Genomic DNA, 115,018 nt, shown 5'->3' on the forward strand with positions numbered 1-115,018 from the left:
CCTTGCTCAAGGTAGGACAACCAAGATGGCGTAGCAGTAAGTCCTTTCGTGTCGTGTCTCTGTATATATCTCTTTCGTTTTTTTTTACATATTTTTCTTCGCATATCTCCTTAAAAACTTTTTGCTAAACCTAAGCTTCCAATTACTCTCCTGCAACCCGCCTCACCCAATGTAGCCTAAAGTATTTCCTAAAGTATTTATATTTATATTTACTTGGAACCGGAACCCCTCAACTGAAGCTCAACTGAAGCTAGCCAGCAAACCACTAGCCAGGCTAGCGGTCTTCAGCTAACCGGTCATCAGCTAACCTTCAGCCCGGAAAGCTCTCGCCAGTTCGAACAACGCGACTCTAACCAGAGCATAACGGACCTATTTTTATTTTTTTTTCATCCACCGATTTCTTCCCCGGATTCCCACCGCAAATGGAAAAATTTTCAGCTGGATCTTCACAACTAGCTATCTAGCTATCTACGAACTGTTAGCTTGCTAGCACAGGCCTGCTAACCGTCTGCATCGCCGCGTCCCAAACACCCATATTTACTTTCTATCTCTTTTTGATTTTAATTTGTTTATACCTTCCGGAAACCTGCCTCACCCAATGTGATACGGAATCGCTATTATTTTTAATTTTCTAGAACACACTCAAGAACCTCCAGAAGCTAACTAGCTACAAGCTATTTAGTCATTGTTCGTTTTTTTTAAACCTGGATAACACTCGCCAGTCCAGCTTCCCTGCCCCATCCACCGCTGCCCCCTGGACACTGATCTCTTGGCCACATAGCTGATGCACGCTGGACTGTCCATTAATCACGGTACTCCATTCTGCTTGTTTGTTTTATCTGTTGGCCCCGTTGCCTAGTCAACGCCATTTTACCTGCTGTTGTCGTGCCAGCTGATTAGCTGTTGTTGTCAAACCTACTGTTTTAGCTAGCTTTCCCAATTCAACACTTGTGATTACTGTATGCCTCGCTGTATGTCTCTCTCAAATGTCGATATGCCTTGTATACTGTTGTTCAGGTTAGTTATCATTGTTTTAGTTCACAATGGACCCCCTAGTTCCACTCCTCATACCCCTGATAACTCCTTTGTCCCACCTCCCACACATGCGGTGACCTCACCCATTACAACCAGCATGTCCAGAGATACAACCTCTCTCATCATCACCCAGTGCCTGGGCTTACCTCCGCTGCACCCGCACCCCACCATATCCCTGTCTGCGCATTATGCCCTGAATATATTCTACCATGCCCAGAAACCTGCTCCTCTTATTCTCTGTCCCCAACGCTCTAGGCGACCAGTTTTGATAGCCTTTAGCCGCACCCTCATACTACTCCTTCTCTGTTCCGCGGGTGATGTGGAGGTAAACCCAGGCCCTGCATGTCCCCTGGCACCCTCACTTGTTGACTTCTGTGATCGAAAAAGCCTTGGTTTCATGCATGTCAACATCAGAAGCCTCCTCCCTAAGTTTGTTTTACTCACTGCTTTAGCACACTCTGCTAATCCTGATGTCCTTGCTGTGTCTGAATCCTGGCTCAGGAAGGCCACCAAAAATTCAGAGATTTCCATACCCAACTATAACATCTTCCGTCAAGATAGAACTGCCAAAGGGGGAGGAGTTGCAGTCTACTGCAGAGATAGCCTGCAAAGTAACGTCATACTTTCCAGGTCCATACCCAAACAGTTCGAACTACTAATTTTGAAAATTACTCTCTCCAGAAATAAGTCTCTCACTGTTGCCGCCTGCTACCGACCCCCCTCAGCTCCCAGCTGTGCCCTGGACACCATTTGTGAATTGATCGCCCCCCATCTAGCTTCAGAGTTTGTTCTGTAAGGTGACCTAAACTGGGATATGCTTAACACCCCGGCAGTCCTACAATCTTAGCTAGATGCCCTCAATCTCACACAAATCATCAAGGAACCCACCAGATACAACCCTAACTCTGTAAACAAGGGCACCCTCATAGACGTCATCCTGACCAACTGGCCCTCCAAATACACCTCCGCTGTCTTCAACCAGGATCTCAGCGATCACTGCCTCATTGCCTGTATTCGCTACGGAGCCGCAGTCAAACGACCACCCCTCATCACTGTCAAACGCTCCCTAAAACACTTCTGTGAGCAGGCCTTCCTAATCGACCTGGCCCGGGTATCCTGGAAGGACATTGACCTCATCCCGTCAGTTGAGGATGCCTGGTCATTCTTTAAAAGCAACTTCCTCTCCATTTTAGATAAGCATGCTCCGTTCAAAAAATGCAGAACCAAGAACAGATACAGCCCTTGGTTCACTCCAGACCTGACTGCCCTCGACCAGCACAAAAACATCCTGTGGCGGACTGCAATAGCATCGAAGAGTCCCCGTGATATGCAACTGTTCAGGGAAGTCAGGAACCAATACACGCAGTCAGTCAGGAAAGCTAAGGCCAGCTTCTTCAGGCAGAAGTTTGCATCCTGTAGCTCCAACTCCAAAAAGTTCTGGGACACTGTGAAGTCCATGGAGAACAAGAGCACCTCCTCCCAGCTGCCCACTGCACTGAGGCTAGGTAACACGGTCACCACCGATAAATCCATGATTATCGAAAACTTCAATAAGCATTTCTCAACGGCTGGCCATGCCTTCCGCCTGGCTTCTCCAACCTCGGCCAACAGGTCCGCCCCCCCCGTAGCTCCTCGCCCAAGCCTCTCCAGGTTCTCCTTTACCCAAATCCAGATAGCAGATGTTCTGAAAGAGCTCCAAAACCTGGACCCGTACAAATCAGCTGGGCTTGACAATCTGGACCTGGACCCTCTATTTCTGAAACTATCCGCCGCCATTGTCGCAACCCCTATTACCAGCCTGTTCAACCTCTCTTTCATATCGTCTGAGATCCCCAAGGATTGGAAAGCTGCCGCAGTCATCCCCCTCTTCAAAGGGGGAGACACCCTGGTTTCCGAGCCGGTCACGGGTGCACCTCAGCCACACTCAAGGTACTAAACGATATCATAACCACCATCGATAAAAGACAGTACTGTGCAGCCGTCTTCATCGACCTTGCCAAGGCCTTCGACTCTGTCAATCAACATATTCTTATCGGCAGACTCAGTAGCCTCGGTTTTTCGGATGACTGCCTTGCCTGGTTCACCAATTACTTTGCAGACAGAGTTCAGTGTGTCAAATCGGAGGGCATGCTGTCCGGTCCTCTGGCAGTCTCTATGGGGGTGCCACAGGGTTCAATTCTCGGGCCGACTCTTTTCTCTGTATATATCAATGATGTTGCTCTTGCTGCGGGTGATTCCCTGATCCACCTCTACGCAGACGACACCATTCTATATACTTTCGGCCCGTCATTGGACACTGTGCTATCTAACCTCCAAACGAGCTTCAATGCCATACAACACTCCTTCCGTGGCCTCCAACTGCTCTTAAACGCTAGTAAAACCAAATGCATGCTTTTCAACCGATCGCTGCCTGCACCCGCATGGCCGACTAGCATCACCACCCTGGATGGTTCCGACCTTGAATATGTGGACATCTATAAGTACCTAGGTGTCTGGCTAGACTGCAAACTCTCCTTCCAGACTCATATCAAACATCTCCAATCGAAAATCAAATCAAGAGTCGGCTTTCTATTCCGCAACAAAGCCTCCTTCACTCACGCCGCCAAGCTTACCCTAGTAAAACTGACTATCCTACCGATCCTCGACTTCGGCGACGTCATCTACAAAATGGCTTCCAACACTCTACTCAGCAAACTGGATGCATTCTATCACAGTGCCATCCGCTTTGTCACTAAAGCACCTTATACCACCCACCACTGCGACTTGTATGCTCTAGTTGGCTGGCCCTCGCTACATATTCGTCGCCAGACCCACTGGCTCCAGGTCATCTACAAGTCCATGCTAGGTAAAGCACCGCCTTATCTCAGTTTACTGGTCACGATGGCAACACCCATCCGTAGCACGCGCTCCAGCAGGTGTATCTCACTGATCATCCCTAAAGCCAACACCTCATTCGGCCGCCTTTCGTTCCAGTACTCTGCTGCCTGTGACTGGAACGAATCGCAAAAATCGCTGAAGTTGGAGACTTTTATCTCCCTCACCAACTTCAAACATCAGCTATCTGAGCAGCTAACCGATCGCTGCAGCTGTACATAGTCTATTGGTAAATAGCCCACCCATTTTCACCTACCTCATCCCCATACTGTTTTTATTTATTTACTTTTCTGCTCTTTTGCACACCAATATCTCTACCTGTACATGACCATCTGATCATTTATCACTCCAGTGTTAATCTGCAAAATTGTAATTATTCGCCTACCTCATGCCTTTTGCACACATTGTATATAGACTCCCCCCTTTTTTTCTTTCTACTGTGTTATTGACGTGTTAATTGTTTACTCCATGTGTAACTCTGTGTTGTCTGTTCACACTGCTATGCTTTATCTTGGCCAGGTCGCAGTTGCAAATGAGAACTTGTTCTCAACTAGCCTACCTGGTTAAATAAAGGTGAAATTTAAAAAAAAAATTAAAAAGGGTACATAAACAGATTTTTCACCAGAAATATTTTGGCTACTGGCCCAACACACTAGGCTACCTGCCACCCCAAATGTCATCACAATTCACTGAGTTTATATGAATGATCATTCAGACTGTCTTACTCTGTTGCTAGAGTATAGAGGGTAATTCTTAATCCAGGGAAAATGACACTCGAAAAAGAACAATAAATTCAACCTATACTCTACTCATCTTTATAACAATGCATCACAGTCTTCTTTCATGCACAATGAATGCTGAATTTCAGGGACATCAGGGGGACAAAGTTGTTTTATGTGTGAGAGCTCTATGCAAAGCTCAATAGATAAGGCTGTAATACAGTACAATCATAATGGGGATGACCACTGGGTGCATAACACTGAGGCTCTCCTAGAGAAAATACCAGTGATGAAATATTGCCCTCCATTGGTACAAAAATGAAATGACATTACAGGCTTTAACACATAATGGTTAATGCATTGGGCAGAGTTCTTAGAGAAGAGACTCTTACATAAACAGAGTCTGGAGGATCACTCTTGTATTGGCTGAAATGTAGCGAACAGGCAGCACACTGACAGCAGACACAGTGTCAGACCAGACCAGGCCTGATGTATGACTAAGGCAGATGTTAGATAAGTGTTGCTTTGAAAAACAGCTTCTATCTCCAGGCCATCAGACTGTTAAACAGTCACCACTAGCTGGCCTCCGCCCAGTACCCTGCCCTGAACCTTAGTCAATGTTGCTAGCTGGCTACCACTCAATACTCTACCCTGCACCTTAGAGGCAATCATTTGAGAAACCAAGGCTGTCGAGTCTGCCGATGAGGATGTGGTGATTGACAGAGTCGAAAGCCTTGGCCAGATCAATGAATACGGCTGCACAGTAATGTTTCTTATCGATGGCGGTTAAGATATTGTTTAGGACCTTGAGCGTGGCTGAGGTGCACCCATGACCAGCTCTGAAACCAGATTGCATAGCAGAGAAGGTATGGTGAGATTCGAAATGGTCGGTAATCTGTTTGTTTACTTTGCTTTCGAAGACCTTAGAAAGGCATGGTAGGATAGATATAGGTCTGTAGCAGTTTGGGTCAAGAGTGTCCCCCCCTTTGAAGAGGGGGATGACTGCAGCTGCTTTCCGATCTTTGGGAATCTCAGACGACACGAAAGAGAGGTTGAACAGGCTAGTAATAGGGGTGGCAACAATTTCGGCAGATAATTTTAGAAAGAAAGGGTCCAGATTGTCTAGCCCGGCTGATTTGTAGGGGTCCAGATTTTGCAGCTCTTTCAGAACATCAGCTGAACGGATTTGGGAGAAGGAGAAATGGGGAAGGCTTGGGAGAGTTGCTGTGGGGGGTGCAGTGCTGTTGACCGGGGTAGGAGTAGCCAGGTGGAAAGCATGGCCAGCCGTAGAAAAATGCTTATTGAAATTCTCAATTATGGTGGATTTATCAGTGGTGACAGTGTTTCCTATCTTCAGTGCATTGGGCAGCTGGGAAGAGGTGTTCTTATTCTCCATGGACTTTACAGTGTCCCAGAACTTTTTTGAGTTAGTGTTGCAGGAAGCAAATTTCTGCTTGAAAAAGCTAGCCTTGGCTCTTCTAACTGCCTGTGTATAATGGTTTCTAGCTTCCCTGAACAGCTGCATATCACGGGGGCTGTTCGATGCTAATGCAGAACGCCATAGGATGTTTTTGTGTTGGTTAAGGGCAGTCAGGTCTGGGGAGAACCAAGGGCTATATCTGTTCCTGGTTCTACATTTCTTGAATGTGGCATGCTTATTTAAGATGGTTAGGAACGCATTAAAAAAAAATATCCAGGCATCCTCTACTGACGGGATGAGATCAATATCCTTCCAGGATACCCCGGCCAGGTCGATTAGAAAGGCCTGCTCGCTGAAGTGTTTCAGGGAGCGTTTGACAGTGATGAGTGGAGGTCGTTTGACCGCTGACCCATTACAAATGCAGGCAATGAGGCAGTGATCGCTGAGATCTTGGTTGAAGACAGCAGAGGTGTATTTAGAGGGCAAGTTGGTTAGGATGATATCTATGAGGGTGCCTGTGTTTAAGGCTTTGGGGAGGTACCTGGTAGGTTCATTGATAATTTGTGTGAGATTGAGGGCATCAAGCTTAGATTGTAGGATGGCTGGGGTGTTAAGCACCTTCCAGTTTAGGTCGCCTAGCAGTGCGAGCTCTGAAGATAGATGTGGGGGCAATCAGTTCACATATGGTGTCCAGAGCACAGCTGGGGGCAGAGGGTGGTCTATAGCAGGCGGCAACGGTGAGAGACTTGTTTTTAGAGAGGTGGATTTTTAAAAGTAGAAGTTCAAATTGTTTGGGTACAGACCTGGATAGTAGGACAGAACTCTGCAGGCTATCTTTGCAGTAGATTGCAACACCGCCCCCTTTGGCAGTTCTATCTTGTCTGAAAATGTTGTAGTTTGGGATTAAAATGTCAGAATTTTTGGTGGTCTTCCTAAGCCAGGATTCAGACACAGCTAGAACATCCGGGTTGGCAGAGTGTGCTAAAGCAGTGAATAGAACAAACTTAGGGAGGAGGCTTCTAATGTTAACATGCATGAAACCAAGGCTATTACGGTTACAGAAGTCATCAAAAGAGAGCACCTGGGGAATAGGAGTGGAGCTAGGCACTGCAGGGCCTGGATTCACCTCTACATCGCCAGAGGAACAGAGGAGGAGTAGGATAAGGGTACGGCTAAAAGCAATAAGAATTGGTTGTCTAGAACGTCTGGAACAGAGAGTAAAAGGAGGTTTCTGGGTGAGATAAAATAACTTCAAGGTATAATGTACAGACAAAGGTATGGTAGGATGTGAATACAGTGGAGGTAAACCTAGGTATTGAGTGATGAAGAGAGAGATATTGTCTCTAGAAACATAATTGAAACCAGGAGATGTCATCGCATGTGTGGGTGGTGGAACTAATAGGTTGGATAAGGTATAGTGAGCAGGACTAGAGGCTCTACAGTGAAATAAGCCAATAAACACTAACCAGAACAGCAATGGACAAGGCATATTGACATTAAGGAGAGGCATGCTTAGTCGAGTGATCAAAAGGGTCCAGTGAGTAGAGAGGTTGGTTGGGGTCACGGCGATTTAGACAGCTAGCCGGGCCATCGGTAGCAAGCTAGCATAGGATGGAGGTCTGTTATTAGCCACCTCGTGCATTTCCGTCGGTAGGATTAGTGGGGTTCCGTGTGATAGAGGGGATGAATCCAAATCACACAACAACAAAAAAACAATAGTTATAGAGGCCCAAGATAGGTCTTCAGATAGCAGCTGATAAGACAGCTAACGGTTAGCGGACCGCAGATGGGCGTTCAGGTAACGTCACGACGGAGGAGCCAGCCGGATAACTCCTTCGGGTAGATAACGTCGGCAGTCCAGTTGTGAAGGCCCGGTGGGGCTCCGGGTTGGCAGTAAAACGGGTCCGAATAGGTGATTGTAGCCCAGGAGTGATTGATGGAACTCTTCAGCTGGTTAGCTCCGGAATAATTGATGTTTGCTCCGGAATCGACGAAAGCCGATAGTCATACGGATAGCAGCTAGCTAGCTGCGAGATCTAGGTATGAATGTCCAGAGTTAGCGGTTGAAATCCAGGGACATGGAGAGAAAAATAGGTCCGGTATGTTCCGTTCCGAGCCACGCCGTACAAAACTGGCGATAGATTTTTGAGCTAAAGGATAGCGAGCTGATGACCACAAACCGTGGTTAGCTGAATACTAACGATTAGCCAGTAAAGAAGCTAACTAGCTTCTGAATAGCTTCTGATTAGCTTCTGGCTATCTTCTGGTTAGCTTCTGGTTAGCTTCTATGGAGGATTACAGATTTGAGGTAAATAATACTGATGGAAGGAGGTTTTCACTCAAAATCTCACGATACATGTCCCCATTCATTCTTTCCTTTACACGGATCAGTCGTCCTGGTCCCTTTGCAGAAAAACAGCCCCAAAGCATGATGTTTCCACCCCCATGCTTCACAGTAGGTATGGTGTTCTTTGGATGCAACTCAGCATTCTTTGTCCTCCAAACACGACGAGTTGAGTTTGTACCAAAAAGTTATATTTTGGTTTCATCTGACCATATGACATTCTCCCAATCTTCTTCTGGATCATCCAAATGCTCTCTAGCAAACTTCAGACGGGCCTGGACATGTACTGGCTTAAGCAGGGGGACACGTCTGGCACTGCAGGATTTGAGTCCCTGGCGGCGTAGTGTGTTACTGATGGTAGGCTTTGTTACTTTGGTCCCAGCTCTCTGCAGGTCATTCACTAGGTCCCCCCGTGTGGTTCTGGGATTTTTGCTCACCGTTCTTGTGATAATTTTGACCCCACGGGGTGAGATCTTGCATGGAGCCCCAGATCGAGGGAGATTATCCGTGGTCTTGTATGTCTTCCATTTCCTAATAATTGCTCCCACAGTTGATTTCTTCAAACCAAGCTGCTTACCTATTGCAGATTCAGTCTTCCCAGCCTGGTTCAGGTCTACAATTTTGTTTCTGGTGTCCTTTGACAGCTCTTTGGTCTTGGCCATAGTGGAGTTTGGAGTGTGAATGTTTGAGGTTGTGGACAGGTGTCTTTTATACTGATAACAAGTTCAAACAGGTGCCATTAATACAGGTAACGAGTGGAGGACAGAGGAGCCTCTTAAAGAAGAAGTTACAGGTCTGTGAGAGCCAGAAATCTTGCTTGTTTGTAGGTGACCAAATACTTATTTTCCACCATAATTTGCAAATAAATTCATAAAAACTCCTACAATGTGATTTTCTGGATTTTTTCCCCTCCCTTTTTTCCCATATTTTGTATCTATATTCCAGACTTTGACATTGCTCTTTCTGATATTTCTTAATTTTTTATGCACTGTTGAAGCTAGACACCCAAGCATTTCGCTGCACCTGCGATAACATCTGCATATCTGTGTACACGACCAATAAACTTTGTTTTGATTTGCAATGCCAGGTTTGTGGGTTCGATTCCCATGAGGGACCAGTATGAAAATGTATGCACTCATTACTCTGGATAAGAGCATCTGCTAAATGACTCAAATGTAAATGTACTCCTTTCACACCAAACCTTCTTACTGACAGACAGTAAGAGACAGTTTCTATAGCATATTTAATGCACCACAACCTACATATTACCTGTCTGTCTGTCTGTCTGTCTGTCTGTCTGTCTGTCTGTCTGTCTGTCTGTCTGCCTGCCTGCCTGCCTTCGTGCATATGTTTAAGACAACAAGGAGGTAGGCTACTTACTGTGCTAACCAGTGAGATGAGTCTGTGATGAGATATCAAGTCTTCTCCACAGAGGGCGCCACACATCAACCTTCGCCGTAAAAACATCCATTCTGGAGAGGAATATAATGTATGTATTCACACGCAGATTTATGTTTACAGCTTTCAGTAGAACACTGGACCCTCACCCTGTGCCTGGACCCTATGTCTTCTCAAAACAACTCAATGTTCAAATAATAATCTTAAAATCTTGTTGTGCATATTATACCAGCTGCTTGTTTGCCCTACAACATAAATATAGTAATATCCACATTACTGTGATTATGATGATGATGATGATGAAGATGATGATGGTGGTGTGAGCAAAACAAGAAAACGTTTTTGCAGTGTTTAGTGTTTTTTGTATTTTATTAGGATCCCCAATTAGCCACTGCCAAGGCAAGGGCTACTATTCCTGGGGTCCAAACAGGAAACAAAACACAACAAATAAAATACATAATATACATAACACTACATAATACAATGCAAAATACAATACAAAATATATAAAAATGTCTGTGTCTCTTCACAGTCCCCGTGCCGTAAGTGGTACTTTATCAGACTGTGAAGAGTCTTCTGGCTGCATGTCTTGTGTGATACCGATGAGTGTCCGAACATTCGGTACCTTCAACCCATCAAAACCGAGGACATAAACCAATAGTGATTCAGTCAAATCTCTCCTCAACTTTGAGCCAGAAGAGATTGACATGCATACCAGTGACATAATACGTGCTGCTCTGTTCTGGACCAACTGAAATGTTCCTATGTCCTTCTTTGTTGCATATGACCATGTAACTGGCGAGGTGTCACAAAACTAGGGCCTGTGGAACCTGTCTGGTTGATTTAGATGTCAAGAAAGCAGAGCAATACCTTATCATGGACAGATTTCTTCCCATTTAGCATCCATTGATTCTACAGTATATGTTTTGACCATTGCAGCTTGTTATCTAGTGTTACACCCAGAAGGTTAGTCTCTTCAACTTGCTGAATCAACACATTATTCAGTAATAGATCTAGATGAGGTTTAGGCTTGAGTGATTTGTCCCAAAAAGGATGCCTTTGTTTTAAAAAAAATATTTAGTACCAGTCTATTAGTTCCCCATTCTAAAACTTACTGGAGCTCTATGTTAAGGGCTCCTGAGTGGCGCGCAGTGGTCTAAGGAACTGCAACTCAGTGCAAGAGGTGTCACTACAGTCCCTGGTTCAAATCCAGGCTGTTTCACATTCGGCTGTAATTGGGAGTCCCATAGGGTGGCGCACAACTGGCCCAGCGTTGTCTGGGGTAGGCCGTCATTGTAAATAAGAATTTGTTCGTACCTGACTTGACAGTGAGAATGCTGTTCATCGACTACAGCTCGGCATTTAACACCATAGTGCCCTCCAAGCTCGTCATCAAGCTCGAGACCCTGGGTCTCAACCCCGCCCTGTGCAACTGGGTACTGGACTTCCTGACAGGCCGCCCCCAGGTGGTGAGGGTAAGCAACAACATCTCCACCCCGCTGATCCTCAACACTGGGGCCCCACAAGGGTGCGTTCTGAGCCCTCTCCTGTACTCCCTGTTCACCCACGACTGCGTGGCCACGCACGCCTCCAACTCAATCATCAAGTTTGCGGACGACACAACAGTGGTAGGCTTGATTACCAACAACGACGAGACGGCCTACAGGGAGGAGGTGAGAGCCCTCGGAGTGTGGTGTCAGGAAAATAACCTCACACTCAACGTCAACAAAACTAAGGAGATGATTGTGGACTTCAGGAAACAGCAGAGGGAACACCCCCCTATCCACATCGATGGAACAGTAGTGGAGAGGGTAGTAAGTTTTACGTTCCTCAGCGTACACATCACAGACCAACTGAATTGGTCCACCCACACAGACAGCATCGTGAAGAAGGCGCAGCAGCGCGCCTCTTCAACCTCAGGAGGCTGAAGAAATTCGGCTTGTCACCAAAAGCACTCACAAACTTCTACAGATGCACAATCGAGAGCATCCTGTCGGGCTGTATCACCGCCTGGTACGGCTACTGCTCCGCCCACAACCGTAAGGCTCTCCAGAGGGTAGTGAGGTCTGCACAACGCATCACCGGGGGCAAACTACCTGCCCTCCAGGACACCTACACCACCCGATGTCACAGGAAGGCCATAAAGATCATCAAGGACAACAACCACCCGAGCCACTGCCTGTTCACCCCGCTATCATCCAGAAGGCGAGGTCAGTACAGGTGCATCAAAGCTGGGACCGAGAGACTGAAATACAGCTTCTATCTCAAGGCCATCAGACTGTTAAACAGCCACCACTAACATTGAGTGGCTGCTGCCAACACACTGACTCAACTCCAGCCACTTTAATAATGGGAATTGATGGGAAATGATGTAAAATATATCACTAGCCACTTTAAACAATGCTACCTAATATGTTTACATACCCTACATTATTCATCTCATATGTATACGTATATACTGTACTCTATCATCTACTGCATCCTTATGTAATACATGTATCACTAGCCACTTTAACTATGCCACTTTGTTTACATACTCATCTCATATGTATATACTGCACTCAATACCATCTACTGTATCTTGCCTATGCCGCTCTGTACCATCACTCATTCATACAGTGCCTTGCGAAAGTATTCGGCCCCCTTGAACTTTGCGACCTTTTGCCACATTTCAGGCTTCAAACATAAAGATATAAAACGGTATTTTTTTGTGAAGAATCAACAACAAGTGGGACACAATCATGAAGTGGAACGACATTTATTGGATATTTCAAACTTTTTTAACAAATCAAAAACTGAAAAATTGGGCGTGCAAAATTATTCAGCCCCCTTAAGTTAATACTTTGTAGCGCCACCTTTTGCTGCGATTACAGCTGTAAGTCGCTTGGGGTATGTCTCTATCAGTTTTGCACATCGAGAGACTGAATTTTTTTCCCATTCCTCCTTGCAAAACAGCTCAAGCTCAGTGAGGTTGGATGGAGAGCATTTGTGAACAGCAGTTTTCAGTTCTTGTATGAGCTGAAAGTTTAGAAGGACGGCCAGGTCTTGGTAGATTTGCAGTGGTCTGATACTCCTTCCATTTCAATATTATCGCTTGCACAGTGCTCCTTGGGATGTTTAAAGCTTGGGAAATCTTTTTGTATCCAAATCCGGCTTTAAACTTCTTCACAACAGTATCTCGGACCTGCCTGGTGTGTTCCTTGTTCTTCATGATGCTCTCTGCGCTTTTAACGGACCTCTGAGACTATCACAGTGCAGGTGCATTTATACGGAGACTTGATTACACACAGGTGGATTGTATTTATCATCATTAGTCATTTAGGTCAACATTGGATCATTCAGAGATCCTCACTGAACTTCTGGAGAGAGTTTGCTGCACTGAAAGTAAAGGGGCTGAATAATTTTGCACGCCCAATTTTTCAGTTTTTGATTTGTTAAAAAAGTTTGAAATATCCAATAAATGTCGTTCCACTTCATGATTGTGACCCACTTGTTGTTGATTCTTCACAAAAAAATACCGTTTTATATCTTTATGTTTGAAGCCTGAAATGTGGCAAAAGTTCGCAAAGTTTAAGGGGGCCGAATACTTTCGCAAGGCACTGTATATCTTATGTACATATTCTTTATCCCCTTACACTTGTGTCTATAAGGTAGTAGTTTTGGAATTGTTAGCTATATTACTTGTTGGTTATTACTGCATTGTCTGAACTAGAAGCACAAGCATTTCGCTACACTCGCATTAACATCTGCTAACCATGTGTATGTGACAAATAAAATTTGATTTTGATTTGAATTGAAGTTTTAAAAAATGTATATTTATTTTTAAAGGGTGGCAGTTATTTATTTTACTGTCATAGCTGATGTGTATGTGTGACAGGTTAAAGGACATATTCATAGCCTGTTATACATTGAAAAGTATTAGTAAGTTCATAGTATGTGAGGATCTTAAAACATCTAAGTTTAAAATATGCATTCAGTATTAGTTGATAGAGATTGATAACATTCATATAATTGTGTTAAAGTTCAAATCTGTCAAAGGGTACGAATTGTGAGAGTAATGTGTAAACGTTATATTGATTACTTTATTTTGTGGTGCCTAAAAGTGTTAATCTGTGATCTACGAAATGCTTTTAATCTATGAGCCGGAGATCGATTGCTCTGGTCTCCACCCATATTCCTGGGGAAATTCGCGGTCTTTTTCTCATTGAACTAAATGTTGACTTGAGAATACAACACCGTATCACTCTCGTGATTATTTCTCCCCTGTTTTCAGGGGCGTAACATTTTTGGAGGCTCCGCTGAGATTGCTGCTCAGATGTCCAGTTTCCACACCCTGGTCGCTGAATTCCGAGCCAGCTAAATCTCCACATAACAACTCAGGCAGGCTGCAGTGAGGAAAGTGTTGCTGTTCGAGGGAAGTTGGAAGTTAGTGGTTAAGTACGTGTCAACTGAGGCCATTGATCGACCATCAGAGACAGTAAGGACCATCTAATTCAGAGTCAACTCCTGCACAGTAAAAGTTCCTCCTGTTCTGTCAACATGACAAGCGCCTTGGAAGAACTACAGGAAGAGGTAGTAGGAGAATTACACACCCTGACTAAAGACAAATTACTAGAGATATGTGATTTCCTTGAAATATCAGGCGAACAGAGAAGAGATGTTAAAGACAAATCCCGCATAGCATTAATGACTCGCATTATGATGTTCCTTGAAAGAGAGGAAGTCACAGAGTTAGAAGATGGCGGCATGTCGGAATTGTTGCTACTTAGAGACGAAATGACAGAGATGATCAGTGGCAGAGATAACAAAACAGGGCAAGGTGACCATGATATTGAACCAGCCGGAACACATCACAGAATAGAGGAAATGAGAACTGTAACCCCACAACAAGGGGTGGGAACTGAGCAGATTACTGCAGCCAAAGTCAGTGATTCTCTGCGTCAGCCCCAACACCATGCCAATCTTCAGGGAGCGTGCCGCTCTCACCCAATGCACAGCCCAGCTCATACTGGCGCAAAGAGTTTAAAATTTCTGGTCAGATAGGTGAACCGGGCCAAAAAGAAAAACTGATTTTTTCCAGCCTTGCCCATCAGATTGAAAATGGACTTAACAGAGGATATCCTGAGGTGGAAATAGTAGACGCAGTAGTCAGGGCTATTTCTCCAGGCTCACAGCTACGCAGCTACTTGGAAGGTAAACCCCAGCTTACTCTTCCCACACTTAGATGTATCCTGCGTTCCCACTTCCAAGAGAAGAGTGCAACAGAGCTTTACAAACAGCTAGCTTCAGAAGCACAGCATAGCAAGGAGACCCCTCAAAGCTTCCTGATGCGCGTTTTAGATTTGAGGCAAAAAGTACTGTTTGCATCCCAGGAGTCAGAATCAGGGCTTAAGTATGACCCTGCTCTAGTCCAGAGCATGTGTTTACACACAGTCCTTACGGATCTCCAGAGTGACAGTATCAGGATAGACATGCAGCCTCTCCTGCTAGAGAGCGAAACATCAGATGAGGTTTTGCTAGAGAAGCTTAACATTGCTTGTGCTAATGAGAGAGAAAGACGAAACAAAAAGCGTTTTAATGCCCCACAGCCTGCTACAACTGTAAGTGTAGTCCAGTTAGAGGATATGCCATCTGCAAAGTGTTCTGTGAAGGAAGCCAAAGCTACGATACCCGCAGAACTGTTAACAGAGTTAGCTGAACTTAAGACAGGTGTAGCTTCTCTAAAAGGTCTCAGTGCAGAGATTGCTCAGATTAAGGAGACATTACAGCAGCCTATGTTTCAGTCACAGCCTTGTGCCTATGCCCCACCCCAGTTAGGAGGCCAGATAGGGACCCCCAGCCACCTGTTTCCCAGCAGCAGTATTACAGCAACTACAGTCGGTCCCAAGCACTTGACCCTGCACAGCATCAATATGCACCTAACCGGTATACCAACCACTCTGCTCAAGCTCCAAGGAGGTGTTTTGTCTGCCAGCAGGCCAGAACAGATGCACGCTGCACACACTGCTTCCGATGTGGGAGTGGAGAACATTTTCAAGCTGGATGTAAAATCCGGGAGCCAGACCATCAAGGGAGGCCCCTTTAAACGAAACGGGTTACCGCTGAGGGACGAGTGTTAACCGTAGCTACCAAAAAGTCCCAGAAATGTGCAAATTGTGCCAGAGAAGAGTCATTTGAGAACCTGAAACAATGTTCATCATGTAAAGAGACACTGTACTGTTCCAAAGTATGTCAAAACCAACATTGGACTAAACATAAGGAAAAATGCACTCACCTGAAAAGTGACTCTACCAGTGAAAGGTTTTCCTGCACAGAGGAAAATGCCCACTCCTTACCATCCCTAGCTCAAGGTTGCCACCCCGTAAGGTCACCTCGCTAGTCGGCAGACAGTGCCTTATTGAGTGTCACCTGAATCGCCACCACCTCCAAGCTTTATGGAACACAGGCTCTCAGGTATCGGTCATTGATGAACGATGGAAAGAGGAATCTCTCCCAAACGCAAGGCTGAGAGATGTTTCAGAAATCCTGGACTCACCTGATGATCTAAGGTTGACTGCAGCAAATGGGACTGAAATGCCGTACCTGGGATGGATTGAAACAACTTTTCGTCTAGCCTCTGAAACTGACCAAACAAAGGAACTGATCATCCCAGTGCTGGTAATGAAAGGCTGTCACCTATCTCATCCCATCATAGGTTTCAATGTTATCGAGCACATCCTGACAATGACCGAAAAGACTAAACTATACAGTACAGTAAAAACAGCTTTCCCAAGCCTCAAAAGAAACAAGGTGAGGGCTTTTATACAGGCTGTTAGCGCAGAACAGACAGATGAATACGCAGTGAAAACCAAGAAAGAGAAGGTTGCTGTACCAAAACACAGTAGCATTCAGATTGAGTGCCGTGTAGCTTCCCAGCCTTTCAAAGATGACATGACAATGCTTTTCCAGCCAGACCTGAACCCGCAGTGGCCAGATGACCTTGAGTTCTTTGACACACTAGTCAAAGTCAGTAAAGGTGGTTTTCCAGTTATCCTGCTTGATGTCTCTAACCCCACTGACCACGACATTGCCCTGCTAGGACGCACAATAATCGGTACAGTACAAACCATTATGACTGTGTTACCTGCCCAAGTCTATGAAAAAACTGTCACCTCAGCCACAGTGAATCACACCAGCGTTCGAACCCCATGTACTGATACTGAACAGTGGGATCCACCAGTAGGTTTAACTCACCTAACCGAAGAACAGAGAGAGGTTGTTAGGAAAATGCTTAGAGAAGAGTGTCAATCCTTCTCCAGATCAGACAATGACATTGGCTGCATTGAACGATTGAAAATGACTATTTCTCTAAAGGACTCTGAACCAGTAAAGCGCACATACATGTCAGTGCCCAGGCCACTGTATCAGGAGATGAAGGGTTACATTTATGACCTCATAGTCCAGGGCTGGGTTAGGAAGTCAAACTCTTCATATTCCTCACCTGTCGTGTGCGTTCGTAAGAAGGACGGGACCCTCCGGTTGTGTATAGATTACAGAGATCTGAACAGAAAGACACATCCCGACCGCCAGCCCATCCCTCGGGTCCAAGACATCATGGACAGTTTAGGTGGTAATTCCTGGTTCTCCCTCTTAGATCAGGGGAAAGCGTATCACCAGGGGTTCATCTCTGAAGAAAGCAGACCACTGACAGCATTTGTGACACCGTGGGGACTCTATGAGTGGATACGTATGCCATTCGGCCTCATGAACGCTCCTGCAGCTTTTCAGCGGTGTATGGAGGAGTGTTTGGAAGGGCTCCGGGATAACATCTGCATTCCTTATCTGACGACACGCTAGTTTTCAGTAAAACATTCAACAGCCATGTGAATGATGTGCGAAAAGTTTTGCAGCGTCTCAGAGAGTATGGCATTAAACTCAAACCAAGTAAGTGTGATCTCTTTAAACCCCAGGTCCGTTATTTGGGCAGAATAGTGTCTGCAGAGGGCAGCCGAGTTGACCCAGCCGATTTTGAAGCAGTAAGAGCATTGAAAGAAATCAGACCAGAGACTGTGGGCCAGCTCAGAAAAATGCTTGGTTTACTCACGTACTACAGGCAGTACATCAAAGACTTTTCTAGGAGTGCCAGCTGCCTGTATGACCTCCTGAAAGCAGATTCAGAGAAATTACCTGACCACCCACGGAAAACAAAAACAAAGAAAGTAAGTCATGTGGTGCCCTCAAACAAGCCAATCCTGTGGACTGACCAGCATCAACAGGCACTTGAACAGCTGATTGAGTGTTTGCTTCACCCACCAGTTTTAGGTTTCCCTGATTTCACTCAGCCATTTGTTGTACACACTGATGCGTCACACCAAGGCTTGGGAGCAGTTCTTTATCAAAAGCAAGAGGGGAAGCTTAGGGTCATTGCTTATGGCTCTCGAACCTTAACAGCAGCTGAGAAGAACTATCACTACCACTCGAGCAAGCTAGAATTTCTAGCTCTAAAATGGGCAATCACTGATAAGTTCCATGACTATTTGTACTATGCTCCCACCTTCACTGTATACAGCGATAACAACCCGCTCTGCTACATTCTGTCTACTGCAAAACTGAACGCAACCACTTCCAGGTGGGTTGCAGACTTGGCTGATTTCCACTTTACAATAAAGTACAGGCCAGGCAGAGAGAACGGTGATGCAGATGCTTTGTCAAGGATGCCACTGGATGTAGAGTCACTGATGAGAGAATGTTCTGAGGAGCTTCCACCAGACACCATCGCCGCCACGATACAAGCAGTTGAGGTACAGAAAGAGGCTGTTGTACCTTGGTCATTTTCAGCTGCATCTATGTCAGTATCAGCTGAAGGTGAGACAACCACTGCAACAACCAGCTCGATCCCAAAAGATGGGATTAGAGAAGCACAAGAATCTGATCCAGTCATCCGTCCTGTGCTCAATTTCAAACTGTCGGGTTCCAAACCGCCAGTTAAAGAGCAAAAGAAATTCAGTCCAAAGACAAAATGCCTATTCAGAGAATGGGACAAATTGACAATAGACAGTGATGGCATTTGGTACAGAATCACTACAGCCCGCAAGCAGTTAATTCTACCAGAGCAGTACAAAGGTAAAGTGATGGAAGAGTTGCACAATAACATGGGACACCAAGGTACTGACCGCACTGTATCACTAGTACGTGACCGCTTCTTCTGGCCATATATGCAATCTGACATCGAGCACTATGTGACTAAAACTTGTAGCTGTGTCAAGCAGAAAAGGCCAGCCCATGCAACAAGAGCTCCTCTGACAAACATTGTGACAACACAGCCATTTGAACTGGTATGTATAGACTTCCTTCATCTCGACAGATGCAAAGGAGGATATGAGTACATCCTCGTGATTGTTGATCATTTTACACGTTTCACTCAAGCCTACGCCACCACATCAAAGTCAGGTAAAACTGCTGCAAATCTCATCTTCAATGATTTTGCCCTGAAGTTTGGGTTCCCGTCCCGCATCCACCATGACCAAGGGGAGAATTTGAAAATCAGTTGTTCCATCAGTTAAAGAAACTCAGTGGCATGGCGGGGTCCAGGACAACACCCTATCACCCGATGGGAAACGGTCAAGCGGAACGCATGAACAGAACATTGTTGCAAATGTTAAAGACACTAACTGAGACACAAAAGTCAAATTGGAAGGAGTCTCTGAACAAACTGGTTTATGCCTATAACTGCACCCGTTGCTAAGTGACTGGCTATTCACCATTTTATCTTCTGTTTGGGAGATCACCCAGGCTTCCAGTTGATATGCTCTTTGGATTGTGCACAGAGGCAGGTTCCAGTAACCAGCGAGAATACGTGGAGAACTGGAAACGAGGGATGGAAGAAGCATACGCCATTGCAAATGAAAATGCTCAGAAAGCCGCTGAAAGAAGTAAGAAGTACTATGACACTAAAGTTAGGAGTTCAGTGCTACAGCCTGGCGAGCGAGTTCTGATTAAAAACCTGACACCAAGAGGAGGACCAGGAAAACTCCGTAACTATTGGGAAGATACAATTCACACAGTGGTGAGACAAATGGGTTCAGACCTGCCGATTTATGAATTGAGACCAGAAAAGGGTAGGGGACGCTCCAGGGTCCTGCACAGAAATCTGCTCATGTCCTGTGACCACTTACCTTTTGAGACACAACCAGAAATGACCAAAGTGGACAAAAGTCAGAAAACGAGGAGACACCAGCCTGCATCACAGACTCTAGATTCTGATGAAGACAGTGGGGATGAATATGACCTTCATCATGATCCGCTACAGGTTCCCACATCTCCTACAGTACCTGAGGAGAGGAATGCTGAACCAGCGAGAGAGTGGGAACACAGACCCCAACAGTGAAACAGACAGTTGCAGTGCCAGTCCCTTATACACTACCAGCACAGCCTCTTGTTGAAAAGCGGCTGGAGGAGACAACAGTTAAAGACCTACCTGCTGAGGAGATTAACTTGCCTGCTGAAAATTTGCCTGATGATCGTCCACCAAGTGCCTTTCCTTCATATACTGATGCTGCTGAACCTGAGGAACCAGCCTACCAGCTGCCACAAGAGAGAGACACCCTCCAAGACGTATCACCTATGATCAGCTTGGTATCCCTTCCTGCTACAGTATACAGCCACAGCCACAGTTGTTCCCTGTCTACTCTGCACCAGGACTGGTTCCATGGCTGCCATCACTACAGCAATGTTACTTTCAGCCACCTTACATGTATGGGCTTCAACAAACATGAGGCTACAGAGTTGACATGTTTGACCATGGACTACTGTCAGATTTCACAGACTGTCAAAAGAGACAATTTACAGACTATGCATATAGATCATTAAAATTGATGGACTGTTGATCAATAGTATGAGAAAATACTGCTTATGTTATATAGCTGGTCAACAGATATGGACTGTGAATATAACTTGTTAGTTATATTTGAACTGTGACCCGTGACTTCTGCTCAAGTACTACCTTACAGAAGAGGATTTTCTAGGTCCAGTGCATACGAACTGTTGAAGAAGACAATGTTGGTAATGTTGGGACAACATTTATTTTGTCGGGGAGAGTGTGACAGGTTAAAGGACATATTCATAGCCTGTTATACATTGAAAAGTATTAGTAAGTTCATAGTATGTGAGGATCTTAAAACATCTAAGGTTAAAATATGCATTCAGTATTAGTTGATAGAGATTGATAACATTCATATAATTGTGTTAAAGTTCAAATCTGTCAAAGGGTACGAATTGTGAGAGTAATGTGTAAACGTTATATTGATTACTTTATTTTGTGGTGCCTAAAAGTGTTAATCTGTGATCTACGAAATGCTTTTAATCTATGAGCCGGAGATCGATTGCTCTGGTCTCCACCCATATTCCTGGGGAAATTCGCGGTCTTTTTCTCATTGAACTAAATGTTGACTTGAGAATACAACACGTATCACTCTCGTGATTATTTCTCCCCTGTTTTCAGGGGCGTAACATATGCAATTGAGTCGTCAGCATACATAGACACACAGGCTTTTTTCAAGGTCAGTGGAAGATCATTAGTAAAAACAGATAACAATAACGTCCAAATCTAGCTGCCCTGCAGTACACCACACTCAACCGAATTTGCATTAGAGAGGCTTCCATTAAATAAAACCCTCTGTGTTCTATTAAATAGTTAACTCTCAATCCATGATAAGGCAGATGATGTACTGTAAATCCATAACACCTACGATTCTTCAGCAATAGGTTGTGATCAAAAGCTGCACTGAAATCTAACAAAACAGCTCCCACAATCTTATTATTATCAATATCTGTCAGCCAATCATCAGTCATCGGTGAGTGCCAAACATGTTGAGTGCCCTTCCATATAAGTACGCTTTTCCAAAAGTTTGCTAAGCACAGGTAACAGGCTGATTGGTCGGTTGTTTGAACCATTAAATGGTGCTTTTCTATTATTGGGCAGTGGAATGACCTTTGCCGAGGGCACACACCATCATCTAGACTTAAACGGAAGATGTAGCAAACAGGAGTCCCAACGTATTCTGCTACCAACTTCAGCAATTTACCATCCAGGTTGTCGGTACCAGGATGCTTGTCCTTATTTATGGATAGCAACAACTTTGTTCACCTCTCCTACAGCAACAACTTTGTTCACCTCTCCTACAGCAACAACTTTGTTCACCTCTCCTACAGCAACAACTTTGTTCACCTCTCCTACACCAACAACTTTGTTCACCTCTCCTACAGCAACAACTTTGTTCACCTCTCCTACACCAACAACATTGTTCACCTCTCTTACACCAACAACTTTGTTCACCTCTCCTACAGCAACAACTTTGTTCACCTCTCCTACACCAACAACTTTGTTCACCTCTCCTACAGCAACAACTTTGTTCACCTCTCCTACAGCAACAACTTTGTTCACCTCTCCTACAGCAACAACTTTGTTCATCTCTGCTACACCAACAACTTTGTTCACCTCTCTTACACCAACAACTTTGTTCACCTCTCCTACAGCAACAACTTTGTTCACCTCTCCTACAGCAACAACTTTGTTCACCTCTCCTACAGCAACAACTTTGTTCACCTCTCCTACACCAACAACTTTGTTCACCTCTCCTACAGCAACAACTTTGTTCACCTCTCCTACACCAACAACATTGTTCACCTCTCTTACACCAACAACTTTGTTCACCTCTCCTACAGCAACAACTTTGTTCACCTCTCCTACAGCAACAACTTTGTTCACCTCTCCTACAGCAACAACTTTGTTCATCTCTGCTACACCAACAACTTTGTTCACCTCTCTTACACCAACAACTTTGTTCACCTCTCCTACAGCAACAACTTTGTTCACCTCTCCTACAGCAACAACTTTGTTCACCTCTGCTACACCAACAACTTTGTTCACCTCTCCTACACCAACAACTTTGTTCACCTCTCCTACAGCAACAACTTTGTTCACCTCTCCTACAGCAACAACTTTGTTCACCTCTGTTACACCAACTTTGCAGAACTCAAAACGACACTGCTTGTCTTTCATTATTTGGCCCGTTATGCATGAATATGAAGACTCAGCATTTGTTGTTTGCGTGTCTTTACTAAGTTTGCTAATCTTGTCCAAAAAAAGTTATTAAAGTGGTTGGCAATGTCAAAGGATTTTGTCATGAACAAGCCATCTGCCTCAATGAAGGATGGAGCTGAGTCAGATTTTTTTGGCTAGAATTTCATTTAAGGTACTCCAGAGATTTTTACTATCATTCTTTATAGAATGTATCTTTGTTCCATAGTATAGTTTCTTCTTCATTTTGTTTAGTTACGTGATTTCTCAATTTACTGTATGTTTTCCAATCTGCTGTGTTGTCAGACTTATTTTCTATTCCCTTTGCCTCATCCCTCTCAGCCATACAGATGTTTAATTCATCATCTATCCATGGGATTTGGCAGTGCTAACAGTCAGTTTCTTCATGGCTGCAGGCCTGTCTGTAACTGGAAGAAGCTCTTTAATAAATGATTCAAGTGTGGCATCAGGTTGTTCCTCAATACAAATAAGAGACCAACAAATATTTTTCACATCTTTGACATAGAAATCATTGCAAAACCATTCATATGATTGCTTATACACAATTTTAGGTCCAGTCTTTAGAACTGAGTTTTTTCTAGATATGGCTATTATGTTATGACAACTACATCCGATGGGTGTGGATACTGCTTTAGAGCAGATTTCTGCCATATTAGTAAAGATGTGGTCAATAGACGTGGAGGATTTCAATCCTGTTCTGTTTGTAAATACCCTGGTAGGTTGACAGATAACCTGAACCAGATTACAGGCATCGGTTACAGCTTGAAGATTATTTTTGAGAGGACCTGTAGCCATATTACTTCTACTTCATCTGACATGTCAATGGCATTTACATTTGAGCCAATGGTACTGAGTGTGCTGCCCACAGTGGGCTTCTTCCTAAGGCAGACAGTTTCAGTGCAAACAGTGTAATTCATTTCTATGGCCATATGATTATTGCTGACAATACCCTCTGAGTTAACAGTTAAATGAAAATAGATCACGTTACTTACATTGTCTGCACTTCTATTTCTCTGGTCTAGCTTGTCAAGCTGGTCTGACCAGCATGGTCTAGCTGGTTATGCTGGCAGACTAGCATAATCTAGCTGGTTATGCTGACAGACCAGCCTTCATTGGGTTATTGCTGGTGACCAGCCTTCCTTGTGTTTTCATTGGTGACCAGCCTTTGTTGTGTTTTCACTGTCAGACCAGCCTTAAGTGTGTTTTCACTGTTGACCAGCCTTCACTGTGTTTTTCATACACTGGTGACCAGCACAAGCTAAAGCAAAACCAGTGTCGTGTCTTTGGCTATGCCGGATTAAGTGATATGACATGCTATTCTATAAAATCCTTTCTCCGTAATTAATATTACCTGATTGAGCTAATCATGTAAATGTAATTAACTAGAGAGTCGGGCACCACAAAATAATATTTATAGAGCTGTTATCTTCCGAATAAACTCTTAAAGACCTAGTAATATTTTACATCAATAGCAGTCAATATTAATCATCACCTTAATTCAGTCTCATCTGAAAGTAAATTCTTGGTTCTTCACAAACCCTGGCTAACAAGTTGAATCAGCAATATAAAATTGGGTTTAATTATTTATTTACTAAATACCTAACTAATCACACAGAATTACATATACAAAGAATGAATCACACCTTGATTACAAATTACAAAGGAAAACATCCCTAGCGGGCGGAACAGATATGACAGCTGGTTACACAAAAGAAAAGGGGCTGGGTTTGAGTGAAAGAGCGGGAAGACTGAGGGACAAAGGGAGAAGCTGTGCTATCGTAAATACAGTATCTTATGCATTCTAAATTACCGCCCATTTGGAAAAGGAAAATACAATAAATATTTACTCTGAGCTGCGCTTCGTTAGGTTGGTGGTAGATGGAAGGCTGTGTTGCCAAACTGAGTCCTTTGTCCTTTGAAGAATGCCTCTGGTGGTCAATTGGATACGTTGTAGTAACGTCGTTGTGTGATAGACGGGATACTCTGTCTGTTCTTTCCTAGCCCGCGTTTGCAGCTACTGTTGCTAACTCAACGGCTAGGAGGTATCACTTCTGAAGTGAATAAGAGTTCAAAGTTCATACCATTCGCAACCAAAGCTCACGCTGAGGTTGGCTTAGTTCTGTAGTTGACATGTTAGGCCTTTTAACGCAGAGGCTGCAGACCTCACATACTTAGAACAGGAGGTTATATTGTCGTCAAGGCTTTATATAGTGGAGCGAGAAGGGTGTGTCTGAAAAGTTTTATAACCCATGTCTCTTCACAGGGGCAGGCCACTGATTGAGCAGAGCCCTAACCTTATGAAAACCAAAATCTCTCATTTGGAAGCTAAAATTACATTTCTCTTCACCAATAATTTTATATTCAAACATTTATATTGAACAACAATTCCATGTGAATCCAATAACTCTGATGTGTAGACTTTCCACTGTAGAGTTTATGTCATCCTATCATCGATGAGAATGTCTCAGATGACAACCGAACTGACATCATATTCATTAAGTACCACCGCATATGTTCAATTAGTCGGATTACCAGAATATAGTTAATTTCCCCCCACCTTCTGATGTTCCCAGAATCTCTATGTTAACCAAGAGGTTTTCAAATTTCACATCAGTAGGGTAGAGAGAGGAAAAAGGGGAGAATAGGTATTTATGACTGTCATAAACCTACCCCCAGGCCAACGTCATGACACCAGCATAAAGTCATATATAACGCTGGCTTGCAAAGTGATTGTTTAATTTCTTTTGGAATCCAGCCAGAGTGGACTCCCACAATCTGCATTCAGAATGATTGCCAGAAAAAAAAGTGACATATATGAGACTACATAAACCATCATCATTGGAACAACCATTTCAGTGATAGGTGCAATCAGTCCAATTAACAATTTGGATTAGTTTAGAAAAATGTATGTTACTTATCTTTGTGTAGCATAAGATAAACTAATGAATTAATCAATCAAAACACAGATATTGAAACAAACAACAAAAACAACAACAACAAAAAATCTAACTGTAATAGAGCATGCTGGGAAATATGATAATGATGGCCGTGGTTTTTCAGACCAGCAAAATTCTGATTATTTGGAATCAACCTCACTTGGGATTTGAACTCACAACCAGGCCATTGCCAGCAACCTGAATTTCCTGCTACACCACTAAATCTGTGGGTGTGGCAAATATTAGAATTTATAGAAATGATTTCACTTGTCTCTTTTGGGTGCCATGTAAAACCCTTTGATTTGTCCCAGTGGGTAGGGGAATTTTTTTTAGTTCCATTTAGAACCCTCTCATGAAGAACCCTCTAGTTCCAGGTAAAACCAATGACGGGTTCTACAGTTAAACTCAGGGTTCAGTAGATTACTTTCTAAATATAATCTGTTACAGTTACTAGTTACATGTCCAAAATTGTAATCAGTAATGTAACTTTTGGATTACCCAAACTCAGTAACGTAATCTGATTACATTCCGTTACTTTTAGATTACTTTACTTAGTTATTGGCTATTCCCCTTAAGAGGCATTAGAAGAAGACAAAAACTTATATACCAATTGAATGACATCAATGTTAAAGTTTACATAGCTGGCAATACAGTGGGGCAAAAAAGTATTTAGTCAGCCACCAATTGTGCAAGTTCTCCCACTTAAAAAGATGAGAGAGTTCTGTAATTTTCATCATAGCTTGGACTGTAGCCTACAAAAGCCTATTCCTGCTCTTTTCCCGCGATCCATCAAACACATTTGGTGTGTCATCACAGTGGTCTCTGACTTGGTCAGACTCGCTCAGGTGGAACAAACTTAAACTTGCACCTTTTTTCAACGTTGATTTGAATGTCATTGAGAAAAGAGCGAAGTGTCAAATATCTAGTTTTCAAAAGTATCTATAATCTGATTACAACATTTTTGCTGGTAATGTAACGGATTACAGTTACCATTTTTTTTTATAATCCATTACTCCCCAACCCTGGTTATATTTATAGGATACTTCAGATGTGCTTATGGTATACACTGTTAAAAATGACCTGTAATTTAAAAGTAAGTTACCGGCTACTGAGTTGCAGAAGAAATACAGTATTATTACAGTAGAATCAATGTGTTATTGTTGTCAAATAACTTGTTGTTGTTTACCTTACTTTCACTGCACTTTGAAATGTAGGTGGTGTGTTGGAGGTGGCTCATTAGCATATTTGGGGGTATGGTCTAAAAGATGTTGTATTTGTGTTAGTGGAAGTGTTTAAGATGTTTTATCATTATGTTGATAAAGGTTGTGCACTGCATTTGTCCACTCCCAGTTCTACAATATTTCTAAAAAAGTTGTGACAATCAAGAGCTGCACTGTTAAGACGTTACTGTGCATTTTCCAGTAAGAAAGATGGCCGTTGGTCACCGGGAAGTCATGTTTATTTTTGAATAAGTTACTGTCAGTTTGCTGGAAGTAGTTATTGTGAAATTCACAGTAACTTACAGTGGCTGATCTCTGTCACGCTCACTGAGCTGATGACGTGGCAGGAAGTTCAGTTTGCTGCCAACCTAGAGGTTGAGGCGGGGTCGCAAGTGTGCTCATTACAAAGAATGCTTAATAGTTGTCGCCTAATGTTATAAGCTTTCTTGTAGTCAGAAAAGTTAATCGAAGTGAGCTACTGGCAGCTAGTTGCAAGTACGTTACTGTTCATTTTACAATAACTTATACACCATAAGGTTGCCAGTTAAGCTGCCAGTGAGTTACTAGCAGTTATTGGCTATTAAGTTACTGTGACTTTTACAATAACTTACTGACAGCTGGTAACACAAAATTCTCAACATTTTCTATTAAGTTACTGTGAGATACAGTAATCGTTTGAGTAAGATGCTCAACATAACAATCAACCACTAAAACTGGCACAACACTTCCACTTACGGTTGGCACAAATACACCATGCCCTCTAATATGATAATGAGCCCCACCGGTACATTGCCCCACCTACATTTCAAACTACAGTAATGATTTGACCTTATATTCAACATATTGGGTATTTTTTTTACATTATATTATATTATCTGCATATGTCCCCTAAAAGGAACCAACCAGTACCATTGAGTTCCTATGTGTACTTCTGAAGGTACCTTATGTGTACCTTTGACATTTTATACCCCAGGGAACAACACTGTACCCTAACAGTACCCTAATTTTAAGAGTGTGTGGATATAGGCTATTGGTAATAAAGATGTACCTGGTGGCACTGCTGAAACTTTAATGTACTTCTGCCCGAATGCTTGCAAGTTCAAATTCCCAAAGCATTCATGCACACTTAACATTAACTGTACCTGCACACTGCAATTTTTACGTTCGTGTTGTCAGATAATCAGACAATTATTCACTTGATTCTGGGCAACTTTTAGCAAAGTGCAGAACTGTATTCTTGCCATTAAATCTGTGGCCAATCTCTATCATGTCCACAGACCTGGTGGCATACAGAGATACAGTATTTCTGTTACATGTATTTAAAAAACGTATTTGAATTACTTCTGAGTATTGTGTATGTTGTATTACACTGGGCTGAACTACACTCCAATGTATTTTGTAACAAGATACTTTCAAAAGCACTAATTTACAGTATATGTTCTAAATGCATGATTGATCAGAGATCCTTTACACTGATGATAGCCTGAGGCCGAAACATTTGTATTTTGTTTCACCTTTTATTTATGCACTTTCTTGCACAATGATATATTCGTTGGGCACCATGATGTTTCAATAAACATCTTTATTTTGCCTTCAAGCCTCAGTTTTGGATCTATTCTTTTTTTCATCCAGTATTTTCAAAACCACGCAGTTTATAAATTGTAATAGCCTACTATATGAAAGCTCCTGGTAATTAGTATGATGACATGTAGACCATATTTAAATATGGACTGACACAGTGGGTGAGGGTGGTAACTAATTAGGCCTGTTTATAAAATATAAAATAGTATCTGAGTAGATTGGTTTCTGGTTTGAGAATGTATATAGGCCTAGTAAAATGGGGTTAAACAGCAAACTGACCATTTATGTGTTATGTTGTGAATTTATTATAACAGAAATGTTTATCATTGGGAATTCCTCTAGGAAATTCCTAACATTAGAGATTAGGACAATCACGTGGGTTTTGCATTGTTTATACATGAACACCCGCTGAGAAATAATGGGGTCAGATCTAGACCACCCGTGTGTTCCCCTATTCATCTGTCAAAACATCTGCTCTAATTTACCCTGTCTGTGAGGACTAGGAGATAACGTTCTTGAAGTAATATTATATCGTTGAAAAGCTTTATGAAACTATGTAGACTCAAAGCGAAGGAAATACTCACCTACGTCACACATCATGCTAAATAACAATGGCGTTATCATCCTCAACCAATCGATGTTTATTTGTAACAGGTTGCTGTTGACGTCAGCAACGTGTGGCGCGCATTCCAGGGAGGAAAGGAGGTGGCGCAATCGGGCCCGCGCTCTGCTTGAGTGTGTATTTTGGATATTTTGCCGAAGCCTGAGGTTCTGCAAAATGCCTCCGGTGTAAAGTGGCCAACAATTATGGGGAGCCGGGACCCCGCCTCAACCGGGTGGACAGACCGACTGCTATTGAGAGTTCGTCAGGGCGGTTAATGTGGGGACAAAGCACACTGTGGACCGACAATCTTTACATCCAAGATAGCCAGCAGCAGACAGCAAGAGGCTCGTCGTCAGCTCAGCTGCAAAGGAGGCGGCACTGTTTGTAGGATTAAAGCGAGAGCTTGGTGTGTACGGTTTAGGGGAGGTGGTCTTCCGAGTGTGAGGGAAATTTGAGTCAGATAGGTTAGCTATTGCTGTGATTTTTAATAACTGTAATATATATGCCTACCAAGGAACACTATCTATGGAGATATTGTCGACACAGAGAGGATCCGGTCAGCCCGACCCAGTGACAGAGTGGGTTCAACCGGAATAAATCAATTGGGTAGGCTAATATCTTCTTTTTTTGTCCGTCGGGCGGCGATGTCATCTTCCTGCCTCGACCTGCACACATCTAAGGCTGCGATTTCAGCACCACCCGAGCTGGACAGCGACTGCATGGAGCACCCCGTGGATCAGGGCAACAAAACCCCACAAGAAAAGGGAGGATTTCAGGGCCACTCGCTGCTACACACCGGCTCTGGAGGCCTCGGGATGGCGTTGGAAGAGGAATTAGCCATGCTTACTGGGGAGCAGGACGACGAGGAGGAGGAAGAGTTGTCCGAATTGGAGACGCCTGTAATTGGACAGAATACAGACTTGTTGTCGCTCCTCCGTCAAAAAGAAAAGGACTTGGTTTTAGCTGCTAAACTAGGCAAGGCTCTGCTAGAGCGTAACCAAGACCTGACTAAGCAATATGAGAAAATTAACAAAGATCTTAACGATAAACTAGAGGTAAGTAGCTTTACACTCACTGCCAAATACTGTATAATCGCGATTCAGTCCTTCCAGATCTGTTTTTCAGTTCACAGTTGTTTGGCCATCCTTTTTGTCTCAGTAAATTCATGTGGAGTTAAGCAGTGTATGTAACCATAATCAACTGATTAGGACTGCCCTCCATTATTGTAGTGCTATTGAGCAGATGTCACATTGTAAACAGTTTTTTCAGACTGTCTACAATTGACAGCTAATCTCCATACAGTGTAATAACAGTATGATGCCTCTCTCATAAAAACACTTGGGCACAAAACAGTGCTCTAACAGCAGACTGAGGTCACTCAATTCTCACAAGTACTTTTATTTATATGCTTTAACTGTCATCACCTGACACTGACAAGTAGCATTGACACAGGTGGAGAGGAGGTGTTCACAACATCTTGGGGTGTCACTAAAGCCCTGCAACCCCATAGATGTCTGTTGCATTTGTTCACGCTGACAGCAGAGCTTTTATTCATCACATCTGAAACCCCCCACTCCACTCAGCACATGGCCTGGAGTGGAACAACGACTAATCCCCTGTTAATGTCCCATGGAGATGGCCTACTGTATCTACTGTAGGCTACATCTGCTCAGGGCCCTGATCTCTAACAACACAGCACTACGCTATTACCCAATGCACAGTATTCATCAAGCAATTTCAAAGCTTTTTAGGGGCAGATAACATTGTTCGTTATCCTTTTACAAACCTTGTTTTACCACCCATGTTTTATTCCTGACACGCCTCTTTGTTCGGGACTGATCACCCAACATGCTCTGGGCTACATCATGTGTGTAACCAACCATGCCACCCATCCCAACCCCCATACCCTGACCCCCTGGTTCTCTCATATTATAAGCCCACACTCATATCCCCACCCCCTGCCTCAGCTTTATAAAGCTATGGATTGAAAAGAGCAGAAGCTTTGTGCTATCCTTTCACAATCCAATGTCTATTACTACTACTACTAGTCTCAGGCCTAACCTGGTCCCTCCAGTCCAGTAGCATCTCTAACCCTGTCCCTTGTCTCCTCTTACCCACAGCATCATGAGCAGGAGAAGCACGAGCTGCGGCGGCGGTTGGAGAATAGGGAGGGGGAGTGGGGGGACCGCGTGGCGGAGCTGGAGATAGATGTCCAGCAGCTGCAAGGAGAGCTGGAGCGCCATCAGGTCCAGCTGAGAGAGGCAGACCGCGACAAGTCCACGGCTATGAGGGAGCTGTCAGAAGAGAACCACCGCCTGCTGGAGCAACTTAACCGGGTGAGTGGAGATAACTATCTGTCTGCGGACCTTTTTGTCTGTCTGTAGACCTGTCATTCGGTCTGCCTGTCTGTCTGTGGACCACTGGGCGTCAACATTGGATGTCTCAGTCTGCCGTGTTCATGTCTAGAGAGGGTACAACTATGTTCTCATATAGAATGCATACATCCACATACATGGACTGCTTCAATCTCTTTCCCCATGTCTCTCTCTCTCTCTCTCTCTCTCTCTCTCTCTCTCTCTCTCTCTCTCTCTCTCTCTCTTTCTCTCTCATACAGATCAATATATGCTAAGTCATCGAAAGTGGAACATTCACCTCTTAAATGCTGAATCATGTAGAATGATTTAGGCGCAATAATACTTATGCAACCCTCCTATCCATATTGATCAGTAACTACAAGCTGTTAAAACAGATTTGATGTTTTAGGTAACAAAATGTTTTGATAACCTACATGATTGATGGGATAAGAACCGAAAAAAAATGAGAAAGAATGATAGGATGACAGGGAGAGTGGAGGAGGTAAATGTTCAATCAGAGCACATCCACTTATGGACATGTGTCAGGAGAAGCATTCATTGATTCAACTCCATGGACAGGCTGGATTGATGGAGGTGAGCAACAGTGCCGTAGGCAATACTGTTGATTAGACACCCCTAAGAAGCTGGATTGACTACAGCCCGAATAAAATCACTCAAGCCTAACTAAAGTGGGAGGCATTGCCCTGACAATCTGACTAGCAGAGTGGTCAATTCCTTTTAGGCATAGATCCCAAAGGGAAACTAATGGAAACACCGGCCAGGAAGGTAGTAGACAGCTCATCTACCAACTTGAGTCGAGGTGCAGCAAAAAATCACATGGATATCTGAAAAACTATTTTTCCTAATGGACATTCATTCCAGGACAGAAACACCCCATGTTTCCATTCATTCCATATACTCTACATCAACAGACTGTTAGAAATTATTTTACTGCTGCTCATTTTACCAATAGCATACCAGGCTGAGGCTGATAGGCATGGAGTCTCTAAAAGAGACTAGCTTTCCAGTGACGCGAGGGCCAGGGATATGCTTTTGTGCGAGTTGAAGGGACATATTGATACCTTTAATCTGGGTATGTTATGGCTGTTACATGGAGAAAGCTGTGTGTTGACTTCAGTCAGAGGGCCAGTCTAATTTTAATAGCCGGAGGAGCTTCAGAAGTGGAGATATGCGGGTGTTGCCTGCTGATGTGCTCTGGTGACACCAGTGACAGTGTTGTGGGTGTGGGTGACAATGCCTTTGGTGCGGTGCTGCCTGTCCTGGGAATAGATGTGAGCTGCAGTCAGGCAGATGCTGCTTCCTTCCACAGCCCAGCAGGGAGAGAGCTAGCTAGTGGTCAATGGCTGTTTTTAGCCCTCCTGACCAGGGCTGCAGCACCGCTGGGTTATACAGACCTGCTTCGCCTCTCATTGCCATCTCTGATCAGATTAAAGTGAAATATATGTCAACCACCATCAGTCTCTGACCAATGAGGGGGCCCTGAACTGGTCTGTTGCTATGGACCCTGCTAGGTACGTAATTAAGTTGCAGTTGATTTAAAAGCAGCCTTGGTTAATATGAAATCGGTGTAGATGGGGGGGGATTTACGATTGCTTATAGAGAGTATTGATCAGGCTTGCGTGATTCACTGCTGACGGATGCCAGGGAGACCTCCTGTGTAATAAAATGAATGAAGTCAGCCATGCTAATCTCTCTGTTACTAAGCAATGGCCTGCTTACACCACAGCTCTGAGTACACATCCTCCTAGGGAACCCACACCAGACTCTGGCAAACCTCCCAGTAGTAGAGCCACCAGAGAAGCACTAAATCATCTGCACTCACTCTGTCTTTCCTCATCATTCCCCCTTGTACTGCACCAGCCTTATTAGGATTACTGTCTGTCTGTCTGTCTGTCTGTCTGTCTGTCTGTCTGTCTGTCTGTCTGTCTGTCTGTCTGTCTGTCTGTCTGTCTGTCTGTCTGTCTGTCTGTCTGTCTGTCTGTCTGTCTGTCTGTCTGTCTGTCTGTCTGTCTAATGACATATTCTTTGTAGCAGCATTAGTAGAGACACGGATGCTGACTGTTTTATCTATGGACAGACCATTTAGTCTGGCAAGGCTCACTACAAAACAAGCAATACATTCATTTCCAAGATTCTTTAAGATCTATTCTATAAGATCTATTCTTTAAGATCTATTCTTTAAGATCTATTCTTTAAGATCTATTCTTTAAGATATATTATTTTAGATCTGTTCTTTATGATCCATTCTTTAAGATCTATTATTTTAGATCTATTCTTTAAGATCTATTCTTTTAGATCTATTCTTTTAGATATATTCTTTAAGATCCATTCTTTAAGATCTATTATTTTAGTTCTATTCTTTTAGATCTATTCTTTAAGATCTATTCTTTAACATCTATTCTTTTTCCTAGCCACCGTGCTTCTACACCTGCATTGCTTGCTGTTTGGGGTTTTAGGCTGGGTTTCTGTACAGCACTTTGAGATATCAGCTGATGTACGAAGGGCTATATAAATAAATTTGATTTGATTGGATTTGATCTATTTTTAAGATATATTCTTTAAGATCTATTCCATAATGTAAGCTCCATTCTAACCGGGCCACTCTGGACACATTCACTGGGGACCAGACTCAGACACATGACATGAGTGCCACATGTGTCCACTGTATTCCAGTCTAAAATAAGGCACCCCCCTGTGAAGGAGTGACAGAAATAAGTGGTAATCTGTTGCAGGCTGCAGTCATGACAGTGGAGTGCCTGGAGAATGGCTAGAATTCTATCGTGTCTGACAGCTCTTCCAATGGCCATTCTCAAAACAAAGCTTTGAAGATTACACTCACAATAACAATGCACTTTCATAATAACAGATTAGAGGGAGGAACCAATAGTCTGCTGGAACCAAGTCTCTGATTGGATGCAGCAGGAATGACCTTGGTGTGGTGGGGCTGGCCACAGGAAGTGATGTAAAACGCAGTGTGTAAGATGCGGCACTGAAGGGATTAGGTCATAATCCTCTGTAATAGCCTTTTTTATGCATTCAATCAGCAGCGAGTCAACAATACTACTCCATACTGCACTCACAGCTAATTAAAAACTGTCACCCTGTCTGTGTGTGAGCCATTGACCCTCATGTTAAGGGACAGTGCAAACCTGCCACTAATACACTAGGACACAGGAGCCATTCTCTATGAGCTAGACTTAATTCTATGAGAGCCACACAAGTCACTGACATATTCAACAGCCACATACTGTAGAGACACAGACACTTACTACTCATACAGACTCAAAGAAGCACAGACGTAAAAACACACCTAAACCCAGTGGTGTCTGCTGGTCTGGTAGGCTTGGCTGGCCTGGGGTGTGAGGTTGGCCAATCCCCTGAGGCCTAATCTGATCAGAGTGAACCAGCGAGGAAGGAACATTTCTCTAATTGCATTACAGCACACATTTAGAAAGGGGTAGACCTGACTACAGCACAAATGCCTACATCTTTTAGGTTATAACCCTGATCAAATCAAAACCCCAAATCTCTGGCTACGCCAAGATGATCAGACACCTACAGCGCCTCCAGTGACCTTATTGGAGCTGCTTGTTTTAAGGCCAGTGTGTAGATGGGAGTAATAATGTTCTGTGTGGTTACTAAGACCCCCTTAAGGCCTTTTGTTAGGTCTATGTATGTGTACACTGAAGCTCTGCATTACACTATGATAAACTCATAGACCTCAACTAACGGTAATGAGCTACCATGGGCATCAGGTCTAGAATGGATCCTAAGGCTGCAAAGGGATAGAGGACACCTGCTGCTGCTCCTGCTCCCTGCCTGCTGCTACTGCTCCCTGCTGCTGCTCCTGCTCCCTGCCTGCTGCTACTGCTCCCTGCTGCTGCTCCTGCTCCCTGCCTGCTGCTACTGCTGCTGCTGCTGCTACTGCAGCTACTGCTCCCTGCCTGCTGCTGCTGCTCCTGCTCCCTGCTGCTCCCTACCTGCTGCTCCTGCTCCCTGCCTGCTGCTCCTGCTCCCTGCCTGCTGCTCCTGCTCCCTGCTGCTCCCTACCTGCTGCTCCTGCTCCTGCCTGCTGCTCCTGCTCCCTGCCTGCTGCTCCCTACCTGCTGCTCCTGCTCCCTGCCTGCTGCTACTGCTCCCTGCCTGCTGCTCCCTACCTGCTGCTCCTGCTCCTGCCTGCTGCTACTGCTCCCTGCCTGCTGCTCCCTACCTGCTGCTCCTGCTCCCTGCCTGCTGCTCCTGCTCCCTGCCTGCTGCTCCTGCTCCCTGCTGCTCCCTACCTGCTGCTCCTGCTCCTGCCTGCTGCTCCTGCTCCCTGCCTGCTGCTCCTGCTCCCTGCCTGCTGCTCCTGCTCCCTGCCTGCTGCTCCTGCTCCCTGCCTGCTGCTGCTCCTGCTCCCTGCCTGCTGCTACTGCTCCCTGCCTGCTGCTCCTGCTCCCTGCCTGCTGCTACTGCTCTCTGCCTGCTGTTGCTGCTCCTGCTCCCTGCCTGTTGCTACTGCTCCCTGCCTGCTGCTACTGCTCTCTGCCTGCTGTTGCTGCTCCTGCTCCCTGCCTGCTGCTACTGCTCTCTGCCTGCTGTTGCTGCTACTGCTCCATGCCTGCTGCTACTGCTCCCTGCCTGCTGCTACTGCTCCTGCTCCCTGCCTGCTGCTCCTGCTCCCTGCCTGCTGCTGCTGCTCCTGCTGCTCCCTGCCTGCAGCCATCAGTGGTGCTGACATTCAGAGCTTCATTGATAACGTTAAACTGTGTGTCTGTAGTGACGCCTCTAGCACTGAGATGCTAGTGCCTTAGACCACTGCGCCACTCGGGAAACTGGAAGACTGACTTATATATATTGTTTTAGTGCATGGCATGACTTGCATCATATAGATCCATAAACTAATACACTGTGTGCTATGACTAAGGAAAATGCCAGAAACATGGCCACCTAGTCACACAGCTCCATCAATCCTGTCTCCCTCTCTCTGGTTGCTATGACAACCTGGGTGTAATATGTGAGCTTTCATGTGTTACCATGGGAATGTGCTCTCTGTGGCACTGTGTGCTGTACAGCCAACCCAATGTCAGGTTGTAACACAGATCCACCTGACATGTACACACATGGACTTGCAAGTTATCTTCAACCATATGTGTATAATAGCTTGTGCTGTACAGTATGTTCTGCATCCTGAGGAGAGGGCAGAGAGAGAAAGAGGGAACAGATAAAGCCATTGGAAATCACTGATTTAATTACTGATATTAAAAATGAAGAGGATACAAGTGGTAAATCCCTTAAGGATCCGCCTACTCCCTCTCAATTCCACACCCATATGTGTAAGCAAGAACATTAGACTGGAAACCACAGAAACTCTGCTATGTTCTTGTATTAAAGACCCTATGGATTAGGACTGTATGTAGGAAAGATATTGTTCCTCTCCTATCAAAGACTACTGTAAATTAAAGGGTTTTGAGAATGTTGTGATTATCCCTTTGAAAGATCATGGCTTGGCACAAGGTCAATGTTCCCTCAAAGCTGTGCGCGTGCGCCACCTCCTCCAGGACTGCGGCGCAGAAGAAATACCATACCGCGCAGAGACGCAAGAGATTGAACTTCACTGAGTTCGCCCCATTAGTTTATAGAACAACGTTTTTTCTGTGATCGAATCAACATTAAATCAGCCCCCTTTCAATGCAACAAACCAAACCAAATCTAACTTTGCAAGACTGAGTTTGTGATTTTGTTGTATGCAGAATCAAAGCGCAACGGAGTAGAATTATGTTGGTGGTATTTCAATCACCAGCGAGTGAATGCACTTTTCAGATCAGAGCGCAGAGCCGCGCGTGTGCACATTTGTTGATATTCTTTGCTAGTTAGCAAGTTATTAGCCCAGTTCTAGATAAGTATAGGGCAGCAGTGGGGAGATACTGCTTCCTACAAGAGCACAAAACGTGTAGTCTTTATTTCAAGCTGTCTTTGAAAAGCATGTCAGATAAAAAGCTTATGTCTTAATTAAATGTGCGGTGTTGAATTTTGAGACAAGCTTGAATATGCAAATAAGCCAATAGGCAGAGGGGTAACTGACATGATCTAATTCTCTGTATGGTAATAATAATTATTTGTATTTTGTAAAGTCGGTTCTTGCATCATAGAACACAATACAATGACATTTACAGTCACCTGTTTGGCCTATGGCCAAGTAAAAAATCATGAATTAATGTCAAACCCTTCATAATGTAAAAACGTTTTTTAAAAGTCTCATGCAATGTAGGCCTGCATTGAACACCAGGCTACTGTAGGCTATATCATAGAAATCAAAAGCTTTTTCCATCTGAAAATGTTATGGGATTTGCTCCATTGGTTTTGTTGGTAGACCTACATTATGCTCCAATAGCCACAATAGCCTATTGGCTACTGTCTAAAACTGTAAGCCTCAGTGTTCACTGTAAACGTGCGCCGGAAGTTGCACAAAACTTCTCACAATGTTCAAGTTTCTGCTCACAAGACCAAACATTTGCTCAGTGCACCAGGAAATTAGAGGGAACATTGCACAAGGTACTGTACCTTTATGTCTTGACTCTGGAGAAAGAATGAGCATTTATGCTTGTCTCTCAGCATATTGAGCCCTCGTTTTTGGCCTGGATTCTGTTGCAGTAGTCCAATTTCCCCCATGCACTGATAATGCTTAATCTGGGATCTGAGGACTTTATGCCCAGGGTAAGAGGAATATCAGTACATCTGGCAACACAGTGAAATATCCTGTTTTTCCTCTGATCTCAATCTGTCAGGCGCAGTGTGACACTTGAGTCAAATGTCACATTCTCACTGTGACTGGGCTCTGCATAGACCTCCACTGAGGAGACAGATACATCAGCCAGTTTAGCAGAGATGAAGAGCTGTATGCATCTTCCTGGCCTGGTTAGGAGAATGTGAAGCACATTCAGAATGGCAGAGGAGAGCAGCTGTGTTTGAATGTCTAAGAATACATCAAACTAATTATGATTCTGCGTTTGGTATAGGCTATATCATTCCTCCCATGCATCACTGGGGACAACAAGGTGCCATTATGAAAAAGGGGTACATAGAAGTAGAATACTTGTAGGAGTGCCACAACAAACTTTTTCTTATTTGTGTAAGCATAGTGCACTGACCAAACAGTGTTATGACACAGCACAGATTTGAGTTTTCAGGTTGTTCTTCCCTTAGTCTCCCACACAGAATACATACAAATTACAACCCCTCTCTAAGTTACTTAAGGACACAAGTGCATTCAAGTGTGAATGAAACACACTCATTTTCCCTCACCTATAAAAGCTTTCCAAAAAGCAGGGTGTAGTGCAGATTTATGAGTATAAGCCTTGTATTATTACACAATATGCCATGCTAGTTCCACGAATCACCAACAGATGTTCAGTGGGGAAACCATAAATCTCAACTTAATCTCTAACTCACTTACAGCAGACTGTAGTAGAAAAGCCAACTCTGTTTTGTACCCAGACAGACAGACAGACAGATGGATGGAGAGCTCTGTCCAATTGCATTATACCTGTAGGTCTAAAACAAGGATAGAGCATTAGAGAGTGGCTGTGGCTTCCTGTTCTTACCTGTCCCATGCAGTCACTACTCATGAAGGCGTCACCAGTCCTCACGGTGGCCAACAATTCAACCGCTGACTGAAAGATCCTATAAACATCGGACTGCCACCTAGAGGCAAACATATCAAACATCTGCCCCGGATATAGAGTATCAGTAGCAAACAGATGTAGAGATAGGATTCCACCTGGTTGTTATTTGTCAGAGCTGGTATACAGCTGCCCTTTGATTGTTTGTTTGACTGGGGGGCGGCAGGTTAGCTGTTAAGAGTGCCAGTAACAGTTGCTGGTTTGAATCTCTGAGGCAACTAGGTGACAAATCTGCCAATGTGCCCATGAACAATGCACTTAATCCTAATTGCTCATGTAAGTCGCTCTGGATAAATGACTCTGCTAAATTACTAAAATGTAAATTATTGTTGACAGGAATCAGCCTGTTGGATGAATGTTTTGTGGAATTTCTAATGAAGACAGAGATCTATTAGATATCAAGTGTCATGATTATGGGGGAATACTGTAGTCAGAGGTGTACAGACAGTATATCACATCTCTATATTCTCAGTAAGCCAGGGCTTTATCTATCTTGACATCGACCTGTTCAGTTAAATTAGCCTCCAGTGAATAAATCAATAATTGCTTTGTTATATGGCAATTATATTTCTCCTCAGTGCAGAGGCTGGAGAGGAGTAAGTGAAGGGTATCAAGGATTCCACCATCTGTTGCCATGGCAGTGATGATGATCATTAGAGTCTGGGCTTCCTGAGTGCAGCCTCACTTATGCTAATGAGGTTCTGTTGTTCTGGCTTTGTGATCTGCACACGACCGGTAGGCAGTGGGTTGCTGATCAGAACAGTCCAATGAGCTCGGCCAGGGAAGGGGGCAGTAGGGACCAAGGTCTAAATGGAACATTCCAGATGTTAAAGGTTGAGTTACTCAAACCTGTGCTTTTACAGGAACAGTTCTGCTCTGCAGCTGGATACCAGTTACAGGAACACTGTGGTGACTCAGATGTAACAGTGTGTCAAATCAAATACCACTCCAAGCATTACCGTGTTGGGTACTGACTCAGAACCTTTCTCAACATGGTACAATGTGAAGTATGTGAGTGGAGTGAGGATGTGTTGTTGTGAGAGTACTGAACTGTTCTGAATTATGACTTTACAACCCTACCGTTATGGACCTTGTATTACATGTGGAAGATGTTGATATTTATCATCTAGTAATGCCTTTCTTAATTGCCCCTGAGGCAAGTTGTATTGGATTCTATGAATAACATGTTATACAATTATTTGTTAATGTATTTGTGCTCACGCTCTGTGTCTGGGGTGTGTTTGTGTGTCTCCAGGCTACAGATGTGGAGAGGCAGCTGTCCGCTCAGGTCCACTCATTACGGGACGACTTCAGAGAGAAGAGCATCTCTACCAACCAGCATATGACACGACTAGAGAGCCTACAGGCTGAGGTGAGACTAGAGAGCCTACAGACTGAGGTGAGACTAGAGAGCCTACAGGTTGAGGTGAGACTAGAGAGCCTACAGGTTGAGGTGAGACTAGAGAGCCTACAGGCTGAGGTCAGACTAGAGAGCCTACAGGCTGAGGTCAGACTAGAGAGCCTACAGGCTGAGGTGAGACTAGAGAGCCTACAGGCTGAGGTCAGACTAGAGAGCCTACAGGCTGAGGTGAGACTAGAGAGCCTACAGGCTGAGGTGAGACTAGAGAGCCTACAGGCTGAGGTGAGACTAGAGAGCCTACAGGCTGAGGTGAGACTAGAGAGCCTACAGGCTGAGGTGAGACTAGAGAGCCTACAGACTGAGGTGAGACTAGAGAGCCTACAGGTTGAGGTGAGACTAGAGAGCCTACAGGCTGAGGTCAGACTAGAGAGCCTACAGGCTGAGGTCAGACTAGAGAGCCTACAGGCTGAGGTGAGACTAGAGAGCCTACAGGCTGAGGTCAGACTAGAGAGCCTACAGGCTGAGGTCAGACTAGAGAGCCTACAGGCTGAGGTGAGACTAGAGAGCCTACAGGCTGAGGTCAGACTAGAGAGCCTACAGGCTGAGGTCAGACTAGAGAGCCTACAGGCTGAGGTGAGACTAGAGAGCCTACAGGCTGAGGTGAGACTAGAGAGCCTACAGACTGAGGTGAGACTAGAGAGCCTACAGGTTGAGGTGAGACTAGAGAGCCTACAGGCTGAGGTCAGACTAGAGAGCCTACAGGCTGAGGTCAGACTAGAGAGCCTACAGGCTGAGGTGAGACTAGAGAGCCTACAGGCTGAGGGCTAGAGAGCCTACAGGCTGAGGTGAGACTAGAGAGCCTACAGGCTGAGGTCAGACTAGAGAGCCTACAGGCTGAGGTCAGACTAGAGAGCCTACAGGCTGAGGTCAGACTAGAGAGCCTACAGGCTGAGGTCAGACTAGAGAGCCTACAGGCTGAGGTCAGACTAGAGAGCCTAATAAAGGTTACAAATAATAAGTTAACAAATATTGCCCAATCAGTTTTCTCTCCTTTTCTATCAATCATTAAATTTCTCCCTGTTCCCCTCCTCTAATACCGTGACTGACTCCTTCCTCTTGACTGGAGCAGCAAGGGCTAGAAGTGAGTGGTTATATTGGTTTGTCTGCACGCTGCATGTCGCATGTGTGTACATGTCCCACTGTACTGCTATGGAGCATGAGATACTGTATGTTTCTATCTGTGAAACATTTATCAGGAGAATACACAGTCATATCAGTAGTGTGTAATGTCAGCCATCTAGCTTAGGCTCATAGAATGATAACATTACAGATATATTATACCTCTCAGCCTCCTCTTTAAAAGTAGGTCTTATTGGAGAGGAGTAACCCTCACTGCAGAGACTGCACTGTAATTGAGGGAAAAAGCTACTGCTCTATATTTAGCTCAGATATACTGCAATGTCTGGGTGTTCCCAGGGCTGCAACGGGTTTTCTTCATTTAAAGTGACAAGGATGGATATGTTACAGTACTGCTAGACAGAGAAAATCACAGCAATGTCAACCAAAATATCTGAAGGGCACGCGAAGAACATGAATCTACAAAGAAGTCCACATACTGCGCTGTAAAGTAGGTTACCAGATGTAGGCCAAAGCATGGGAGGGGGATAATGAGAAAGAACAAGAACTGACGTTTGTTTCATGGATTAAGCTGCTCAGGCTGCCACCGAACATATTACAAACAACTCTCATTGTATCACTAGAAATGTGCAGTGTTTGTGCAAGGTTAGCCTTCAGTCCGAGGCCACTTTATAGACCGATTAAGGAATAAACTGTTATCGGGTCCATTTGGACTATCAGCTTTACCACGGAGACATTCCTGTAAATGAGGGTGGCAGAAACCTCCTACGCCTATGCTAGGCAACAAACATTTTTGGACCAGGGGGAGTACTTTAATCTTCTGGAACATTTTAAATCCTAAGAGTCAGTCAGGCGAGAAACAGATTTATAGAGGCTAACACTGAGTGCAGATAGCTACCAGAACAAAACAAAACAACATCTTCACTGTCCTAGGTTCCCATAGCACAATGTGTAACTTGGCTATTGGGGTTGTGTATCTTGTCAGATTAAGATGCTGTCGGAGCGTAAGAGAGAGCTGGAGCGTCGGGTTAACGCTGTGCTAGAGGAACACGAGCTACTTCAGAACACTGTTGACGACCTGAGGGAAAGAACGCTAGTGCTGGAGAAACATCACCACGAGAAGGACTTACAGGTACGATCTCTTTCGCTCTTTGTACAGTGCCATAATATTCCTGTATTATGTGTGAACGTGTATATGGGTTTATAGACATGTTCTGTAGGTGTGTGTCTGAGTGTGTTATGTTGATCTGTATGGTATCAGTGCTCTGTGTTGACCACTGTGTTGACCACTGTGTTGACCACTGTGTTGACTACTGTGTTGACTAATGTGTTGACCACTGTGTTGACCACTGTGTTGTCTACTGTTTGTTGTCCACTGTATTGCTACGTGTGTCCAGTTACGACAGAGCCAGCTGGAGCTCCAGGAGGTCCGGGTGTCCCACAGACATCTGAGTGCCCGTTTTGAGGAGCTCACAGAGGAGAGAAGTCTACAAGGCCTCAGCCCACACCCTGCCAGCCTACTCTGTGAGATAGAACAGAGCATGGAGCAAGAGGAGCAGGAACAGGAGAGGGAGCAGGTACAGGCATGCACAAGCACAGACACACACACACACACACACACACACACACACACACACACACACTCTGCTTTGTGAGATAGTCCTAGATATGATATCAGTGATTCATACTGTATTATAAACAGTATTTTCTAAGCTGCTCTCCCTCATTGTCTCTAGCTTCGTCTCCAGCTGTGGGAGGCCTACTGCCAGGTGCGCTCGCTTGTCTCCCACCTGCGGGGCAACGACATCACAGACTCAGCCCTGTCCACAGACTCCTCCATGGACGAGTCCTCAGAGGCATACTCAGCCAAGGACGTTCCCATGGGGAGCCTGCATGCCAGTCTACTGGAGCTACGCAGACTCACACAGAACCTGCTAGACGGAAACGAGTCCACGGTACTGACCGTCACACACAGATATACATTGTAGAATAATAGTGAAGACATCAAAACTATGAAATAACACATTTTATATTTGAGATGTTTCAAAGTAGCCACCCTTTGCCTTGATGACAGCTTTGCACACTCTTGGCATTCACTCAACCAACTTCATGAGGTAGTCACCTGAAATGCATTTCAATTAACAGACGTGCCTTGTTAAAAGTTCATTTGTGGAATTTCTTTCCTTTTGAATGCGTTTGAGCCAATCAGTTGTGTCGTGACAAGGTAGGAGGGGTATACAGAAGACGGCCCTATTTGGTAAAAGACCAAGTCCATATTATGGCAAGAACAGGTCAAATAAGCAAAGAGAAATTACCAAAAGTCCATCATTACTTTAAGACATGAAGGTCAGTCAATTCGGAAAAGTTTGTGCAGTCGCAAAAACCATCAAGCAGTATGATGAAACTGGCTCTTATGAGGACCGCCACAGGAAAGGAAGACCCAGAGTTACCTCTGCTGCAGAGGATAAGTTCATTAGAGTTACCAGCCTCAGAAATCGGCAATTAACTGCACCTCAGATTGCACCTCACAGAGTTCAAGTAACAGACACATCTCAACATCAACTGTTCAGAGGAGACTGCGTGAATCAGGCCTTCATGGTCGAATTGCTGCAAAGAAACCACTACCAATAAGAAGAAGAGACTTGCTTGGGCCAAGAATCACGAGTAATGGACATTAGACCGGTGGAAATCTGTCCTTTGGTCTGATGAGTCCAAATGTGAGATTATTGGTTCCAACCGCCAGGTCTTTGTGAGACGCAGAGTAAGTGAACGGATGATCTCTGCATGTGTGGTTCTCACCGTGAAGCATGGAGGGGGTGTGATGGTATGGGGGTGCTTTGCTGGTGATTTATTTAGAATTCAAGGCACACTTAACCAGGATGGCTACCACAGCATTCTCCAGCGATACACCAACCCAATCTGGTTTGCGCTTAGTGGGACTATCATTTTTTTCCCAACAGGACAATGACCCAAAACACACCTCCAGGCTGTGTAAGGGCTATTTGACCAAGAAGGAGAGTGATTGAGTGCTGCATCAGATGACCTGATGACCTGGTTTGGGATGAGTTGGACTGCAGAGTGAAGGAAAAGCAGCCAACAAGTGCTCAGCATATGTGGGAACTCCTTCAAGACTGTTGGAAAAGCATTCCAGCATTCTCCAGTGTTTGTAAACATTGTAAATGTAAACAAACACTGTATAGCCTCATAACATGGTTAAAACAATGAGTAGGTGTGTCCAAACTTTTGACTGGTACTGTACATATGAAAATACTGACCAGATATACCATACAGATATTTAGTTCCTCCATATATCCAATAAAGAGTGTGCGATATTCAGTACACACTCAAAACAACTCCAGATGAATTGAGTTGAGTTTGACCTGAATTCACAATATAATGAGTCTATGTGTGTTGTGGTTGTGTGTGAGCAGGGTTCTCGCCGTAGTGACGAGGAGGCTCTGGAAGACCAGGTTCGAAAGCTTGGGGAAGAGCTGAGAGGAGTGAGAGAGCTGTACCAAGCAGAGCAGGATAGAACACGGAACAGCCAAGAAGAGGTTCTACAACTCCATAATCAGGTACTACTGCACACAGAGCTTGATCACCACTGTTGTTCTCCAACAAGATCACTTCAACACAGCTTTGTTATTCAAGCTAGACACAGATGAAATTTCTTACTCACGAGGTTGACAATGTGTCTGATGACTGTCTCCTATGTCATTCCTCCCCTGTCCTGAAGATGGCGATGCTCTCTGTGGAGATGTGCTCTGTACAGGAGGAGAGTGAGCGTATAAGGGCCATGTCTGAAGCACGAGACCCCAGTGAACAGCTCCAAAGTGCTATACGAGACCGAGATGACGCTATTTCCAAGTAAGACCATAAAACATAGCACATTTTTGGGGCACAACTACATTGTATGTTTATCCTGTATGTAATAGGCTAGCATATAACAACAATGAGTGGTTTTACAGTCATCTCCCGAATAAGCAGGCCAGTCATAAGCTCTCATTCAGCATAATGAGAGCATAGAAACTAGAGAGGTGTTGTCTGTCTCTAAGCTGTGTGTCTGTCTGCCTAACAGGAAGAAAGCGGTGGAGATGGAGCTGGCCAAGTGTAAGATAGATATCATGTCTCTGAACAGCCAGCTCCTGGATGCCATCCAGCAGAAGCTGAACCTATCACAGCAGCTGGAGGCCTGGCAGGTGGGTCAGAGGTCAGGGATCATGAGGGGGCACACTAGACCACTCATAGTATGAGTTATTTCATTTGAATTTTTGGATTATTTAAAACACAATTCAGCCACACATGTGGATACACTGTATTTAAAATAATGGAGGATAACACAATAAAGTTGAACAACTTATTTCCATTGTAGTCCGCTGACTTATTTCCATTGTTGTCCACTGACTTATTTCCATTGTAGTTCGCTGACTTATTTCCATTGTTGTCCACTGACTTATTTCCATTGTAGTCCGCTGACTTATTTCCATTGTAGTCCGCTGACTTATTTCCATTGTAGTCCGCTGACTTATTTCCATTGTAGTCCGCTGACTTATTTCCATTGTAGTCCGCTGACTTATTTCCATTGTAGTCCGCTGACTTATTTCCATTGTAGTCCGCTGACTTATTTCCATTGTAGTCCGCTGACTTATTTCCATTGTAGTCCGCTGACTTATTTCCATTGTTGTCCGCTGACTTATTTCCATTGTTGTCCGCTGACTTATTTCCATTGTAGTCCGCTGACTTATTTCCATTGTTGTCCACTGACTTATTTCCATTGTAGTCCGCTGACTTATTTCCATTGTTGTCCACTGACTTATTTCCATTGTAGTCCGCTGACTTATTTCCATTGTTGTCCGCTGACTTATTTCCATTGTAGTCCGCTGACTTATTTCCATTGTTGTCCGCTGACTTATTTCCATTGTAGTCCGCTGACTTATTTCCATTGTAGTCCGCTGACTTATTTCCATTGTAGTCCGCTGACTTATTTCCATTGTTGTCCACTGACTTATTTCCATTGTAGTCCGCTGACTTATTTCCATTGTTGTCCACTGACTTATTTCCATTGTAGTCCGCTGACTTATTTCCATTGTTGTCCACTGACTTATTTCCATTGTAGTCCGCTGACTTATTTCCATTGTTGTCCGCTGACTTATTTCCATTGTAGTCCGCTGACTTATTTCCATTGTTGTCCGCTGACTTATTTCCATTGTAGTCCGCTGACTTATTTCCATTGTTGTCCACTGACTTATTTCCATTGTAGTCCGCTGACTTATTTCCATTGTTGTCCACTGACTTATTTCCATTGTAGTCCGCTGACTTATTTCCATTGTAGTCCGCTGACTTATTTCCATTGTAGTCCGCTGACTTATTTCCATTGTAGTCCGCTGACTTATTTCCATTGTAGTCCGCTGACTTATTTCCATTGTAGTCCGCTGACTTATTTCCATTGTAGTCCGCTGACTTATTTCCATTGTAGTCCGCTGACTTATTTCCATTGTTGTCCGCTGACTTATTTCCATTGTTGTCCGCTGACTTATTTCCATTGTTGTCCGCTGACTTATTTCCATTGTAGTCCGCTGACTTATTTCCATGGTTGTCCGCTGACTTATTTCCATGGTTGTCCGCTGACTTATTTCCATTGTTGTTACTGAATGGACTGTCAAACTGAATGGACTGTCAAACTGAATAGACTGTCAAACTGATAGATAAAGTAACAGATACCATATGAATGTGTATCTGACAGCTCATATGTGTACGAATGACAAAACGTATGAATGATTACGTTCACACAGCAATTACCATTCTTAATGTGTACTGTATTTTTTCATTAAATACGAGTATACTAGTGGACTGAAATGTACAGTTGTAGGTTTAGGTGAAAATGTGTATATGGTGATCTTTTCCCCACCACATCCTGTCCTCTCCTCTAACTTTCCACTTTCCAAAGCGTGTGTATGTGTTAACATGTACGATACTGTACGTACCCTGAGTTGCCAAATTACACAAGTGTATGAAGTACTAATTCACTCCTCAATGAATTTCAACCTTGGGTTTTCATTGAACATACAGCAAACAATTAAGCAAGTTGGGCTAGTAGCTAGCTAATTAAATTGAGGACTCAGAATATGACTTTCCCTTCCCTCCCTCCCTCACCCGTAACTAGCAGCTCTTTCCTCTCTCTTTCCCTGGCTGCAGTTTGCCTCCTCAGGGCTCTTTACTGTGTGGCTCTTGTGGTTTCTGATCTAGTGGCCTTTCTCAGCTTCCGTACCACCCTTTCTCCCCTGTGGTACCCCCCCCCCTTCTGCATTAGAGGTGAGGTGTGCCATCTTACCCTGGTTCTGTCCTGTGCGACTCTTCCATGCCACGCTGAGCCATTCCATGCCATGGCCTGCTGACTCAACAAAAATGCGCTCACCCATTCTAAGCCATTTGATCACCCAAAAATACCCACTTCCAAAACCACCCACTTCCATGCCAATCTGTCATCCTCCTGCCTCCTGTTTCTCTTCTCTAAAACCCCCTGTGCTCTTTAACATCCCCCCACATTCATTTTACCTATCTATCACTACTGTACTCATCCTCTCTCTCTCTGTCACTCATTCATTCTGTCTTTCTCTCTCTTAGGATGACATGCACAGTATGATTGATCAACAGCTTATGGAAAAGCACCAGGAGGAGTGGAGGGTGACCCCCTACACCCTCGCTGGGCCCTCTGGGGGTCGCGGGGGCCCCTCCGGCCAGTCCTCCAGACGAGCCAGTCGTCTCTCCGATGGAGACAAGAGGCTCTTTTCCTTCTTCAAAAAGAACTGAGTGCCTCTGGACTGGCCCAAGTGAACACGAGAGAAAAGAACAAGAAAAAGAGATGGAGAAAGAGTAAAGGTAAAGCCAAAGACAAAGGGTAGGCTAAAGAGGGGGGCTAAAGTGGTTCAGAGGTCATTTGCACTTTATCTGTCCCATCACGCCCTTCCTTACAGACCCTTGAATGAGTAGCACTGTATGACACCCCCAGAGGCCTTGGCTACAATCCCATAAACACCCATTGGGCTTACATGAACAGGGTTACAGTTCCCCAGTAGTGCCTCCCAGCATCTTTACCCCACTGCCAAAACTCCAGACTGGGACTGTATGCATACAGTAGGGCTGACTCCTGTGTGCTGTCACAGGCCAAGGAGTCTGGGGAGAGGGTGTTCAATATGGGACTCACCAAGGCCTTGGAGTGGAGGGGTTGGCACGGTGGGGCAGGGATCTGGGTAAGGGCGAGAAGGAGAAGGACCAGACTCTGGGTGGGAAGCAACATTGTTACAGCTAACTCAGACATGTTCTCAGGTTTATTCATGTGTTCAGGGATTTACAAAGAGGCCTTTGTAATACAGTCCAATAGATGGATTTCATTCAATTGGTATGCACTTCACAATTATGATCATGCCAATGAATTGGTTAATAGTTAAAGGTAGCTCTAACACAACACACCAAAATCACAGAACTTTTGCATACACAAAAATAAGACAGAAGTGTAAATGTCCAGATCAAGCCACAGTAAATCATATCACTTGTCTTTCTGTATATCGATCATAAGTTTACCTCAGATCATACTCAATACTGACTGAGCAACCACGGCATGACAAAGTGACACTTACATTTACCAAGCACTGAATGTATCGAAACCAGTCAAAGTGAGTATGGGTCTATCTCAGGTCCATGGACATTTCTACACAGGCCTCTTGTCAGTCTCTGGCATCTAAATAAACCTCTAGGCAGCTGTCGTTAGTTGCAGCCTCTATCCAGGTGGACTTCTACAGTTAGAATGTCACGTTTAGCATACATTTGACATTCAGAAAGTGATAAGAAAACTGTATTTTCAAACATTGTCTGTACAATGGCCATGTATCTTCCTCCTAGCTGACCAAATCCTCACAACTGTTTACATTAGTCTAGGTTGAGAAAGGGGAAGTCAAAAAGATCTCTCAATACGTCTGCAGTGCCTAACTTTGGCAAGTCAAAGGCATCCATATTGTGCTATAGTTAACTGTCAAATGACCATTCATTGGAACACAAAGTAACCTACTCAGTCAGCTACCACCAATCGAGTTCCACAGGAAAACCTATTGACATGGCCTACAGAGTGCTTTAGTTATAGTATCACAGTAATATTGACAGTCTACTGCCATTCCCATTGCTTCAAAGCTTATGATAGTGGACACTTTATTTCCTAGCTTTTGGGCTTCCATTCAGGCCAGTCAAACAGAATCCGTGACTCCATATTTGTAGAGTGTATGCAGATAAATGTGATGCATCTGAAGCCTCATGGCGCGAGACTGGCACGGTCCTCTGACCTCTGTGTGTGTATTGGACGTCATATCTCAAGCACCTGAGCAAACCTATGCAGATGTCTTCTCGCCATCTCAATTGGTTAGGTTGTTGATTAGGGTAAACCCAAAGAATGGTTATTTTTAAAGAGTTGAGAGTAGGTTGGGATGAAATCAATAGATTTATAAAGGCATACAATGAAATTGTACTCTTTCTTTTTAGAATGATACTTTGTCCCTGTAGTTTTGTTTTGTGTTTTGAGTGTTTACACACAAATGGGGATCTCTGTGGAAAGGGAGAGGAGGGGTGAAGATTGGAGATTCTAAGTTCTTCATGTGACTGTTCAGTTCTGTCCAAGCAATAAGTCATTCTAACTTTCACGCAAATCACAGAATGTTGTCGAAGGTAGAGTTATGCTCTTGTATCACGAGTTAGGATTCTGTGAGTCAGTCAACCAATGTTTGAATCAAGTGTTTACCAGCAAGCCTACAAAAACAACGGCATTACCAGTTTGCTTTTAACAGGGGTTCTGGGTAGTACTGACATTTTCTACAAAGTAGGATTTGCTTCCATAGCCTTCACTCCAGCCCACAGTTACACTCTTAGATAAAAGGGTTCCAAAAGGGTTCTTCAGATATCCCCATAGGAGAACCCTTTTGGTTCCAGGTAAGACCCTTTTGGGTTCCATGTTGAACCATTTTCAGAGGGTTTGACATGGAACCCAATAGGGTTCTACAAAGGGTTCACCTACGGGGACAGCAAATAACCCTTTACGATTCTTGATATAACCTTTTTTTCCTAAGAGTGTAAAGGAACGAGTTCTGCCAATTTGTCTGTAGTCTAAGCAGCTGTGTTGTTGTATTGATCTGAGGGAATGGTTAAGGGGGTCTAACACCAGTAGCTGGTCAGCTCGGAAAGGCACTAACTGGCGACATTATTATATTGGGCAGGAAGCCAACCACACACAGCTAGACTGCAGCCTCAGAACGGAGTGATGAGAAGTATATTCTGCAGGCCAAGCTAGAGGTTGGTTGAACATGGAACGAGCATTTACCTATATTACGAATGGGATCAAACAACACTTACCATGACCAGAATGTTAGTTCTCATATCCTTGTCTTCTTCTTGAACTCAGCCTCATGGCCTGTTGGCACCAGGTGTTCCTGGACATGGCCTCTGGTCTACAAGTTTGGCCATTCTGTTCATTCAGGGGTTTGGGGTGGTCGGTTCAAGAGCTCTGGCCTGTAATTTACATCCATGCATTTGTTTATTCAGTTTAATGTTGTACACTCTTCATGTATATGTTATGTCCAAAATTACTGTCAATTGTATTGTTTCCATTTTCCATTTGCAAACGCTTTTTAAAGCCTGTCTCCTGTCCTCAATGTTATTACCCGTTAACCATCCTGGATGCTGAAGGAAGAGATGTTCTTGTGTGTGTGTGTGTGTGTGTGTGTGTGTGTGTGTGTGTGTGTGTGTGTGTGTGTGTGTGTGTGTGTGTGTGTGTGTGTGTGTGTGTGTGTGTGTGTGTGTGTGTGTGTGTGTGTGTGTGTGTGTGTGTGTGTGTGTGTGTGTGTGTGTGTGTGTGTGTGTGTGTTTATGCATGTTTAGGAAAAAGCAGACATTCCATGGTGTGTCATCTGCTTGTCCTTATGGGCCCTGTTCTTTGGAATTTGACTTGGTCTCAGTGTGTGTGTGTGTCTTTTTACAATCACCAATGGCAAACATTGTTTTGGGTTGCCTGGAACCTTCGAAATAGGTAATTGACCATGAATTTGGGCAATCTGTGGAAGGTCTTGGAAAACATTATTTTTGCATCAGCACCCCCATTTCCCCCCTGACTCACCACTATAGACATACATAGGGTAACAAACATAGCTTCATGTCAACCTCATTCGTGGACAATCATCAATAATTACATTTGTGCAATTTATCCTTTATAAATGAATGTGTTACTGAACTTAACCAGGTCTCTCTCTCCTGACACATTCAATATGTTCCTGTAATGGTAAGGGACCATCTTCCCTGCCCCAGTCAATTGAATATGGATAATGCACACTGTCATGACACTGAAAGGGAATATCCCAGAACACAAGTGGACTTAGTATCAAAGACATTCAGTTTGAAATGTTAAGTGAGAATGAACAAGAGATAAATAACATAAAAGCTATATGACTTGACACAGGTTACATATGTGTAAGTGTGGATGTACACTACAGTTCAAAGGTTTGGGGTCACTTAGAAATGTCCTTGTTTTTGAAAGAAAAGCACATTTTTGTGTATATTAAAATAACATCAAATTAATCAGAAATACAGTGTAGACATTGTTAATGTTGTAAATGACTATTGTAGCTGGAAACAGCAGATTTTTTAAATGGAAAATCTACATAGGTGTACAGAGGCCCATCATCAGAAACCATCACTCCTGTGTTCCAACGGCATGTTGTGTTAGCTAATCCAAGTTTATCATTTTAAAAGGCTAATTGATCATTAGAAAACCCTTTTGCAATTATGTTAGCACAGCTGAAAACTGTTGTCCTGATCCGCAAAACACCAGTCTCAACGTCAACAGTGAAGAGGCGCCTCTGGGATGCTGGCCTTCTGGGCAGAGTTGCAAAGAAAAAGCCATATCTCAGACTGGCCAATAAAAATAAAAGATTAAGATGGGCAAAAGAACAAAGACACTGGACAGAGGAACTCTGCCTAGAAGGCCAGCATCCCAGAGTCGCCTCTTCACTGTTGACGTTGAGACTGGTGTTTTGCGAATACTATTTAATGAAGCTGCCAGGTGAGGACTTGTGAGACGTCTGTTTCTCAAACTAGACACTCTAATGTACTTGTCCTCTTGCTCAGTTGTGCCACCGGGACCTCCCACTCCTCTTTCTATTCTGGTTTGAGCCAGTTTGCGCTGTTCTGTGAAGGGAGTAGTACACAGCGTTGTACGAGATCTTCAGTTTCTTGGAAATTTCTCGCATGGAATAGCCTTCATTTCTCAGAACAAGAACAGACTGACGAGTTTCAGAAGAAAGCTATTTGTTTCTGGCCATTATGAGCCAGTAATCGAACCCACAAATGCTGACGCTCCAGATACTCAACTAGTCTAAAGAAGGCCAGTTTTATTGCATCTTTAATCAGAACAACAGTTTTCAGCTGTGCTAACATAATTGCAGAAGTGTTTTCTAATGATCACTTAGCCTTTTAAAATGATAAACTTGGATTAGCTAACACAACGTGCCATTGGAACACAGGAGTGATGGTTGCTGATAATGGGCCTGTGTACGCCTATGTAGATATTCCATTAAAATCAGCCGTTTTCAGCTACAATATTCATTTACAACATTAACCATGTCTAACCTGTATTTCTGATCAATTTGATGTTATTCTAATGGACAAAAACAAGGAAATGTCCAAGTGACCCCAAATTTTTTGAACAGTAGTGTATACAGTGGGGCAAAAAAGTATTTAGTCAGCCACCAATTGTGCAAGTTCTCCCACTTAAAAAGATGAGAGAGGCCTGTACTTTTCATCATAGGTACACTTCAACTATGACAGACAAAATGAGAAAAGAAATTCCAGAAAATCACATCGTAGGATTTTTAATGAATTTATTTGCAAATTATGGTGGAAAATAAGTATTTGGTCACCTACAAACAAGCAAGATTTCTGGCTCTCACAGACCTGTAACTTCTTCTTTAAGAGGCTCCTCTGTCCTCTACATTTACATTACATTTAAGTCATTTAGCAGACTCGTTACCTGTATTAATGGCACCTGTTTGAACTTGTTATCAGTATAAAAGACACCTGTCCACAACCTCAAACAGTCACACTCCAAACTCCACTATGGCCAAGACCAAAGAGCTGTCAAAGGACACCAGAAACAAAATTGTAGACCTGCACCAGGCTGGGAAGACTGAATCTGCAATAGGTAGGCAGCTTGGTTTGAAGAAATCAACTGTGGGAGCAATTATTAGGAAATGGAAGACATACAAGACCACTGATAATCTCCCTCGATCTGGGGCTCCACGCAAGATCTCAACCCGTGGGGTCAAAATGATCACAAGAACGGTGAGCAAAAATCCCAGAACCACACGGGGGGACCTAGTGAATGACCTGCAGAGAGCTGGGACCAAAGTAACAAAGCCTACCATCAGTAACACACTACGCCGCCAGGGACTCAAATCCTGCAGTGTCAGACGTGTCCCCCTGCTTAAGCCAGTACATGTCCAGGCCTGTCTGAAGTTTGCTAGAGAGCATTTGGATGATCCAGAAGAAGATTGGGAGAATGTCATATGGTCAGATGAAACCAAAATATAACTTTTGGTACAAACTGAACTCGTCGTGTTTGGAGGACAAAGAATGCTGAGTTGCATCCAAAGAACACCATACCTACTGTGAAGCATGGGGGTGGAAACATCATGCTTTGGGGCTGGTTTTCTGCAAAGGGACCAGGACGACTGATCCGTGTAAAGCACATATGTCAGAGTCAAGGCCCGCGGGCCACATCCGGCCCGCAAGAAGGTTTTTTACGGCCCCTGGGATGATCTTGATTTATTATTAGAACCGGCCCGCAGCAAGCCGGCAGCCCGCAGATCTTTTACACGCACCAATACTACATTTCCCACAATGCAAAGGTGACGCACCGAGCAGTAGGCTGCTTCATTTCAATATTTATTGGCACAGCAGTCGTCAGCATCACAGTAAAATTAACTTTCAGATACCCATCAAAAATGGCAAAACGGAAGGTGGATACTGAGAACCGGGGGTTTCAAACAAGGTGGGAGTCGGAGTATATGTTCACGAAGGTAGCTGGAAAACCTGTGTGTCTTCTGTGTGGAGAAAGTGTGGCGGTACTGAAAGAGTATAATCTGAGACGACATTATGAAACGAAACACGCGGACAAAAACAAGAATATGGACATGGAACAAAGGCTACAAAAGGCAGAGGAATTAAAACGAGGCCTCAAATCTCGACAGGCTCTGTTCAAAAAAGCCAAATCACAAGGCCAGGCTGCTGTCAAGGCCAGTTTTATTTTGGCAGAAGAGATCGCTAAATCAGCCCGGCCATTTACGGAGGGGGATTTCATCAAAAACTGCATGATTAAAGTTTGTGACGAAGTTTGCCCAGAAAAAGGCAACTCTTTTTAAATGTGAGTCTGAGCAGAAACACCATTGCCGAGAGAGTAGACCAGTTGTCCATCAATCTAAAAGAGCAGCTTGTGAAAAAGGGAAAAGATTTTATTGCATATTCCTTGGCTGTGGATGAGAGCACCGACATTTCTGACATTGCCCAGTTGTCAATTTTCATCCGCGGAGTGGACTCCAACCTAAAGCGTGACAGAGGAGTTTTTGGCTTTACGTCCTATGCATGGCACAACTACGGGGCATGATTTGTATGAAGAGGTGTCAAGATGTGTAAATGAGATGGAGCTGCCTTGGGAAAAACTCGTGGGTTTGACAACCGACGGAGCACCTGCGATGTGTGGACACAGGAGCGGACTGGTGGCGAAGATACGGGAAAAGATGCAAGAGGAAAACGCGACAGGTGAGCTGACAGCTTATCATTGTATCATACACCAGGAAGCGTTGTGCGGTAAAGCCTTGAAAATGGAGCATGTAATGAGCATCATCACGCGCACAGTTAACTTTATCAGAGCCAAAGGTTTGAATCACCGCCAGTTCAAGGCATTTCTGACGGAGTTAGAAACGGAGCATGGTGATTTGCCTTATCACACAGAGGTGCGATGGCTAAGCCAGGGAAAGGTGCTTCAAAGATGTTTCGAGCTTCGTGAGGAGATTTGTCTGTTCTTGGACAGCAAAGGGAAAGACACAACACAACTCCGAGACGAAATGTTTCTGTGTGAAATGGCTTTTCTGTGTGACATTACGAGTCATCTGAATGCAATAAACTTGCAGCTGCAGGGTCGGGATCGTGTCATCTCTGATATGTACAGTACAGTGAAGGCATTTAAAACCAAACTGACTCTGTGGGAGACGCAGATGCGGAAAGAAAATTTGAGCCACTTTCCCAGCTGCCAGACCATGAAAGAGAAGCTCTCTACCAGTGCGTTCCCGAGCACACAGTTGGCTGATAAAATAGGTATGCTTGCTGACTTTCGACGCCGATTTGCTGACTTTGAAGCACAAAAAGCAGGTTGGAACTGCTCGGTAACCCATTTGCTGTTGACGTGGAAAGCTCACCACCAAACCTCCAAATGGAGTTGATTGACCTCCAATGCAATGATGCACTGAGGGCAAAATATGCGGCAGTGGGTGCTGCGGAGTTCGCCCGTTTCCTCCCGGCACAATGCCCCAGCTGCGCATCCAGGCTGCTCAAACGTTGTCTATGTTTGGCAGCACATACCTGTGTGAACAACTGTTTTCTTTGATGAACCTGAACAAAACATCACACAGAAGTCGACTTACTGCTGAACACCTCCACTCAATTCTGAGGATTTCTTCAGCTCAGAGCCTTACCCCGAACATTGATGAACTTGTGGAAAAGATGGGACACCACCAAGTATCACCCTCAACCTCAAACAAGTGAACATTACTGTGCAATCACATATTTAGAGTTTTTACTCAGTTCAAGTTTAAAAGTTAAAATTTAATATTTGTTTTCACTGCATGTTACTTCTCCTTAAACAAAGTGTTGTTTTTGATTAATAGATTTTTGCACTTTATTTTTTTGTATTTCAATCCAATTATATTTTAAAAATATTTCAGTTGAGTGGATGATAGAAAATTGCTATTATTGTTTTTTCTTTGAAGTAAATTTAGCCCACTTTTGATAAAATAGAAAATATAGTCTACTGATGGTGCCTTGAATACCGGTTTCTTTCATTTAATGTTCATGTTATGGGGATATTTATATAAAGGAAATTTGTCTTTTGTGTCTGTTGAAAATTAAAGATTACTGACAGAGCCATAAGAAAATATTGCTTTATTTATCTGATCATATTGTAATATATTTGTTAGGTTTTCAGTAGGTTCAATTAGGTTCACTAGACTATATGCGTCATTTAAAAAATTTTCAATGAACATTCGAACAGTCCGGCCCTCGTCTTGTAGCTGATTTTTTTATTTGGCCCTCCGTCCATTTGACTTTGACACCCCTGGTGTAAAGGAAAGAATGAATGGGGCCATGCATCGTGAGATTTTGAGTGAAAACCTCCTTCCATCAGCAAGGGCATTGAAGATGAAACGTGGCTGGGTCTTTCAGCATGACCATGATCCCAAAAACACCGCCCGGGCAACGAAGGAGTGGCTTCGTAAGAAGCATTTCAAGGTCCTGGAGAGGCCTAGCCAGTCTCCAGATCTCAACCCCATAGAAAATCTTTGGAGGGAGTTGAAAGTCCGTGTTGCCCAGCAACAGCCCCAAAATATCACTGCTCTAGAGGAGATCAGCATGGAGGAATGGGCCAAAATACCAGCAATTGTGTGAAAACCTTGTGAAGACCTTGTGAAGAAAACGTTTGACCTCTGTCATTGCCAACAAAGGGTATATAACAAAGTATTGAGATAAACATTTGTTATTGACCAAATACTTATTTTTCACCATAATTTGCAAATAAATTCATTAAAAATCCTACAATGTGATTTTCTGGAATTTCTTTTCTCATTTTGTCTGTCATAGTTGAAGTGTACCTATGATGAAAATTACAGGCCTCTCTCATCTTTTTAAGTGGGAGAACTTGCACAATTGGTGGCTGACTAAATACTTTTTTGCCCCATTGTATGTATTTACACATTATGAATATGCATACTCATTCAAATATTGTACATGACAACCTAATTTTTCCTGTATTGATGACACTTTCATAACGAGGTACATAATATTTATGATGGAAGAAATGTGTAAGAGTATGGTTTTATATTCATAGCAAATGACTATTTTTAGTAATGGGGAAAAAATATCCAAATATTGTAAATGAGAAGTGATTTTTCTAGCAATTTTCCAAGGGAAAGTGTAACCAATGAATGTGATTCTTTATGTGGAGACCACTGTGAAAAAATAAAATGGGGACAGAAATAAAGAAACTGTCTTGGTAGTGTTCTTACTTTGGCTCCACTCCATATATTGAGAAAAAGCCCTTGCCTTCTATGGACAAAACTCCATTTATTAAGCCACTTACAGTCAAAGTAAATGAATGCTCTACACTGTGAGTTCATATAGTTTCATTGTGGTCAACAACAAAGAAGAAAACAACAGCTTTATAGAAGATATTTAAGTAGCACAATTCCTACATAGTTTTATTAACAAAAAGCAAGAAGACAGAAGCCCAACAAGAATCAAGAGCAAGCTTCAAATAATTGACAAGAGAGATCAGTCATTGTGTCAAATATTTATTATTTTAAAACGTTTATTGATTAAATTCATGAAGGGAACTGAATAGTACATCTCTTTCTCCAGTGTACAGCAAACCACAGCTGATAAGTGTGTTTCAACCATAGCACACAAGGCATGTCAATACATGCACAATTGTGTGTGCGAATGTGTGTATGTTCTGTATATTGAATATAAAACACACAACTATATTTATATACACATAATGAATAGAAATCATACAGTCTGGAATTTGATCCCATTTCTCCACTGCTTGGCTTGCATCACCCAGAGCTCAGGTTGTGGCACTGTCATGTTCCCCATCTCAATGGTTGTCTGGTTAAGGTCACATAGAGATTTCCCAAACCCACATCATGGCCAACTCAGCCTACACCAGTTACCCTCAAGCAGAGGGAGAGGTATTCAGGGCCCGATGTGTGTAGGAAAGTGTTACGGTCAAGGTTCTCATTGCTCCATCACTAATGCTCCCCCATAGCAGACGCTCAGGAAGGAAACAGTCTCTCACTGACATCCTGCCACTCACTCACAGTCAAGCAGAACACTGGATAGTAAGACTTCGGTTAAACAGGTAACCAGATAGTCACAAGTCCTAGATAGAAACATGACGAAACCACCAGGCATACACGTGTTAATAGTTCAGAACATTTTGCAAGCTCCTTGATAGCTTATGAATACTAAAATGCATGTCAGATACCTTATACATACCCCTTCAAACAGTGTTAAGTGCTGAACACACACACACACATAAGGCTAACCAGTCAGCTATGGATCAGGATCACTGCACCGACTACAATAAACCTCCCATTTCTTGTCAACACCATCCTCCCGGCACAAACCAAATGCACCCTGCATTGATAGATGTTATAATTAAAATGCACCACAAGTGGCGGAAGCTAAGGGGGTTGAATCCATAGCTGAGAGGTGCTGATATGAGGTGTTTGGTGCATGGGAGTAGAGGCCAGAGGCTGGAGTGTGGTTCCTGGGCTCTCTCCCTGAGGGCTACCTGGGCCCCTACAGACCCTAACCCCAAATTACTACACCCAGTGGGTCTCTATGGCAACAGTCCAATAAGGGGAGACACAGAGTTTCTAACTATTTCATTAACAACATATTGGCAGTATCATTGTTTTAAAAAAGTGGAAGATTTTTTTCTTCTTTTAAAAACAAACTTAGCGCACAATAAGACTGCAGTGAGTGGTGATGGCAGAGCATTGCGTCCCAGCCAGGGCCATGGGAGTGGTTCACTGCTCTGAAAACCTCTCTAGAAACCGGTCGTTGGCTAGAGATTAAGGGGAAAAGGAGAAAAAGCTTGGCAAAAAAAGAGAACCAAAGATAAGATAGAAGTCACCAGTTCTGTCCATTGGATTAGTTGCTAAAGGTTGCCTATCAATCATCATCCTCATGATATTTTCCCATCAAGTCCAAAAACAAACCAGAAGTTCATAATGGGTTGGGATGAGCCATACAGGTGTCTGAAAAGTCAAAATAAAAAATGTACGAAGGTTGTGAACCCCTTCCCCAGTAAAGATGTTTTACTTAGTCCCCCATTCCAACAACAGACCCCACCCCTCACCCCCAAAAAACAAAGAAAATCATCAAAAAAAAAGTGAGTCCTCCACTTCGGGTGCACAGTTTCACTTGACTCAATGTCCCGTGTGAAGTGGAATGAGAAGGACAAAATAGATACCGATGTAAGAATATATGCATATAGAAATCTGAGCATTATGGCCATCACTTGTCTGCTTGCAGATCCTTCAAGAAAGGAGGATCACTGTTAAATAGTGTCATCTGCTGAATTCCAAATAACACTTCTGACTTCTAATAAAATCTGTACATTTATTTTTTTTCTTCATGATTTTTGTCCAAAGGGGACTTTTTTCCCATTGTATATTTATTAAATCTATCTTGTCTTAATTTAGATGCTTGGAGTCCCATCCTGTGTGTGTTCTCTGGAGCAGACGCTGCTGGACTTTGTGAGTGGGTTTGAGTTCGCTAGCAGCACTTTTTCTTTCGTTTACTGTTCTTGGTGAGTTTGACCACGTCATTCTGTTGCTGCTGCTGCTGCTTGGCCTGCACCTCCTTCTTGGCTCTCAGCACTAGCTCTGTGATGCAGTTAAACATCTGTGGGGAAAACACAAAAACAACATGGTGAACGCCATCAACTACAGTTAAACATCTGTGGGGAAATCACAAAAACAACATGGTGAACGCCATCAACTACAGTTAAACATCTATGGGGAAATCACAAAAACAACATGGTGAACGCCATCAACTACAGTTAAACATCTATGGGGAAATCACAAAAACAACATGGTGAACGCCATCAACTACAGTTAAACATCTATGGGGAAATCACAAAACAACATGGTGAACGCCATCAACTACAGTTAAACATCTATGGGGAAATCACAAAACAACATGGTGAACGCCATCAACTACAGTTAAACATCTATGGGGAAATCACAAAAACAACATGGTGAACGCCATCAACTACAGTTAAACATCTATGGGGAAATCACAAAAACAACATGGTGAACGCCATCAACTACAGTTAAACATCTATGGGGAAATCACAAAACAAAATCATCAACTACAGTTAAACAATCTATGGGGAAATGGTGAACGCCATCAACTACAGTTAAACATCTATGGGGAAATCACAAAAACAACATGGTGAACGCCATCAACTACAGTTAAACATCTATGGGGAAATCACAAAAACAACATGGTGAACGCCATCAACTACAGTTAAACATCTATGGGGAAATCACAAAAACAACATGGTGAACGCCATCAACTACAGTTAAACATCTATGGGGAAATCACAAAAACAACATGGTGAACGCCATCAACTACAGTTAAACATCTGTGGGGAAAACACAAAAACAACATGGTGAACGCCATCAACTACAGTTAAACATCTGTGGGGAAATCACAAAAACAACATGGTGAACGCCATCAAACAGTTAAACATCTGGTGGGGAAATCACAAAAACAACATGGTGAACGCCATCAACTACAGTTAAACATCTGGGGAAAACACAAAAACAACATGGTGAACGCCATCAAAAGTTAAACATCTGTGGGGAAAAAAACAACATGGTGAACGCCATCAACTACAGTTAAACATCTGTGGGGAAATCACAAAAACAACATGGTGAACGCCATCAACTACAGTTAAACATCTATGGGGAAATCACAAAAACAACATGGTGAACGCCATCAACTACAGTTAAACATCTATGGGGAAATCACAAAAACAACATGGTGAACGCCATCAACTACAGTTAAACATCTGTGGGGAAAACACAAAAACAACATGGTGAACGCCATCAACTACAGTTAAACATCTATGGGGAAAACACAAAAACAACATGGTGAACGCCATCAACTACAGTTAAACATCTATGGGGAAATCACAAAAACAACACAATATGGTAAACAATCAACTACATTGTTTTGGATGAGAGATTGTTATATATTTCCTCCAATGAAGCAACAACCTCACCTTCAAGCCTGTGTTCCATGAACAATTCTACCCACTCAACTTTCCATTACTAATATTACAGGGTCCCTGGCCAATGACTTACCTCTTCCACATTGATGTTCTCTTTTGCACTCGTCTCAAAGAGGTTGATGCTCATCTGCTCTGCAAACTTCTGTGCGTCAGTTGTCTCCACCACCTTTGAGTTGGGATCGTCATTCTTGTTTCCCACTAAGGCAGAATAGGAATAGAAAGACCTTTTTAGCGTTCTGCTCAACTGGATGAAGGATCCGTTCAAATCTGTTGCATTTTTCCCAGATTCCTCAATTTCATTTCCCCCGGTTTGAGATTATTTTACGTTTTTCACTCTCAAAATTACACTTTTTTTAATAGATAAAACAAAATTGTATGTTCTGTGTTCATGTCGATGCAATAAGTGATAGACAAATATGTGCATCGCACACAGACAGGGGCATTCCTATTCTGTTGCTTCATTATTTTCATGTCTTATGAGAAATTTGTGCAAATTAATAAATGTTCTAATTAGTTAACAGCATTCAATAAAAGTTAAACTATTTTTTATATTGTTGAATTCCATTTTAATGTCTGGATTCCGCGATTCCGTCCACTGCAAGGATTTCATACGGCCTTAAGCAAGGGTCCCTGCTGCAAAAACACTGCACTGAGTAAAGGTATTTGAAACAGGTGGACTGGACTCACCTAATATTCGACACACGTCATCACAGTTCTGGTTGATTTCATGTAGCCATCGTTTCACATTGACAAAGGATTCGGCACTTGTGACATCATATACCACTATGACCCCATGTGTTCCTCTGTAGTATCTGGAGACAGAGACAGAAAGAGAGAGCAGTCAGCATGCTGACCTCAAGTCCAATAGGGGGAGCCTAACTTAGAGAACAGAGTCACACTATTACACAAACACACATTGGCGATTTCAATCAATCCCAACTGATGTTAACAAAGCAAAGAGTATGATTGAAGACAAATGAGCCCAGGACTGCACATGCTCACATTAAGATGCGATGCTTCTTTATGATCCAATAGACTTAGACCTTTTCCAATAAATGGCACAATATAGAACATTTATTTCCTTTTGTCATTCCTATAACAGCCAAAATTAACTGAAAGCGTATAACATATACACTGACTCCACATGCTGCTCAGAGTTCAATAATCCATATTAATTATAGTGTTCTTCCCGCCCTCCTGGACACCTACAGCACCCCTGATGTCACAGGAAGGCCAAAAAGATCACCCACCCGAGCCACTGCTTGTTCACCCCGCTACCATCCAGAAGGCAAGGTCAGTACAGGTGCATCAAAGCAGGGACCGAGAGACTGACAAACAGCTTCTATCTCAAGGCCATCAGACTGCTAAACAGCCATCACCAGCACATCAGAGGCGGCTGCCTATAGGCATAGATTAGGGATCACTGGCCACTTTTAGAAATGGATCACTAGCCACTTGAATAATGTCCTGTATCTAGCATTACTCATCCCATATGTATAAACTGTACTCCACACTATTCTATGGTATCTTAGTCACTTTAAAATTGTGTTTACATATTGCATCACCCATTTCATATATACTGTTGAAGTTGGTTAGAACATCTACTTTGTGCATGACAAGTCATTTCTCCAACAATTGTTTAATAAAGAAGGATTATTTCACTTGGTCACAATTCTAGTGGGTCAGAAGTTTACATGCACTATGTTGACTGTGCCTTTAAACAGCTTGGAAAATTCCAGAAAATGATGTCATGGCTTTAGAAGCTTCTGATAGGATAATTGACATAATTTGAGTCAATTGGAGGTGTACCTGTAAGGCCTACCTTCAAACTCTGTGCCTCTTTGCTTGACATCATGGGAAAATCAAAAGAAATCAGCAAAGACCTCAGAAAAAAAATTGCAGACCTCCACAAGTCTGGTTCATCTTTGGGAGCAATTTCCAAACGCCTGAAGGTACCATGTTCATCTGTACAAACAATAGTACGCAAGTATAAACACCATGGGACCACGCAGCCATCATACCGCTCAGGAAGGAGACGCTTTCTGTCTCCTAGAGATGAACGTACTTTGGTGCGAAAAGTGCAAATCAATCCCAGAACAGCAGCAAAGGACCTGGAGGAAACAGGTACAAAAGTATCTATATCCACAGTAAAACAAGTCCTAGATCAACATAACCTGAAAGGCAGCTCAGCAAGGAAGAAGCTACTGCTCCAAAACCGACAAAAAAAGCCAGACTACAGTTTGCAACTGCACATGGGGACAAAGATCATACTTTTTGTAGAAATGTCCTCTGGTCTGATAAAACAAAAATAGAACTGTTTGGCCATAATGACCTTTATTATGTTTGGAGGAAAAGGGTGAGGCTTGCAAGCCGAAGAACACCATCCCAACCGTGAAGCACGGGGGTGGCAGCATCATGTTGTGGGGGTGCTTTGCTGCAGGAGGGACTGGTGCACTTCACAAAATAGATGGCATCATGAGGAAAGAAAATTATGTGGAATAATTGAAGCAACATCTCAAGACATCAGTCAGGAAGTTAAAGCTTGGTCGCAAATGGGTCTTCCAAATGGACAATGACCCCAAGCATACTTCCAAAGTTGTGGCAAAATGGCTTAAGGACAACAAAGTATTGGAGTGGCCCTCACAAAGCCCTGACCTCAATCCTATAGAAAATTTGTGGGCAGAACTGAAAAAGAGTGTGCGAGCAAAAAGGCCTACAAACCTGACTGTTACACCAGCTCTGTCAGGAGGAATGGGCCAAAATGCACCCAACTTATTGTGGAAAGCTTGTGGAAGGCTACCCAAAACGTTTGACCCAAGTTAAGCCATTTAAAGGCAATGCTACCAAATACTAATTGAGTGTATGTAAACTTCTGACCTACTGGGAATGTGATGAAAGAAATAAAAGCTGAAATAAATCATTCTCTCTTCTATTATTCTGACATTTCACATTCTTAAAATAAAGTGGGGATCCTAACTGACATAAGACAGGGAATTTTTTATTAGAATTAAATGTCAGGAATTGTAAAAAACTGAGTTTAAATGTATTTGGCTAAGGTGTATGTAAACTTCCGACTTCCAACTGTACATGTGTGTGTATATATATATTCTTAATCCATTCCTTACTTAGATGTATGTGTATTTTGGGTATGTGTTGTGAAACTGAGATATTACTGCACTGTCAGAACTAGAAGCACAAGCATTTCGCTCCACCCGCAATAACATCTGCTAAACACGTATGTGACCAATAAAATGTCATTTGATTTTAGTTAATTAAGCAATTAACATCCCATCATGCTTAGAGTCATGTATAAAAATGCCCAGTTGCCCATTATTTTGGCTACCATGGCTAAAAGGTATCTCAGTGACTTTGAAAGAGGGGTCTCAAAGGAGCACAGGGGGTTTAAAGTGTGTGTGTGTGTCGTCTCACTCACCAGATCTCAACCCAATTGAACACTTATGGGAGATGCTGGAGTGGTGCCTGAAACAGCATCTTTCACCACCATAAGCAACAAAACACCAGATTAAGCCATTTCTTGTGGGAGAATGGCGTCACATCCCTCCAATAGAATTCCGGACATTTAAAATCTATGCCAAGACGCAATGAAGATGTTCTGGCGGGTCGTGTTGGCCCAGCGTCCAATTAAGACACTTTATGCTGGTGTTTCTTTTATTTTGGCAGTTACCTGTATATAGGCTATACAGAGCTGGAAGTAGAGGACAGCCACAGTATTCATGAACAAACAAAAAAAATGTCTGAATAAGTTTGAGTAGGACCCAAAATGAGGGTGCATCCCCAATCTGACTGCACCACACACACAATAAGCACAATAGGCCTTTCAAAGGGGCGGGTGGTGTGTGTGTTTGTGTGAGACATTGTAATGGCCTGACACACACAGCCCAGGAGTAAGGGGGCAGTCAGCGAGGGTGTTCTGCACAGATGAATGGAGAACCACAAACACACAGTGGGCGCTGGAGCCAGACTCCAGTCCCTCCCTCCCTCCCTCCCTCCCTCCCTCCCTCCCTCCCTCCCTCACACACACACACACACACACACACACACACACACACACACACACACACACACACACACACACACACACACACACACACACACACACACACACACACACCTGTCCATGAAGACAAACATATGGCAGCTACTGGACTGTGACTGACGGAAGAACATATGGCAAAATACACCCTGGGTGGGCTGACCATTTACCTAACGGAGGTGGGGTTTCCCACTCCAGCACGCAGGGCTCTGTGAGCCATCTCTATACTGAAATTCACATAGACCTAATGAGGCACCATGCCACTCTACTTCTCCACAATTAACAATCAGCGAAAACAACCCAGCAGTAGCAGTCTCCACCTCCCTCTTCACACAGCCAGGTTCCCTCAGCTCAGTAGAAAACACACACTGAATCCATACTGTAGACTTGTAGAGGTTTTCCCATAGGAAAACCAGCAGCTCTGTTTCTGAGGAGAAATTGACACATTTCCCAGGGGCTTGGGAAACATGCACAGGTTCAAATGCCTCTCTTTCTCAACACCTTTGTCAGTTCCTCACTGTCGTTATTGTAAATTGAGTGAATGTCCAAAACAGCAAGGTTTTTACTATCTCCACTCTGTCATAGTCGCAGGTCATCAAAGCCAAACAGTGTCAAAGTATTGTACCGTCCGGCAAAGTCCAAAAGGAGTGAATGTTTTTTTTATATGCTGTCCTATTCATGACAAACTGAGAACAGTGTGAGTCAGACGGTTGTTAGGTCACTCTCACTAGCTCAGACCTTTACCCTACCCTCCTGAGTGACGGCATTCTTGTTCAGGAATGCTAACTGCTCATTACTACACATGTTTCTCATGACAGAGAGGAGAAAGGCTGGGCACACTCTCTCAGCCACTCCAGTTTAGGAAGCACTCACTTGAGAGAAACTACCTGCCATAGTAAAAAATAAACAAAAAACAATATGAATTCAGAGAGGAATGTCTTCCAATTCGGTCATTGTTAGTTATTTGTGCCACAATTTTAAAAAGGCAATGACCCTATTCCATTTGGCAGGCTCTACACAAATAATTATCTGTCAAACATGGAGCCGAAATACACAACGGACAGAAAATGAGAAACTTGGACAATGAAGGCAAGCACAAGAAAATGTAAAAAAAAGGAAGAAAATAAATTGCATTGGCACTAATTTCTGCAATAGAAATAGAAACAAGGTGAAGCAACTCCATGGGGATGACACCCAAGTGAGAGAGCCATTGAGCTCCAACCTTTATCGTCCTATAATTCTGACTAAAAACCGCCTGTTACTAAAATGTGTAATTAAGGTCTGTGGGAAATTCCATCAGATTCTAAAAAGAACATGGAAATGATTCTAGTCTTTGAGAAGTACTTGCTCAAACTATCATAAAAGTTGGCCTCGTAAAAAAATACTGCAGCTCTCCATGTGTTTGTGTGTGCGTGTTAGTCATCCCTGCCTGTACTCACGTGGAGGTGATGGTGCGGAAGCGCTCCTGTCCTGCCGTATCCCAGATCTGCAGCTTCACCTTCTCCCCATTGATCTCAACTGTCCGGATCTTGAAGTCCACTCCAATCGTGGTGATGTAGCTACCTGCAAACAACAACAAAAACAACACGTTATTAGACCCAGTGTCTGATTTTGCAAGGCAAATACTCACTGTACGTAGTGTGGGTTGGACAGTTGTTCAAATACAACAGAACAAACAACTTATAACCTGATAGATTTACTCTTACCTGAAAATGTGTTGTCTGCAAACCGCAGGAGGAGACTGCTCTTCCCCACTCCTGAAATGAAGAGAAAATGACAGGTTGAGAGTCAGATTAAAAAGGCTTACAACTCAGTAGATTTGATATCTTACCACCCTTTAATTATGACATTTAGGCTACACAGAGGTTTTCATGAGTAAGCTAATTTGAAGGAAGATGTAGATTTATCTGACTTCGAGTTATGTTTTGTAAACATATGCTTGCCACCAGAGTCATCATATTTCCATAGCTCTGTTTTTCTCTGACCATGAAAGAGCCAGGAGGAATAACAGAGGACGATAACCGTTCAACCGTTCGCTGCCTGCACCCGCACGCCCGACTAGCATCACCACCCTGGATGGTTATGACCAAGAATATGTGGACATCTAGAAGTACCTAGGTGTCTGGCTAGACAGTAAACTCTCCTTCCAGACTCATATCAAACATCTCCAATCTAAAATCAAATCTAGAGTCGGCTTTCTATTCCGCAACAAAGCCTCCTTCACTCACGCCGCCAAACTTACCCTAGTAAAACTGACTATCCTACCGATCCTCGACTTTGGCGATGTCATCTACAAAATAGCTTCCAATACTCTACTCAGCAAACTGGATGCAGTTTATCACAGTGCCATCCGTTTTGTTACTAAAGCACCTTATACCACCAACCACTGCGACCTGTATGCTCTAGTCGGCTGGTCCTCGCTACATATTCGTCGCCAGACCCACTGGCTCCAGGTCATCTACAAGTCCATGTAAAGTAAAGCTCCGCCTTATCTCAGTTCACTGGTCACCATGGCAACAACCACCCGTAGCACGCGCTCCAGCAGGTGTATCTCATTGACCATCCCTAAAGCCAACACCTCATTTGGCCACCTTTCCTTCCAGTTCTCTGCTGCCTGTGACTGGAACGAATTGCAAAAATCGCTGAAGTTGGAGACTTTTATCTCCCTCACCAACTTTAAACATCTGCTATCTGAGCAGCTAACTGATCGCTGCTGCTGTACATAGTCCATCGGTAAATAGCCCACCCAATTGACCTACCTCATCCCCATACTGTTTTTATTTATTTACTTTGCTGCTCTTTTGCACACCAGTATCTCTACCTGTACATGACCATTTGATAATTTATCACTCCAGTGTTAATCTGCTAAATTGTAATTATTCGCCCACCTCCTCATGCCTTTTGCACACAATGTATATACGGTAGACTCTTTTTCTTTTTTCTACTGTGTTATTGACTTGTTTATTGTTTACTCCATGTGTAACTTTGTGTTGTTGTCTGTTCACACTGCTATGCTTTATCTTGGCCAGGTCGCAGTTGTAAATGAGAACTTGTTCTCAACTAGCCTACCTGGTTAAATAAAGGTGAAATAAAATTCAATTAAAAACCACCTAAAACTAGGCTGGTGTGTTTCTGACCTCTGTGGTATATCGTATAGATACACTATATATACACAAAAGTATGTGGACATCCCTTCAAATGAGTGACTTTTTCAGCCACACCCGTTGCTGACAGGTGTATAAAATCAAGCACACCGCCATGCAAACTCCATATACAAACATTGACAGTCGAATGGCTTTACTGAAGAGCTCAGTTACTTTCAAAGTGGCACCGTCATAGGATGCCACCTCCCCAACAAGTCAGTTCATCAAATTTCGGCCCTGCGAGAGCTGCCCTGGTCAACAGTGAATGCATATAACCGTAAACATCTAGGAGCTACAATGGCTCAGCCGCGAAGTGGTAGGCCACACAAGCTCACAGAACGGGACCGACGAGCACTAAAGCAGGTAGCGAATATTGTTTTATATTGTCTGTCCTCAGTGTGCAACACTCACTACCGAGTTCCAAACTGGCTCTGGAAGCAACGTCAGCACAATAAGTGCTCGTCGGGAGCTTCATGAAATGGATTTCCATGGCTGAGCAGCCGCACACAAGCCTAAGATCACTATGCGCAATACCAAGCATCGGCTGGAGTGGTGTAAAGCTCCCCGCCATTGGACTCTGGAGCAGTGGAAATGCGTTCTCTGGAGTGATGATTCACGCTTCACCATCTGGCAGTATGACGGAAGAATCTGAGTGTCAACTGTAAAGTTTGGTGGAGGAGAAATAATCGTGAGGGGCTGTTTTTCCATGATTCGGGCTAGGCCCCTTAGTTCCAGTGAAGGGAAATCTTAATGCTACAGCATACAATGACATACTAGACAATTCTGTGCTTCCAACTTTGTGGCAACAGTTTGGGGAAGGCCCTTTCCTGTTTCAGCATGACAATGCCCACGTGCACAAAGCGAGGTCCATACAGAAAAAGTTTGTCGAGATCGGTGTGGAAGAACTTGACTGGCCTGGTCAGAGCCCTGACCTCAACTCCACCAAACACCTTTGGGATGAATTGAACGCCGATGGCGAGCCAGACGTAATCACCCAACATCAGTGCTTGACCTCACTAATGCTCAAGGATGAATGGAAGTAATTCCCTGCAGCAATGTTCCAACATCTAGTGGAAAGCCTTCCCAGAAGAGTGAAGGCTGTTAGAGCAGCAAAGGGGGGGACCAACTCAATATTAATGCCCATGATATCTGAATGAGATGTTTGACAAGAAGGTGTCCACATACTTTTGGTCATGTAGTGTATATTAGCACAGTCAGTCAGCCAGGCCTTGACAGCATGCACTCAGACAAATACATGCCATCTAGTCCATGTTAAAAGACAGTGACAGCTGTACTCTGCATGACCTTTAGTAGGTTTAAGATCACAATAATATAGAGGTGATGGTTTGCAACAAATTATTCTGGTACAGTTCATAACATCCCATGTTGCAAATTACTTGGTACACCAATCAGATGACACTTTCAGTGAATTCACTAAGAGGCAAAGACAGGCAGCTAGCCAACTGTCAGATGAGGAGTTGGCCAAAATGTCAGAGCTTAACTGTGAGTCCAGGCAGAGGTACTACCAGCTCAGATCAGTTGCTAGCTAAAGGTAATGTGATCATGCCTAGCTGCGGTTGATTGGTCCTGAGTTAAAAGCCCATCAGAAAACAAATCCCTCTGATCATTCACTGAGTCTTGTTCACTTTCACCAGACAGCATTACTTGCAGCTACAAGAAACAGATAGTGTTCTTTCTGTGGGTAACAATACTTACATCTGTCAGGACACTAACAACCACATCACCATATTATTGCTACCTTTTAATCAGGCTCTGTCGTAAGCCAGTGAAATCCATCTTTGTTTTGAATGATGGACTGGACAGTCCAGTAGTCAGTCTTGTTAACAGTGAATGATATCAATGACTGGGTGAGTCAAGGGTAAACCTGTAGAATCTCTGGTACCTGGCAGGTCCATTACCCATCTCTGGTCTAACTGGTAAAACAGTTGTCAGTGATACCTGGAGGACAATTATCGGTCTGTGAAGGAGTACCTAGCTGTCATATAGGAACATGTGGTCAAGATATAGTCCCTGAATGTGTCTAGGATGATAAGCAAAAGCACAAGTTACAAAATACAGTATGTCATTCAAAATCATCAATACTGTATTTAAACTAGTTAACAAACGTGAGGCACAGTAACCTGGGTGACAGTTGGTTTCTGCTTTGTTGTTGTCATGCAAAACTTGACCTCTGTCAGTCCAAATAATAGTTTTCATTGACCAATTAACTGCAGAGGGACCATGAGGTGCAGAAAGGGACCCTTGATCTGAGCTCCTAAACCCTATACGTGTCAGATCGATCTCAGCAACAATTGCATGTGTAAGTGTGACAGGGGAGGGGACAGGACTTGCATTTGAGCATTGGTTTATATTTTAACAGCGGTGCTAATACTGGTACCAGACTGCAGCTGAGGGGACACAGGCCCCTGTGTGTCTGTGGTACTAAGGGGACTGCTTTCTTTCCCACTATTGTGATCAGCTAGCTGACAGGGTAGTGCCAGGACCGGGAGTGTCAATGGATCTTTCCCAACAAAGGAATTGTGATTGTGGAGTTGTCAATGTGGATTTATGTTTTCACCTGAATGCAACCATCTTTAAAAAAAATATATGAGTAGGAGGTAGAAAAACAACACGTGGTAGTATTGTTCTTAGCTAATATACCTCATATTCACTGGACTTCTGGCATTTAGTTGGATCATAATATTATGAATGTTTCATTACTACATCATTTGTCTACTAGGCCCTAACCAGGGAGCATCTAGAAATCATTAAAGCCAAGGTTATTGTAAACAACTCTGCACTTCACATTTTAATATGCAATTACAAACATAACTACTACTGAAAATATAGATATATTTTACTACTACACTGACAAGCAACCTAGCTAGTTGACACAGCAGGATAACGGTTGGTTAACAACTTCAATGGAGCCGCTAGCTACTGGGATAAAATAAAAACACTCGCCAGTAACTATGTAACGTTAGCTGACTAACGTTAGCTTACTAGCGAACTGTAGTGTAGCTATAACTAGTAATCTAATAGCACTTTGCTAGCTTTACGAAGTAATGTAAACATGTAGTTACAATGTACACACTTGGAACACCATTATACTTGGGCAGTCAAGTATCCCGCATAAATAACATTCTTAGAATGGATGGAATTCGTCCCAGTATAGACGCTAATACACTATCGTGCAGCGAGCAATATCCGGCCTGATCGGCTGACAGCCTGCGATACACAACCTCCGCCCTAGTCACCGCTCTTTCCCATTGCCCGAAAATATTGGATGTGGACTTTTAAAATGAAGACGTCAACTTAAAACGGAGTCCAAAATCACGTTATGAACCTCGACCTACATTTCGGGGACTCGTCGTGTAAAAACCTAGAAAGGCCCATTTCCCGTCACACATCCACGGTATTCGCTTACCACTGTCACCGATGATGAGCAGCTTGAAGAGGTAATCGTAGTCCCTGGCCATGCCGGTAGTTGGTGGGTCACCCCGCCTTTTGCTGTTACTTTCGGTCTTCCTCTCGACTTGCTGTCTGTAGCCTTGTCTTGTAATTCACCAACCCTACCCCGATATGAATGAGTGTGCCCAATTGCTAGCCCCCGAGCCGGCGGTGTCAGCAATCCTCTCCTTCTGCTGCAAATAGCCGGAAACTCCGCTTCCTTCTCTGGTAGTTACTGCACAGTGTTGTGCACCCAACCCTACGCGAACCATGCTCACTGCGCAGACGCACGACAAAGTGGGACCATTAATCCATTTGGGCCCATTGATTCTAGCCACCATGCAGGGAGCCGTTGAAAGTTTACACCTTTCCATTTGTTCGTAAATAATTCTACACCTTTGACCTAGACAGACTGCATTCGGAGCAACACAATTGCTAAAACGCACCACATCCAGTCTCATGTGTATCCAAGTCATAGGCAGCAGTTTTTCACTCTTAACTAAGGGATACTTCTCTGAATTTACAGAGGATATATGACTTACTAGCTACATTTCCAATTTGTGTAACTTGTGTTGTATACTGGTGAATGCAATTAGATAAATATAATGAGTGACGTTCACAATGTGGCAAAAAGTCTTGAGTTAATTCAGACTAATTCAAACCATTATCAAATCAAGGTCTTTATTTGATTTATTTTTACAACCTTATAATTGTTTAGAATATCAACTTCATCATAAAGGTAACAGGTTGCGTTCCCCACACACACAAAGCAGAGGTATAAAACCCAGAGGATAAGCAATGGGAGAAATGTAATTGCTGCTTTGTTATACTAGTATCAGTGATGCTTGAAATAAATTCAATAAAATAAGAGGGACATTGAATACACATTTAAAATGTCAAAGGAATTGGCACAAATTACTTTCTTTATGCAGTGAGCTCACTCAGGAAATGTAACTGCACTTAGTGAGATGAAACAAAATGTTCTAAATGTATGTTTAGAGCCACTAAAACATCAACAAATGAAATAATTGTTCAAAGGGGGGGATTATGAAGGAAAGTGAGTAAATTCATACCTTTTCCTTGGTCAATGGATAACATGGAGTTAATGGGGATGTATGTGTGTGTGAGGGTTCTCTCCATAGATGTATGTATTTGTGAGATGTGACAGCAGAGTTTTTCTTGATTGCTGTGGAGGTCTTTTCTGAGTACATGAGCAACCGTATGGATTTGTCAAGCTGTGTTCAGTCCTGCCCATCACGTGAGGATGGTGTCGTCAATCTCTTCGTTAGAGTCTGGAAGGCTGGAGATCTTCCTCAGGGAGCGGCGGTGACAGTCAGACAGCAGGTCATTACTTGCGGAGTCAAGGATGGCACTAACGCTCTGAAAGACAAAACATAACATTACAGAGTGAGAGATTTGAATATTATTGGAGAAGTACACCAGATGCACAATGCACAACTTAAATCCATCAGCCCGAGTATTGTCCTCTTTATAATGAGAATTGAGACTGTGTGGATGTTTATTTGTATGTGTGTGTCACGGACCTGCATGGTCTGCTCTCCCTGGCGCAGTCGGAGCAGGCTGACGATGGTGTGTTCGCTCTGGGCTCTGACGCTGGTGTTCTTGTCCTTGGTATTGTCCAGCAGGCTCTTCACCAGAGGCTTGATGAGGGCGGGCTCCAGGGAGGGCGTGGCCTTGTCCTTAAACACCCACCACAGCACCCGCTCCGACACCAGCCTGATGTCACTGGACTGGTTCTGGAGACACTGCAGGGGAAATGACAGGAGAGAGGTTACTGACAAATCCTCAGAGGAGTACTGTCATAGTGGTTCTTATTTCTTACAGATAATATCCATATTCATGCACCCCAAATATTGAACAATATACACACTTTCAGGGCTCGATTGGCAAAACATTTTTTGCAAATGGGAAAAAAAGTGACCTTAAAGAGAAAGTACCCCCCTGCCTCACCTTGACAAACTGTGTGATAATGCGCTGTGATGAGCCACTTGCTCCCTCGGTTCTGAGATGATGTCTCATCAGGTAGCCCATGGCTCTGATCCCACTGGTGGCTATGGGGATCTTGAGGAGACAGGGCACAGTGTTTAGTCAGAGAGGGTAAACACAGGGGAAGAGAGTGCTTGGAAAGCAAATCCTTCCATGGTCTGGTTGAACAGAATGAGTAAACTAATGGGATCTACCCTGTCTGCAGTGGCATTGGCAAGGATGGTCTCCATCACAGTTGAACTGTACTCCTCCACACACAGCTGCTCGGGGGCAGACTTGACTGCGATGGCCAGGGCCATACTGCGACCATGACGCACCATCCAGTCCACACCTGATATGTCAGCTAGGAGAAGAGAGGGCACTGTTTTAGTACAAACATGAATGTCTTTCCTTACTACTTTACCATTTTGATAGAGTGAGGTAGCCCTTTACACTCGTACCCATTAAAAATGGCAGATTTTACTATTAATAAGCGCCTAACTTGGAACGTAGTGGCTGTACAGTAACATGCTATAAATTAGGCTTGGGCGATATACCATTTATACTGTATTTTGAAATACCAACGGTATAATTTTTAATACAGTAACATGTTTAAAAAATATATATATTATTTTTGGGGGGCTGCGGGGGTGAAACTATAAGAAATCTAAGATGAGTCAAATAAATTATATCCAGCTCAGGGCTCCAGCATTTGGTTTGCTGACGTGCTATCTAAGTGGCTAGCTTTTTGGTTACAAGAGAGACATTCCCTCCTGAAACCCTGGGTAGTGGGTAGTGTGAAGGAGAGTATGGTGTGACAGTAAATTCCTACCCAGGACGTGCTGAAGCAACACACTTCTCAGCTCCTCTTCAGACAGGAAGGCACACAGCTCTCCTACACACCCTGCTGAGGACATGCGTGTAGCATCCTACACACACACACACACACACACACACACAGTTAGACCGACATCAGTCTACTTAAAGATGCACCTGGTTTCTAAAATTCTAATAGGTCGCCTAATTTCAGTTTGTGACAAAACAAGCAAAAACACTGAAATATATATTCCATAACCAAAAATATAGTATTTTCAGCAGTTTGAAGCTGGTGTACAAAACCGAAAGTAAAAGGAGCAAAAATGAAACTTGAGAACGGGAAGAATAAAAAGTGCACATAGAACAGATCTACCGCTTCTTAGACTTGCTTTCAATGAGAATGACAGATCTATAACACACATTTCTATGTGAATTTGGTCAGGTTGCCCAAAAAGTTACATATTGCAGCTTTAAGGCTTTCATACACACATGCTGACAAGGAGGCCAAAAACCACTTTCATTAAGCCACATCCTGCCTAGACTGACGGAAGTCAAGTCTGATCAGAGCTAAAATGTAACATTGCACTCTAAAAGATTCTGTCACTGAAACTTAGATCTGAATGTGTCCTTATGCGAGGTTCAGTATTGCAGGTAAAATATATATTTAGCTAGCAAGATAAAACTGATATTGTTTTGCACTCAATTCTAACAATTACCACTAACGGAGACAAAGTGGCGATCAGTAGTCTGCCTTAAAAAATCTGTTGCATTCATACGTGCTGTAGTCAGTGTATCTGCACGAAGACATACCAGACATGGAAGAGGAAGTGAGACACCCCATTCGCGGCTTTTGTTTGGTTCAATGAAAGTCAAGGAACTCCAGTAAGCTTCAAAAGTATTGGGCCAGTGACACTGTTGTTGTTTTGGCTCTGTATGCCAGCACTTTGGATTTTAAATGATACATTGACTATAAGGTTAATGTGCAGACTGCCAGCTTTAACTTCAAGGTATTTTCATCCATATCGGATGAACCGTTTAGAAATTACAGCACTTTATGTATATAGTCCCCCATTATAGAGGACCAAAAGTATTGGTACAAATTCACTTATACGTGTATTAAAGTAGTCAAAAGTTTAGTATTTGGTCCCATATTCCTAGCGCGCAATGATTACATCAAGTTTGTGACTCCACAAACTTGTTGGATGCATTTGCTGTTTGTTTTGGTTGGTGTTTCATATTTTGTGTCCAATAGAAATGGTAAATAATGTAGTGTGTCATTTGAGTTACTTTTATTATAAATAAGAATAATGTTTGTAAACACTTCTGCATTAGTGCGGATGCTACCATGATAATGGTAGTCCTGAATGTATTGTGAATAATGATGAGTGAGAAAGTTAGGCATAAATATCACCCCCCCCCAAAAAAAATGCTAACCTCCCGTTATTGCATGTCTTTGAGGGTATGATATTTGTGCGTATAACTTTCTCACTCTTCATTATTCATGATTCAGTCAGGACTATGCATAATAAATGGTAGTATCCGCATTAACGTAGAAGTGTTTAGAAACATATTAGATTCTTATTTACAATAAAAGTGACTCCAAAATGGCACAATACATTATTTACTATTCATTTCTATTGGGCACAAAATAATCTGAAACACAACCAAAACAGCAAATGCAGCAAACATGTTTGTAGAGTCACAAGCTTGATGTAATCATTACATGTTAGGAATATGGGGCCAAATACTAAAAATGGTTGACTATAATACACAACTTAATTTGTCACAATACTTTTAGTCCCCTAAAATGGACGGGGACTATATACAAAAACTGCAGTAATTTCTAAATGGTTAAGCTGATATGGATGAAAATACCCTCAAACTAAAGCCAACAGTCTACACATTAGCCAACGTGGTAGAATTGCCAAAGCAAAACATTTGTCACTGTCTGAATACTTCGAGCTCACTAACTCGGAACCCAAATCGGCTGCGCGCATGCGCCATCGTGCATACATTTATTTTGTCCCCCCACACAAAACACGATCACGACACGCAGGTTAAAATATCAAAACGAATTCTGGCCCAATTACATTGATTTGGGAACAGGTCGAAAAGCATTAAACATTTACGGCAATTTGGCTAGCTAACTTGTCCTATTTAGCTAGCTGGCTGTTGCTAGCTAATTTGTCCTGGGATATAAACATTGAGTTGTTATCTTACCTGAAACGCACAAGGTCCTCTACTCCGACAATTAATCCACACATAAAACGGTCAACCGAATCATTTCTAGTCATCTCTCCTCCTAGGCTTTTTCTTCTACTGACATTATATTGCGATTGGCAACTTTCATAAATTAGGTGCATTACCACCACTGACCTCATTCGTCTTTCAGTCACCCACGTGGGTATTACCAATGAGGAGATGGCACGTGGGTACCTGCTTCTATAAACCAATGAGGAGATGGGAGAGGCAGGACTTGCTGTGCAATCTGCGTCACAAATAGAACTGACTTCTATTTTAGCCCTTGGCAATGCAGTGTGGGTGCAATGATTGAATAATATAGATTTCAAAATGTATTTTGCGACGCAAGCGGTGTTGTCAGCCTGTAAGTAGACCAGACTCATCTGCTATTGCATTGGTGCCTATGGGAGAACCACCCCATTAAGTAGACCAGAACTGACAACGACCTGAGTGAACCCTCTTCATTTATCCACCATCTTTGTACATACCTCATCATGTCCCAGCATGCTCAGCAATGTCGTGGTAATGTTTTTCCTGATGGCTGGGTCAACCTTTGAACCCGCTCCCTGGATGACAAATCGTAAGGCTTGTAGCATGGTCTCCCTGAAATATGGGAGCAGAACACTAGGATCACAATTTTGATTGATTGAATCTAATCAATCAAAAATAATTTCTTAAATGAGGGGAATCCTATATGGAACTGATCACTACTCTTGATATTGTTTCTCAGTAAGAACACCTGAGGGTTGCTAAATTCCAGAAATATTCCCATAATTTAATGGTTTTGCGTACCTCACTCCGGAGTCCTCAGCGTTGTTGATGGCAGAGAGCTGCTCGGTAAATAGAGGGTCCACCTTGCTGTGGATAGAGACCAGCTGGCCCAGGGCCTCAGCGGCCCTCAGTCTAACCGCCCGGCTGGAGTCCTGCAGAGCCTTTAGGAAGGTGGTCTGGAGCTGGGGCAGGAAGGGCTTCAGGGCTATGCCTACCTGGAGACAGGGGCAGAGCAACAGGGTCAAGACCAGAGCCAGACACCAACCATCGTTCCAGCAGGGAGGAAACTACAGGATTGTGTTTAGTAGGTACAAAATGGGAAAACGTTTAGAAATGGAAGAGCGAAAATAGTTTATTTATTTAATGTATTAACCCCATTTCCACCCCCAAAATGTCTCCTCCCATTTTGTGCTTACTGAACACAGCCTTTAACATCAGACTGAATCATCAGCAGACACTGACCTTGGCCAGCAGCAGGGTGAGTGTCTCTAATAGAGAGGTCTTCACACTCCAGGCAAAGCGGTCTCCCAGGATACGGATGAGCGGTCCGGTAATGTTGACCACAGATGGTCGGAGAGCATCAGGGGATGTCAGCTTGATGACTCCTCCCAGTGCCTTAGCCGCCTCCTCTTTCTGCTCAGGACTGCCTGTCAACACTCCCTCCCTCAGGACTGGCAGGATGCAGGTCACACCCTGGGGAAGAGGGAGAGGAGAAGAACAAGGGGGGGAAAGAGGAAGAGGGAGGACAAAGGGTATATTAACATTAGTCAACCTGAGTTGGAGTAACTTGTAGATGTCACTGTAATTGGTGTTTTTCTATCTACACTTACCCCCACACCAGGATGTGTGTCACCATATTGGTGTTTTCTATCTAGACTTACCCCCACACCAGGATGTGTGTCACCAGTGTTTTATATTAATATCAACGATCATCAAAATTGTTAAAAGGTTTATAAACAATTATAATAAATTCAGTTGAAAAATGGATGAAGATATTCCAAACATTTTGAATTGTATGATCCCTCATATATTGACTGAATTATAGCACATAAAACATTTTACTGGCACAGACAAATAATGGACTTCAGGTCATCAATTTTTGTCAAATCTTAAAATGCACTCATATATACACACACATACACATTCTTAATGTATAAGTTCTCTTTTATATATTTTGTGTTAAGATTAAGAAAATTATATGTGCCTCATTTGAATAAATACATAGATGTATTTGCATATATTAACCAATTAATATAAAGGTGTGGAACAGGCCTGCAACCACCAAACACTTGCTCAGTCTAATCTACCTGCACGGTCTGGACTGCCTCAATTACGTTGTCACGTTCTATTGCATGATTCAAGTGTGTCAATAGCAGGATACCCTCGGATTAAAAATCAACACGCTTGGCTCTAGATTACACCCATGTAAACATAGTTTACATTGTTTGCGAGATCAATATAATCCGAGTGTATACTTCCGGAAGTTGCTTTCATTGCAGCGCATCTCATTTGTATTAAATACATTTGTTAAATTCCACAAAAAAACGAACGCCCATCAAAATAAGTTATTTTTCTTCTCTTTCTTGTGATGTAAGTGTCGAGACAATGCATTAAATCAACAAAAAGACAATGTATTCCATTGAGCCCATTTCAGCCATGACAAGAGTGTGTTTGACAGGTCATTATAAACATTTTTGCTGTCATAACATTTAACGGTAAAAAAAAAACTACAGGCACAAGAGTATGAAAGAGTCGTAGGAGGGAAATTAAAGCAATCAATCCAGCGAGATTTAAGTGACAAGTGGACCTTTCCCCCCTCAAACACAGGAAATAGATTGCTGAAAGAGATCCTCAGGTGGGCGGGTGCATGTTGCTAATGTAAGCTCTAGTGTGAAGGTGTCAGCTTGCTTCAGTTCAGCTGGTGAACCGAAGACGTGCACCTGCATACTCCCTTAAAAAGACCTTCGCTTAAAAAAGGAGAAAAAAGCGTCAATAGTGTGGTTTGTCCATTTTGAGACGCAGTATCCAGTAAACTTCCTCAAAATAATCAGAATTACATCTAAGATATTTGGTGCAGTATTTCTCAATGAAATAATGTGCATGAAAACGAGTCTCCTCTCCTTGAATGACAACAAAGACTTAATTGAAGAATCCCTACTGTTGACCAATCACCGACGAAAGGGCATAGACTTTGGCTTGTCTCCAGGAAAAAAATGTGTGTGCCAAAACAGCCGAAAACACCTTCACTGAAGCAAAAAAAATCAAATTGTTGCCATAACGTACAGTGCATTCAAAAAGTATTCAGACCCCTTGACTTTTTCCACATTTTGTTAAATTGGAGCCTTATTCTACAATTGCCCTTCCAGCATCACTACTCTGGACGGTTCTGACTTAGAATATGTGGACAATTACAAATACCTAGGTGTCTGGTTAGACTGTAAACTCTCCTTCCAGACTCACGTTAAGCATCTCCAATCCAAAATTAAATCTAGAATCGGCTTCCTATTTCGCAACAACGCATCCTTCACTCACACTTCCAAACATACCCTCGTAAAACTGACCATCCTACCGATCCTCAACTATGGCGATGTCATTTACAAAATAGCCTCCAACACTCTACTCAACAAATTGAATGCAGTCTGTCACAGTGCCATCCGTTTTGTCACCAAATCCCCATATACTACCCACCACTGCGACCTGTACACTCTCGTTGGCTGGCCCTCGCTTCATACTCGTAGCCAAACCCACTGGCTACAGGTCATCTACAAGTCTTTGCTAGGTAAATCTCCGCCTTATCTCAGCTCACTGATCACCATAGCAGCACCCACCTGTAGCACGAGCTCCAGCAGGTATATCTCACTGGTCACCCCCAAAGCCAATTCCTCCTTTGGTCGCCTTTCCTTCCAGTTCTCTGCTGCCAATGACTGGAACAAACTGTAAAAATCACTGAAGCTGGAGACTCATATCTCCCTCACTAGCTGTCAGAGCAGCTCACAGATCACTGCACCTGTACACAGCCCTTCCAACTACCATCATCCCCTTACTGTACTTATTTATCTTGCTCCTTTGCACCCCAGTATCCCTACTTGCACATCTTCTGCAAATCAATCACTTAATTGGTATATTGTAATAACTTAAACCACCATGGCCTATTTATTGCCACAATGGCCTATTTATTGCTTGACTGAGCGTGTTGACGTCATTTCCGGTCACAACTTGCAGACTTGTTTTCGAGTTGCTGTGCGTTTTGTTGCCAACCTATTTTGCTACCTGACAACTTTACGGTTTTTACTTTTGAATTACCGTTTATATATATATATATATTTTCCCCCCTCAACTTTTTCACTCCGGACGCTTTATCTGGACACGATTCGTCAGGACCTCCAACAGCCGAAGCTAAGTAGTAACATTAACATGATGCCTTCGAATTGCAGTCGCTGTACTCGCCTTATGGCGAGGATAGCTGTGCTACAAGCCCAGCTTCAGACGCAATCGTTAGGCAAGGGTAATTTCAGTGTAGGAAAGGATGAAACAGCGTCTGTGCCACCAGTAAGTACAGATAGTAGTATAAATCCCCTGGCACAGTCCCCGCAGCCGGACAACTTTCTCACGGTTTCTGGAAGGAAATGCTGTAGGAACGCTCAACCGGTGTCGCTCATTCAGCCGACAGAAACTTTCAACCGGTTTTCCCCATTATGCAGCGGGTCGGAGTCAGAGGCCGAGTCTTCTCTGGTCTCTACTCCTCCCGTTACGGGGTCTGAGATGCCGAAGCTTCCCACCATTAGCTCTGACAAATTGAAAACTCTAGTCATTGGCGACTCCATTACCCGCAGTATTAGACTTAAAACGAATCATCCAGCGATCATACACTGTTTACCAGGGGGCAGGGCTACCGACGTTAAGGCTAATCTGAAGATGGTGCTGGCTAAAGCTAAAACTGGCGAGTGTAGAGAGTATAGAGATATTGTTATCCACGTCGGCACCAACGATGTTAGGATGAAACAGTCAGAGATCACCAAGCGCAACATAGCTTCTGCGTGTAAATCAGCTAGAAAGATGTGTCGGCATCGAGTAATTGTCTCTGGCCCCCTCCCAGTTAGGGGGAGTGATGAGCTCTACAGCAGAGTCTCACAACTCAATCGCTGGTTGAAAACTGTTTTCTGCCCCTCCCAAAAGATAGAATTTGTAGATAATTGGTACTCTTTCTGGGACTCACCCACAAACAGGACCAAGCCTGACCTGCTGAGGAGTGACTCCATCCTAACTGGAGGGGTGCTCTCATCTCATCTACCAACATAGACAGGGCTCTAACTCCTCTAGCTCCACAATGAAATTGGGTGCAGGCCAGGCAGCAGGCTGTTAGCCAGCCTGCCAGCATAGTGGAGTCTGCCACTAGCACAGTCAGTGTAGTCAGCTCAGCTATCACCATTGAGACCGTGTCTGTGCCTCGACCTAGGTTGGGCAAAACTAAACATGGCGGTGTTCGCCTTAGCAATCTCACTAGGATAAAGACCACCTCCATTCCTGTCATTATTGAAAGAGATCATGATACCTCACATCTCAAAATAGGGCTACTTAATGTTAGATCCCTTACTTCAAAGGCAATTATAGTCAATGAACTAATCACTGATCATAATCTTGATGTGATTGGCCTGACTGAAACATAGCTTAAGCCTGATGAATTTACTGTGTTAAATGAGGCCTCACCTCCTGGCTACACTAGTGACCATATCCCCCATGCATCCCGCAAAGGCGGAGGTGTTGCTAACATTTACGATAGCAAATTTCAATTTACAATAAAAAAAAATCCTTATTATTATTCGACCAGGCTGGTCATTTATGAACATTTGAACATCTTGGCCATGTTCTGTTATAATCTCCACCTGGCACAGCCAGAAGAGGACTGGCCACCCCACATAGCCTAGTTCCTCTCTAGGTTTCTTCCTAGGTTTTGGCCTTTCTAGGGAGTTTTTCCTAGCCACCGTGCTTCTACACCTGCATTGCTTGCCGTTTGGGGTTTTAGGCTGGGTTTCTGTACAGCACTTTGAGATATCAGCTGATGTACGAAGGGCTATATAAATAAATTTGATTTGTATATAGACTTTATCTACTGTATGTTTGTTTATTCCATGTGTAACTGTTGTTGTGTGTGTCGAACTGCTGTGCTTTATCTAGGCCAGGTCGCAGTTGTAAATGAGAACTTGTTCACAACCCAGCATACCTGGTTAAATAAAGGAAATACATAAAAACATTTTTTAAAGGAGCTCTGTCAAAGTGACCATTGGGTTCTTGGTCACCTCCCTGACCAAGGCCATTCTCCCCCTGATTGCTCAGTTAGGCCGGGCGGCCAGCTCTAGGAAGAGTCTTGGTTGTTCAAAACTTATTCCTTTTAAGAATGATGGCCACTGTGTTCTTGGGGTCCTTCAATGCTGCATTAATGTTTGGGTACCCTTCCCCAGATTGGTGCCTCGACACAACACTGTCTCAGAGCTCTATGGACAATTCCTTAGACCTCATGGCTTGGTTTTTGCTCTGACATGCACTGTCAACTGTGGGACCTTATATTGACAGGTGTGTGCCTTTCCAAATCACGTGCAATCAATTGAATTTATCACAGGTGGACTCCAATCAAGTTGTAGAAACATCTCAAGGATGATCAATGGAAACAGGATGCACCCAAGCTCAATTTCCAGTCTCATAGCAAAGTGTCTGAAGACTTATGTAAATCAGGTATTTCTGTTTCTTTTTTATATATATTTGCATACATTTCTAAAAAACTTTTTTAGCTTTGTCATTATGGGTTATAGTGTGTAGATTGATGAGGAAAATAAATTATTTAATCCATTTTAGAATAAGGCTGTTACACATTGGGGCTGGGAAGCATGTGGACTCCTTTAGTGAGTTTCCATTAGGAGTGTGATACTAAAGGCTTCAACAACCAATGTATCATTCAAGAATGTTGCTTTGTGAGGCGTTAAAGTTCAGTTAGCCAGTGTTATGTAAATGCCAGCTGAAAAGTACCCAGGGGGCGTGGCTCCAAGTTAAAGTAGGTCCGCCAGAGCCATGGCCCAGTGTGACATGGGTGCCGGCTCGTGTAGATGGAAAACAGAAAAGTCTGAGCCTTCTGGGTAAACCACTGGGCTAAGTCCTCAGAGGAGAGGCTTACCTTCTTGGGCAGACAGAACCCAGGCAGATGCTGACCCTTGACGTCTGCTGCCACTGACCGGATGTCTCTGTGCAGGTCATCAATCAGAGCCAGCTGGCTGCCAGCGTCCAGTTTCTACAAAAACAAAGAGTTTAACATTACTTTACATAGATGCATACTCTGTCAGTTAACCAAAGGTCACAAGGTTATCTATAAAATCAATGCTGCATAAAGCTCCAAAACACATAACAAATACTGTACGACGTCAGTAAACCCTAACAAACTCATTCCCAGTGCCTGTAATGCTCTTCGTGCCAACTACTAACCTTGGTGATGGAGTTTATGGCGTCCCAGCTCTGCACCAGGACCTCCGGGTTGGAGTCGTTGAGCAGGCGGATGAGGCCTGACAGCAGGTTGCGGGTGTGGGTGCTGTAGTCCAGGCGGGTGCGGGAGAAGTATCCGTTCAGGATGGTGGCGGCAGCCTGTCTGAGACCAGCGTCAGGTGATCTGGTGGCCTCCAGCAGGTCCTCGATGATGATACGCTGACCAACCTCATCCTCCACAGACAGGATCACTGCCTGGCAGCTGGCCAGCTCCTAGAGGAGGGGTGGGGTGAGAACAGGGGTTATATGAGCCTGGGGACAGAGCCATCATCTAGTGACCACAACAGCCCACTAAGAACCACTGTAATTATTATCCCATGATGATGACTAATAGTAGTGCCTGTGCACTTGGAACTGCTTTACAACCATATTGTAATCATGAATAACGTTGTTACCTGCTGCCCCTCCTCTGTTCCCAGCTTGTCTTTCAGAGAGGAGTAGAGGGCGGGCAGGATGACCCCAAGGTGGCGTGTCAGAGCGTCTCCAGCCACGGCAGATAGGAAGGCCAGCACACGCGTGTTCACTGGAGGAGCAGTTAGCTGTCACGGAAGAGGAGAGGATAGCATTTATACACAGAACTACACTCATACTATAAAAAAAGACTTAAAAGAACTTTGATCATCAGGAAAAGTGTTATATAAATCCAAAAAATGATCATTGAGATGAACCATTGTTAGTAGGGTGTGTAATGTTTGGACAGCTCACCTTGGGCACCAGGTAGGGCAGCACAGAGCGACTCTTTACTGCCATCACCTGTTTCAGACCATCCAGAGCAAACTCCGCAGTTTCCTCATCATCCTGCACACAGAGAAACATTAACCTCACTCTATATTCTGTTCCACGGTGGATCCTCTCTGCCCTCTCCAGAATTTCTTAAGGAGGGACATGAGTGAGTATAACCGAACACAATGTGTGGATACCAGGCTCCCAGTGTCCGATTTGGAGCGTAAAGTCACAAGCTCTGCTGGTAGGCTACTGCGTAGCAGTGACAAAATGTCCTGGTCTGCCCTAGAAAGCCCATGTAAATTTTGATCGCCAGAACTGGCTTTTTTTTGGGGCTGTTTAAAGTTCTAAAATGTGTTTATTATGATCAAGTTCGAGCCACACAGTGATTTATTTAAAGTTAGCCACAAATCAGGAAATTGTATTAAATAGGGATCCATTTGGACAATAACATTTACACAGGACCACGTGCTGACACAGACCAATCACGTGCCAGCAGGCTACGAGGAGGCTCCCGGCTGACTCCGACAGGATGAAAGCTACTACATCGACCAAAGTTACGGCCACTTTCACCATGATCCTTAGTGATGTTTTGGTGCCATTCAATCCCCAATTCAGCAATAAGGCACGCTTCAAAATCAAATAATTAATGCGCCATCGGGAGTTTTCCATAGGAATACGTGGACGACGTCAGCGCTATCACTATCTACTGGTTTTAATGGCTATGGTGGATACAGAGGGTTGTTCAGAGGTGAAGAGGGTTAATGTTGGTGTGTGGGGAGGTGTCTCTCACCAGCTGTTTGAGCAGGGCAGGCAGGATGTCATCCAGGGCCTGGTGACCGATGGTGGCGTGGAGCTGCTCAAAGGTTTTGGCTGCAGCCTCTCGAACCTCCTCCAGGGGGTCACACAGAGCCTTCCTCACCGTGGGGACCAGGGACTCAGAGAATATCAGCACCTGGAAACATACACAGTCAACTTACTGCTCTACCATCACATCACATACCCCTGCTATGTCTAAGACACTTAAAGTTTTCCTTGAAAAATTGATACTCATCAAGGTTAAATGCCAGGTTAAATAAAGCATGAATTAAAAGATGAAGGAAAAAGTGGCCAGGTATGTATTGAGGTACTGACCGCATCCCTGCTGGTGGACTTCATGATCTCACTGAGGCCGATGCACACACCCTGCCTCTCATCACTCTTGTCTGAGCGCAGACCCTCCTCCAGGATAGGAATGATCTCTGGGAGGATCTTCTCTCCGAGCTTACGAACAAGGTCTCCAAGTGTCCTCGCAGCGATCTACAACCACAGAGAGAAGCCACATTCAGTAAACCAGGGATCAGAAGCAGGAGAGAACACAGAACGCAAATACACTCAAATTCAGAACACTGAAATGTCTTAAGAATGTGCAATTAATGAACAGGACCACAGAGAGTTAGACAAAGGGGATGTGATAAAGTGCAAAAGCTGTGAGAGCAAGGAGGAAACGGCTCCATAGATTGTAGACTTATTGAGCAAGGAATAAACGGCTCCATAGATTGTAGACTTATTGAGCAAGGAGGAAACAGCTCCATAGATTGTAGACTTATTGAGCAAGGAGGAAACGGCTCCATAGATTGTAGACTTATTGAGCAAGGAGGAAACGGCTCCATAGATTGTAGACTTATTGAGCAAGGAGGAAACGGCTCCATAGATTGTAGACTTATTGAGCAAGGAGGAAACGGCTCCATAGATTGTAGACTTATTGAGCAAGGAGGAAACGGCTCCATAGATTGTAGACTTAATGAGCAAGGAGGAAACGGCTCCATAGATTGTAGACTTAATGAGCAGTAGCGTTACCGTTCTCTTGTCAGGGCAGTCGGAGGCTAGGAAGCCCAGCAGCAGGGTGAAGAGGGTGGGCAGGATCTCCCGGAGGGTGCGGGGAGTGTTGGACACCACGATCTTCCACACGTGGAGGGAGGCCTGTCGCACCACCAGCTGGGTGTCTGAACGGCCCATGTAGAGGCCAGATAGGACTCGGTTACGCCTCTCTCCACCCAGGGCTCCGATGATTGCCTGGGGGAAAGGAGGAAGAGGGCTCAGCACCAACACCACATACAAACCACTTTATAATCAACCATCTATACAGTACAATCATGCATATTTGTCAGAATACCTTGTTGGACTGCGCTGTGCCAAAGTTGTCGTCCTCTGAGGCGGTCTCTGTGGTCATCTTCCCTGTGACTCCAGAGATGTGGAACAGTAGGTCTCCCAGCAGCTGCACGGAGCTAAACCTGTGAACCAGAGACAACATGGAGGCTCACTTACATTACTATCACTGCCAGGTAAAACCCTTACATACGGACAAATGTATAGTGTGTGTATATATATATATATATATATATATATATATATATATATATATATATGCCTGACCTAATCCTCCAGAGGTCGTCAAACAGGCCCTGTTCCAGTTCAGGCAGCAGCAGGGCGATGGCCGTCTCAGCGTACATGCTGATGATGCGCTGGCCGGCACGCAGGGCAGTGTCTCTCACATACTCGTTCTCATCTGCCAGAGCCTGTAATACCAAGGAGAGAGGGAGAGACTGGTGAGAGGTGTTCACAACCAGAGAGAGAGAATGGAGAGATGGTAGTGATTGTTGAGTGCTCCCTACCTTGAGGATGCAGGGGATGATGGGGCCAACGTAGGGGGTGAACCTGTCCCCGAAGGTGAGGGGCAGGTAGATAAACATCATGATGTAACCGTCGCGGACGTGGGAGGCTATGTCCACCTTGCTGGCCGTCTGCACCACGTCTGGCATCAGCTTGTCCAGCTTTTCCACGCCCAGCCCAGCCATCACTTCAGCCAGACCTTGGGCAGCTCCAGAGCGGTCCACAGAGCTCTGCTCAGATGCCAGGGTCTCCATGAGCCAGGGCATCAGGTCATCAAAGCACGACTCACCCATGCCTTTCACCATGGCACCCAGGGCCTTGGCTGACACTGTACGCACCTGAGAGGAGAGGAGGACAGAGAGAGAGAGAGTTACCATCAGTTAACCAAACCCCTTAACGGGTTTGTTGTTGAACTGTTAGGCAGAGGTATATACCTCAGGCACAGGGTCCAGCAGAGAGGCTTTGAGTCCAGGAATGACACTGGGCAGGTATGGGGACAGGTCCTGCAACACAGAGACAAACACATTGTGTCAACCATTAGAAACACGTACATTATAAACAGAGCATTTATAGAAGATGAATTGTAGTACAATGCAACTCAATATCCCAGAGCTGCTGCGTACCTTCTGATCAGTGAGGGAGTACATGTTGCCGATGATCTGAGCGGCCATCTTGCGAGTGTCAGTGGAGCGGTCCTGGAAGGCCCTCTGGACGATGGGCATGATGAGGGCCAGGGAGGGGGCGTCAATGAAGTGGACAAACTTGGTGTCCAGCAGCGTCTGCAGGCAGTTCTGGGTCTTACGGGAGGGGTCAGTGAGGGCGTCCAGCAGGATGGGGGTTATGGCTGAGAGGGGGACAGAAACACTGTTAGTAACTACCCTAAAATAACAAATCGGTATCTGTATTCCCCCTACAGATGCATTGGTGGGAAAAGTACCATATTGTCATTCCTGAGTAAAAGTACATTTACCGTAATAGAAAATTACTCAAGTGAGTCACCCAGTAAAATACTACTTGAGTAAAAGTATTTGGTTTTAAATATACGTAAGTGTCAAAAGTAAATGTAATTGCTAAAATATAGTATCAACATGTATAAATCATTTCAAATTCCTTATATTAAGCAAACCAGACGGCACGATTTTATTGTTTTTAAAATATACTGATAGCCAGGGGCACTCCAACACTCACACATCATTTACAAATGAAGCGTGTTTAGTGAGTCCGCAAGAGCAGAGGCAGTCGGGATGTTCTCTTTATAAGTGTGTGAATTTGACAATTTTCCTGTCCTGCTAAGCATTCAAAATGTAACGAGTACTTTTGGATGTGAGGGAAAATGTATGGAGTAAAAAGTACATTATTTTCTTAAGGAATGTCGTGAAGTAAAAGTTGTCAAAAATATACATAGTAGAGTACAGATATAAAAAAAAAGTAGTACTTTAAAGTATTTTCACTTAATATCTTCCACACAACTGTACATTCTGCTTTAACTGATTTTTTTCACATTTCTATAGCTAAATCTCAGAGTTGCGCATAGCCCTCCTACCCAGGATCTCAGGGTTGCGGATGACAGAGCCAATCTGTCGTAAGGCCTGTTGGCCGGCATTCTGCACTTTGACATGGGAGTCAGTCAGCACCTCGGTCAGCTTGGGCACAATGCTGGGCAGGCAGGAGGACAGCTGCTTAGGGGCACAGTATGCCATGGCACCCAGGAGCTCCACAGAACCTGGAGGAGGAAAGGAGAGTTGAAGGATTAAGAAGAGAGAAAGATGAGATGAATGGGGAGCAGAGTAGGGGCCAAGGAAGGGAGGACAAGGATGTGGTTACCATCAGGTGATTGCTTAATGGTTCAATCCTATCATTTGGGATAACATGGCACAGCTCTCTAAAAAAAGGCCCATGATGCAGTGGGCGGAACCTCACCTGCTTTGGTCCTCCAGGACTCCTCCTCCAGAGCCACCAGCAGGGAGGGCAGCACCAGCTTCACCCCGTGGGCACTCAGGTTCCTCATCACCGCCTTGGCACAGTCATCTGCCGCCTGGGAAAGGGCAAGAACGTTAGATAGAGCGTAATGCACAACAAAACATGTGAGTGAATGTGAGAATTATTAGGTGGAAAAATAGTGTTGAATGAAAAGTGTGAGAGAAAACAGGAAGAAAGTAGGTGGGATTGAAATGTTAACTGTACCTCTCGGACGTACTGGTTCCCATCTCCGAAGCAGAGCAGGAGGTGGGGCAGCACGTGGACCACATAGGGCTCAAACAGCTTCCCCAGCATGTTGCACAGCATCTCAAAGGCAAACAGGGCACCTGGAGAAGAAAGAGAGAGAAGTGTTAAAAATCACAGGCCCAGATTGCAGGGAACAAAGTTATCCATAGAGACCAGCAAGGTTAAGTGACTGGCGAGGAGTCACTGACCCTCTCTGCGTCTGAAGTTCTTCTTGTCCTGGATGGCGTCGGTCAGGGTACTCATGATGTCCTGCTGTTTGAGGGCCAGGATTCCCAAGCCTTTGACCAGGCCGGCCAGGCCGTAGGCCGCACCCTTCCTCTCAGCGTACTTGTCACTTTCCAACAGCAGCTGCAGAAGCTTCCGCACCATCCCCCCAGCATCCTCCCTGATGGCAGGGACCAGAGGGGGCAGGCAGCTAGCCACAGACTCCTGGACCTGAGAGAGGAAAGAGACAAACAAGGAAACGATTACAATAAGCAGGCATTTGATTGTAAAGGTCAATGCATATAGGTTCTAGAAATCAAGATGAAACCTATAGTGAATAATGTGAGGGATTGTTCCAGTACCTGCTGTGAGGGTGTGGAGAGTGCTGTAATGAGCTTGGCCACAATGGGTTTGACCTTGGGGTCACTCTTTTCCAGATGTTTGGCCAGAGAGCCCATTAGGATGACCACACTCTGGCGGACTGAGTCGTAGCTGGCGTCCTGGGGGGCGTCCTTCAGAAACTCCTCGAACACGGGGAGCAGGGAGCTCACATTGTCCTGGAACACAACAACACACTGCTCAGAAAGAAAAGGGATATACTGTATTGAGTTGGTAGGAGTCAATTGAGAGAGGAGCAGTTGCATTGGGTACCAGGAGAAGGGTGTGGTTGTCTACAGTATTTAAAGAGTGTTGGTACCTTTCCGTGTGTGTTGAGGGCGGAGAGGGCAGCGTCCAGCATGCAGCGCCGCACCTCAGGGTGACGGTCATTCAGGGCGTCAGGAACAAAGAACAGGAAGAGAGGAGTGACCTGGGGCTCTTCCAGATACTGACACAGCTTGTTTAGAGCCAGGGCGATGCCACACCTGCAGACACCAACATACCCTTAGACACTATGCACAAGGTGGTGGTGCCACTTAAACACAGCAAATTAGAATCTGGAAAGTTATCACCATCACCCAGTGCTATAGACTGGAATAAGAGTTGTATCGACATTGTTGAGTGGCAGAGCGTTCGCTTACCTGGCTTCCCACTGGTCAGGTGGTTGTTCAGAGATGACTCGTCCTAAAGCATCCAGGATAGGAGGAGGTCTCTGGAAAAACACAACAGTTTCACATTAACCATGGTTCTGCACTACATGACCAAAAGTATGTGTACACCTGCTCATCCAACATCTCATTCCAAAATCATGGGTATTAATATGTAGTTGGTCCCCCTTTGCTGCTATAAAGTCTTCACTCTTATGAGAAGGCTTTCCACTAGATGTTGGAACATTCAGCGTTCCAATTCAACCCAAAGGTGTTCGATGGGGTTGAGGTCAGGGCTCTGTGCAGGCCAGTCAAGTTCTTCCACACCGTTCTCGAAAAAAAACATTTCTGTATGTACCTCGCTTTGTGCACTGGGGCATTGTCATGTTGAAACAAGAAAGGGCCTTCCCCAAACTATTGCCACAAATTTGGAAGTACAGAATCATCTATAATGTCATTGTATGCTGTAGCGTTAAGATTTCCCTTCACTGGAACTAAGGAGCCCAAACCATGACAAACAGTCCCAGACCATTATTCCTCCTCCACCAAACTGTTTTCCATTGCTCCAATGAGCCTAAGTTAGTCCAATGGCGGCGAGCTTTACACCACTACAGCCGACGCTTGGCATTGTGTATGGTTAACTTAGGCTTGTGTGCGGCTGCTCAGCCATGGAAATCCATTTCATGAAGCTCCCGACGAACAGTTATTGTGTTGAATTGGCTTCCAGAGGCAGTTTGGAACTCGGTAGTGAGAGTTGCAACCGAGAACAGATGATTTTACGAGCTTCAGCGGTACTGTTCTATGAGCATGTGTGGCCTACCACTTCGTGACTGAGCTGTTTCCACTTCACCATAACAGCACTTACAGATGGCCAGGGAAACTCTAGCAGGGCAGACATTTTTAGAACTGACTTGTTGAGAAGGTGGCATCCTATGACGGTGCCATGTTGAAAGTCACAGCTCTTCATTAAGGCCATTCTACTGACAGTTTTGTCTATGGAGATTGCATGGCTCTGTGCTCAACTTAATACCCGTCAACAACGGGTGTGGCTGAAATAGCCGAATCCACAAATTTGAAAGGGTGTCCACATAATTTTATAGTGTATCTTACAACACACCACTCCTGATACCTGACTATTCCTGAGCTGTGATAGGAGGGCCATGGCTGAGGGAGACTCACATAGAGTTTCTGGTGGTAGAGCTCATTGAGCTGGCCCAGGACAGCGGGGGACTGGTCGCGGTACTCGCTGATGGCACTGGACAGAGCCTCGGCCCCGGCAGTACGCACGGCCTCCTCATGGTGGGTCACATCTCCGATGAGCAGAGAGCACAGCTCAGGGACCAGCTCCAGACACAGAGCCTGCCACAGCCTGGGGGAGAGAAGGGGAGCAGTGAGGTATGGTCAGGGACCAGCTCCAGACAAAGAGCCTGCCACAGCCTGGGGGAGAGAAGGGGAGCAGAGAGGTATGGTCAGGGACCAGCTCCAGACACAGAGCCTGCCACAGCCTGGGGGAGAGAAGTGGAGCAGAGAGGTATGGTCAGGGACCAGCTCCAGACACAGAGCCTGCCACAGCCTGGGGGAGAGAAGGGGAGCAGAGAGGTATGGTCAGGGACCAGCTCCAGACACAGAGCCTGCCACAGCCTGGGGGAGAGAAGGGGAGCAGAGCGGTATGGTCAGGGACCAGCTCCAGACACAGAGCATGCCACAGCCTGGGGGAGAGAAGGGGAGCAAATCAAATCAAATCAAATTTTATTTGTCACATACACATGGTTAGCAGATGTTAATGCGAGTGTAGCGAAATGCTTGTGCTTCTAGTTCCGACAATGCAGTGATAACCAACAAGTAATCTAACTAACAATTCCAAAATTACTGTCTTATCCACAGTGTAAGGGGATAAGGAATATGTACATAAGGATATATGAATGAGTGATGGTACAGAGCAGCATACAGTAGATGGTATCGAGTACAGTATATACATATGAGATGAGTATGTAGACAAAGTAAACAAAGTGGCATTGTTAAAGTGGCTAGTGACATAAGAATGCAGTCGATGATCTAGAGTACAGTATATACATATGCATATGAGATGAATAATGTAGGGTAAGTAACATTATATAAGGTAGCATTGTTTAAAGTGAGGTATGGTCAGGGACCAGCATGACACAGAGCCTGCCACAGCCTGGGGGAAAGAAGGGGAGCAGTGAGGTATGGTCAGGGACCAGCATGACACAGAGCCTGCCACAGCCTGGGGGAGAGAAGGGGAGCAGAGAGGTATGGTCAGGGACCAGCTCCAGACACAGAGCCTGCCACAGCCTGGGGGAGAGAAGGGGAGCAGAGAGATATGGTCAGGGACCAGCTCCAGACACAGAGCCTGCCACAGCCTGGGGGAGAGAAGGGGAGCAGAGAGGTATGGTCAGGGACCAGCTCCAGACACAGAGCCTGCCACAGCCTGGGGGAGAGAAGGGGAGCAGAGAGGTATGGTCAGGGACCAGCTCCAGACACAGAGCCTGCCACAGCCTGGGGGAGAGAAGGGGAGCAGAGAGGTATGGTCAGGGACCAGCTCCAGACACAGAGCCTGCCACAGCCTGAGGGGAGAGAAGGGGAGCAGAGAGGTATGGTCAGGGACCAGCTCCAGACACAGAGCCTGCCACAGCCTGGGGGAGAGAAGGGGAGCAGAGAGGTATGGTCAGGGACCAGCTCCAGACACAGAGCCTGCCACAGCCTGGGGGAGAGAAGGGGAGCAGAGAGGTATGGTCAGGGACCAGCATGACACAGAGCCTGCCACAGCCTGGGGGAGAGAAGGGGAGCAGAGAGGTATGGTCAGGGACCAGCTCCAGACACAGAGCCTGCCACAGCCTTGGGGAGAGAAGGAGAGCAGAGAGGTATGGTCAGGGACCAGCTCCCGACACAGAGCCTGCCACAGCCTGGGGGAGAGAAGGGGAGCAGTGAGGTATGGTCAGGGACCAGCATGACACAGAGCCTGCCACAGCCTGGGGGAGAGAAGGGGAGCAGTGAGGTATGGTCAGGGACCAGCATGACACAGAGCCTGCCACAGCCTGGGGGAGAGAAGGCAAAGTCATTTGAAGACGGGAGCTATATTCAACTAGCTAAGTATTACACAGAGGAGACAATGTTAGATACTCACTTCTCAGCCAGGGTCCTGCCCTCCTCCTCCACATCAAACCTGGACACCCACAGCCTGCGGAGAACACGCAGACCATTTGCATCTGTACTTTCTGTAGGCAGAGCCATCTCCATTTCCAACAGGCCCTGGACAGAAAGAGAGGTGGGACATTAACACACATCCAAAGACCCACACACAGTACACACACACACACACACACTATTTCCTCACCCTGAGGGCAGCGTCTCTGACAGAGAAGCAGGGGGAGAGCAAAGCCTCCAGCAGGACATCTATCTCATCCTGCTCAGCCAGAGCACAGCCCTTCTCTCCTCCTCCACTGGCACACACTGCTGTCAGACACTGGGACGCCAGCACCTGAAACACACACAATTACAGATCTACACTCAGACACACTGTATAAACGTATGTGAGAGCTCTACTGGTTAGTATTTGCCTGTAAATATGGTAGAAGCATGGTGTTGGAGTGTGTACCTGCAGCCTGGGTGCTGCAGTGGAGATGACTCTGGTCAGGAGAAGCAGCATACTGAAACGAGGTAGCAGCTCAGGACCATTCTGAGAGACAAAACAGAGAGACAAGTCATACAAACATAAGCCCCTTGTCCATGATGGCCAGCCATTAATAGAGTGGAGAGTACAGGAAGAGAAAAGTAGTATACGTTGGTAGGAGTATTATACGTTGGTAGGTAGGAGTATTATACATTGGTAGGTAGGAGTATTATACGTTGGTAGGTAGGAGTATTATACGTTGGTAGGTAGGAGTATTATACGTTGGTAGGTAGGAGTATTATACGTTGGTAGGTAGGAGTATTATACGTTGGTTGGTAGGAGTATTATACGTTGGTAGGTAGGAGTATTATACGTTGGTAGGTAGGAGTATTATACGTTGGTAGGTAGGAGTATTATACGTTGGTAGGTAGGAGTATTATACGTTGGTAGGTAGGAGTATTATACGTTGGTAGGTAGGAGTATTATACGTTGGTTGGTAGGAGTATTATACGTTGGTAGGTAGGAGTATTATACGTTGGTAGGTAGGAGTATTATACGTTGGTAGGTAGGAGTATTATACGTTGGTAGGTAGGAGTATTATACGTTGGTAGGTAGGAGTATTATACGTTGGTAGGTAGGAGTATTATACGTTGGTAGGTAGGAGTATTATACGTTGGTAGGAGTAATATACGTTGGTAGGAGTATTATACGTTGGTAGGAGTATTATACGTTGGTAGGTAGGAGTATTATACGTTGGTTGGTAGGAGTATTATACGTTGGTAGGAGTATTATACGTTGGTAGGAGTATTATACGTTGGTAGGTAGGAGTATTATACGTTGGTAGGTAGGAGTATTATACGTAGGTAGGAGTATTATACGTTGGTAGGTAGGAGTATTATACGTTGGTAGGTAGGAGTATTATACGTTGGTAGGTAGGTATAATCTCAATGATGTTGATCGTTGATGTGTGTCTGTAGTATTATACGTTGGTAGGTAGGAGTATTATACGTTGGTAGGAGTATTATACGTTGGTAGGAGTATTATACGTTGGTAGGTAGGAGTATTATACGTTGGTAGGAGTATGCCTCAGACAAAGGGATGTGACAACACACTGAGAAGATAAACTTGATCAACTCTTACCTCATCGATGAGTATGTCTGTGGTGTCAACCTCAGCGCGTAGTTGAGCGTGCACATTGATGACCTGCAGGGCACGGACCTGCATGCTCTCCGTCTCCTCAGTGCTGCCTGAGGAGTCCCTGAGCACGGTGTTGAGCAGGGGGAAACAGAAGGAGAAGGCTGGGGCAGACAGTGGAGCCATGTCTGAAACAACATGATGAGAGCATTAGGCCACCAGCAGGTATAATCTCAATGATGTTGATGTCGTTGATGTGTGTCTGTATTGTGTCCGTGTTTCTTCACCAGCCTTGCCCTCTCTCTGTGCGCTCACCACCAGCCTTGCCCTCTCTCTGTGCGCTCACCACCAGCCTTGCCCCCTCTCTGTGCGCTCACCACCAGCCTTGCCCTCTCTCTGTGCGCTCACCACCTTGCCCCTCTCTGTGTGTGTATGTTTCACACCACCAGCCTTGCCCTCTCTCTGTGCGCTCACCACCAGCCTTGCCCTCTCTCTGTGCGCTCACCACCAGCCTTGCCCTCTCTCTGTGCGCTCACCACCAGCCTTGCCCTCTCTCTGTGCGCTCACCACCAGCCTTGCCCTCTCTCTGTGCGCTCACCACCAGCCTTGCCCTCTCTCTGTGTGCTCACCACCAGCCTTGCCCTCTCTCTGTGTGCTCACCACCAGCCTTGCCCTCTCTCTGTGTGCTCACCACCTGCCTTGCCCACTCTCTGTGTGCTCACCACCAGCCTTGCCCTCTCTGTGTTTGTGTCTGTGCTCACCACCAGCTTTGCCCTCTCTGTGTGTGTGTCTGTGCTCACCACCAGCCTTGCCCTCTCTGTGTGTGTGTCTGTGCTCACCACCAGCCTTGCCCTCTCTGTGTGTGTGTGTCTATGTTTTCACACCACCAGCCTTGCCCTATCTGTGTGTGTGTATGTTTTCACACCACCAGCCTTGCCCTATCTGTGTGTGTGTATGTATTCACACCACCAGCCTTGCCCTCTCTGTGTGTGTGTATGTTTTCACACCACCAGCCTTGCCCTCTCTATGTGTGTGTATGTTTTCACACCACCAGCCTTGCCCTCTCTGTGTGTGTGTGTCTGTGCGCACCACCAGCCTTGCCCTCTCTCTGTGTGCTCACCACCAGCCTTGCCCTCTCTCTGTGTGCTCACCACCAGCCTTGCCCGCTCTCTGTGTGCTCACCACCAGCCTTGCCCTCTCTGTGTGTGTCTGTGCTCACCACCAGCCTTGCCCTCTCTGTGTGTGTGTGTATGTTTTCACACCACCAGCCTTGCCCTATCTGTGTGTGTGTATGTTTTCACACCACCAGCCTTGCCCTCTCTATGTGTATGTATGTTTTCACACCACCAGCCTTGCCCTCTCTGTGTGTGTGTCTGTGCTCACCACCAGCCTTGCCCTCTCTATGTGTATGTATGTTTTCACACCACCAGCCTTGCCCTCTCTATGTGTATGTATGTTTTCACACCACCAGCCTTGCCCTCTCTGTGTGTGTGTCTGTGCTCACCACCAGCCCTGCCCTCTCTATGTGTGTGTATGTTTTCACACCACCAGCCTTGCCCTCTATGTGTGTGTATGTTTTCACACCACCAGCCTTGCCCTATCTGTGTGTGTGTATGTTTTCACACCACCAGGCTTGCCCTCTCGGTGTGTGTGTATGTTTTCACACCACCAGCCTTGCCCTCTCTATGTGTGTGTATGTTTTCACACCACCAGCCTTGCCCTCTCTATGTGTGTGTATGTTTTCACACCACCAGCCTTGCCCTCTCTATGTGTGTGTATGTTTTCACACCACCAGCCTTGCCCTCTCTGTGTGTGTGTCTGTTTTCACACCACCAGCCTTGCCCTCTCTGTGTGTGTGTCTGTGCTCACCACCAGCCCTGCCCTCTCTATGTGTGTGTATGTTTTCACACCACCAGCCTTGCCCTCTCTATGTGTGTGTATGTTTTCACACCACCAGCCTTGCCCTCTCTGTGTGTGTGTGTCTGTGCTCACCACCAGCCTTGCCCTCTCTATGTGTGTGTATGTTTTCACACCACCAGCCTTGCCCTCTCTATGTGTGTGTATGTTTTCACACCACCAGCCTTGCCCTCTCTATGTGTGTGTATGTTTTCACACCACCAGCCTTGCCCTCTCTGTGTGTGTGTATGTTTTCACACCACCAGCCTTGCCCTCTCTGTGTGTGTGTATGTTTTCACACCACCAGCCTTGCCCTCTCTGTGTGTGTGTGTGTGTGCTCACCACCAGCCTTGCCCTCTCTATGTGTGTGTATGTTTTCACACCACCAGCCTTTTTCACACCACCAGCCCTCTCTATGTGTGTGTATGTTTTCACACCACCAGCCTTGCCCTCTCTATGTGTGTGTATGTTTTCACACCACCAGCCTTGCCCTCTCTATGTGTGTGTATGTTTTCACACCACCAGCCTTGCCCTCTCTATGTGTGTGTATGTTTTCACACCACCAGCCTTGCCCTCTCTATGTGTGTGTATGTTTCACACCACCAGCCTTGCCCTCTCTATGTGTGTGTATGTTTTCACACCACCAGCCTTGCCCTCTCTATGTGTGTGTATGTTTTCACACCACCAGCCTTGCCCTCTCTATGTGTGTGTATGTTTTCACACCACCAGCCTTGCCCTATCTGTGTGTGTATGTTTTCACACCACCAGCCTTGCCCTCTCTATGTGTGTGTGTTTTCACACCACCAGCCCTGCCCTCTCTATGTGTGTGTATGTTTTCACACCACCAGCCTTGCCCTCTCGATGTGTGTGTATGTTTTCACACCACCAGCCTTGCCCTCTCTATGTGTGTGTATGTTTTCACACCACCAGCCTTGCCCTCTCTATGTGTGTTTATGTTTTCACACCACCAGCCTTGCCCTCTCTGTGTGTGTGTATGTTTTCACACCACCAGCCTTGCCCTCTCTATGTGTGTGTGTGTTTTCACACCACCAGCCTTGCCCTCTCTATGTGTGTGTATGTTTTCACACCACCAGCCTTGCCCTCTCAATGTGTGTGTATGTTTTCACACCACCAGCCTTGCCCTCTCTGTGTGTGTGTGTATGTTTTCACACCACCAGCCTTGCCCTCTCTGTGTGTGTGTATGTTTTCACACCACCAGCCTTGCCCTCTCTATGTGTGTGTATGTTTTCACACCACCAGCCTTGCCCTCTCTATGTGTGTGTATGTTTTCACACCACCAGCCTTGCCCTCTCTATGTATGTTTATGTTTTCACACCACCAGCCCTGCCCTATCTGTGTGTGTGTATGTTTTCACACCACCAGCCTTGCCCTCTCTATGTGTGTGTATGTTTTCACACCACCAGCCTTGCCCTCTCTATGTGTGTGTATGTTTTCACACCACCAGCCTTGCCCTCTCTATGTGTGTGTATGTTTTCACACCACCAGCCTTGCCCTATCTGTGTGTGTGTATGTTTTCACACCACCAGCCTTGCCCTCACCACCACCAGCCTTGCCCTCTCTATGTGTGTGTATGTTTTCACAACACCAGCCTTGTTTTCACACCACCAGCCTCTCTATGTGTGTGTATGTTTTCACAACACCAGCCTTGCCCTCTCTATGTGTGTGTATGTTTTCACACCACCAGCCTTGCCCTCTCTGTGTGTGTATGTTTTCACACCACCAGCCTTGCCCTCTCTGTGTGTGTGTGTGTGTGTGCTCACCACCAGCCTTGCCCTCTGTGTGTGTGTGTGTGTGTGCTCACCACCAGCCTTGCCCTCTCTATGTGTGTTTATGTTTTCACACCACCAGCCTTGCCCTCTCTGTGTGTGTGTGTGTGGGTGTGTGTGTGTGTGTGCTCACCACCAGCCTTGCCCTATCTATGTGTGTTTATGTTTTCACACCACCAGCCTTGCCCTCTCTATGTGTGTGTGTTTTCACACCACCAGCCTTGCCCTCTCTGTGTGTGTGTGTGTGTGTGTGTGTGTGTGTGTGTGTGCTCACCACCAGCCTTGCCCTCTCTGTGTGGGACAGTGTGCATGTGCAGCAGCCCGACAGTGCGCTGGGTGGCTGTTTCTAGATCCTCCTGTCCCCAGGCCTCATCCAGATCACACTCAGGTTTCATCAGGCGCAGTGTCACCCGGCCCACCAGCAGAGCTGTGGAGGAGACCATGAGTAGAACATGCAGGAGGTAAGAGGAAGTTTCATCACAGGAAGTAGAACGTTTTTCCCTCCACCTTATCTTTGTTCACTCCCATTTAAAGATCAGAGACAACTGGATAGGTACAAGCAATAACTCCACATAGTTTTCATGTAGGCTAGATGGAGTTTCCATGTTATTTTCTCCTATCTAGTCCTGTCAGATCTGTGAAGGTGTGTGAACAAGGACATATGAGGGAAGTGAGAGGAAAGCTCTACCGAGTGGATTCGTTTTTGCTTTGGATAAAAGTGTCTACAAAATGGAATATATTACACCATATATTATATGTACCCAGGTAGTGCAGCTCAGTGGGCATGAGGCAGGCTCCTATGTCGAGGAAGGCCTGCTGCAGGCGTGGGGCAGCCAGGGGGGAGTGGAGGAGGGGAAGTAGGACCTGGAGGACCCCTGGGAGCTGCCAGGAGATCTGGGGAGGCTTCTGGATCAACATTGCCTCCAGCAGACCCACCGCACACTGCAGCTCCATGTCCAACTGACAACCACAACAGTCGATCGATCAAACAACAGGAACATTATGTCAATGTCTAGAGTTTAAGGTTTGAGAAACTGGATAAGTGTGAAAAATGTCAAAGTGTCTGGCCGTACCCCTTGTAGTCTCTTGCGAATGGAGGACTCTTTCTCCAGCTGGGCTTGCATCATCTCCTTCTGTTTGCTGGTCAGCTGCAACTCGTCTTTGATGCCTTTCTTCTTCTTGATCTCCTAAAACAGACAGAAATCACCGTGTTCATTTCATGATAACTCTACTTTCTTCAATTAATGATGGTTCAATCATAATTAAACTTAGACCTATTATACAACAAAAATACAAAACATGTAAAGTGTTGGTCCCATGTTTCATGAGCTGTAATAAATAATCCCAGAAATGTTCCATAAGCACCAAAAGTTGATTTCTCTTGAATTTTGTCCACAACTTTGTTTACATCCCCGTTAGTGAGCATTTCTATCTTTGCCAAGATAATCCATCCACTTGACAGGTGTAGCATATCAAGCAGCAGATTAAACAGCATGGTCATTACACAGGTGTACCTTGTGCTGGGGACAATATCTCAGCCACTCTAAAATGTGCAGTTGTGTCACAAAACACAATGCCACAGATGTCTCAAGTTGAGGGATTGTGCAATTGACATGCTGTCCGCAGGAATGTCCGATTTCAGTGGGAAAATTCTCACTTTCGATGACCACTGGTACGCTGGAAAAGTGTGCTCTTCACGGATGAATCCCGGTTTCAACTGTACCGAGCCAATGGCAGACAGCGTGTATTGCATCATGTGGGCGAGCTGTTTGCCAATGTCAACGTTGTGAACAGAGTGCACCATTCTTGGCGGTGGGGTTTTCGTATGAGCAGGGATAAGCTACGGACAATGAACACAACTGCATACTCACCAGACATGTCACTCATTAAGCATGTTTGGGATGCACTGTATAAACATGTACAGCAATGTGTGCTAGTTCCCGCCAATATCCAACAACTTCGCACAACCACTGAAGAGGAGTGGCACAACATTCCACAATCAACAGCCAGATCAACAAGCGAAGGAGATGTGTCACGCTGCAAGACGCAAATGGTGGTCACACCAGATACTGGCTGGTTTTCTGATCCACTCCCAACCCTTTTTTTGAAGGTATCTATGACCAACAGATGCATATCTGTATTCCTAGTCAAGACAAATCCATAGATAACCGCCTAATTCATTTATTTCAATTGACCGATTTCTTTATATAAACTGTAACTCTGTAACATGTTGCGTTTATATTTCTGTTCAGTTTACATTCTCTGATAACAGAGGATCATCAAACAGTACCAATATGCTCCTGCATCTATTAGCCCATACACAGTGCACAGTACTCATACCCCTAGACTTATTTCACTTTGTTGTGTTAGACAGAATTCAAAATGGACTAAAACAATCTACACATAATACCTCAATGACAAAGTGAAACATGTTTTTAGATATTTTTCAAAGTATTCACAGCACTGAGGAGATTACAGCTGTGAGTGTTTCTAGGTAAATCTCTAAGAGCTTTCCACAAGTGGGTTGTGCAACATTTGCCCATTTTTCTTGTCAAAATGTTTCATGCTTTATCAAATTGATTGTTGGTCATTGCTAGACTACCATGTTCAGGTCTTGCCATAGATTTTCCAAGTAGCTTGAGTGAGTTTATTTTATTTTTTACAGGGACGGTGCACATTAATCAACGTTTCAGTAAAAGTTCCGGTTTTAGCCAGTCAGCTAATTTTCAACCGCAGTCCCTGGGCAGGTTATTAAAAACAATTACAATATAGACAATCATTGAGCAGTGAGCACACACAGAGCAACAAGTCAAACATTCATTGTCTTCTTGGTAAGCAACTCCAGTGTAGATTTGGCCTTGTGTTTTAGGTTACTGTCCTGCTTAAAGGTGAATTCATCTCCCAGTGTCTGGTGGAAAGCAGACTGAACCGGGTTTCCTCTAGGATTTTGCCTGTGCTGAGCTCCATCCCATTAATTTTTTTATCCTGAAAAACTCCTCAATCCTTAACAATTACAAGCATATCCATAACATGACGCAGCCACCACTATGCTTGAAAATATGGAGAGTGGTACTCAATGTGTAGAATTGGATTTGCCCCAAACATCACACTTTGTATTCAGGACAAAAAGTGAATTGCTTTGCCACATTTTTTGCAGTTTTACATTAGTGCCTTAGGATGCATGTTTTGCTGTGGTGTAAAGTACTTAAGTAGAAATACTTTAAAGTACTACTTAAGTCTTTTTTTTTTCAGTATCTGTATTTTACTTTATATTTGACAACTTTCACTTGACTACATTCCTAAAGAAAATAACATATTTACTCCATACATTTTCCCTGACACCCAAAAGTACATTACATTTTGAATGTCTAGCAGGACGGGAAAAACCATGCTCTTATCAAGAGAACATCCCTGGCCATCCCTATTGCCTCCGATCTGGCAGACTTAATTTAACCCTTATTTTACCAGGTAAGTTGACTGAGAACACACGTCGTGATTTGACTTCGTTGACCATCAGATGCAGGTACCATCTGTCCAGTAAAATAAAAAGCACATTTTTTTCCAATTCATGCTCAACTAGTGCTAAACCAACTGATCTATTTTGTTATCAAAGCTCGGGTTTTGAAATATAATATGGTCTGATTAACAATATTCGCAGGCCAATCATACATCTAATATGCTGTGATAATGTATTAGGCCTAGTGCCCAGACCTCATTCCTATTAAACTGTCTGTGTGAGGTTAATGTAAAATAAAAACATCTGAGCAGTAGATCTCAGCTTGCTTTTTGACTGTGAAAGTGATCTTGGCTCAAAAATGGCTGGTCACCACTGCTCTAACCGTTTTAAATGTACCATTGGCATTGTGGTGAAATCCCTGAGCGGTTTCATTCCTCTCTGGCTACGGAGACCTTTGTGCTGTTGACTGTGCCCAATAATGTTTTGTGCTGCTACCATGTTGTTGTTATGTTGCTACCATGCTGTGTTGTCATGTGCTGCTGCCTTGCTATGTTGTTGTCTTATAGGTCTCTCTTTATGTAGTGTTGTCTCGGTGTGATGTGTGTTTTGTCCTATATTTATATTGTATTCATTATTATTTTTTAATCCCAGGACCCCGTCCCTGCAGGAGGCCTTTTTGGTAGGCCGTCATTGTAAATAAGAATGTGTTCTTAACTGACTTGCCTAGTTAAATAAAAGTTACATTTAAAAAAGTGTAGTGACTGGGTATATTGATACACCATCCACAGTGTAATGAACTTAAACATGCTCAAAGGGATATTTAATGTTTGCTTTTGTATTTATACCAATATGTTCCCTTCTTTGCGAAGCACTGAAAAACCTCCCTGGCCTTCGTGGTTGAATCTGTGTTTGAAATTCACTGCTCGACTGAGGGACATAATTCCACTTTGACATTATGGAGTATTGTGTGTAGGCCAGTGAGAAAAAAACATCTAAATTCAATCCATTTTAAATTCAGGCTGTAACAACAAAATGTGGAAAAAGTCAAGGGGTGTGAATATTTTCTGAAGGCACTGTACAGTAATAAGGTAAGAGGTAGGAGCGCAACAGTTAACAAGCCTCTCTCCATCTAGTTATTCAATCATTGCCCCCCATAGTCTCACCTCTTGCAGCTCTAGCTCTATGATCTGTTCCTTATACGAGTAGGCCTTGTTCTCCCTCTTCATGTTGCCCTTCTTTGTGCTCTCCTGCTGGGCACTGCACAGGACACGGGAGGAAAAGAATGAAATGTTGAAACAAGCCTTTGAGTGTAACTAAGAAATCAACATAGCCAAGGTCTTTGAAACAATGATAAGCATTCTTGCCGACAGAACAGCTCTTACACTGTATTAGTGTCCTACCTCTGGATGATGCTCTTGTCATACAGCTCTCCCTCAGGGGTGAGCATGATGGCGTACTCCTCCCTGGTGACCTGCCGCAACGCAGGATTGGACAGCAACTGTGTCACATGCTCCATCACCCGTGGCAGCAGCTTGATGGGAGAGAGACCGGACAGGGCACCGACCGCATTCCTTATAGCCTGGTGAAACAAGAGGACGACCATCAGTCAGCCAATAAGAGTATATGACAAGTTGGATCATAGGCTTGTCTCATCCAATCACAGAGAGCAAATGTAGGCCTCAACCATCCATTGGCTGTGAGTGTAAGTATGTATGTGTATTGTATGTGTACATCTGATATAAGGATGTCAATATGTAAAATATGTTCCGACCTGATTGTCAGCGTTGGCCTGCAACAGCCGTGGCAGAATGTCATCCAGGTTCTTGTCTATGAACTCGCCGGCCTTGATGTTCATGCTGGACAGCAGATGCGGCCAGAAACCGGGTCGAGCTTCAACTGCATCATCGGAGAAGAGCCCGGGGGGAAAGATGTCAGTACTAGTAGTGGGTTTATACTAGGGATGGGCATTTGAAATAATATCAGCATTGTTCAGAAATCTAAATAATCTAAATTCAAAAAAAGAAAAGCTCTTTGATATTGAATCTTGACCAATCAGAACGACGCAAATGCACATGGCAGAGGTAAACAGGAGACATGCTGCTTTTCTCCAGTAGTTTAGCTAACAGCAACAACGAAAGAGAAGATTTGATAGAATGGATTGTTACAAAAAGATTCTGCATAACATTTTAAAACACTTCAAGTGATAATACAAAACTAAAACATTAAATGTTATTAAGAGTGTTTTGCATTGATCTGTGTCAGGTGTTGTGGAAATGTTAGGTGAGCGCATGTAACTGCTATTTGAAGTGGGAAAAATAGCATACTGATGTCAGGGCAGCCTGGAGGGTTAAATGTGCAGCAGTAGCTCAACACACAGTTATAAAAACTACATTCTAAAGTTAGTTTGTTTATTAAATTAATCATTTCAAATGTTATGGTTTATCCATGTAAAATAATTTAAACAAAGCTTTTTCGAAAAAATAGGCCTAAAAATAAATATAGGTACCGGTATATACATTTTTAAAATTTTTATTTTAGTTTTAATCTCGCTAAATTAACACTCAATAATCGAATACTAACATCCGTTCAGATATTTGATGAACTTTGCCCATCCCTAGTTCATACAAACTGCAGTGTGAAAGATGCTGTGGAGCGCAGTAACAAGTAAACGAACAGACCTATGGAGGTATGGTGGGTGACGACCAGGATCTCCATGGCAATCTTGTCTGCCTCGGCTGTGTCGTTCCACTGGCCGGCCACAGAGCACACCACACACAGCGCCTCCAGCAGGACGCGAGGGGGACTGTAGGCCTTTCCCACTTCAGACAACTCCCCTGACTCTGTCTGCAGCACCTCCTGAGGCAACACCTGGGGAAAGACAAAGACACCGTATATAGTCAATGACAAAGGAATAATGTAGACATTCATATTACACTACAAATACAATTAAAATATTTGTACTTAACACGTGAATTTAAAATCAGTCATTACTAGTTTATAGTACCACTGAGGTGAGACCTGCAACTACAAATCTATAAAAATTCTTAGTGCCTCCCAGTCAACTATCTGTACCTTGTGTTTGTTGATGACCACTCTTAGTTCTCCCAGAAGGCCGTGGGCCAGCCCGGAGCCGCCCAGGGAGGAGAGCAGCTTCTTCACGGTCTGCTGTGCCCGCTTCCGGACACGCCAACTACGAGACAGCAGCACCGCCACAGTGGCACGGTGGTACATCCTGACAGGTGAGGAGAGCAGAAAGAGTCAACACTTACAGAGAACTAAACATGGAAATGTGTTACGCAAAATGCTGATACAAATTCAGAGCGACTGAGACAGTAAAACAACCACTCACGGTGATTTGCCGTTGGTGAGTCGGTGGGAGTGGTCCAAGAAGATTCTCTCACACAGCTGTATCACTGTGCACAACGCTGGTGTGAAAGAGATTTAATACTCAATATCGTCCCATATGTTGACACTTGTGCGATTACTGACAGTCTGCATTAGTGTTTTGTGTACGGTTTGTTTATTATGCCTCACCTTCCTCACTGGCCTGGGAGAGGAACTTCTCTGTGGTGAATAAAGGTTTCTTCTCATCCAGGATCAGGGTCCAGAAGACAGCCAACTTGGCCTCTGCAGCAAAGACAAAACACACCATTGTATGTCAGTCTCTAAACTGATGAACAAAGGCACTGTCCCCTACTGGGAACCTCAACCTTCAATAATTATGGGGTGTCATGATCCTAAATTCTCTCACCTGTCTGGGTCTCCAGCAGAGACAGTCGACTCAGGAGAACAGCAGCAGCCACGCCCTCTGAGAGCAGAGCATGCTGGGAGTTCTGGGCCGCAGCCTTCTCCACTGTCTGGAGAAGGAGGGGCACGAGGTCAGACACCTGTCCCAGAGTGTCACCTGGAGAGGAGAGAGAGGGCAGGGCTGTGATTCTGTGCCTCCTGCATTCCGTAGAACTGGATCAATACACGCAGACAAGTTATTTAATTTCAAAGACAAGCTCACAGACACACAGGCAACAGTTGCCCAGTGCCTGTGACTAACTAACCTTTGAATGCCGCCAGCATGGCCTGCAGGTATGCGTGGCGGACAGGAGAGGTGGAGGTCTTGAGGGTGAAGGCCTTCTTGAACCAGTCCAGCAGAGCCTTGGGGACCTCCACCGTCAGCCGCCCACTCCACTGAGATAGCATAGCCACTGCGTGCACCAAGGTCCCCTCATGGACTGACAGACAGAAACACAACATGAGCACCTCTCGCTCTATGGATGAAGGGAATGAGAAGGAGGAAGGAATGAGAGATAGTTCTTACCTTCTTGTTGCAGATAAGGGATGAACAGCACAGCGACTGCAGAGCTGAGAGTTTGGCTAGAGGTGCCCGACACAGCATGATGGCTGCAGCTGCCGATACCTGGACAGAACAAGTCAAAACCAGGGTTAAAAGACAACACCCATCGGTCTGCAAGACTACATACTAAGTGTGGGTTATGAAGGACAGAAGACTAGTGACCACGCTACCTGACAGCACACTCATCTTCTGGCCGAACGCTGTGAGCTTCCCCTCTGACCCTGAAAATACACAGTTCTGTTAGTGCAAAAACATACGGTACACTTGGGTGTTGTGCCATGTGTGCTCAAATGTTTCTTAGGTCATAGTAAAGTGAGTTGTCCTTGCCTCCCAGGATGCTGAAGAGGTGTGTTATGACATCCTGTACAGCGCTAGGGTCACTACACTGCTTGGCCAGGTTCTGCATGGCCTGCACTGCCTGCTCCATCAGCTGGGGATTATTGGCCTTCAGCTGACCTGAAACACACATTACAGCCTGGTTACACACACACAGAGAGAAACATCCTCAAAAAGCTACATTTCTACATATAAAGGGCTGACTTACTTGCTATTCCTTTTCCAATATCCATGGCATACTGACTGAGGTCAAGAGTCACTGAAGCCAGTAGACAGGAGACGGCTGAAGGAGAGAGGAAATTATATCTTGAAAGGATAAAACTACAATACATAGTAGGTAATATACACAAAATTGTGTTTGATTTTGATATTAGCTACTGTACTGACTCTGCATGGCGTTCTCTGGGCTGCGGAGCATGGCCTTCTGCAGGGCAGGCAGCAGCAGCTCCTTGAACTCAGAGTGGGAGACATGGCGCAGCAAGGAACCACTCTTGTCCTGCAGAAGAACACAAAACACATTACAGAAAATCATTTTTAGCACCAACACCCAAAATATATTTTACAATAAACATCAATTGTGGCTATGGGAGGTCTTTAGGTTGTGAAGTCCAATCTTTGGGTCTCACTGACAAAAGCAGTTTCAGGGCCAGTCCAGCGCCACTCACCAATAGGTGTTGGTGTGGTCTAGTCTTGCTCATGAGGACTGCCTTCATATACAGGTCCAATATGGCACTCTAAAAACAAAATAGAGGCTTGGTTAAAGATATAATTTTTGAAAATTATTATATAGAAATATCTTTAATCTAACTGAATTCAAATAACAGACTCACCTTGTGTTTCTCTACGGTGGCCATGTCTTTGTGAGTTGTGCAGAAGTCCAGACACACCCCCAGCAGAGCCAGTGAGCTGGGGTTCTGCTCCAGACTCAACAGGGTGCTTATATACTGATCTGCCAGGCCAGGGTTCTGGAGAAAAACAGCAGAGACAAGCATTTTAAATCATAGCAAATCCAATATATTGATTTTACACGGGGCCATGATGACAGTGTCCAAATATTCCTTATTACTGTCTGGCATTCCTTGAATACCAACCCCACACCTCCCTTACCTTTTTCCATAGGTGGCTCAGGTTCTTCAGGGTTGACTTCAGTGCTGTTGCTTGAGCCCCTCCCACCACCTCAGCCAGCAGTAAACTCTGTACCTCCACCTGTCAGAGGAAAGATAGTGAAGCATGGATGGGTGGATGCAGAAACAGTAGTAGGGCTTAACAAGTCCCTTAACAACCAAATCCAACATCCCATCACCTGTGTGGAACTAGACGACATCTAAATTCATGCCGAAATCGTTTCACAGTATATATGTAAATAGTGATTGCTGGGAGATGAAAGGCATGGTTTCTATAAGCAGTGTCCGATTCCTTGCTCACTTACCAGTTTCTTCCAGATGGGGCCCACTCTTTTCTCTGGAGCCAAGAACACAGAGCGAACCAACAGGCAGGTCCAGGCCAGCCCGGTGAAGGCAGCCGAGCCTGTGCTCTTACTGATAACACCACAACAAGATGGACAGGGAACACAAATAAGGTATTCAGTATGTGGTGAAATTAGTACAATATTTCACAGAACTCACTGTAAAATATATACAAAGCATTTAGACTTAGGCCTATTCCTATCCCCATGTCCTACCTGGGTGCCCCATTCTTGCTGATGACGCCACAGTTGAGGAGGCAGTGGAGGAGGCTGGTTGCTAGGATTTCAGGTTGAGACTCGGCCAGTAGGCCAATGACGGAGAGGAGGGCTCGTCGAGATGCAGCATCCCTAGAGAAGACATGTCATTTAACACTCAACACACACTTCCAACAGATCAATAACTGGGGAATACTGAAGAGCAGTAGGCTAAGGACACCTACCTGTATCTGTGTGGAGTGAGACAGAAGAGCTTGCATAGCCCTTTGATGGCTGGCTCTGGTAGCTCTATAAGGACATACACATTGTCAATCACTCACAACAGTTTGCTTTAATCTTGACAATCCAAGACAAAAAAATAAACAGAGAGCAGAAAATAAACAAATTATGCTAACTACATGGGCATCTGTCTCCTCACCTTTGCCGCTAATACACTGTTTTAGTTCGCCAAGAATCTCCTTACGCTCGCTTACACTGGCTGTGGTCACTTTCACAGCGAATTTCTTCAGTGTGTCCGAAACCTGGTGCAATACACACATACATCCAAAATAAAATGAAAGCCACCTGGCAATGTGTGCATCTAGGATAAAGTCAATAATTTGAAACAATAGTGCTGCATATTCAAAAACGTCACACTGATTGAAGATCAACTTTGTAATTAGTCTTCAATTTATCAAGATGGAAAACATATCTTCTGAGATTTGTATGGCATCATCAGGCTGAAAGTGATCAGACCACCCATAACAATTAAAACATTTAATTTAGCAAATTTCTGGATACTGAGGCGTGGTCACCAAATACAATATGCCATTCAGAAGACATTCGTGTTTGGCTTCTCATAATTAGCTAGCAAACAAGTACTGTATAGTATATGTTCTAACTAAAATGGGCTGTTGCCAACAAAGAACTTCATGAAATGCTTCATTGTAGCTAACTGTTAAATAAATTAGAAACTAGGCTGGGTAAAACCTACTCATCTAGTTGGTGTTTCGATTCATCTCAAACAACAGATTTGGTCACCACGAGAACACTGACTAGCTAGTTAGCCACGTATTGCTAGTTAGCTGGCTACTATATTTAAGCTACCTATGGCTAACGTCAGCAATATGTACTAGCCAAGTAACGGTTAGCTAGCTAGCTTAGCCAGCTGGACAATGTTTAAATCATTTATTTTACGGGAAACCCTACAGGCAGCGACAATAAATGAATTATCCCTCATATCATATCTTCCTTATCAGCAGTATGTTGTTGACAAATTCTCGAAGAGGATTCAGCACCATTTTAAACATCAGCGACACAAACCTGCGTGTCCGCTGCCATCTTGCCGGTCTCAAACTAGGGAGAACTTGTAGTCACTTCCGGTTCATGATACGCGTGATCATCACTTCAAGGACAGTAAGTACTGTTTTTTTTGTTTGTTTGTTTATTTTATTATATTATTATGTCATTTTTAAATAAATACAAATATTTGAAATTCCATACAGTTTGAAGGATACAAATTAAAATGTGTTACAATTTTTAAGAAGGATGTATAGATTTTTGTAACACAAACATCACAAACAAGCACAAATACAGAAACACATACAGGGCTTTTACATTCAAAGACATTTGAAAAGCTTAAGAGTATAAATTGATTTCGCCAGGGGCGCAACTTTGGTTTTAGAAGTGGGAGGACATTACTCCCCCCAAGTGAAAGTTGTGCCCCTTGATTTCATTACCTTCTTATTCTTACATAGCATAGTATTTAATGTCTTGCTCCCAGACAAATTAAACAACTTCTTTGCGCACTTTGAGGACAATACAGTGCCACTGACACTGACCGCTACCGAAGACTGTGGGCTCTCTTTCTCCATGCCCGGTCCAGACGGCATCCCTAGCAACGTCCTCAGAGCATGTGCAGACCAGCTGGCTGGTGTGTTTACAGACATATTCAATCAATCCCCATCCCAGTCTCCCAAGAAAGCTAAGGTAACTGAACTAAACAACTATCGCCCCGTAGCACTCATGTGCCATCATGTAGTGCTTTGAGAGGCATGGATCATATCACCTCCACCCTACCTGTTACCCTAGACCCACTCCAATTTGCTTACTGCCAAAATAGGTACACAGACGATGCAATCGCCATCACACTGCACACTGCCCTATCCGTGTATGTACAATTTATAACATTTTTTGTTGTTGTTATTCTGTCTCTCACTGTTCAAATAAACCTACCATTAAAATTATAGATGGATCACTTCTTTGTCAGTGGGCAAACATACAAAATCAGCAGGGGATCAAATACTTTTTTCCCTCACTGTATGTATATACTGTATCGTTCACTATCTATTCTTTACTATCTATTGCATCTTAGCCGCTCTGTCACTGCTCATCCATATATTTTATACTTATATATTCTCATCCCATTCCTTTACTAGAATGTGTGTATTAGGTTTTGTTGTGGAATTGTTAGATATTACCTGTTAGTTACTGCTGCACTGTTGATCAAGAAGCATAAGCATTTCGCTACACTCGCAATAACATCTGCTAACCATGTGTACTTGACCAATAACATTTGATTTGATTTGAATATGACAAGGTAATTATTTAAATCTACGTTAAAAAATATGGAATAGGATGGTTTGTTCTAAAAAAAATCATTTTATAGATATAATATTTAACAAAAATGATGATCAAATTCATCACATTCTTTTCGTTAGTGGAGAATCTTGGACTATCAAAACAAAAATAACCTCACAAGCTTGCAGATGGATATCCTTAACAAATATTTTACACAGCCGATGTTCCATCCAGAACATAGGGACATACACACATTGGAAAAACAAAGTGGTCCTGTCCCAGATTGACGAAATGTACATTTCTCCTCAACATACAAATACTTTCATTGGATGGCTAACATCTATGATTTATTTTAAAGAGTGTTTCCCTCACTTTGTTTGTGAGCACATATTTGTATGATAAAGTCCATACCTTCGGCTAATTTTTACAACACATAGCAAGTTCCACATACCTTTTTCTATTGCAACAACACTGTCAGGAAAAGCTTCTCTAATTAATGCATTTTTTAATCAATGATTGAGACACTGTTAATTACTATCTTTGAATTTACAAGTGATGGATCAAACTGACCACAGTTTGTTTCTAAAGACCACCATTACTCCACACACAGAGACGCGTACAAAAGCTCTCCCTCGCCCACCATTTGGCAAATCTGACCATAATTCTATCCTCCTGATTCCTGCTTACGAGCAAAAATTAAAGCGGGAAGCACCAGTGACTTGGTCTATAAAAAAGTGGTTAGTTGAAGCATATGCTAAACTACAGGACTGTTTTGCTAGCACAGACTGGAATATGTTCTGGGATTCTTCCGATGGCATTGAGGAGTGTGTCTTGGTAATTTCCTGTATTACTAAATGAGGAGAGTTTACAAACCACACACCAGTCAGAGTTATACTTAAACTTCATCTTTAATTATATGAGCTTCACCATAGCCATTTGACTCTCAGATCAATTCAGTGTCTATAAATTAATTCTGAGAGTGCCTATAAGAGAATACCAAGATCTTTTATAGCCAAGATACACCCCTCTCAACTTACATGACGAACCACAGATCTTAGGAACAGTTCACAAAGAAAGACTTTTACTCGAGAGAGGAGTATCCCATAGCCAGATAGCATTAGCTATAAATTATCGTTCAGTTTGGTCTCTAAGACGAGGTTCTAATCTCGTTCTGGTACTTCATAGTACCAAAACATTACCTCATCCAATGGCATATATCAATTGTCAACTCTAGATACTCCCATCTCAAGTACAATCCACTCATGGACAAGCTCACTGAGGGGAGTGAGCCTCTAGGTCATATACTGTGAAAGATAAGTGCAACATCAGAGGGGTAATACAATGATTCCAGACACTGCCATACTCCTCCCCACAATGGGAAAAGGAGGGAGTGACTGGCGTACAGACATTGTGGAGCCCTTCACATGGTTTAACAGATACATTCACATATGAAGACAATGTTCAAACTTGACCTCTCCCCTCTCTGGGTCCCAAGTGACTTTACCCTAGCTGAGAAGGGAAAAGTGCAACTGCCAACGGTATAGTCCAAAAGGAGACATTCTAATGACAAGTATCTCACATAAGCATATTATGAAAGTAAATAAAACATCTTATTTATCTATGTTACCCAACTAATTCTGATTCATCCCCAACAAGTACACCACATCAGTCACTGGCTTCATCAATAAGTGCATCGATAACGTCATCCCCACAGTGACTGTACGTGCATACATTAACCAGAAGCCATGGACTACAGGCAACATTCGCACTGAGCTAAAGGGTAGAGCTGCCGCTGTCAAGAAGCGGGACTCTAATCCGGACGCTTATAAGAAATCCAGCTATGCCCTCCAACGAACCATCAAACAGGCAAAGCGTCAATACAGGACTAAGATCAAATCGTACTACACCGGCTCCAATGCTCGTCGGATGTGGCAGTGCTTGCAAACTATTACAGACGACAAAGGGAAGCACAGCCGAGAGCTGCCCAGTGACACAAGCCTACCAGATGAGCTAAATAACTTATATGCTCGCTTCGAGAAAAGTAACACTGAAACATGCATGAGAGCATCAGCTGTTACGGACGAAGGTGTGATCACGCTCTCCACAGTCAATGTGAGTAAGACCTTTAAACAGGTCAATATTAACAAGGCCGCAGGGCCAGACAGATTACCAGAACGTGTACTCCGAGCTTGCGCTGACCAACTGGCAAGTGTCTTCACTGACATTTTCAAACTCTCACTGTCTGAGTCTGGAATACCAACATGTTTCAAGCAGATCACCATTGTCCCTGTGTCCAAGAACACAAAGGTAACCTGCCTAAATGACTACCGACCCGTAGCACTCACGTGTGTAGCCATGGACTGTTTTGGAAGGCTGGTAATGGCTCACATCAACACCATTATCCCAGAAACCCTAGTCCCACTCCAATTTGCATACCGCCCCAACAGATCCACAAATGATG

General features: G+C 44.2%; 3 protein-coding genes and 1 pseudogene across 3 annotated transcripts; 2 read left to right on the forward strand and 2 right to left on the reverse strand.

Moving 5' to 3' along the window:
* Positions 1-29,384: 29,384 nt before the first annotated feature.
* On the forward strand, positions 29,385-52,445 carry LOC115111492 (BICD family-like cargo adapter 1). Its single transcript, XM_065011510.1, has 11 exons — positions 29,385-30,264; positions 31,330-31,545; positions 40,501-40,617; positions 41,735-41,746; positions 42,728-42,874; positions 43,140-43,319; positions 43,479-43,697; positions 45,174-45,317; positions 45,479-45,609; positions 45,821-45,941; positions 48,367-52,445. Exons 1-11 carry the CDS (start codon positions 29,854-29,856, stop codon positions 48,550-48,552), a joined length of 1,884 nt encoding a protein of 627 aa, XP_064867582.1. The 5' UTR covers positions 29,385-29,853; the 3' UTR covers positions 48,553-52,445.
* Positions 52,446-54,323: 1,878 nt separating this feature from the next.
* Positions 54,324-58,079, forward strand: LOC135565290 (general transcription factor II-I repeat domain-containing protein 2-like; annotated as a pseudogene).
* Positions 58,080-58,375: 296 nt separating this feature from the next.
* On the reverse strand, positions 58,376-72,818 carry LOC115111493 (ras-related protein Rab-35-like). The gene is made up of 6 exons (XM_029637606.2): positions 72,534-72,818; positions 67,670-67,720; positions 67,403-67,526; positions 62,597-62,721; positions 61,983-62,107; positions 58,376-60,513 (listed from the first exon to the last, which is right to left on the reverse strand). Exons 1-6 carry the CDS (start codon positions 72,583-72,585, stop codon positions 60,385-60,387), a joined length of 606 nt encoding a protein of 201 aa, XP_029493466.1. The 5' UTR covers positions 72,586-72,818; the 3' UTR covers positions 58,376-60,384.
* A 402-nt stretch (positions 72,819-73,220) lies between these two features.
* Positions 73,221-111,375, reverse strand: LOC115111494 (stalled ribosome sensor GCN1-like). The gene is made up of 57 exons (XM_029637608.2): positions 111,301-111,375; positions 110,417-110,519; positions 110,223-110,286; positions 109,999-110,130; positions 109,747-109,855; positions 109,425-109,523; positions 109,148-109,282; positions 108,983-109,051; positions 108,705-108,813; positions 108,526-108,600; positions 108,309-108,437; positions 108,152-108,202; positions 107,946-108,044; positions 107,686-107,859; positions 107,385-107,537; positions 107,168-107,260; positions 106,983-107,058; positions 106,706-106,865; positions 106,312-106,501; positions 105,405-105,529; positions 105,034-105,212; positions 104,797-104,890; positions 101,250-101,363; positions 100,938-101,136; positions 100,451-100,603; positions 96,500-96,681; positions 95,345-95,425; positions 95,084-95,227; positions 94,874-94,998; positions 92,908-93,097; positions 91,723-91,793; positions 91,401-91,566; positions 91,066-91,260; positions 90,688-90,934; positions 90,458-90,579; positions 90,194-90,308; positions 89,817-89,996; positions 88,897-89,117; positions 88,708-88,776; positions 88,276-88,611; positions 88,037-88,179; positions 87,777-87,894; positions 87,461-87,676; positions 86,756-86,920; positions 86,415-86,576; positions 85,604-85,696; positions 85,294-85,437; positions 84,842-85,111; positions 84,537-84,650; positions 78,833-79,063; positions 78,392-78,585; positions 78,088-78,202; positions 75,375-75,471; positions 74,758-74,906; positions 74,528-74,638; positions 74,101-74,322; positions 73,221-73,936 (listed from the first exon to the last, which is right to left on the reverse strand). The coding sequence occupies exons 1-57, from the start codon at positions 111,316-111,318 to the stop codon at positions 73,811-73,813; spliced, it is 8,016 nt and encodes a 2,671-aa protein (XP_029493468.1). The 5' UTR covers positions 111,319-111,375; the 3' UTR covers positions 73,221-73,810.
* Between the last annotated feature and the right edge of the window lie 3,643 nt (positions 111,376-115,018).

The sequence above is a fragment of the Oncorhynchus nerka genome, linkage group LG27 (genome assembly GCF_034236695.1).
Source record: "Oncorhynchus nerka isolate Pitt River linkage group LG27, Oner_Uvic_2.0, whole genome shotgun sequence".
Lineage (NCBI taxonomy): Eukaryota > Metazoa > Chordata > Actinopteri > Salmoniformes > Salmonidae > Oncorhynchus > Oncorhynchus nerka.

Bases quoted from the DNA above. Each gene is read 5' to 3' on its own strand.
- LOC115111494 (XM_029637608.2), bottom strand. The intron at 107,538-107,685 runs GTTAGTTAGTCA...TCTCCTCTCCAG, and splicing joins CATGCTGGCGGCATTCAAAG to GTGACACTCTGGGACAGGTG. The intron at 87,677-87,776 runs GTATTCTGACAA...CCTTTCCCCCAG, and splicing joins GCACAGCGCAGTCCAACAAG to GCAATCATCGGAGCCCTGGG.
- LOC115111493 (XM_029637606.2), bottom strand. From the start codon at position 72,585: ATGGCCAGGGACTACGATTACCTCTTCAAGCTGCTCATCATCGGTGAC. The intron at 62,722-67,402 runs GTGAGTACAGGC...CTCTGTCTCCAG, and splicing joins TTCCGCACCATCACCTCCAC to ATACTACAGAGGAACACATG. The intron at 60,514-61,982 runs GTAAGTCATTGG...TTTTCCCCACAG, and splicing joins AGAACATCAATGTGGAAGAG to ATGTTTAACTGCATCACAGA.
- LOC115111492 (XM_065011510.1), top strand. From the start codon at position 29,854: ATGTCATCTTCCTGCCTCGACCTGCACACATCTAAGGCTGCGATTTCA. The intron at 43,698-45,173 runs GTACTGACCGTC...GTGTGTGAGCAG, and splicing joins TAGACGGAAACGAGTCCACG to GGTTCTCGCCGTAGTGACGA. The intron at 45,610-45,820 runs GTAAGACCATAA...TCTGCCTAACAG, and splicing joins CGAGATGACGCTATTTCCAA to GAAGAAAGCGGTGGAGATGG.